The 142,718-nt window shown below is 42.8% G+C and overlaps 5 protein-coding genes and 1 non-coding gene across 13 annotated transcripts; 3 read left to right on the top strand and 3 right to left on the bottom strand.

Moving 5' to 3' along the window:
* The first annotated feature begins 6,567 nt into the window (after positions 1–6,567).
* SH3D19 (SH3 domain containing 19) lies at positions 6,568–91,013 on the top strand. Of its 4 annotated transcripts, XM_054064646.1 has the most exons (21): positions 6,845–6,861; positions 25,527–25,566; positions 46,072–46,112; positions 52,159–52,199; positions 53,140–53,182; positions 54,411–54,558; positions 54,789–54,990; positions 55,571–56,566; positions 68,413–68,520; positions 71,854–71,966; positions 74,180–74,238; positions 76,508–76,772; positions 79,038–79,100; positions 80,376–80,448; positions 80,760–80,890; positions 83,245–83,303; positions 84,989–85,176; positions 85,424–85,476; positions 85,997–86,183; positions 86,980–87,077; positions 88,389–91,013. In XM_054064646.1, the coding sequence occupies exons 4-21, from the start codon at positions 52,184–52,186 to the stop codon at positions 88,503–88,505; spliced, it is 2,919 nt and encodes a 972-aa protein (XP_053920621.1). In that variant the 5' UTR covers positions 6,845–6,861; positions 25,527–25,566; positions 46,072–46,112; positions 52,159–52,183; the 3' UTR covers positions 88,506–91,013. The 4 variants fall into 4 exon arrangements, with proteins under 4 accessions (XP_053920620.1, XP_053920618.1, XP_053920619.1 ...); XM_054064645.1 differs by lacking the exon at positions 52,159–52,199 and having other exon boundaries at positions 6,568–6,861; positions 85,424–85,449; XM_054064643.1 differs by lacking the exon at positions 52,159–52,199 and having other exon boundaries at positions 6,570–6,861.
* Positions 91,014–93,573: 2,560 nt separating this feature from the next.
* Positions 93,574–97,954, bottom strand: RPS3A (ribosomal protein S3A). The gene is made up of 6 exons (XM_009567282.2): positions 97,799–97,954; positions 96,653–96,756; positions 95,362–95,549; positions 94,978–95,186; positions 94,276–94,385; positions 93,574–93,736 (listed from the first exon to the last, which is right to left on the bottom strand). The coding sequence occupies exons 1-6, from the start codon at positions 97,858–97,860 to the stop codon at positions 93,615–93,617; spliced, it is 795 nt and encodes a 264-aa protein (XP_009565577.1). The 5' UTR covers positions 97,861–97,954; the 3' UTR covers positions 93,574–93,614.
* On the bottom strand, positions 94,009–94,078 carry LOC128852199 (small nucleolar RNA SNORD73). Its single transcript, XR_008449907.1, has one exon. It is a non-coding gene; the product is annotated as a small nucleolar RNA SNORD73 (small nucleolar RNA).
* A 5,984-nt stretch (positions 97,955–103,938) lies between the features above and the next one.
* On the top strand, positions 103,939–105,055 carry LOC104065145 (ribonuclease CL2). Its single transcript, XM_009567582.2, has 2 exons — positions 103,939–104,126; positions 104,527–105,055. The coding sequence occupies exons 1-2, from the start codon at positions 103,962–103,964 to the stop codon at positions 104,962–104,964; spliced, it is 603 nt and encodes a 200-aa protein (XP_009565877.2). The 5' UTR covers positions 103,939–103,961; the 3' UTR covers positions 104,965–105,055.
* Positions 105,056–109,205: 4,150 nt separating this feature from the next.
* MBOAT4 (membrane bound O-acyltransferase domain containing 4) lies at positions 109,206–112,250 on the top strand. The gene is given in 7 exon segments (XM_054066047.1): positions 109,206–110,270; positions 110,767–110,982; positions 111,251–111,361; positions 111,363–111,518; positions 111,612–111,861; positions 111,863–111,879; positions 111,881–112,250. Coding segments are annotated over 7 exon segments (1,227 nt in total). The 5' UTR covers positions 109,206–110,073; the 3' UTR covers positions 112,161–112,250.
* A 1,416-nt stretch (positions 112,251–113,666) lies between these two features.
* PRAG1 (PEAK1 related, kinase-activating pseudokinase 1) lies at positions 113,667–139,975 on the bottom strand. 5 transcript variants are annotated; one of them, XM_054066202.1, is made up of 7 exons: positions 139,534–139,975; positions 138,058–138,123; positions 136,032–136,426; positions 132,794–134,622; positions 123,598–123,755; positions 119,554–120,287; positions 113,667–116,069 (listed from the first exon to the last, which is right to left on the bottom strand). In XM_054066202.1, the coding sequence occupies exons 3-7, from the start codon at positions 136,314–136,316 to the stop codon at positions 115,032–115,034; spliced, it is 4,044 nt and encodes a 1,347-aa protein (XP_053922177.1). In that variant the 5' UTR covers positions 136,317–136,426; positions 138,058–138,123; positions 139,534–139,975; the 3' UTR covers positions 113,667–115,031. The 5 variants fall into 5 exon arrangements, with proteins under 5 accessions (XP_053922177.1, XP_053922176.1, XP_053922174.1 ...); XM_054066201.1 differs by having other exon boundaries at positions 138,017–138,123; positions 139,534–139,763; XM_054066199.1 differs by lacking the exon at positions 139,534–139,975 and adding an exon at positions 138,700–138,778.
* Between the last annotated feature and the right edge of the window lie 2,743 nt (positions 139,976–142,718).

Genomic DNA, 142,718 nt, shown 5'->3' on the forward strand with positions numbered 1-142,718 from the left:
TGACTGCTCACAGGTGGTACTGTGATAAAAAACCCCAAACCACCAAAAAAAACCAGGAGACTGCCTTTTTTTGTATTGAACTATGAAGATTATCTACCTGTAGGTCATATATACATCCAGTGGAAAGCAGTTTATATGCATTTAACGGCAAAAGAACAGAAGAAAACAAAATCAGAGTTACTCATATCTGTGATTAACTTCAGTACTGTAAGAAACTTCTAAATTAACTGCAATGGACAAATTCATGACCCCACTTCACCCTTTGAAAATTCTTTAGGATTCTGTTTGCTGTCTACATTTTTCCCTTGTCAGCTCTTTGCACCGAAGTGCAAACTGCAGCAAAAAGCTAGACTATCATCCTGGGGCTAGCTTTGTATCTTCTTAGGTATTAGACTCACGTGTGTCCCATGTTGATAATAATTCTTACATCACGCTGTTGCCATGTGACTTATATACAACATCAGCACTGCCCGCTGATAACTCTGTGGTTGTAGAGTACACATGAATACTACAGGACATAAACTACAAATTAATTTGGCCTTGATTATCTCTAAGTAGCATTTACTCCTGTACCAACTCTTCTCTGTTCCACATTTCCTCACATTTTTTCTACTACTTGTTCTTATTCTCTTTAATCGTGCAGGCAGTAGAAACAGATATGATTATTACCCTGTGAGTGATAATACTATTATAATAAAGGAGAAAAATACTGTTAAGAGATATTTGTTAACAGGACAGGAGAGGAAAGGCTACTTTTAGCCCTCAAAATTGGAAAACAGCAAAAGTAACCAAAATTATTTCTAAAACTAACAACTGTAAGAATCTCCCTTTGAAGACGTTTTTCCCACCTGCTTGCCAGTTTGAAGTCTTTTGAAATTATTGGATTTGCTGCTTTGACGCAGAGATCCTTCTCATTTTTTGAGAGCAGTCTCAAAATCCCTGGTTTTGCATACAAGTGGTTTCCCAGTGTTTCAGACAGAAAGGTCTTTATTCAAAGCAATCAATGATCTTCTATTTTAATCATCTTCACATCGTCATAGAACCATCCACCTTTAGGCTCTCGCCATGCCAATATGCTGGGAGCCACAAGCAGTTCTAACAATGCGAGGAGAATGTGCACTTAGCTGGAGACATTCCGGGAAGCCTGCAGGCTCCTGATATGTCATTCTCCAACTACACTAAAGCCCATTGGACCAGCTGAACACAAATGGAGATCAACTTATCAGATCTTGGCCCTCAGCAATGTCAGCTTCCTATACTGGCTATACTGCAAACGTCATTCATCTATTGAGCGAGACCCTTGTTATTTTTACTCAGAACAAAAATAATGTTGTCATGTCCAAAGGCTACATTTTCCCCTTTGAAAACACTCTTTTTCATCCTTTGCATTTTTTTTTTGAAGTCCTTTGTCTGCATTCTTTTGTGGTCTGAGGTTCCTGTATCTCAGCCAAACACTGATACATTCATTGCAGGCTTCAGCTGCTTTGCAGAACCTGAATAGACATTGAGGCTACACGAGCGACTTCAATTATGCGGTTCTATAGAGCTGATATTTTTTGTTGAAAAACAGTGTCTTTTTACTCGGCCAAACAAAGTAGCAATTCCAGGGATGCAAATCAGAACAAAATACTTAAAAAATAATAACTGCCAAGGCAGCTAATTGTAAGCATTCAGCAGAGAATACAAAGACCCATTTACCCAGTCGTTTCCTTCTTTTACTCTACCATTGTGAATTTCAAGTACGTACATTACAGCAAAGATGCATATGATAAAGTAGAATTTCAGTGAGAATTTTCCAGATTTTAACAACCAAACTGCAGACTTCTTGAGACAGTAAGGTTTGTTTTCTTGGAGAAATGTAGCTATGAAAATATACAAAAGTCTTTTTATTCCTACGCACATGTACACAGCAGAGATTCTCACTGAAGTACAAGAATGCAGTTATTTTCCTTTGCCCCGCTTGTAGGACACAAATACATTGTTCTTCATGAAGAGCTTTAAAGCACATGTCACACGCTGGTGTGTTCCTCTGAACCACCTGAGACTACAGCAAGTGCTCTGCTTCTTTTTTGTTCATTTCTTTAACAAAACTTCTGCAACTTTCTTCTACATGTACTTTTTCTTACCCTTTTATTTCTTTTTTATCATTTCTATCAGTTTATTTGCTGAAATGCAAGAGAGGCTTCGTTCCTTGACTTTCTGCAGAGAATTTCCTGCATGGCTTTAATTCCTCCTGCACTTGAAATAATTGGGTCCAATTCATTCACCGCTCCCCTTTGTTTCCTCCTTCCCTTGGGCCCAGCAACCCAGCAGAAGTCTTTTTTAATGTGTTCCAATCTGAGCCAAATTATCACAAATGACTTTGTCTGGCCTGGGCTATTATTAGGCCAGCCAGCAACTGTCGCTCTTTTGATTATTTCAACAGCTGGTTTTGTTGCTTGTCTAAGGACCCAAAAGCACAGTGCTCTCCTCCCCCTAGAAGCTGCTTACTCAGATAAAGGACTGTTTCAGGATTTGTTCCAGGACTGCTAAGGTAGATCTGCTGTTGCTGCTCAGGAGCACTCTGTTAGACCCCCATCTACCCCCTGCAGACTTGCTGAGCCCACCTCCTTCCTAGTTGCCTCCACTATTTACACACCTTTATCAGGCATCAAGCCAGTGATGTCATGATGGGTTTGATAAGAGTAACCCTAAAGCTCTTGATCACTTTAAAATACCAACATAAACTAGAAGTGAGGCACAGCTCACAGCCAGAGTATGGATGAGTGCACCTACAAGTACTCACTAGAAGATAATTACTTGTAAGAAATGGAGCATCCTCCTTCACTGCTCCTTTAGAGTCCTTGCCCATCAGCAGATTTTGCAGCTGAGAGAAGTGAGGAGTAAGTGAACATACTGTCTTACACATTCCACTATGTTACCCTACCTACACTTGTTCTACATGTATTTAAAACCTAAAAAACACCTTGGAGTTTGAATGCTTGTGGCCTTTGTACACTGGCAGTGTCAGTACACCTACAGACAAAATACCCTGAAGAATTCTAGCTATTGGTAAGCAATCTTCTTTTGGAGGCAGTGCACACTATTGAATGGGGTTTTTTTGCAATAATGTTTCAGAAATATAATTCAAGTACTTAAAGCAATTTTATTTAATTTTGTTAACATGCTTAGAATTTTTACTTGTTTCCAGTAGTACTGATTGGAAAGTGTTCCTAGTACTCTTAACAGTAGTATGCTGTTTATGGTATCTTAGTTTGATCTCTTCCTTTCCAATGAAGTCCATCTCCCATCAGTTCTAGGCATTTCTTGAAAGGGTCTTCTAGTTGTAAAACTCAGTCCATGTCCCAAGTGCATGTCCCACTAGCACAGCTCAATGTATGGCCAAGCAGTTGCTTCAGAGACTTCATCATTTTATGTAATTTAGATGTTGTACTTTCATTTTAAAGTGGAACTTTCCCTGTGAATGCTAAAGAACTCTTGATAAATGTCAGCATTAAATACTCATGATCCTTCCATACCGTATTATTTGAGAATCTGGGGAATGTTTTCTTAGTCATAGCTGGAACTACTATGCTCAGCATGTTTTTCTTAGGCCTAAGATCTCTCCAAATATCTTTCTGAGTTTTATAAGCTTGGAAACCTCTGTGTTAATTTCATCAACAGCTATGAAAGAAGGTTTAATTCAATTCTGTGGGATCTTCGAATTTCTGTTTTGTTGTATGGTATATTTCTGGTTTTTTTCCTTCCTTGGTAAATTTATATTAAAGCTACCTTCCTTTCCTTCCCCTCCCAGCAGTAGTGAAACACACAACACAAAAAGGAGATATTCAGGAAGTGGAAAATGAGTGGTTCTTGTCACTCGTTGAGGTTAGTAGAGGTAAGGAGCTGAATACAGGTGCCGCATTTTGGCTCCACAGCAAAGAACCAGAATACAAGCAACACATACTGTTTGTTTCACATGAGATTCTCATCTCTCACACATGCCAGTAAACTTCCCTCTCTTCTGCTTTTCTTCCTTATACTTTCCACATGGCAAATTCTATTTTTGTGTGTGGTTTTGTTTGGTTTTGTTGCAGGTATGGCTTTGCAGCACAGCCATATAGCTATGAGTGGCAGCAGGGCTCCACCGAGGCACTTTGTGTCCAGTTTAGGTCACCTACCAGTCTCCCGGGCTGGGCTAAAGTTAATTTTCTTCAGCTTCTCATGCTGGCCTATACACAGGAAGGCAGGGGGTGGAAGAGAAGCTGGGAGGGGACATGGCCAGGACAGCTGACCAGGCTGGACAAAGGGGTATTCCATACTCTATAGCATCATGCTCGGTATAGGAACTGAGGGGGGTGGAAGGGATTGCTGCTTGGGAATAGGCTGGGCATTGGGTTCTCAGTGGTGAACAATTGCACTGTGCATCACTCATCTTGAATATTCTTTCATTCTAATTCTTGTTATTATTTTTTTCTTCCTCTGCTGTTCTATTAAACTGTCTATATCTCAGCCCACAGATTTTACCTTTTTCTTTCCAGTTCTCCTCCCCATTCCACCAGGGCAAAGAAGTGAGCAAATGGCCACACAGTACCTAGTTGCTGGCTGGGGCTAAACCACGACAAGGTGTGTCGATCTTGCATTGACATTTGTGAGGTCCTTTGACTATAGTGCAATCCACTCACACAGAAGTCATCTGAAACATGAGGCTTTTGAGAACACATACCTGTTATGGAAGGTTTGATTTCTCTGTTTTATAGTTCCCAGTTTTATGCCTGGCTGTGTGTCCTTTTATAGTACAAAGCCTTATGTCCTTCCAAAGTGTAACTATTTATCACTTGAACACTAAACACCCCAGTGAAGAAAAGCCTCCGTTAAGGAGCAATGATTGTAACGTCAAGCAGAGAAACACTAATAAATGCATTGTCAAGCATTTATATTCACACATTATAATGTATTTTCTGGCTTTGCAATCACATACCTTTTTTTTCAACCTCATTCTGTGTAGGGTGGACAATGCTTAGTGAGTCAGCACAGGTATTGCTCAATATTAGGATTGCTCAACATTTTGTTGTACCTTCCTGGTCTAATTTGTGGTCACATACTTTATTTATTTACTGCCCCTTATTTACCTGCTCTGAAGGTGAATTTAACTTCCTCATATGCTTTTTTTACTGGTGCCTAATGTGGAGTCATCTGTAAAAACATTTATGACTTGGTTTTACAGTAACCATATGACGTGAAGAAGCAATAGAATTTCAATTTTAGACATGGGCAGCTGAAGCTCAGGAAAAAATAATTACAGCTGAAACTACACCTGCCTTGTGAGCGTCCAGCTTGAAACACGGCCAGGCTTTCCATATTGCTTCTGTGCTCAAAGCGTGTATCGCGCTGGTTCCAAGTGTGTCCGTGAGGTCACTTCTTCTCAAGTGATTTCAACCATCCTAACCAGCCCTATGCCAACAAATGCACCCTCCTGGACTCGAATTTGCACTGGCCGCCGCATGAGCACCTGCCTTCCAGCAGCTGATGGCTGCACTCTGCCCGCCAGCATCCCTAGAGCTCCCGTCTTCCTGCTCGCAGGAATGATACAAGAAGTAGTTACTATTACAAAAAGATGAATATTTTTTATTTAAACTAAAGTAAAGTTTCATCTAAGTAATTGTATGCTTTGAAGGTTAAGACAGAATGTCTTAACTCAGGAAAAAAGTTTTTGGCTGAAAGGGCCATCGGGCACTGGCAGAGGCTGCCCAGGGAGGGGGCTGAGTCCCCATCCTTGGAGTTAAGATGGGTAGACTGAGGTACTCAAGGACACGGTTTAGTGGTTTAGTAGCAGATAGGAATGGTTGGACTCGATGATCTAAGAGGTCTTTTCCAACCTAGCGATTCTATGATTCTATGTCCCTCTGATCGCATGTTTTCTTTCCAGCTGTGTTTTTTCCAGACACTGTTCATTCTTTGCAGATGGTAACTAACATCCAGTGTGGAGTGTGATCTGTGCTGAACAGATATGTCTTCTGTGACCACCTCTGTTTGCAGCCTCTCCCTATCTCAAATGCAAGGTCAGACAGAGTTGGCTCCAAAGCTCCAAATTACCAAGAGTTTGGACTGTTGTGAAGTTTGCTCAAGGACGTGGTTTAGTGGCAGATAGGAATGGTTGGACTCGATGATCCAAGAGGTCTTTTCCAACCCGGTGATTCTATGACGTTCATAATAACATTAAAATCAGTCCTTGGAAAGCGATAGAATATGGGTAAGATTCCTGAGAAAATGTATCCATATGCATATAAGCGGGAAACACATTCTGCCTCAGTTTTTGTCTCGCTGCGCATCATTGACGGGGATGGCTCTCTCGCCTCGCCCAGGGCTGATAAAGGCCGCTCGCTTTCTGAAAACTCAAAACCCGAGTGTGTGTTGTTTTGCCGGCATTTTCGGCCTCAGGAACGGCGCTTTCCCCGCGCCCCGAGGCACGGCAGGCCCCGCTCCCCGCTCTCGGCCGGCGCAGCGCGCCGTGCCCGGCGGCGGCCGCCAGATCCCTCCCCTTTCGGCAGCGGTGCCAGGCGGCCGCCGGGTTTCCTGCTGACGCCGGGGAGCCGCGGATGGGCAGGGCGGGCCGCTGCCACCGCCTCCCGTCCCGCCCGCAGGCAGGAGCGGCCCCGGGGCCGCGGGGCGGAGCGGGCGCAGGTGCGGGGCGGCCCGGGGGACGGGACGCGCCCGCGTCGCCCGCCGGGCTCGGGGCGGGGATGGCAGCCTCGGCTGCTTGAAAGCGCTCGGCCGCTCCCCCCGCGCCGCTGCCGCCGATGGCTGAAGCGCGGAGGCTGGAGGAGGAGGAGGAGGAGCTGCGGGAGCTCGGGAGGAGGCACCGCAGGGTCGCGGCGGCAGGTGAGGGCGGCTGCGCGGGGCGATGGCAAAGGGATGGCCCCGCTCCCGGCCCCGCTGGGTCCCACGGGCTCTCGGCGCACTCAGCTGCGCCCTCAGCCCCGGTGGGTTCCCGTGGGCAGCCCTGGTGCGCTCCCAGCCCTTTCGGGTCCCACGGGCTCAGGTGCGCTCCCAGCCCTGGTGCGTTCCACGGGCTCTCAGCGCAGCCCAGGTGCGCTTCCAGCCCCTGTGGGTTCCACGGGCTCAGCACAATCCAGGTGCACTCCCAGCTCTGGTGGATTCCCACGGGCTCAGGACAGCTCAGGTGGGCTCCTAGCCCTGGTGATCTCCCAGCCCCGGTGGGTTCCACGGGCTGAGATGCGCTCCTAGACCCGGTGGGTTCCATGGGCTCACCACAATCCAGGTGCATTCCCAGCACTGGTGGATTCCCAAGGGCTCAGGGCAGCCCAGGTGCATTCCCAGCCGGGAGCCAGACACAGACACGCAGCGTCCGCCAGAGATGTGTCCCGGCACCCGGTGGGGACATGCAACACCGGCTCTTCGTGAAAAAGCCAGGGTGGAGGAGCACCGGGACAAGCTGGAGAAGTAGGCCTGTGCAAACGTCATGAGGTTCAACAAGGCCAAGAGCAAGGTCCTACCCCTGGGTCGGGGCAATCTGTGGTTTCAATACAGGATGGGGGATGATGTGATGGAGAGCAGCTCTGTGGAGAAGGACTTGGAGGTGCTGGTCGATAAGCTCAGTATGAGCCGGCAACGTGTGCTCGCAGCCCAGAAGGCCAACTGTGTCCTGGACCGCCTCAAAAGAAGCGTGGCCAGCAGGTCAAGGGAGGTGATTCTGCCCCTTTATTCCTCTCTTGTGAGACCTCACCTGGAGTATTGTGTCCAGTTCTGGAATCCTCAACGTAAGAAGGATGTAGAGCTGTTGGAACGGGTCCAGAGGAGGGCTACAAGGATGATCAGAGGGCTGGAGCACCTCTGCTATGAGGACAGGCTGAGGGAGTTGGAGTTGTTGAGCCTGGAGAAGAGAAAGCTCTTGGGAGACCTTATAGCGACCTTCCAGTACCTGAAAGGGATACGAGAAAGCTGGGGAGGGACTTTTTATAAAGACATGGAGTGATAGGACATGGGGGGAATGGCTTTAGGTTGGAGAGGGACAGATTTAGAGTAGACATGAGGAAGAAATTCTTCATGATGAGGGTGGTGAGTCACTGGCGCAGGTTGCCCAGGGAAGCTGTGGCTGCCCCATCCCTGGAGGTGTTCAAGGCCAGGTTGGATGAGGCCTTGGGCAGCCTGATCTGGTGGGACATGTCTCTGCCCATGGCAGGGCGTTGGAGTTAGATGATTTTTAAGGTCCCTTCCAACCTAAACCATTCTATGAATCTGTGATTGTATGATCGAGGTGTCAAAGTTGGTTGCACATAACCGTTTCCGTGTGGGTATGGATAGCAGGCCTTGGCAAACACGAGGCAGGGATTGGAGTGTAGGAGAAGGCGTAGAGACCGGACCTTGGGAGCAAGCGGGCTCATACAGAGAGACTGCAACAAGCTTTAATTTGAAATACTGAAATCCAGTGGACCCTAACAGCAATTGAAACTGCTGAATACAGACATCATTGTTAATTGAAGGGCTATGCGTGCATGGCTTTTCTGTAGTCACTGAGGTGTGAATGCAGCATTTATTTTTCTGTCCATGTAAAATCCCCTCCAGAATGAATCGTTTCCCCAAGGTCTGTTTCCAGGGAAAGCATCAGCCACACTATGTATCTAAAGTTGAATTCCAGATATTTTGCCTTTTAATGATTACGGTACAACGTTAACTATTATAGTAACTTCTACAGTTGAGGTGATCTTGCATCCATTTGAGCAACACGAAATTGAGTGTCCACTCATAGTCGACAAAAACACAGCAATTTGAGAAGAACACTTGCAACATGCAGGCTCTGTGGCTTCCATCCTGTGGCTTCCGGTGACCCTGGTCATGTCACCACAGTTTTGAGCAGGTGCAGGATTAGCAGGAGCCTGTTGAAACCATTGTGGCTTGGCATGTCTACAGGGTTTTGCCTTGTCTAGGGTAGGGTGCAAAAAAAAAAGTGCTGTTTCCTGTATGGTTTCGTCAATAACTAAATGTTTGAGCTGTCAGTTATGATCTGTTTCTTAAAGGTGTTTCTTCTGGAGGTTTTTATTAGTGAAAAACATAAAATTAGTTCTGCAGTTTAGGTGTAAGTATAATCTTTGCCACATTCTTGTGGAACAAAGTTTGTTCTCACAATTTGTCTTTGGGGAAATGCTACTAAGTAACAAAGGGCCTGTGTCTTTTATTTTTACTGTTGTGTCCTGACAACCTCCCATTGAAATGGGCCCGGCACTGTTTACCTTATTCGTGTAAAGTATGTGTGAATGGCTAGCATTTTGCTTTAGCTGTCTCACCTTCTTTCCATCTATTTGCAAGACTCTACAGTTTAAAACAGGCGGAGCATCCGTGAAGAATGTCACCCAGGGTGGATGATTTGACTGTTCCTCCCTTACTTGGCAATTCTCTTATTCCTTTCTTTATAAGCCTATTGAAAATAAGTGCTTTTTTTTTTCATGTAATATGCAGTTACACTGCAAAAAATGGTAATGTAAATAGGTGTTAAATAAGCCTGTTGGATATTTTTACAGGATTTAAGAAATGTTGTAGTCGCATTTTAGCAGACTGTCAATTTAAGCATATCAGTCTGTTAAACTAATTGTGAATGGAAGCAACTTAAATTTCTGGTATGTTCAGCTTATGTATTGAAGTGCATAAAGGCAGTTGCTCACCTTTGTCCTGGTACAAGGTGTGTATCCAAGTTGTAATTGAAAGGTGAAAGTTCACGAATGCTTCTGATTTACTAAACTCACCGAAATGTGCTTAGCACTGTTTTATTGGAGGACCAGAACCCAGGAGACTGTGGAACGAAGTAGTAGTATTTTCACTTGAAGCTAGTCACTATTGTATTGTTCCAGATACTGTAGGATGAAGCGAGTCAAACTAACCTAACAGCTTGCTGCTGCTAGAGGTATGATCTCTTCTGTGGATGTGCACTTCTGTCCTCTGTCGCGTGTCAGCTCTCCTTCTTGTCCAGCTTGTTGGTGAGTGAAGTCACCAAAGTTGTGGTTTGGTGGCTGCCTGGGCTGATCTACCCAGTTGCTGCTGAGGCCTCTCTTGGAACTCTTACACTTGCTAGAACCTGCACCAACCTGTTCTGGTGCATTGGCCAAGCAGGGAACTATCTATCTTGTTCTTTTCAGTGGATGGGAGCCTGCTGATTCAGCTCACTGGAATGGTTTTGTACAGGTTCTGGTGAGTGTTGAAGGTAGCACAAGTGAAAGAGTAGGAACGTGCAGCCGGAGGGAGGTAAGAGGCTGTGCCAGATAGGAGTCAATTTGGCTTAGGTTGCTATGAAACTGCAGCTTGAGAGTTGTTGGAGATCGGCTCATGTGAAGTGTTTTGTTTGGGGGATTGTTTGGTTGGGTTTTTTTTCCAGCATTGGGTTGGGGGCTTTTTCCTGGTTTAATGAGCAGAAGAGGCTTGTTGAAGCACTAGACAAGGGCCAGAGAGCATGTTAAATCAGGGAATAAAAACTTAGGACATGAGTGGATGAGATGGGCAAACTCATCCTTATCCATTGAAGTGTCATAGATATCTCAGCTGGCTTGTCTGCCTATTTTTACCCTGTTGCAGGTCGTGACAGTAGAATTGTTTTCTCTGAATGCAGGGAAGCTTTTTAATTAGCATGTTGTGGAATACCTGCAAGAAGATATTAAGTAGAGCAATTTGAGACTCTTCTAATAAAATTATTTTTGATATGAGAAAATGCTGATTTTTTTATATGTATAGGATTTTTAAATGATAAAAAATGATAAAGGGAGGAGAACTAGGACATATTCTTTAAAAAATGAGGAGAATAGAAGTGACTGCATAGATTCATTAAACTGCATCATCTTGTCACCTGCTGTGGGGAAGGAAGCCAGTCTTGCTGGAAACCTTTTGGGTTTTTTGCTGCAATATAAATAAGTAAGGTAACATGATCTAGTTCTAACACCCTTGTAACATGTCTCTGTCACATACATTATTGCTCTGGCAAGTAGTAGAGAACACTGGATTTTTACTGGATTTTTTGGTTTAGAATGTTAGTATTTTGATATAGTTAGTCTTTAATAAAGGAGGAACAAAAAACCCAACCAACCAACAAGAGCAAACCAAACTCAAGTCTGATTTCCCCATAGACTTAACAGGCTCTCTCCAGTCTAACTTTGCAACTTAATCTGGTATGCTTTCCTGTTTTGACTACTTTTTATTCTGTGACTACTGACTAAACTAAGTAGGCTTGCAGGAAAGTTTTGTGAATATAGAAAATCATAGTTATGAGCTGCATTGGTTAATCATGTGTCCTTGCTGCCACATTAAGGCAGAGGGAGGCTTTCGGTATTCCGATTTTATCTGAATTTCTGCACAAGAAATTTTTAACATATTAATTATCTGTATTATTTCACTTTGAACTCTGGTTGGCATTTCTGGAGAAAGAATAGCCCATTATGGATGTAGCAGATGTTCCCTTACTTAAGAATAAAATAAAATTGCCAAATCTAGAAGTCAATAATGAAATTTATTTCAGTTCATAATGAAGAGCTATTGTGATTTGTACTTCAATGTGTGGTTAAAAGTACAGATAGTCAATAATACAAGGAAGGGCTTTGACTTAATTTAATATTGCTCTGTTCTGCTTCTTGCAAATGCTTGTCTGTGGTTTGTTCCCGCACAGTGGCTGTAAATTTTGCACAAGAGTTTTGCTATGCTGACTGAAGCATCTCTGGTTTTCTGTTGTGGATTTTGTGGTGGTTTGGGGGTTTGTTTGTTTGTTTGAGGTGGTTTTGGGGTTTGTTTATTTGTTTGTTTGGGGTGTGTTGTTTTTTTTTTTCTTTTGTTTGTTTGCTTGTTTGTTTTTTTGCCCTGTTTCTGGTTCTCCATAGTATTTCAGATCTTTCCTGGAGCTTTTTGAACTCTAGTGGAGTGGGTGATTTTAGATTGTGGGTGAATTAATCTGGGCTTGGTCGGTTGATTGACCGAGTGCTTTGGGTATTTTTTTTTTTCCAAAACAACATCTAGTTGGATCAATTTTTTACACTCCCACAACTCCCACATCAAACTGGCACTGACTTGTTTGGGAAGCTGAGAACAGTGAGCTATGTCCAATGTAATAAATTAAGGTTGAATATTTCATTGCTCAACATGCTGAGAACTTATGGGGTTACACTTGTGTAGTGTGTCTGATGAACGGTAATTTCCAGACATCATGGACTTTTCACAGACAAATTAAGAATTTGTAAAAGGAATACCCAGCAGTTGTTCCCATGTTAATACAAAATATGCGTTTGGTCTTAAGCAGTAAAAAATAAGATGATCTGAGATTCTTCATGGAATTCTTAAGTCTGAGACTGATTAGGTGATGATGTCTTTTAGGGTTCACTGGATCATAACATGAACAGCTTGACCTATAGTACTTCTTGAGGGATGCCAATGACTCTGGAGCACAGAGGACACATGATTAGGAATAAGTTGGCTCCAAGAGATAGTTGCTGTGTTTTTAAAATCTTAACTACGTCTTATATTTAAGAAGAAACATTTGCATCTTACAGAAGTCAGCATAGTTCAGCTGGAAATTTCTTTGTCTGCATGCCTGTGTCCTTCAATGCTGATCTGGAAATTGTTCCGCTAGTATTGAGAGTAACCATTTATTGTCTTATTCAGAGAAGAAAAAAAAAAAAATCCTGATGAAGCTTATCAACTGTCTTGAATAATGGGTAAGGTCCACCTATGATCTGTTAGTGTGTCCGTGTGTATGCAAGAAGGCCCTAGAAAGAGAGCTGAGAGGGGCGTTGGGGGAGTGGGAGCAGGTATTGATGGATTTATTTATTTAATCCATTGACTCACAAGTTCAAGAAGCAGTAGAGTTAATTGTGAGCTGGACATCTCTTCCCTCTTTCTCCTGGAATTCAGTCAGTTTTATTTTTGTGGTCCCAATGCAGGCTAAAGGGCTTCAGTTTTAATGATTGCTTGAGGCATCACCACAGTAAAACACTTAAAGAGCACGAATAATGCAGTTCGTATGTATTAATCTCTAACTGATGCTAATATGTTGTATTATGTAAATATTAAAAAGTTTGCCTGGTTAGGCCTTCTCCATAGCCTTTTGAAGTTACTGCACACATTTCCAGTGAATTTCATAGTCTTTGAATTTAGCTTGCTTGCGATAAATACGAAATACTAACTGAACCTTTAGTGGAAGCTGAATAATGTCGCTTGTGCATGGAAATTCACCAATATATCTTGAAATTCAAGTGTACCATCAGTGGCAAGAAAGAAAACCTTCTTGCAGTTACTTGGCCAAGAGTGTAGGCTGAACCACAGAGAATGTTGTGTTTTCTGAAGAAAAAACCCTTCAAAAAATGAAGGCTGCTCTAACAAAAAAACCTCAGTAACTTCCGATAGTCAACAGGGGGATTTCTGATTATAGAAAGACAATTAATGATAAGTATCATTAGGTGATGAAATGGACCATTTGTTTAGATGACAGCCAAAGCAAGGCACAAAATTATATCATTGCAAAATAAGTGGTCATTTTGTAGCCAAAGAGAATAACCCATTGGGTTATGACTCCCCAAGGAGTATGCTGTAAACTGTGTTGCAAGCAATAATTTCCTGTAAGAATTGGGATAGACAACAAAGGGCAGAATAAGTCATAACCTCATTATGAGAAGCTTTTACCATGTTTTTTGTTACCATGGTGGTTGTTGACAGATGGAAAACACTTTAATATCGCAAATAAATTTCTCAATATCTACTTTTGATAGTATAGCTTTGATTTAAAATCTGAAAACAGCAGAAAAGTGGTGTTGACACTCAGTCCTTTAAAAGTTGGTGTAGTTCTGCATGTGTTGTTTCATGGTTTTCAGGTATCTCATGCAATATGTGCAGCATGAAAAAAATTTATTTTGATAGTATTTATAGCCTTTTAACATCAGCTTCTTCTGTTGGTGGTTATTACCTGTAGTTAAATATGCTTTACATTTAGTGTAGTTTAATTTCTTTGCTTTGATGTTTTTGTATTTTTGGCCATGGAGCCTAGAAGAGGGCTCTGGGGTCACCTAGTCCAGACTCCCGCTTGAAGCAGGACCATTGCCAAGGCAAGATCCATCCAGCCAAGGCTTTGTAAAGCTGTGTCTTGAAATGTCTCCCAAAAGAGAGGGGTTTACTGTTTCTGCATGTAACCTGCTCCAGTGCTGCGCTACCTTCTAGTGAAAAAATTTTTCCTCACATTCAACCTGAATCTCCCATGCCACAGTTGTGATCATTGCCCCTTGTAATATTGTCCACTAGTGGCAGGAAGAGTTTATATTTGGGATCTTTGTTGCTACCCTTCAAGTAGCTGTCTGCTGCTGTCATGTAGCTCCTTTGTCTCTTCTGTGTCACACTAAAGAAGTCTGGCCCCTTCAACCTTCTTGTTGTGCAGTGCTGCCTTGCTTATTCAGGTTCTTAAACTGTACAAAAATGGAGTGGAAGCATTAGGTTTGTTGCTGGCCAAGATTTTTACTCTTCTCTTGAAAAAACAGCATGCACTAAAGTTACTGGGGTATTCCAACAGCAGACTTGGGAAGACAAAATATCATCTGTTTATCTGTGGTTTATGCTTGGCAAGCACCCTTTCCTCAGTGAAGGACAAAAATAAGTTTTGTGGGAAAGCGTAGATTTAGTGGTTGATGGCATAGAGCAGGAAAACTTCCCTTTTCCCCCCCTCTACCTTGAATGAATTTTGAAAGACACAGGATTTTGTATCAATATATATATCAATATTTTTAAATTGACCATCTGACCTACTGCTGTGTTACACTGTTTCAGGTGGTGTTGTAAATCAGTAGAAATTTGTGTGGATTGCGTATGTTACTCTAGAAATGTCAATTTGACATTCTGACTAGAGAATTTAGGATCTTCGTATAAGATGTAATGGAATTCTAAATAAGATGCTTCGAACATGTATTTTATTGGTTTATGAAGTCTTGCATATGTTACAAAACAAATCCCCATCTGCTTTCTGTGCCTGTGTGTAGCTGTATTTGGGTCCAGCTTGAAGAGCTGGATGAAAGCAAAGCTGAAAATGTTCACATCGTAGTACAAGCTGAATGCAACAGAACTTACTGTTCAATTTCTTTCCTACTGCTTTTTTTTCCCACTGTAAGCATTTTAAGAGGTTTTATTTATTTTGTGTATGAGTCACCATGTCAGTTAGCTTGTTCAGGCTTTTGGAGAAAATGTGATTGGATCAGAACATGCAGATTTCAGGTGATTGACATTGTCACTCCTATAACTGTTAGGGTGTACTATCTCAGCCTTTCAGAGCAATCACAGTAGCTCATATGTACCCCAACTGAAAAAAAATAACGGTAGAGGAATTTTATGATTTTCATGTCCTTAGGAACATGGTGCTGGATCACACAAAAGGTTCATCTTCTCAGGTAACCTGGTTCTTACATTTGCCTACAAATGTCTTCAGGAAAGTATGCAAGAAATATCTCCTAGGATTCAAATTTTATTTCCAAGAGAGATTTCTTCCCTTTTGCAGTCAATGTCTTAGCAGCTTCTCAGTGGCTGCATATGAAAGGCCCTGGTAAACAGTAACCAATGGATTAATGGTCCACAGATTCAATTCCTTTTTTTAATCATCTTACGCTTTTAGTTTTCAAATCTTACCTGCTAGTAAGGAACACAATTATTCATTATATATAGTCAGATACTACTACTTACATGATGGTTGTTATTTTTACTTGGTATTCAATAGTTCTTGCATTATGGTGATGAATTCTTATCTGTATTTTGGGTTATTTTAATATGGTTTTGAGCATAGTGACTTTCACTCTTAAAAACTTAAGTAAATTTTCAGGCATTGTGTTTCCTACAAAGGGGTTTCTCCTTCTAGACAGAATATTATATGCGTAAAAGAAGCTATTTGATTTTTTTTTTCCAACTGTCTGCACTGTAAATCTAGGGTGCAAAAACTAATAAAACTGTGAGACTTGGGATCGAAACAGAAGTTTTGGAAAAGATTTCTCACCTTCCATCTAGTTCTTTAAAAGTGGCGTTGTCAGGTGCCACAGTTCATCTGTAAGCTTTGTCATTTATCATGAGCTTGTCAACCTTTGCAAGTGTCTGAAGAAACACCCTGTGATCTCCAGACTGGAGTTGTGAAGTTCGCCTGAGAATGGAGCTCCGGAGGGTGGAGCATCTGCTGTATTCCATTGCTTAAATGTGTCAAGACGGTGCTTGGAAGAGTGTCACTACCAGCATGGGACAAGTATCACTGAGTGATGAGATGGGATAGTGCTGCATACCTCATGTATCCAGCACTTGTGGGCATAACTTCATGATGACAAATAGTATTTTTCCATGCTGGCGTGCAAAGCTTGCCATAGGTCACCAATACGATCCCTGGCAAGTGCGTGGTAGCTGCTTCCATGACATTAAGCGTGTTTCATTTCCCTGATTGCTCTCCACTAGCTTGATGTGGGTGCATCCATTATCAAGAGCTATTTAATTGAGGTGTGGTGGTGTGGTATTTTAGTCTTCATGCTGTAGCAATTTAGAGGTACTTATTAGTGTATTTACAGAGGTTGGGTGCTTTTGACAGGATCTGTAGGCCTTTTTGGGATGTGCACAGAAGTAGTGAGAGAAGAGGTCTGTGAGCGCATGAGTGCAGAGGTATTTCTCCAAGATCCCAAAGAACTGTAACAGTCTCTGCCAGAGTGCCCAGGAACCCTGGGTTTATCTGCCATAAACTCAGGAACCTTTGCTTCCAAGGTTTCTGGATGCTTACTGCTTTACCATCCATTTGCTTGGTGATTTGAAGTTGTTTTATGCTTTTTGAATCCCCTCATTGAACAGTAGGGAAACTGCTTCATGTTACCATGAGTAGCAACTGAAGGGATGGAATCTGCATTTAGAATAACAAGATGTGCTAGCCTGATGTCAAGGCTAGCAGCTAAAAGAATTACTTTAACAATGGCTTCTTTTTCTATTGTGCATTTTTTGAGAGGCTGGAAAGAGGAGGAAGTACAATTGCTAAATATTTGGTAGAAGAGATGAGAAGGCTCCATGAAATACTGTAATACACAGGAGGCCAGAGATAGGTGAAATCAGCTTTTGTCTAAAGTACGAAGGCCACATAGGAAGAACGAAAGGTGTATGCACCTAATATGAGTGATTGTTTTTAAGACATTTCTTAGAATTGTGACTTACAGCTTTCATTCTGTACGCAGGGAGACCACAGTATATTTATTATGACTCACATACGTTTTGTGAATTGTTGAATTCAACCATATTTTCAATTTTTAAATAAGCAATAATACACCAAGCTGTGTGTTGTGAACCTTACTTATTTTTGCTGAGCATGCTTGAAGTTCTTACCAAGTGGTAATAAAGCCATATGCTTAGGAAAAGTTGCTTGCCTCTTTTTCATTACTGCAGGTGGTGTTTCTATTCTGTAATTTGCTGTTTCTTTGTTGTCTGCCTCTTTTTTTCTCCTGTCTTCACTCTTTATAAAACATTATCATATTATGTTTTGGAGCTTAGGAGGATGTCTGTCTGTTCCATACTGGTTAGGCAAGTGGACCTGTTTTAAGAAGGTAATGGCACTGGTGTCTGGTGACTGCATCTTTCTGTCCTTGTCATAGTCACTGAGGACCTGTGGCCTTCCTCAGTCATCTGCTGCTCTTTGGCACTCTTACTCATTAGCCAGAACTTTCGATATGCACAGGCTGCTTGAATTGGCCTTCCATTTCAAATTCTTATCTCAAGTTGTAGTAATACCCTAATGTAGTGTTGGCCAGATAAGTCTGCACACCTTCACTGTCCCATGGACCAAGCAGATGGAGAAGACGTGGCCTCATAGTGATGAGCTGCAATGCACAGACAGGTATTCTGCAAGAGGTGAAATCGCAGTCCAAGGAATCCAGCTGTACCTGGTGACTTCCTTGAGGATGATCCTCAAGGACCAAAGAGCACGTTTATGCAGATTTACACACACAGAGGTTACAACAGTAATGAAGGAGTCTGAGATAACTTAAAGGGGGTTTAGGTAGATGTGTAACACTTACCTTGGAGTAGTTGTGGATAAACTAATCACACCTCAGTAAAATGTCTTCAGAATGCCAGGTGACTTGTGTCTTAAAAAATCAATTTTGGATGCTGATCTCTACATTATCAAATGATGTGCATTAAAATACAACATGTTCCAAGAACAGGTGGGTGCGGGGCTTTCTGTTTTGTGGAATACTAGCTTACAGTTGCACAACTTTTAAGCATGTACCCAATGCTAATTGATGAGAGTTATCCCAAGTTGCCTCAATTTATTGGTGTATACCAGCATCAGACAAATAAATTTTACAGTTTTGAACTAGTCCTTTTTATGATGTTTATACATCTTGTAATCTTTGTTATATGATAAGGGGAAAGAGATCTTTAGTACCACAAAATGGATTATTCCCCAAAAGAAAAATGCAATGCATGTGAGAAGCAATTGTTACGTTTGCTTTTCCAGAATATTTTTCTGTGTGACTGTTAGGCAGAATTACCAATATCACTGGGGGAAAATGTTAATAGGCTTATTTAAAATGTTCTTCTATAAAAAATCACTATTTGGAACAAAATTATTGAGGTGTAAGAATGTTCTCTTGTTAGGTGTCTTTATGTGGACTGAGTAAACAATTTGGGGATTCTTTCATCATAAATAGTGACAAAGGACCACAAAATATTCTGACAACAATCTATTGAATATATCAGTAGTATTTTAAGAGAAATAAATGCTGTTGTTTGCCTGGTGCAATTCTTCTGTTTTTATAGAGGTTGTTCTTTTGTGATTGAGTGTGTTGCAGTCGTTTATTTGAATAAGTAATTTTCTTTCTCTCTGTGTCATTTCATCACCCTAGTCTCCAAGTTCCTCCCAAAGTGCAAACCTATGCACTTACCTGCACTCATCGTAATGTCTAATTCCTAAACTGGAGGCAGTGTCATCTCTGTTGCTGTCAGCGACTTCACAGGATTAAATAATCAAGAAAGGATTTTTCTTGTTTGTTTCTTTTATAGCTGAACTAGTTTCCTGTGATACAGAAGTGGGACTATCTTCTGCTGATACTGCTATTCAGCACTGTATTGTGAATCTGTGTCTCAGGCACATTAAATAAGTCTTAACTTTCAAATGCACAATGCGTAAGATTACACTGGAGACATTTGTTGTTGAGATTTACCGTCTCAGCAATCAGAACATACTCTTTTTGGGCAAGCAAATTCAGGTAACTTTTAATTACTCAATGGGATAGGATTATTGGGTTGGCAGGGAGGATGGCAAAGGTGAAATTTGCATTGTTTTACAAGCAAGAATAAATATTCTTATTATATAGCATAGTAGACCAAGATTCTATGTTTTGAAAGTAGTAAGGTAGGGTGTGTTTTCTCAAGAACTGTAAATGGTTATCTGAAATGAATACAACAAAGGCTGTTTCTGCAACACACGGGGTTTGTGTCCGGGTTCCCCCACAGCCATGTGTCAGTCATGCTTAAGATTGGGGTGACTCTGACCTTAAAAAGCTGCAGGAATGCTTTGTGCTTAGGAAATTTGGTTACTGTTTAGTATTAAAACTGGCAGACTAGTGTCATTTCATTTGTGAGTTTGTTTCCCCCCGCGCAATGTACTGCTCCAGAATTCAGCAGCATACTGTAGAATTTAAAGCAAGTATAAAAACTGTCTGCCTTTACAGTTATAAACTTTAAGCGTGTTCTGGTTTTGTGGCCTTTTGGAGTAAAGGGAAAGCTTGTATATGAGCTAAATGAAAGAAGTTTCTTCCAAGCCTCTCATTAATCTCTTCTTGAACCTTCTGCCTTTTTAACAAGTGATAAGGGACTGTGCTGTTACGATGCTAAAATACATATATAAATGTTCAGGTTTATGGGATTTGTTGTATAGCAGTTCCTAATAAAATTGAGTGAAATTTATAGTTGATTCTATATAACACATTCATTTATGTTGTCCTGACTTCTTACCTGAGAGAAGTGCTAAAAAGAAGGGTCGCTGTGAGCCAGTGTGCCTTAGAGGGAAAGACAAAAAGATTGCAGTATCAATGGCAGTTGTTGCTTACCTCAGCACAAATAAAGCAACTAGCATTGAAATCACTGAACAAATGCAGAACATTTTCTCTGAAAATGTGCAGTTTAATTTGAGTGCATGCCCCATCTACACTGGCCATTTGAAATGGAAATTTGGGGCTCTTGATCTAATGTGGTTGCCTAATGAATACTATTGCACCATTTAACTATGATAAGCTGGGTAACAGTCAAATCAGGTTACTAAAGTAGAAAACATCTAGTTTCTACATGATTCCTTGTAAAGTTGCTGCATTGATCTTAGAATCTAGGTTTGTTAAGGCCTGGAAGCTGGTTGGCGATAAATGTACTTGGATCGAATTGCATAGTGTCTTTCAACAATTGCTTTCTTTGAGAATATGAATTCTGGGAATATTTTGGTGTTGCCAGCACTGCTTAAGAGCCCACTATTCCCATTGCTTGGTTTATCTAGAGGTTTGCTACTGTCACAGAAATATTATTATAAAAATCTCGTGCTACTTTTGATATGAAACCACTGCTGTGCCATCAGGGGCTAAAAATAGCAGAGATGGAGACAGCTGGTTGTTCCAACTACAGGTCTTTCAAGAGTGTTATGATGTCCTGCCACCTCTGGTAGCTGCTCAATTCAAGATCCATAATTAAGATGAAAAATGGAGTGTTTCCCAGAAATGGAAATGGTATGTACACCCCTTTGCTCCCTTTGGCCAATTCAGGTGTGAAAAGAGATCGAGCTGTGGGATGGGGTTAAAAGTAGGAGTTGCCTACCTCAGGCGATAATTGCGTTGGAAGTTCCCGAGTGGCTTTGCAAGTTGGACAAGGCAGAACGTGTGTTAACTTTCTACTCACTTTTCAACGGCATTTAATGTTTATACTTAAATTTTTTTCTAGTGAGAGCGCACTTTTTAGTTGAAGTCATTCTTAGCAACAAGGCACTTTGAAGAAGCTTGCAAAATAAACAGAAAAAAACAATGGCTCTGTTTGGTGTGAGTTGCCTTTTTCGTTTGCTGTCTTCCAGAGACAAGAGTGAATTAATGCCTTAAAAGCTATTGTCTTCTGCTTTGGTGGTCTTTTTGGCAAAAACCGATAAAATGTTGAGTCAGTTATTTTTCTCCTTATGCTTATATTTATTTCTCCTGATGCTTATATTTATATTTTCCTTGAGAAGATAAACTGTTCTATCATATTAAAAGCAAACAAGCAAAGAATATAATCTTACCATTCTTGAAGGGCAATAGAACCACCAGTTAAAGAAACCCGACCCTTTGTAAAGGCAATTGGAACATGGCATTTCTGTCTGCCCCTCAATATTGGAACGCTTTAAAAAAGGTGTAAGGTGTTCATGGTATTGATGAAACACACACAGCACAATTTTGTAAACAAACACTAGATTTGCTAAACATTGTGGTGTGAATAGCAGATCTTTGTGTCATGATGTTTTCCTTGATTCTTCTGCAGTGCTTGCTTGGCAGCAGTCTCCCCAGCCTCAGCCAGGAGTCTCTCACTTCCTCCACCTCATCTTCTCCACCTGCCAGCTCCTTGACTTCTTGCACTCTATCCTGCTGCTGAACAAGGATAATATATATCTCCTGTGCTGGCTGTATTTGTATAAGGGCAGCAAAGGCTCTGTAAAGGGTAGATGCCAGTATGAAGTGGAGAGAATCTCTTAAAATCTTGTCTGTGGGAGGTTGGAAGATGCTTAGTTCTTACGCACTGAGAGACTGCAAGTCTCTGGCAATGCAAATTGTGGATTGGAGGACTGGCAAAAAGAACTTCTTTCTGCCTGTAGAAGAACCATCTCTGTGATGTATGGTTGTGCTATCTGAGCTATCCTAACTAGCTGGCAAAATCTGCCCTAGTAAAATTAGGGAGATGATAGCACCACGCCACCTCTAGGGTAGTTGTAAGTAAATTTAAAACAGATCTGCCATGCTAGCATGAAGTCTGAACTACATACTGTTCTCCTCTATCAGGCTAGGGAGATCAGAACAGTCCATCAATCAAAATAAACTTAAAATCAAACAATCTTGTTTTCTTTAGGTTATTAGTACCAACTGCTTAGGAATTCCTAACCTATTTGACTACAGCTGCATACACAGTAAGGAACTGTATGCTTATGCTTTAGCAAAACAAGGATAGGGAAAATGGTACTGGTCACTCATCTGTGGAAGCTTGTGTCTGGAAGGTGGTATTTGTCACTGGAAGTGAAATTTGTTCCTGTAAATTTACTGTGCCAAGATGCAGACCACCCTGTTTATTCATTGTGCATGATAGTCCAGCAGACATTCAATGTTTGCTCTAACCTGAAGTGGTTTTGGCATCTAGAGTTTAGAATCGAAGGGTATACATTATTGTGCTAGAAAGACATCATGCCTCACAATGTTTTGTAGAAGTTTCTATCTTTGATATAGTGGAAAATCTGTACTGCAGAATTTGATTTTCAGATTTGCGGTAATATGGTCTTCTTGCTTATTTCTATTAGGAAAGATTACAGAGATATGTCTGTTGTTGATGTAAAAGATACAGAATAACAGAGAATCAGCTGTAGGCATGCACTTTTGTAACCCAAGTTTTGCAAGCCAAGGATTTGCTTGCAGAGTGAAGGAATAAGATCTGCATGTGTGTATGTTTAAATGTAACACGTGTGCATATTTCTTTAAAAAAAATAAATGATTTGCCTGTTTCTTCTGAGTGTTCGTATTCTAGAGGTGACGTTACTTGAGTTGGTGCTTGTATATAATGCCAAAACAGCATCTAGAATTGCAGAATTTAGAATTGTGGAATCATTACAGTTGGAAAAGACCTCCAAGATCATTAAGTTCAACTGTTAGCCCAACACCACCATGCCCACTAAAACATGTCCTGAAGTGCCACATCTGCATGATTTTGACCACCTCCAGGGTTGGTGACTCCACCACTTCCCTAAGCAGACTGTTCCAATTCTTCATTACTCTTGTGGTAAAGAATTTTTTTCTAATATCCAATCTAAACCTCCTCTGATGTGACTTGAGGCCATTTCCTCTCATCTTATCACCTATCACTTGAGAGAAGAGACCAGCACCCACCTCACTACAACCTCCTTTCAGGTAATTGTAGAGAGCAGTAAGGTCTCCCCTCACCCTCCTCTTCTCCAGGCTAAACAACCCCACTTCCCTCAGCTGCTCCTCGTAAGACTTGTGTTCCAGACCCTTCACCACCTTCATTGCTCTTCTCTGGACACACTCCAGCAACTCGAAGTCTTGTGTTGAGAGGCCCAGAATTGAACACAGTATTCAAAGTGTGGTCTCACCAGTGCCGAGTACAGGGGCATGATTACTTCCCTACTCCTGCTGGTCACATCATTTTTGACACAGGCCAGAATGCTCTTGGCCATGTAAGCACTAAATTGAACAATTCAGCTCTTTGAGTCTCTTACACTTGATACTAAATCAAATTTAAAAGATCAAGTTCACAGTAACCTTAAATAGGTAAGTTTTATTTCCAGATTAAAATGCTGTGTGCTTGTAGGTTTACATTTCTCTTTTTTTTTTTTTGTAGTAAGACCAGCGTGGATGTAGTAAGACCATGGATGATGTGTTTCCACTAATTTTAGCAGTAAATAAAATGTGTAAAAACTAAAGTAGTATTTCCTGTTTCAACAGTGAAACAAAGGGGAAAAGGGAATTGCTTTGATTTCCTGAACAAGCAAGTTGTAGCGGTATGGCTGAGCTGTGGTGAATCTGTCAACTGGACGTGGGCTGAGGGGCAGAGCTCCCAGATGCTGTGTTTACATGTGCTCCAACTTCTTTCCTTCCTTTTCACTGTTTTATTTGCACAATCTTTATAGAAATGGGAAGAGTTTGTCTGAATACTCTTAGGCTGTGGCGGCATACATAACAGACAGCATTGATAACAAGCAACAGATGGCAAGAAGATAGGAAGTCCTATCTTATTTTTTTCATTGCTCACAGGTAGAGAGGTTACGTGAACAAATGATAAGGATGGAAGGAACCTTTCTGTGTGTATTTGAACAACAGTTGCTGCAGCTCTGGTTTGAGCTATACCATGCTGTTTCTAGCTGACAGAGTGGCATGTGTTATGATGAAATAGAGATCGCTGTGAGTCAGAAGCACAATAAATTATACACTGTGTGGCTGTGACAGCTCAATAGGAGCACCTGTGGGTGGAAAATGCATTAGATACTTCTTTGAGCACTGTTGACGTGCAGTAGTTTTTTACCACTCTAATGAAAACATAATCAAATAAGCACATAAAACTTGGAGAAGAAAATATTTCTTCTGTACATAAGATAAAACTACACAAACCAATATGCACTATTAGAACAAATTTTATTTCAGATGCAGAGCTTTAAGGTTAAAAATACAATCTATGAGTATGATTTTATTTTTAGGAAGACTTATTCTTTATAGACAGGCTTTTCAGTGAAGTGTTTACTAGTATAGGAAAAATAGCTTTAGTTTTAAAATACACACAGATGGAATAAAAATAAAAATTACAATGGTCAGTGGAGATTATATGTAGCTGTAGGAATATCTTTCTAATTGCATGGTGGATCTTTCTGTAATAAGTAAATTTAAAAACCCTCTAATTTTAGAATATATGTGTTTTAGGAAGTCACAAATGTCACTCGCTTCTTTCAGGTAGTTAAAAAATCATATGGTAAGAGATATTCTGGACTTAAAATACAACTGATAATATGTTGATTCTAATACACAACTCTGCTTATTTTGCAGTGCTTAACTCTTAGGACAAGTCCTTTATACTTTCTTTGCATACTGATGGTTTCAAAAATCAAAAACCTTTTAGAAATATGTCTAGAGATGGCTTTAGCAACAGATTAATTGTTCAGCAAAAGAAGTTCATCCGAGTTTGAACTCGTGATTGCACTATGTAGTTTTTTGTTTGTGAGTCAATCTCATTTGTGCAAATAAGCTACTTGAAATACTCACAGGATAAACAAAACCCTTTCTGAAAACAGAGAGATTCTGTGTCTAGAACACCCAGAAGGTGAAGAGTTAACAATGGGGCTGCACTGGATTCAGTGTATTTGCAGATGTTGCTGCAACCAGCTGCTGATTTTTCTCCCATCCTGTTAGGGAACTCTGCCAGCCATGATTCATGGAATGATTTTTTTGCGCTGAGTAATCTGTGGTTTTTCTTTTTTCCTCTTCCCTCTCCCTTATTTTTACCCTAAACTAAAGTCCTATTCATTTTAGCTGAAGGGAGGGGAAGCTTCCAAAGCATTAATGTAGAAAGTTAAATATACCGTGTTTTGAGTAGAGGAATTTTAACAAATGTTAAACTCGTAGTAGTTTTACTTGGTCTTGGGCAGAGTAGCCCAGTACAGAAAACCAGTTTATAACAGAATCAGCTTTTGGTTTTACTAGTCATATGGTGTCACAGTTCCTTTAAGACCTCTGTACTGGTATTGCTAAAGACCATCCAACTTCTGTGCTGATATTATGCCTCTTTTCTCACAGATCGCTCTGAAAGAAATAAACCAGACTGCCGCTCTTCAGGGTAAGCACCATATTTCTGTGTTAATTCTTCCCTTCTTTTCCTTTTTTTCTTATTTTTTTTCCCTTTTATGGGATGAACTAGGATATTAGCCAGAAAAATATAAATGCCATTCTTTTACTTCTCTGTTTTGGTAACAGTAATGAAATACCAAAATAACTTCGTGTTAAAGGTAATTATTTTATATTCCTTATGAGCAAAATTTTCCAAGGAATCAGCAGGACTTAATACACTATAATTGTGTTCACTTAAAATCCAAAAGGCTTGTTTATGTATCACATACAAGGTTGTTTGGTAAAGTAGTGATTTAAGGCAAGAAGCCCTCATGACTTTTGCTTCTGTCTTCTTTAGAGTGTTTGCTACTGTAGCAGGGAAAATAATTCTTGATTCAGTCAAGAATTGCGACACTTTATTATTTATTCCATTAACTCTGATCCCATCATAACTAAGGTTTCAAAATTGAGAGAAGCAAAAGAACAAGTATTAAACAAAACACACACACAAACGTTTTGTGTTTGTTTAGAATTTCCATCCGCAATTGCCGTGAACTTTCTATGCTATTGATTTGCAAGGCCACATTTTCCTTTGAGCTTCTGAATGTTCTGTAGTTTTTATCTCCTTTTTTTTTATAATATATCTTTCTTTCTCATTTGCTTTATTGCCGAACTCTTCCTCTCATTTCTCTGCCAGGGAATAGGATCTTGTCCATATCCTTTGGTGGATAGTGGGATCTTAATGAAGTAAGGTGATCGATCAGACCAGCTAACACTGGCTTTCCCACTCCTTTGTGAAAAGCCTTTCCAAGGATGCCCCTGGTGTCCAGCCTTCTGACATAATATGACCTTTTAATCTGTTTTTTACAATCTGACTTTTTTGTTGTAGTTTCACAGTATGGTGGGGTAGCTAAAAGGAGGGGGAACCGAAGCCTCTTCTTACAGCACAGTTGATATGTGGTGTCAACTGTGTGATGTGATGTGATATAAGAGAGGATGTTTTTCCCTTCCTTCACTTACCCGCAACAGCTCTGTAGCCGTCTCCAGCACTGTGTTTAAGTTGCAAGGGAGTATTGTCTTTTTCTTTGATTACTTACATCTATTATTTAAAAGATCTATCACTGTATTTCCTTTTATAATTAAAGATACTTAACTTTTTTTCTTAAAATGATGCAGTTACAGTCTACATGTTTGAACTTTTATTAGATCAAGTCATATTACAATAATGCCAAATAAATCCAAGTCATTATCAAAAGGAAATCTAATTTTAGCAAATTGTTTAGTCTAAGATTGAAACCATTTCAGTCTGTTCTCCTTTCTTCTGACTGATCCTTTTTTGCTCTGGAGTGTATTTTAGAATTTCTAATTTGGAACCAAAAGTAAAGTAAAACTTAAGATTTTTTCCATGGAATTGGAATTTCAAATGTGGACCAGCTCTGACAATAAAACACTGCACAAAATTGTCTGGGTTCCAGATGCCAAATTCTCATGTGGAAAGCACAGAGAAATTAACTGTATAATGTAGGTTGCTCCTAATGATAAGAAAAATGTGACTTGTGACTTTCTATAGTCTTTCATTCCCGTCACTAGTGCATGTTTTCTGACCATTTCTATGTATCTTCTACCTCCTTCTCAACCTCAGTGGCCATTGTGCTGTGATAGTTCTGCTTTCCAGGATGAGTTATGAGGAAGAAAAGTCATTGTTTGAAGGGCAATGTGATTTTGTGCATGTCTTGCTGCTTCTTATAGGCCAGCACAGGCGCAGCCTGCCTTAGATAATGTACTCTGCTAATTGATACTTCTACACTTTGTGGTTCATCTCTCATTATAGTTGGATGCATAATCCTGTGGTGACAAATTGCAGGATGAGATTCTTATCCTTAGTCTGGCCATATCGTGTCTGGGAAAAGAGCTGCAGCTGCATGAAGACCAGAGCCCCTTGCTGTAAGAACTATAGGAAAACTAAATAGTGAAGAATGCAAGACTTAAAATGTAAATCACACTCCTCTTGTAACATGGACAACATTTCATAGCTGTTTGAGTTCCACTGGGGACAGTTTTATAGCTTATGCCATTTTATGATGAGCTACTATACCAATGACATTTTCGTCTCTAGGGGCAGCTCATGATAAGGGAAAGAGAAAATACGATGGTTCAAAGGCATCTTCTCTGCTTTTTCCTTAAGCTGCATGTTGTGGGATGCATTTCTTGAGTGCTCCACACCATCCCTTTCATGATCCAAAGTGGAGCCAAAATGACCTTGAAGGTCTTTGTACTTGAACTCAAGGTCTGGTTACAAGAATTTCTGCGCTAGAATTAGTATAAAATAATGGAGGTGGACATGGGGGTACTAGCTGACCAGATGAAGACATATGCAATGAGCCTTAAGAAAGGCGAGTATCCTAAGATGAAATACTGGGTGTGCATATTTCCAAGAGAGAGCCAGAGAAGTACAAATTTATTTCATACAGAGCTTTAGTGAGATCTTGCCCAAAAGTCTGCCCAGTCTACTCACAAATGTGGAATACTGGGATGAGGAAAAAAAAAGACCAAACACCAACTCCTCCTCTAATGTTAAGTTTTATTATGGAACACAAAGAGCTTAATAAAAAGATCACATGACAATATTTCTTGTGATCGCAGAGGTCTGAAGCTTGTCCTTTCCAACACCATATTCTTCTATGTTTCTGCATCAGCTTGTGTGTTTCTAGATCAGCTTGTGCTTGAGTCTTTGCAGTATTAGGGATGGAAAGCTTATAAAACAATGAAGCAGTAATAGTTTAAAAACATAGCTTGGACATAACTCATTTGCAATGGGAAGCACATAGATAGAAGAGTATATAAATGGTCTTTAATGTAGTTCCTTTTATGATGCCATTTAGATAATGTGGAGTGAAACATATTTATAGTGGTATGAGGAACTCTGACAAATATTCTGGTTTTGTTACTAGCCTATCAAATGTTTAGTATGGGAGAAATGCTATAGGAAAGTATTCTGAGTGATATTACTGGGATCTATCATGAAGCTGGGAGGAAATTTGGGGATAGAGGAACTGAAGACCATAGGTAATGGTTTAAAAAGAGAGAAATAGATACTAGATAGTGTATTAATAGACATTTTGTAAGCAATATCTTTTGCGTCTTTTGGCTATTAGCAACCATCTGCCGCACAGCAGAGTTTAGATAGTGATGGCGGCCTGTGGATATCTTTTTCAAGTAACATTCTGCACTGATTTTTTTTTTATTAAATATTAGCACATTAATAAGATCAGAACAGATGTTACTTGGATCCAAATAATACCTATAGCTATGTTAGATTTTTATCAAGAGGCGTTTAATTTCTTGACCTAATATGAACCATCCTTCATTTGTTCTATTTCAGACAGTATTAAAAATATGTCTGTACTGGCAACAGTGATCTGTAATTATCATTATTTCTTGATTTTACTGTCAGGTCATGCACTGTTGTCTCTGATAGCTTCAGGTGATGCACTGCTGTAACACAGGTCAGTTAGATCAAAAGAAGCAGACCCTTTAGTCATATGTCTCTAAATGTTTTCAAACTGAAAATTATGATAGTAATAGAAGAAAAGATTTCAGATATTTGTAGTTAATCCGTGAACGTGAGTAAAGGTCATAAAAGGAACTAAATTAATTTCATTATACTTTTCTTTTTTTCTTTGGTATAAAGATTATGGATCAAAAAAATCCTGAAATACAGTCTTTTAATGTAATATAGTTCATTGTAGTTGCCTTGACCTTGGGGATGAGAAGATGAAGGTAGCTAAACACAGCAACAATTTATTGAGACATTTAGTAGCATATCAATCACTTGAAGTAAGAGATTTTGATTTTTAAAATCTAGGAGTGTACTTTGAAAGCTTGCCCTCAAAATGGGGAGAAGGAAGAAAATAATTAGTTCATTTCTAGGAAATGATTCTAGGTTTTACTGGCATATAGTCTGTCTGCTGATAGTAATGTGTTAAGTTTATGGTTGCCTTCATTTGATTGAACTAAATTGGGCTTTTTTATTTGAAATACATCAAGTCAACAATACAAATAGACGCAACCCTCCTTTTTTTTTTTCTTTATAATGAAGCACTCAAAGTGGCTGATCAAAGGGACTACAGATCCTTTTAGTGAGCATCTGGTAAATCAAGCTATCATTTTTATGAATCGTATTTTGAATCTTACTTTGGGTTTAGTTTTTTTATGTAGCAGAATTCCATTAGTGAAAGCTTCTGCATTTCTATTTCTTCTACTACATAATGTTGTTCTTGTGAAATTGTGTTTAATAACTGCTAGAGTAGTGACCTGACTGTATGTTAAGAATGTGTTTCCCCAGATCATCTGTGAAACCTGAAATAAATATTTTAACTAAGAACTTAAGCCTTTAACAGGGCATGAAAGGAGTCTTAAGGCAAGGCCAGAGAACATAGTGGAACTGCCCTCACTTTATAGTTAAACCAATGTGCTTTTACAAATCAATATGCTTTTGAGATCTTGAGAAAACAGACAGTAACAGGATTTTCTATGATGTAACCATTGCAGTGAGTCATTTAATAATTCCAGCTTTGCATATGTGAAGGGCCATATGAGAGTCCTTCCTTCTGCCACAGAAATTATGCTACCTCCTAACCTCTGAAGCCTGGGGTTCTACTTTGAAGCCTCTCACAAACTGCTGATGACATCTGTGCACATAACAACTTGAGGTTTTTGTCTTCAGGAGTAATGTTGCTGCTAATTTTTTATAGGTTGATTAACAGACTTTGTGTGTTTTGAGTAAATTTAAAATGCAGATTGCTCTACTGGAATTGGGCAATGGAAAGGGCGAGAGGTGCTCTTGTAACCCTGCTGAAGACCTCTGCTTCTCTCTTGTGCCTTAGTCAAACTGACAGAATCAGAAGTCTCTCCACATTAACTGCTGCTTCTGTATTGAGAAATCACAGAAAGGTGGAAATATTGGTGGGAAGGGACCGCTGCAGGTTATGTAGTTCAACATCTTGTTCATAGTGGGAAGATGCTAACACTAGATCAGGGGAATGATATCTTTTCTAGCCAAGTCTTGAAAAACTCCCTGGAAAAAGAGATTGGCTCCACTTGTTTTCTACCCACTTAAAGGCTGCTTGTCTGTTTCATATTAATTGAATTTTGAAATTATAATGTTGCGAGAGTAAATGTCAAAAGAGCCAGTCTAAATCTAGTTCTTTAGTTCAAACACTGGACAATATAATATCCAGAGGGACCAGATGCATTCCTACAAGCATCCCGAAATAGTTTTTTGTTGCTGTCATTCAGAAGCCTCGTATTGTCTGCTAGCAATGTTTGCATTACCTTGTCAAACAGAAGTTCCAGTTTCCACAGAGGAAAATTTCAGGCTTTTACCCATCCAGCTAGTGTTTCAGATCTGAAGTTTGAGACTTTGAACCTAGCTGACAGTCAATCTGAAAGGGAAGAGTTTTGTGTAGAAGAAAGAACGAATATTGAGAGATGATACTTGTTTTACTGTTTCATTCTTATTCTTTATAGTTAGCTTTTATGATTTTTAGTCTAGGGAGTAGCAGGTTCCTTTTGACCTGTTCAAACCCTAAAAGTAGGTTGTGAAAAGAGGAAGGTCCTGCTTTTGTAAACACCCAATAGGTCAGAAGCTTATGTAATAAAAAGTATCTAGTCTGTTTCGTAAACCCTTGAGTGCAGTTTCCCAGTTTCCCTGAGCTGAGCTAAGCCTGTGCCGCTGCAGAAGGGAGAGTCTCATTGCCTCCTTTGGGCTGTTATCAGTGCTCATGTGGTCAGTTGGATCAGAAGGCTGATCTCCAGAGGAAAAAATGACTTTCTCTCCACTTTACAGATGAAGCAGGTTCAGCAGAGGAGGGCAGAGTGATTTCTTGCAAGTCGCACAATAAATCAGTGACAGACCTAGAAGCAGAGGCTCGGTATTGTGATTTTTGTTGTTGGTATCTAAAATGTAGGATCACATGGCTCAACTTTTTTCATTCCAAGAGCTAAATTTTGGGCTCACACGCTTGTAGTGTGACTGAAGTGTGACAATCTGACTGAAGAAGTGTGGATTTAAACTGCTGAAACTTGAGATTGGAATCTGCTTATTTGTCTTTCTTTTGTTTATCATGTGTTTCTGGTCAGCAGCACGTGCAGTGAATGTCAGAGATGGTCCTCCAGGGAGTAGAATAAACTGGAGCAATTTTATGCAGCATATTTCTTTGACAGCTTCTTTGCCGCAATAAATAATTATGTTTAATTTATTGTTTGCAATGTTAATTTTCCCTGCAGAGTGTATACTTACCTGTAAATGACAAAAAAAAAAAAAAAATTACAGGTGAAGCAAAGGAATAGATGGCAAATGCATTCAGCTCAGTTGTTGGCAATTAGGGATTGTGGGGGTATCTAGAGCCTGTTGCTGCTGGTGTTTGTTTTAATGCTGCCAATTCATCACTGTTGCATTGCGGATTTTTGCGGACCTATTTATCTCACAGATAGTGGTAAAAAGTTATTGTGAAGGGCACATCCTAGCCAGCCTTCCAGATTCCTTATTCCTAAACACAGAAGAAGGTTTTGTTTTAATAAAAGAGAGCTCTGTTCCTGGTTTCTGCAAAGGGAATTTTGAAACACTGTTTGCTTTGGTGCCTTGAACAACTCCTTCCGTTGTCTGGGCTGCTCTCCAGTGCTTATGCTAATTCATAATGGAAAATAATGCTGAGAATAAGATGGTTGTGGAAGGAGTAAAGAGAAAAGGGTTCACTCTCCTTCCTAACTAAAAGAATTTCAGTGCTCTGTTGGGCATCTTGTGTAGATGAACAAGTTTCAGTCTCCTATCACCTTTCAGAGGAGACTCCTGTACAAGCTACTGCAGACCAGTTACAAGGTCACTCTCCTTGTGCATTAAGAGAATTGTCTGGGACATAAACGACCCTGATAGACCTTAGTTCTAGAAAAGGTGGTTTGGGGAAGCACACAATTACACATGGCAGGGTTTTTTTTTTAATCATGGAGCTTTCCTTTTAAAGGAAATTTTAAGAATAATTCATTTTTTCCCAATAAAGTGGCAATAATTCTCTTAAAAACAACCATATGGCTTTGTATTTTAACCCTGCTCTGAGGTGGATGGAAGCTGTGGGGAGAACTGGAATTCTCTGTTTATAAGTAACATGTGATGGGCCAAATGAATCGGGCATGGTTATAATTCTGCATCTTTGGTTATTCTTCCCCTCCCCCCCTCCCCCCAAAGATATTTCAATGATAAATAGTACATGACATTGATCTAACGGATGGGAAGGAGGGCTGGAAGACAATTCTTTCCAAAGGTATTTGTAGTAGTCTCAAAGAAAATAGAGAAGGAGGAGGAGCTGCTAGGGGAGATGTATGGGATATGTATCAAGGCTGAGGAGACAGATTTGGTAGGTTGTAGCCTTCCAGCTCAGAAGTAGTAGTAGTAGCAGTGGTAGTTCAGTTCTTTCTGAAATAATGTAGTCTTGATATTTTAACAGTGCTGGAGCTGTTGTTTAAGCTTTGATTTATTTCCTGAAGGATTTGTGTAGGTTTCTGTCTATGCTCAGGTCAGTATCTCCATTTTCCTTCACCTCTGGAATTTGAGTGGGAGAGCTCAGTTTGCAGTTTTATTGTGTTGGTTTCCATGGCCTCTTACTCTGATGTGCACAAAAGAGAACAGATTATTACTTCTTCCTTTTTTTTTTTGTTCTTTTTTTTTTCTGTACTGCTCACCTACTTTGTCATTTCATTGTTAGTTACTCTTTAGTGTCTGCAGATGATTCTAGTGTAGGAATTAGTTATCTTAAGTAGCATCTGATTTGACAGGTTGAACATTGAAATGATTGATCAAGTATTCTTTCAAAGCATGTTAAAATTGCATCCTCACTGCATCGGGGGCGGAAAATATTCCTGGTGAGTCCTGTCACAGTGATAGTTTCTTCCTTCTTCCTATATTTCTGCCTAATGCTTGCTGTGCACTTTGCACAGCTATACTTTTGGCTCTGCTCCTGTCATTTGTGTGATTTTGCATTTCTGATTTTGCTACAAAATTTCTCTTTTCAAAAGTGGTATTTTGCTCAGTGCAGGTATCATCATTTGAATTTACACCATGTTTACCTACAAGATTTATCCTGGTTTTGGCCATCTCGGACAAACCACAGATTCAACTAAGCTAGTATTAGCCCTTAGCACAGACAAGGGTGAGCTGCCTTTGTATCTGTTTCAAAATACTTCAGCTTCGGGAAGAGAATTAAGATTCAGTGGTACAAAAAGTCGTGTTGCCTGTTCCCTTGGAGGCTACAACCAAGGCAAGTCCTGGACATGTCCTACAGAGGACTGAAATTAGACCACATGACTCTAAAACTGGGAAGTATTTATATAAGTATGGTCTTTATAGGTATGCATACCCACCTCTTAATCTTGGGAGACTTGTTATGAGAGGGTTGTCTTCTGTTCTGGGTGTACGAAACATTCCCATCTCTTGAGGCTCAAGACAAAGGTTGACTTGTAATTACTGCGAAGGTCCAAATCTAATCACGATGTTCCAACCACAAATAATGATTACTTTGTTAAATCTCTCTTTTGATCTACAACATAATATCTAGCTCAAGCAAAAGGAGTACCTCAGTGATCTCATGTTATAGTAAGCATTTTTTTTGCTTGGAATAAATGCTAAGTGGAAAGAAATAGCTTTGGGTTTATTCTTATAGTTCTTCTATTCCATATTGTCTGGACTTCTGCTTCCCCATCTCCTCATACAACAGCATATCAGTATTAATACAGTTCTGATATCAGTTCAGGAAGTTTCCCTCCTCTCCCAAGAAAACAGTTTGTTTTGAGCACTGCTTTTAAGACAACTGTGTTGTTCTATTATGTCGTTTCCACTGCCTCTTCTTAAATACTACGTCCATGATTAGCCAAAAGCATGCGGTGTTCCTGAAGGGTGAAGGTTGAGCAGGTGGAAAGGAAGAGGACAAGTACAGTAGTGACAGCTGCAGGAGAGGCTTTCTCCCCACACTGTACTGGTGTATACGACACAAGATTGTTTGCATTACTTCCATCTTCCTTCTCAGGCTGTTGACAAGGAAATGTGTTCTGTTAAATGAACATTTTGCAGTGTGGACAGTGCTTACTGTTAATAACAGTATTTATTTTTTTCCGTCTAGAACAGATCTGAAATAATGACACAGTTCTCTGTATTTCCTTTAATTACTGTTCCCATACTGTCTTTTGTAGGCTTTGTTAAAGATGTCTGTTAGTATTTGAATTGACAAAATGCGCTTCTTAGTGGGGTAACTGCCTTGCTGCAGGTGCTACGCAGGTATTTTGCTTAGTGTAATAAAGATGTACTTGAATGTCAATATAAAACCAAATTATTTATATTCTTAGAGGGCATAAAATAGAAATCGCCAGGATTATTTTCACATTAAAAATAAATCAGTGTTTTCATATGTCTTTGAAAAGTAAACAACCCAAGATTTGTCCTTTTCTCTCAAGTTTTATCTTATTAGAATAACTGAAGTAACTGGAAAAAAAGGCAAAGCTTTCAGACATACAACCTCCTTTGATCCTGAAAGACAACTAAGGGTGTAAAAAATCTACTCTTTGTGGAGTAGATCCGAAGTCCACCTATTCCAGTATTCTTATTCTATCTTTGCTTATGTATGAAGTGGAAGCCTAAGGGAGAAGATAAGGTTAAAATAAGCGTACATGGGAAAGTATCAATGCATTCTGTCAGCATCCAGATTTGTGTGGCCTGGGGCCCCTGAGAGAGGTGATGCTTTGTATTTATTATCATAGCCCTCAATGGGATTTCTTTGGGTTTTTTTGAATTTTCATGCACTTTTAGCACCCACAGCTTAACCTCATGTTCCATGCTGAAAAATCGCTTTGACTCTTTGAAACTTGGTGTCTGCCAGTTCTATATAATGCCTTCTGCTTCTTTTAGTGTAAGAGACTGAGCTGTCATTCCCTGTAGCTTTGCTGCTTCTTGATGAAGTTAAAATGCCTGATGTTAATCAATTAGGCAGTTGTAAGGAAAAGGACACTATTACTTTTGGAGGCCCAGAGGCATGTTAGGCACGGGGAGGGGAGGATAAGGTTTTTGGCTGATTGTGAAGAACACCAATGATTTACTGCCTATGCAGTTAAGGGTATTGCTGAGACTGAAGGTTAGAGAAATTGATCTTTTGTTGTCCGAATCCAGAGCCTTTAAGCTGCACTGGTGATGTAAAAAAAAAAAAAAATATATATATTTTCTAAGCCTGTCTTTGTAAAGGCTTGGGATCAAGAGTCAAAGGTCAGAGATTAAGTGGTTGTTTATGAGGGAAGGGGAGCCACACTGATCGCTGTTTTTTTCTGTTCTTTCAATCACCTGAGTAAACTGAACCTGATACTTTGTGGCTTTTGATTTCCTCTGCCTAATTTACCTTATGGCATATGGCAATACTGGAAGAGCATGGAGGAACATAAGAAGGAGTTATGTGTTTTGGCGATTTTTATGAGCTAGGGAGGGGCATTGGTTTCCATGGCTGTGAAATATTTTGGCAAGGTATTTCTTATGACTCTAGTTCTGGTAAGGTCCAATTCAATCTGTTCTACAAGGTGTTTGTTTCTGAAGCTAAATTTAGTTGAGTGGGGAAAGGTGATGATAGTGATTATTTCTTCCAAACTATAACCATCTATTAAAGGCTGCAATATTTACTGATTTGCCATATAATTTGAGGTCCATGATGTTGTAAGACAACCAGGGTATATGATTGAGGATGGAGGAAGTTCTTCTTGTCTTGCAATACGTTTGCATGGTGACTTGCTCAAAGATGAGATTTGTTTTACTGGAGAGGTTTCCCCAGTAGGTAAAGGTCTTCTGTTGGTTGTTGAGGTAGGTGTTTTAACTGTTCTTATAGCAAATTCAGCGCTGTGCCTGCCTGTCAGGGTTTTGCAGTGTGTTGGGTGTAGATGCAGATTTTGGAGGTGTAGGTTTGATTTCAAAAGTCTGTTTGGCTCTGATAGTGGATGCTTCTCTTTCACCCTTAGAAAAGTTTGTGAGTATCTGTGAGTATCTGAAAACTCGTCTGGTTTTCCCCAACTGGGGACAACAAAGATACTACCTTTACCTACATGCCATGCCCTACCTACTACATGCCTGTAGAGTCATAATTACAAGACTTGAAAAATATTCTTTGATGCCTGTCTTTTGGGAATGGTTGACCTTAATCTTAGAGTTGATAGATATTTGTGAATGGGTAAAAAGGACTGCAGTTTAGGGTAATATTTAAACTTGGAGGTAAACATTGTATACCTACAGATGGATGAATGTATGCTTTGATGTTATGTAGTGCAGTTTTCTGAGGAATCATTTTCTGTATTTTGTAACCAAAAGCTCCGTCTATATCTGTGGAATAGAAGAAAAACAAGCGTTTCAGTGTTTTTGAAGGAAGGGCAAGGGAAGAGTGTATAGGCAAACATGCCATTTCTCTGACTGAGCTGTCTGGAAAGACAGGTCTGGTGAAGGGTGTGGTATTGAGATTTTACTTTACAACTTCTGTGCACTGTGCATTCTGCAAGGGCCACGGTTACAAGTTTATGGACCTCATGTGCTGTAGGGTGTAACTGGGTGACTCAACAGTCTGTTGGAACAAGATGTGATCACGCATGTAGATGGTTTTACTTTTGTGAGGCTTTAACGTGGCAGGGTTGAAAAGATATGTTTGTTAATGCTTGTTAATTATGTATTTTATTTATAAATATAAATGACCAGTTTGAAGCCAGTATGTCTCTTTGTAAGGATGATTTTGTAATATTCTTACACACATTTTTTTGGCTGCTTGTTCACATTTACATTGTAGAAATGTTTTTGTTTTTTGTTTTTAAGTGATGAGCTAAAACTTCACTGCATATAAAACTACATATTTGTTGCATATGTATTAATATATCTGTTCTGTAGACTGTCCTGTCTTTGCTTTCCACATATATCTATAATTAAAACAATGATGAAGTTCCTTTTGTTTCCTCACTCAGCTAAAGCTTAAATTCTAGTACATTCATGTTGCTTGTTTGACTCATGGCCGACAAAGTTGAATTAGGCTTAAGGAGTATGGGAATCCTATGGGATGGGACTTGTCAAAAGTGTTCAGCATTGGCTGTTGTTGTATTTTGATATTCTAAAAGATACTCAAATGATGTTTTGGTTCTGAAGTCACACCAGCATCGAACACTTCTCCTAGCCCACTTCTGTGGCTGCAGTTGGACTTTACATTCTTAATCTAAAGCCAGGTGGTTTTTCGATTACAAGGCTGGAATTGTGTGCTCTTAATTTCTGACTAGGCAGGATCCAGAAACTATCTTAACTGCTCAGTGTAGATGCTATTTGGTACTGTCCTTTGGAAGTGAGACTAAAATTATCCATCTGTGGGAGGCCTTACATTTCCTTAAGATTCCCTGGGAACTCCTTCCTCATACATGCACTATTGTCCTGCTTAACACATGAACAACAGTTGAAGCAAACGTGCCTATATTTTACAGATTATTTTCACAAAAGAAACAGACAGATCTAGGCAAAATAAGAAACACCTATACCTCGTACCCTTGGTTTGATTACTCCTCTGAAGTCTTTGAAGTCTGTATGCTTGCAAGCACATGAGCATTCTTCTCCAGATTCCTCCCCTCTAGCTCATGAAACCTCTGCGTCCTGCTGAGTTCTGCCTAGTTCTGCCCTTGCTGCCAACACCCTTTTGTTCCTACTTGTTCCTCTCTGGAGCCATGCTCTGTTGTATTTCTATTCCTAAGCTTCTCAGCCTCTATGATTTCAAAGGCCAGCTGAAAATACACTCATCTTTTGACTACTTTGGGTGATTTTCTCCTACCCCTCCTATTCTCTTCTTTGTTGATATGGAGGTAACTGGTTTAATAGGGATTGAAAATACTCGTTGTACATCAACATGTTATCTATTTTATTAGTAGTCATTATTAATGCTTCTAGTCACATGATGGCATTCACATTCCCTTTACAAAACTTTAAGGATAACCTTTACACTATACTTATAAGTTCTGTGAAGTACACAGACTATTTAAACCAAATCTAATATCCATACCTGATAATAGGTAAAATTCAATAAAGATACCTGTGGATCCAGATCAATGGGTTTTCTTTATGACTTTGTCCTGTTCAGCCTGCATGATTCAATCAGGTTTTATTCATCTGTGATGTCAATTATAAAGGTTTTTGTGCTCATTCAGCCACCAGATTCTATTTGATATACAAAGATGTATAAAGCAAGCAAACTGCCCTGTCAGTGGCTAGAGTGGGCTTTGATTTAGTGACTGAAATGTTACTGCAAATAATTGAACTAAAGAACCATTCTTCAGAAACAAGTTTTGTTTTGTATTGTTTAGCTGCAGAAGCATAGGCATTGTCATCTTTTCCCATATGCTAATGTAGAAACTACTGGACTTTAATAGTAAAGAATTTCCATCAGAAGCAACTGCAGCTTGCAGCTAAGTTGTTTTATCTGAAGGAGTTGGTTCTTACCTTCAGTTTTCTAACCCTTACTTCTGTGTCTGAATGTATTGCTGGCTGGGCCAAAATATCCTGTTATCGTCACTATGACAATTCAGTGATACTTGCATTTACATTTGCCGTGCTACATTGCTATTATGCTATTATTAAAATTATAGGTGCTTTCTACTGCTAGAAATATTTGCTATCGAGGTTAAGTTGTCATTAAAGCATAAATACGATTTATTAATTTTAATCAAAACATACTACCAGGATTATCACAACAATAAGTAAAAATGTGTTGATAGGTGGCACAGAGAAGAATCTTCTTAGCTGTTACAGGAGGACCAAACACTTCTGCAAATAAGCAGATAACTCCATTCTTGTAACATACATTTTATTGAGAGCTGAAATCAGAAAATACACGATGAAGACTGAGAATAACTCGATGCATGCTCTGAGGATTTGCCTTTCTGGAATGTGCGTGTTCATCCAGTCATCTTCAGGGGCCAGTTGCAATTCAGCTCAGGTTGTTGCCTGAAAGAAAATGTTAGGGGAAATCTTTCTAGCATGTATGTAGCTTTGGATCAGGAAAGTGTTAATTCAGGGTATGCACTAGCTGAGTGACTCAGAGTCACAAAAAATCTGGGAGGTGTTTCAGCTTCAAGATCTAAGCTGGGCATCATTAAGTGTAGAAGCTGCTGCAACCTCATGACTTCTATTTTGCTGTGAGAAGCAGAGTGTGAAATGTTATCATCTGCTGCCATGATCTGCTTTGACTTCCTGCCTCTGTTCTGCCTTAAAATTGAAGGTTCGGTTGCTAAAATATGATCCCCAAGTATGACAGTGACAAGCACATGAATATGTAATAAGTGGTTGAAGAAACTGCTAGGGAGCAATTCCTGAAAGGATTTCCCTATGCTGATCAATGTGAACTGTTTTAATTAGCTGAGCAGCTGGATTTTAGCTGCTTCTTAACTACATCCTCACTTGTCCAGACAGTGGGAAGTCACAGTTGTGGCATTCATTAAGTGATGCAGAAGCAGACACCCTCAGCATAGTGATGAGGACTGAATTGTCACTGGATTTAATTACTGATTCAGAATTTCTTGGTTTTGGGGCTGGACCCAAGAGAGAAGTTAAGTTGTACCAAGGTGAGTCTGACTTCCTAGATGACTATATCTGTACTATTGAGCATGTGATTTCTTAGGTGACTGGATCTTTATTAGCCTTCTGTACCCACAGGGCCGTGACAATACCCCATGATTTAGCACAAAACCTCTTAATTTTACAGAGGGACCACCGTGGTGCCAGGCTGCTGGCAGCTGCTTTTTTCTGGTGCTTGTCTGATCTCCCAGGGAGCCAATCTGGAAGACCGATACTAACAGAGTGGGAGGGAAGTGGATTAACTCATAGGGAGTGTGGGGGGGTGTGTGAGGAGAACAGTTGACCTGAGACAAAGACAACATTTGGTGATTTGCTTTCAGATTAGGTGCAGAGCCATGGATTTAAGGTTTGTTTTCGTGAGTAGAGGCTGAGCTGCTTACCCCAAAGATGAGCACTAGCCTCCCCAGCTGTCTGCTCCACCACTTCTCCAGTGTCACCCTGTTGCTTGTATGGCTCTACAGCCAGCTGGAGCAGTCCGTCTGCCTAGCTGAAAGCTAATGGGGATGTTTGGGATGGGGTAGTTTGTTTACAAAATCACATGGCTTCTCCAGCAGACTTGTGACCATGTCAGCACCAACACAGAAAGCTGGTGGAAGTGGGGAGCGTGGGGAAAGTGGGACTACTGGCTGCGCAGTCTTCATTTATCTTACGGGGAAACTGCAGCTGGAGTCTGTGTGTCATGTAATCTAATTTATATACATCAGTTGGAGGACTGGGAGTCCTCTACAGTCAAGGCGCTGAAGAGGCTGATTACCGTGGATCAATACATTTTCAACGTAGATTCACTTAATCCAGAAGATTAACACGATTCCGTCTACTGCATCCACGTCAGGAAGATAGGGTTGCCAACTCTTCTTTTCTGACTTTGGGTACTTTTTGATCAAACTAGTGGGTCTGGTTTTGTCCTGCCACCAGCATTGTCGTAAATCTGATCTTTTGTACCACCCTTAATTTAACTATAAAATAACTAACAGCTTTCTGTGTCTCAGTCTGCAGTGAAATAGTTTAGGTGTCATTTTAAACATTTTGTCTTTGGAATAACGTCTTCTAAATAATATTAGTGGGTTTCTAGTAAGTTGTAAAAATGTTATAGTGTTGTAGTGCACAGGCTGCTATGAAGATGGCATGATTTCTTAAGTAACTGAGAGGAATGTATAATGCCTATTATTACACCAATGTTTTTCCTTGCGGTAATTTCAACATCAGCTATTTAAAAATTCTTAGCTCACATTCCAAGAAGTCACAAGACATTAAAAATAGCAATATTTTAACCTTTTTTTACTCTGTGTGTGTGTAAGACAGGGTCAATAACCATCACAATCAAAAATATGTTTAAAAGCCTTTACACAGGTGTGTGAACGTAAAGACTGATACTATAAGAAAAGCTTTGTATAACATGACGTGAAGGAAAATTTTGAGACTTTGCAGCACATGCTTCAGTATAGTAGTTTTTTAGAGCAAGTGATCATTCTTTTTCATTCTCTTCTCCTCTTCCCCCAATTTTATGTCTATTGACTGACATATGAAAGAAGTGAGGTCAGTTTTCCTATAGAATACTCATTGCTATGACACTTTCGACAAAGCATCCGAAGGTCCCAGTTCTGATAAAGGGAGCAGGCGTTGTGGAGGATTGCTTGATTCCTACTGAGAGTCCCGTGCAAGCCACAGAACAGGAGACAGAAGCAGTACTAAAACCCGTAGGGCAGAGGACTGTAGATAGCCTGTGGAGACCCCTCTAAATGGTTACAGATGTACTTACAGGCAGAAGAGAGCAGTCGCAAGCCAGTACTGCCTTTGCTCTCCAGAGGCAGGTAGAGCCCCTGTCTGCACTCCAGAGCTGACTTATTATCGGCCAGCTGGTGGAAACGTGTGCATGACATGCCCTTGGCTGGGCTGAAGCCACTGCCTCTCCCAAAATGGCAAAAAGATATGAGGTAGCCCAGAACTTCTTGGCTTCTTTGCTTGGGTGGCATGTGACTTGAATGCTGTCCTACTCTGGGCACACACAAATCCCTGACCGCTCTCTTGGAGATGCCTGGGTGATTTGAGCTTTATTCCACTTGAACAGAACATCCCCTCCTCTGCTCTGTGAGGGCTGTTCAGGTCCCCACATCCTCACATGGTCACTGTGTTAGGTCAGGAGTCACCTCGCAGGAGCAAGGCTTAGAGAAATACAGTAGCTGAAGTTGTGTTTGAGAGACACTGCTCGGTGCAAGTAAAAGTGTATGAGCAGAGCCCGTGGTGAGGGAGAGACCGTGGCTTATACACAGTAAGTGAACTTAGTCTTCTAAACAGTTTATAGCTCTTTGCCCAGTCTAGTTTGTGACAATTTTATTTCCCCAATACACAGACCTAAAAGAAGCTTTTGAAGCGTTTTCCTCAAGTGTTTATATTTAGAAAACCTGTCCTTGAAACGCAGGATAAAGCCTGCCAGGAGAAGTGAGTAGGTGTTTAGCATCTTCAAACACACCACTCCAGGTTCTTTATCTTTCATAAATTGTGACCTGGGGGACACTTCTCATATTGCTGACAACTTGAAGTACTCAACTGCTTTTAGCATAGCAGTACAGCAGCTTGCAGATCCCCTCTGAACCTATTGAGTGAGTTTGTCTGGGTGCCCAGAGGGCCGGAAAGAGGTAGGTTGGTTCTGCCTTTTGAGGAGCTCGCTAGTGAAGCTCAACAAAGCTGCTGCCTTGCTAGAAATGAAAGAAAGTTGGTGTTTTAAATTAACAGTGAGCAAGGTCTAGGATAAATCTGCAGATGTTAGAGGAGTTGCTCTGGTTGTCGACTCTTGCATGATAAATTGTAGTGGGAATGGATGAATAGTTTGCATCTTTCCTTATTCCATATTAGGTGTGGCTGGGCTGGTGTTGGAGCTATGTTTATCAGAGTCTTTAATGCTCTGAAACTTCCTGCTGTTTGCCCTGTGTTCTTCCAGCAATCTGAGTTTGGACTTTGCTTATGTATGTTGCAGGGCAACACGGGAGCTGCTGTCCCCTGCCCTCAGGGGTTAGTTTTTTCACACTGTCCCCTGAGGTGTTCTGATATGACTGTTGGGCAAGTCACACTGGGACCAGGATAAGAGGTCCCATGCGGATTAAACTTCTCTCTTCATTTTACCTTGACATGTGCTTGTGGGGATCTTATGTGTGCTCTGGTTCTTTGCTGCACCTTACAGATAGATGGAGGAGGACGTGGGAAAGAGTGAGTGACTCCATGCAGTAGAGGAACTGCTGCAGCCTCTACCTCAGCAAATAGGAGAATTAAATTCGATTTGGTTATGGTAGTTATTTGGATGGCTTGAGAGAAAATGTGCCATTAACTATGGAGCAGAGGAGAGTGTTAGTAACCTTGTCATGTCTCTCTTCGCCAGACAGGACAAGAGACCAGAAATTGTTGGCTGTGGAACAGGGAGGGGTTAGCTTAGCATAAGGTAGGGGCAAAATCACAATCTGCCCCAAGAACAATATCTTATTTAAATTACTGGGGTTTGGCGTGTAAGAAAGTTATAGAATTTGCGGTTCCATTACAGGTCTTCATGGCAAAAGAAAAGAAAAGAAATTCTACATCCACTCCTATTGCCATGTTTTTAAAGGGCTTGTGTAAGTTAAATGTGAATCAGACTCTCCTGGGGGTAGGAAATGCAGTACTTTGCCAAAAGCTTGTTGATGGGTGCCACCTGTTAATGGAAAGTGGAAAAGAAAAACTGTCTGCTAACAGCTTGTTTTGCCTGTAAGCTCATAAATTTTCTAGCAGAGCCCTGTTACCCTGGGTTCTAAATTACGCAGATAGTTGCAAACTTGAACTGCCTTGCTCTTGATATATACATACTTTAACTAAACTTGATTGGTTTCACGCAAAGTTTTACTTCTTTATTCTTTGCACTGTGATTTTAAAATATTTTTTTATACTCTTTTTGTCCTCATGTTGTATGGAAAACTTGAACTTTTGCCTACATGATGACGGCTGTGATTTCCAGCCCAAAATACTTGCTTGTATCTGAAAGTGCTCATCAGATTCTGATGCAAATTACAATGGGTCAAAATGTTCTTGCCAGCAGAAGAAAGAACTTAACTAATTTCTTTTGGTTCTTGCTGATACTTGAGTATGCATACTTCATAGATTTCCTAATTTCCTGCTATAAAACTGCAGTAAATCTTGAATTCTGAGCATAGAAAGTTTTTGCCACTACAAAAGATTTCAGATTCATGTTACCAGAGTTCAGTCTCCGTCCTGTCTGATACTAAGTATGATTAAAATAAAACCCTGGAGATTGTAGTTATTCATAGCAGTGAAAGCAGAATAAAGCTTTGAAAATAAATGTTGAAAGAAAAAGAGACTTGAGTTACAAGGAATTAAAAAAGGAGTCTAGGGTACTTCTGCAAGGAAAGTACTGAAAACTACACTAAAAGTGTTTCTTAAAAGATAAGGCTACATTATGATGGAGCATTTTAAGGAAGATCAGAATCCTTTTTTGCTGAAAATGCACAGTGAAATATGACTGATAGAAATGTTTTCTCACACAGCTTTGCTTGCTATGTGGATAGGGGCCAAGCTACACTTGAACTGTTTCTGAAACCAGACAAATAGGCATTGTTTATCCTAGACTAGCCAAACTATTTCAGAAGACAGTTCAGTCAGAGAAACATTCATTTCAAGTCTTAATTAGTTTTCAGAATGACTGTAGAGGAGGACATTTTTCATCCGCATCCTTTTTGACTGTTTCTTTCTTCTCCAAATCCCCCTGTTCTTCACCCCACTGGAGTAACTGCAGCCATCAGCAATTGCACTGGAAGTGCGTGTGGAGCTAAACTGAACCCTGACAAGAGTTAGTGGGCTGCACGTCTGTGGCAGACAGAACAAGAGCAGTGTTATAATGCTAATGCCCTCTATGTGCTGAAATTCCTGCTGTTATACCACTGATGAAGGCTGTGGTGGAAGGTTTCCGGAAACGTCTTGATTAGTGTACTTTTCTGTCATAATTAAGATATTGTATTAATTTAAACCAGATATAGTCTTTTTATTTTCAGCCTTTAAAAGGCTGTTCAGCACCTCCAGAGGCTTTTCACCAACGTGTATTTTTACCTCTTGTGTTTAAAAAGAAAAAATATTGGAAAAGTCTTTTTCTGAAGTAGTTGTTTGTTGATTTTTTTTATGTCCTCTGAAGCTTTGCACAAGTGGCATGTTATTAATACTGTGTTCTTCAAGTTGGCAACACTTTCTGGAAACGATAATGCCAAGTTAGTTTTGATTTTACCTGCAAAAATAGTAAGGGTTGTTATATCTGTTAAATAGGACCTTCAGAAGAGAGGCATCAGAAACCTTAGTCCTACCAAGAAAACAGATAAGTTGGCAAAAGGAAACATTTTTCTGGCCTTCTTGCCTTCCCGTCTAACCCCACCCACCAAATTATTACTGAAAAATGCAACCTCATCTGGAAAGGAAGATAAGTTTTTAAGTAATTGTTAAAAATATTTAGCAAAGGAGTTGTATGTTTTTACTCAGCTGTGTAAGTTTTATTTATTTACAAGAATGTTAAGTCATTAAATGCTTATAATTGAGAATATGCACACCCACATGGGCTCTTCTCAGAGTTTTCCTGTCAGATGAGACAGAATGTGAACTTCAACACAGAACTGAGAGGAAAAAAATGTTTTAAAGAATGACTTTCTATCTTTACAAAGTCTTGCAGCTAAGCGGTAACCTGGTTTTCATTAGAAGGGGTTGGATATGATTGACTGCTCCAGGAGTTTTGGACAAGTTTCTGTAAGATAACAACATGATGTTACTTAGCTTTTTTCTCTTTGAGACATTAATCAATTATCATTTTTTTTCTTCTTCATTAAGCCAAGGACCCTTGTCATCCATAAGAGCAGCGATCAAGAGATGTAAGTCTACTTTTCCTTTTTTGGGGGAATCATATTATTGTGAGATTGCTACAACTTTTTTTTTTTTTAGTTACTGGTTAACTTTATACATGAAAAGAAAGTAGCTAGCAGGCTTTTGGGGGCTGTGATTTTTTTCTCACCCTTTTTTGCCGCTCCTTAGACCATCTTTTCGCTTTGCTGATGAGCTCTTCCTTCTTGCCAGTTACTAACATTTTCTTATTTATGCACTAATGCATTTGTACACAGATGGAGTACATCTCTGAAGACCTTGGGTTACACAGACCCAATTTTTAGTTCACTTGACTAAACAGATTGTTCTGTTTTGGTAGAAATCTGCAGCAACTGCTCATTGGCTATACTGGTGACAGGGTTGGACTCACACACCAGGCTCATTTTGGAAAACAATAAAATATTTATAAATCTTGAGTGAAAGTCCAAACTCTTCTTTCCTGAGTTCATCATTAACTCCTCTTTTCCTTTCCCTGCTTACGATATTTCTGGGCAGACAATTTCTTTAGTTGCATCTTCTGAAGTATTTTATGCTGTTTCTTTTTTCTGTTTTTTATTTCCTTTCTGTCTATGATTTCAGTTTCCTTTTAATGAAACAACCCTCAGGATTCTGCTATGGGGAAAAATAAATTAGTATATGTATTACCAATTTGTTCCTCCTGGGCCTGTTAGTTAGGGTCTTATTAGTATGGATTATGTTGGAGGCAGTTAAAGGGAATCATGAAAGCTTTATTCAGAGCAAGTCTTACATGATGCTGTAGTTAAAGTGCAGCTCTTCATCTGTGCTGTTGCTACCATAGATAGGAAACTGGAAAACAGAGAGCACCAGATCACAGAGGGCCTTTTATGGTGGAATCAGAAATTGATTCAAACTGCCTAAGCCCCGGAACCTCATCTAACTGAGAAACTGTCTAAAAGATCCCTAAGGAGTTGATATCTTTCAAAATACAGTAGCAAGTAATACTTTGTTTGGAGGCATGATCAAGTAAAACAAATTCTAGTCAAGAAGCCCTGGCTCATACTTAATAACATTTGCTTTGAAATATTAATATGTAAAAAACTATGATGAAATGTAAGTCCTACATGAATTATTCAGATGATAAACTAGAATAAAATCTCCATTCACTTATCAAGGCATTACATATCAAGGCATTGTATGTGAAAACATATTTTTTTGTATGACAGTAACCATACCTGTAGATGGACCCAAATTAAAAATGGACCCGGAAGAATTCCAAACCCCCCTTGCCATTAATCAGGAAATAGTATGGTATTCTCTGGAGAAGTGTATTTTCTGAACAGAGTTAGAAATCTATCTTTATTTCCTAATCACAGCTTCTGTGGGCTGTTTGCCTCTGATTTTCAAGAAACATGATATATATGTGCAGGGTTTCAACTTCCCAGCCTTTATGTGACTTTGTGTTGGTAAGTCTTGTGGCTGAAGAGGGAGCGGATATATTTTCCTTTCGGTCACTCCTAGGACTCTGGATAGAAAGACACTGTCATTTTGTTTCAAGTGTTTGACAGCTCAGTAGAATTTGGAAAGTGAGCCCAATGTGAACATGAGATATGCTTGGGAGTAGTTTTTTTTAACCTCTACTCTTCAAAAGTTACCCCTGGATTTTTAATGATAATCTCAGACCAGGACATACCGTTAAATCCACCTCCTACTGAAATCGGTGAAACTGTTTCAGTCGACACCAGAGAAAGCAACATACACAAGATTTCCATAGAAAGTAAAAAGAGGGAAGCCAAGTGCTGCAGTTGTGAGACAAAGGGGAATGATAGTTTCGCTTGCTCCTTCCCACTTTCAGAACAGGATGACTTTAAGGAATAAGGCTACAGAAGCAATTCTGCTGCCCTAAAATGAGGGAAGAACCTGCAAGCTTTTTCTGTTATCATTCTGTCCTAAGCAAATACGTGGCTGAAGGAAGGAGATGTAACAGCTTGCATGGACTTAAAGGTTGTGGCTTTCCATTTGGCACTATTGATGCCATTTCTGGCTGTGGGCTTTGTTTGTTTTTAATTTTTGTTTTGTTTTGCTTGAGGGCTTCCTAGGTTTTTTGGCTCCCACTTTTTTCCAACCAGATCAATTCCATGACCTCATTCTCTCCCCATCTGCACAAACATTTGGGCTGGCATAATGCAGGGAATGATGCAGAGGCAGGAACATACAGCCCATGTAAAGATGTAGGAAGGAGTAAAGTGTCTTCATAAATCATTATTGTAAAATTTGAGTGACTACAAGCTTGCTCTAGGGGTGCAGTTATGCAGATTTTATTCAGCAGCAGTGCCAATGTCTGTGGTGCCCAGCAGTTTGATTGGTTGTGAAGAGGGTATTTGCCCTCTCTGGGGTGGGAAGAGGAATCCCTGTCACACCTCTAGGTTATTTTTGATCAGTTGCCTCACTGAAGTTGCACAAAGAAGACCTGCAGCTGGGAAGCAGAAACAGGAAACACAGACCGCTCTTGGGGGTGGCATATTCTTTCCCCTGTGCTGCTAGTGATCTGGGATCAAGGCGAGCAAGGTCCAGGGAGATAAAATGGACAAAAACTGTACAGGAAGTGTTTGGGTTTTTTACTTAATACTCTGAACTCACTTGCTATGGGGTTATATGAGTGCTAATATTTGTTCAAGAGAAGACAAAAGTCCGCGTTTGGAAGGGGAATTGGGTATCACCATCTCTTTTTAGCTACATTCAAGCATTAAATCAGCCTAGCTCTAATGTCAGACAACTTAACATTTCCCTGAGGTGCCTAGAAACAGAGCTAGAAGAAAAGGAACAAGACCTCCCCCTTGTGCCAAGAAATAGTTCAGGAGAAAAGCTTCAACTTTCGTAATTCAGAGGTGCATGAAAAATTCCAACGAGTTTGAACCTCCACTTCTACAGAAATAATCTAAGCAGATCTTGGGTGAAATCAGACTTTTCCTTCTGGTTTTAGCTTGAGGATTTCCTGATCCTTCTAGTGTTCCCCAAGGAAGGGCCTCTGCAGCCCTGTAACACCGTTGATATTACAAAGACTGCAAGCATGGCCTCTTGCGTGGGACCATTTTTCAGCTCTTCTGGTGCGTTACTTCATAGGTAAAAGGAGGGAGTGTTTGTCCACTTATGAGGGTCTCCTTGAGATACTATAATGAATAGCCTTTATTCATAGGCAGCTGTACAGTGAGAAGAATAACTTCTCAGTCTAATAGTCTGTGTATTTCATAGGATCGATGGTAGAAATGTCTAACCTGGTGTTAGAAAAGCATTGAAATAAGCAGTGTTTTTAAAGATTAGCAATGTTCTTGTTGTAGTAAGTAATATTATTACTTTAAAACCTACTGATAATAGTTAGTATGAATTAGCTGAAATAGTTAATTGGCAGGATCATGTTTACTCACAGCTGCTGGAAGGGACGGTAGATAAAAATCATCAGAAAAATTTGGAGCTTGATTTCCCACAAGGCTTGGGCTATTTGAAGCTGTTGTTCCAGTCTAATGCAAAATGCAACTTGCTTTTAAAACACTCCACGATGACAAATTTGTTCAGCTTTTCATTCAGATTTGCTAATGGAAACATACAAATATAATTATGCAGTGTCTGTATTGTGGAAGTGCTTGCCGCAGAATGGTATCTGTAAGCAAATCCCTGAATGAACTCCATAACTGCCTTTGTATTCCCATAGAAGATTGCCTGAAAGACTGTAAATTCTAGCCCAACTCTCTTCTGAAGGCTCAGAAGTGCACATCAGGCTTCTGCTGCCACCGGCTTGTATGTACCATCAGAGTTTATGCGTTTGTGGTATAACGTGCGTTGTACTTACACAGGTATCTTGATCTCACAGCTTAAAATGCCCCCTGCCCCTATGTGTTTCAAATAAAAAAGACACACTAAGTGTGCTTGAAAAGTAGGACCCAGAGAAGAAACAGTAGAGGAAAACCATTCTAAACATAAGTATACAGCACAAACTGAGAACCCTTTACCACTGCACATTCAAAAAATAATTAGATACAGCCCACTAAATAGAACTAGTAAGAAATATGTATAAAGATTAATCTATAAGTCACCGATCTGTCCTCTATTTACAGTATAACCATTAGTCCTTTACTTGCTTACATTCTACTGTACTGGGTTAAACACATATAGATGCTTCATTGACAATGATGGAAATAAATAATGACAATGTTATGGATTGATTTGACATTTTTTCTTTCTCCTGAAACCAATAAAGTTGTAAGATGAAAAGTTGCAGATTTTATGCACAGAGTTTTTCCTTTTCCACCCCTTCCTTAGCTGCTTTGCTTACTTAAATACCACTAATCATATGCTCCTGCAAATGTTGTCAATTCTCACCCTGAGTGTTTCTTAGTGTGGAAGCTGAGGAGATAACTGTCTCCTCAGCTGTATGTAAACCAGCACTGGAATAAGTTTCCATTGGCTCCTCTGATGGAAGAAAGGGTTTGTTTTAAAATCTTAAAGCTGTCATAATATGAAATCTGGAGGAGAAATTAATAGTGTCCCTTTTCAAGGCGATCCACAGAGAAAATGAATAATTACACTTTCAGGATCAAAAGATCACGAGGCCAGAATAATGGCTACAGATTTTTTTCTTTTATTTTTACATCAGGTGTGTGCTATATTTTAAAACATGTCTTCTCTCATAAGCTTTTTTTTTTAAATTAATTTCTTTGAACTGGTAAGGGAGCAAAAGCTCTGCAAGTCTGGAGGCAAGGATTATTTAAAAAGTTTATATTTTCTTTTCCCTAGCAATTGTGGAACTCTAAGGAATACATGAGAGCAGAGGGAGCAGTAACTTTCACCTCTGTTCCTACTGTGGATTTAAGAGCTTCCACAACAAAAGATATTCTTAAAGGTGTGGTTGTAACAGAAATGTAGCCGCAAAAAGAGGAGAAAGGTTGATGGAAGGAGGGAAGAACTTTTTCAAGGTCGTTAACAAGAAAAAATGTTTCTATTAAATGTTTACGAACATGGAGGTAGCTTGATTCCATAAATGCCTGGGAAATTCTTTATCTAAATGGAACGAGCACATCCTGAAAACATCTGTGATGGCTTAGATATTAGCCCTTTTGAAGAGACGTTTACATCTATTAATAGTTATTTTTATATGAGTATTTTAAATGTGTTGTTTTCAAGTGAGTTTACTTGTTTACTTGGAATTTGGAGTTTGATGGATTACGTAGGTGCTTCACTGGAGTTTTTATCTAGAAATTAAGAAAGAATGAAATTTACAGGTTTATCAATTCAGTTTTACATCTTTCATAAATTAACTTCTATTTCTAGTGCCCTTATCATTGTAATTCGGCTCTACCCCAAGTAATTGTATTGAATATATTTACAAAATGAACACTTTCTTCAATCTTGGAATTGGTTATTTTGGGTCAGTTCAGGTTTTTTCTGTAATGTGTCTATTAGACAATGCTGCATTAAGATCCCTGAAGAAGAAAGTGGAGGCGATGTGTAGAGGATTTTTATTTACGTATTTAGCCAAACAGTTTTTACTGAACTAGTTCAGGAGATGTGCAATGATGCTTGAAACTTTGAGATGTGCCTCTTAATGGGATCAACCTGCCTGCTCATACCACTTTGGTAGGTGGGTGGGAGTCCAGCTTCTTCACATCTGTATCGACTCCTCAGTGTAGCTCATGATTTTTGGAAGGGCAAAAGCAGACACCCAAATAAACCATGATTTTAAACTAAATAAAGCATTCAAAGGGATTTGACTTGTGTCTTCTCATACCTACAGGGACTCTTTGTTGAGCCGTATAGTGGATGTTTCCATATTCAGTTGTTCTTCATGCTTGATTTATTGCTAAGGAAACTTCTCGAAATCCATCAGCATGAGACTAGAAATAAAATCTGCTTTTATGAACCATAATGTGAATAGACATTACAGTTGTCCTCTTAAAACACTAGCACGTGAGCTGTCCTTGTGCGACTAACCTGTTTGATCGTGGTTTCTGACACTCTGACGCCTTGGTTTGTTCTCCTTCATCTCATCTTCATCTTCTGTAACCCCTTCTTTTTTTCCTCTAGTACTCATGAATAGTGTACATCAAAAATGCCCTGTGGAAGAGGTATGTGTGACACAACACTATGCGACTCTTGAATCAATATGTGTTGTCCATTTAAGCTAATGATTCTGTGATGGCACAGAAACAGCATTATTGTCAACTTTTGCAGAATAAGACTCTACCACTCCCTAAATTTCACTTGCTTTACAAAAATTTGGCTCTTGTATAATTTCTTCTTCTTTCTAAAGAAACCAAATTGAAAATATAATGTAGCCATTGAAAAATTATTTTAATATAAATATGGCAAAAATAGATAAATTAAGAGATCAGGATTCACTATTTTATGTGACTTAAAACACATGGTTTGGAAATAAAAAAAGAAATTTTGCTGGCTTTTAATCCACAAGTGGTTAAACTTTAGAAAACTTTGAGCTGGGAAGAAGTAATTTTTGTCTTTTTACATAAAGGAGGATAAAATAGCTTCTTAGATGTTGTGCCTTAGTATTTTTCCCTTCTTTGAAACAAACGAAAAAGGGAGAGTAAAAAAAAAAGCAAAAAAAACCAACAGAAAGAACACATCTCGGAATGACCCATCAAAAGAAAAGCCGTATGTTTAACACTTTTTTTTTTTTTTAATCATGGATTATTTTAACTAAAGAAAAAGAAGTTTTAACTCGAGGGTCACAACAATGGAGAATGCAGGGATGTGTGGTGAGCAAGAAGAAAGGGGACAGGACCATCTCTCTCAGTGGTAACTTGGACATAGAATGACATAAACTGATTATGAAACCACACCCTAAACTTTTTCGAAACTCCTCATATTTAATACAATTATTTTCTTTTAAACTTGGCCACCCTTAAAATCAGGAATTTATGATGATTTGCTGTATGTTCTCCATTTCTTTGGTAGTAAATTGGTAAGGGCTATGCTATTATCCTCATCTCATTGCTGTGATAGAATATTCTAACCTCTTCAAAACTTCTGTTTCTTTTCTTTACATAGCTTCTCGGACCTCTAGCCATAGCGAACAGCAGAGGGATAGAAGGTATGATGCTGTTCTTTATATTGCGATTAGATGTTACTGTAAAACTTGTTAGATTGTGCCACAATATTACATTTTATGGCTTTCTCCCCTAGTTTACTTTTTTTCCTTCTATCTATCCTCAATGTGTTTAAAAAGAAATTTAACTTTGAATTAAAAAAAAAAGGTACTCTGATTCATAAGCACAGGGTAGGTTCAGGAGTTTTTCTCATCAACTTTTGTATCCTCAAAAAGAGAACGCAATCAACCGTCAAACCTCTGCAGAACTGTTTTACTTTCCTGACGTCTATTTACGGTATCATTTTACAATGAAAATAAACACACTTTCAGGTCTCTGTCCAATTTCTCAAAGGGTCCTGAGAGAGAGCATCACCAGCCCAGGTTCAGTGGTGAACTGAGCCTGCTGTTGTTTCAGGCGTGAAGGAACTGCAGTCCTCTTTTTAAAATTCTTTTTATGGTAGTTTTTGAAGTTATATTTCTACAGTATTTTTCTATCAGCAGGCAGAGGCTTCTGTAGCAGAGGTGTTGTCTACTTATAAAACTCTGTTTGCAAAGAGTATTTTATGTGAGACTCTGGATTGATCGGTCCTGCTCTGGGGGTCTTGGTCTGGGAATGTGGGCCAGCACTGCGGCTTATGCCCTAAAGCAATTGTTCTAGTGATGAAACAGGAACAGGACCTGCAGCTCCTTAACCATCGTGAAGTCCCTGTTGCCGTAGATGCTGTAAGCAAATAGGTGCTGCCCCACAGGCCCCATGAGGCTTGTCTTATTCCACTTTAGCACAGTGGGAGGTTTCCCTAGAGATCTGAGGACAGACACACTTTTAGTTAACCATCCAGAAGCATTTTTAGCTGTCCTACTGTTTTCACATTGTAGCAGGCAAAGGGCAAAAACATGATTAGCTCTCACTATCCAGGGGAGACTAAAACTTCTATCTAGTTGAGTTAGGCTTCTGTTTAAGTACTTGAAGTGTGTAAATTATTTCACTGAAGCCAAAAAACCTACTTTTTGGCTTATGCATTCAATTTGGTGCTTTGAATGGAAGCCTAAATACTTCTTAGAAAGGTCAGGGAGGTTACTTTGAAATAATGGGAAAACATATTTTGTTAAATCAAAAAAAAAACCCTGAGCTATTTTTACTTCCCATTCTGAGAAAACTTCAGTCTTTTATGCTTAAAAGCACTACATTAAAATGTTTTAGATAATTATTCCCCTTCGCGTTCATTTCCAGGCGTCCTGAAATCACAATAGTTGCTGCTGAACCCCTCCGGCCGTCATCCTGGTTTCCGGGTGCAAGCCCTGTCACTCCTCAGGGACTGGGATTCCCTTCTGCTTCATCTCATGCTCAGTGGAGGAGAAATGAGCATATTCCAGCTGAGGTGAGTGTGAATTTATGAGGTATGTGTGGTTTACAAAGGTAAAAAAGCACATTAAGATAGAGAGATACTAGAGTTTTTACTTGCTTAGGCTTTCATCACACAGAATAAAAGACTATGATAATGTTCTTTTCCTTGACATATGTTAATTTAGTATTTTTATATTTATATGCTTCTTTTTTTTTTAAAAGGATCACATCTGGATATGCATTCATATCTACCTTTTTTCCTAGCTTCCACCGTCATATGAGCAGGTGATAAAAGAAATCAATCAAGTGCAAGTGAATACAACAAATAACAATAATGCTGCTGCTTCTAGACATACCACTAATTCTGCAACACAGACTGACTTTCCAGAGGAACTAATCAACCATTTGCCGGGAAGTAATGTAAAACCTAGTGTGCCTACACACTGGGAATCTGCAGGCTATCCAGGTGAGGCTGTTTTGGATTTCTCATTGATGAAAACCTTATTCTGTCTCCTGAAGATGTTCCTTGTTATTGATCTGTGCAGCATTTAATATGAGTAACAGATTCCTCTAAAAGATTACTGCTGTACATTCCTGATAAAATCCTCTTTTCTGAAGGAACTAATACTACATTCGGGGTCATTTGCTCAATGCAGCCATAATGGCGTTTGCTTTGGGGCCAGAGGAGCTCAGATGTCCCAGTAAGAATAGCACTAGTGTTACACATTCAGACTGAAAAGTGTACAAGCCAAGCTGAGGAAGTTACTGTACTGTTCTTTGGTCCAGATGTTGCTTGCATACCCTTCATGGTGCAAACTAAAAAGTAGTATTGCACCCACAACACGTAGATACCATGCATTTCAGCGATCTTGAGCTTCTTAGAGTTCACATATTCTTTTGAATCCTTTTAGAAAGAGATTGCAGTTTCACAAGTAGCAGTAAGTTCTGAATAAAAAACATCATGTTTATCATCCTGATGGCTAACAAAAATAACATAAATAAACCATTCTGGAATGGATAACTGGAAACCTTTTCTTTTCTGTTAGCAGGGCAGAGTCCTCTTAAACCTCCTAGGCCTTCTGCATCTCTCCTCAATAGGTCTCCTCCAGAAAATGAGAATCCTTTAGTAGTCTTTGAAATTTCTGAAGGTCAAAGGTGCCAAGAAAATCCCAATCCTGTGATATGTCCTGTGCCAAAGCCAAGATCGAGAAGCAATCTCAGACCTGTGGTCAAAAATGCTGAAAGGAAGATAGATGATGGAGAAGAAGTGAACCAGTCTACCACAAAAAGGCAACAACCACCAATTCAGGAGTCACCTCTCTTTGATGACAGATTACTGCACAATCACTTGGCAATGGACAGCATGAGTACAGAAAAGAGCCAAAATAGTATTGTTTCAAGAATCAAAGTTTTTGAATCCCAAGGAACTAATGATACCTCAGGATTATCAAAAAAGCCAGAAATTGTCCCTCGTTCATTCACCCCGAGATCTGTTACTGCAAAGAAGCCAGTAGTTGCTCCAAAGCCGGAGTTAAGCAGAATTTCAGGAGACTGGGATGTGTGGACAGAAAGCAAATCAACACCTTCCAAGGAACTGCGGCCTCAGCCTGAAGTAGTTGGGAGCAGTGTTGTAACCAAACCTGAACTGCCAAAGAAGCCAAAACCTGGCCTTGATAGAAGTAGTAGTAGTGATTTTCTTGATGCAAGGAGTGGATCAGTTGTAGAGAACAGCGAAGGACAAAAAAATTTTCCTGTTCCTGCTCCAAGGCCTCTTGTTTCTAAAAAGTCACGTTACACAGAAAATCCTGCCCTTCCCTTGGACTCACTAAAACCAATTACTGCTCCCCCACGGGCTTCCATATCTGCACAAGAAAAAGTTTTAAAGTCTCTGGGGGAATCATCACTTGCAGCCAACTCCTCAGCACCTGCTTTGCAAAATAAACTAGATGTGGAAGGAGATCTGATCAGTTTTGATGACGACGTTTTGCCTCTAAGTCCAACTTGTGTAGTTAAAGATAGCATCAGTTCTGAAGCAGCAGCAGGTAAGAAGACTTTTTTTTAAGCTGTTCCTGCAGCTACTTTTTGCAGGTGTATGATCCTGTGTGAGTTATGTCTACATCTCTTGACAGGGTTCATGTCTGTATATGAAATTCTTAGTTTTCTGTTATGGCAAGGTCACTATGAAATTACTTGGATTTTGAGACTTGGGAGGTTTAAGGCTATGTAAATCTCAGAACTTGCTTGCTGGATTTATTATGTGATTATTAAAATAATGATAAAAGACTAGATGTTATACACTAGATGTCACCTCCAGAACTCATCACAGTTCTCTCTGGGGAACTTGGGGCATCTTATCTCTTGCTACGTTATCTGACTAATTTATTTGAGTGCCTGAAAATCTGTAGGGGAAACCGAGTCATCTAGAGAAGCAGCTGTGCTTGTTGCATTTAGGGAAACTTGTGATTGAACATATTGGGATACTCTATCCATCTCACCAGTGCCTACTTATTTTCTGTTTCCTGTCTTTGTGTCTTGTCTTGCTATGTGACTGTATGCTTGTTATGCAACTGCAGTTTTCTTCTACTAAGTGAAAATAATTGGTTCGTAGGACAGATTAATTACTACAACTACATCCCTTTCATAAATCTTTTTTTCATTCCATTAAGCATTTTGAGTCGATTTTTTGATGCTGTCTTAGGTAGTTTAAGACACAGATGAGTGCTGGGCTGTCATTAAATTTTATAGCGGTAGGTTTTTCCCTCTTAAAATTCAAGCATGTCCTGATTTAGCTTACCAGCCCCACTGAAATCCAGGGAGAGTTCTGCTTTAAAACAGATGACGTGTCATACAAAATGCTTGTTTAATGTACTAGCTATTATTTTTAATCTTTTTTTTAACCCTCTTTTTATCACTAAATATCTCAGCTTTCTGAAAAGAAAAGCGTAGGTACCGTGTAGTTGTCACAGTAAATCAATATTAATGATTGCGAACAAATGCGATTTCTTCACAGTTTGTGGATTATATCATTAGATGAAGTTCCAGTATGTTATTGTTTCTCCTCTTTATTGGCATAAAAACCCAAAGGCAGGCACAGAAAGTCCCTTAAACCCCTTTGCTGTTAAGATCAGTATGTAACAGACATACAGATCTCAAGAGAGCTTATGAAAGCAGTGAAATAGGGCAACAGAAGATCCTGCAGGAGAGGTGATTGGCTCCGCGTGGATACATGTCCATTTTTTCTTGGACTAACAGATTCCAGGAGCGCTGCAGCAGCAGTAGCAAGCTTGGAAGGAGGGAGAAGCATAGGCTGAGGCGTTTCGTACTTAAGTCAAGGAAGTCTATGACTGATTAATTGTTTAGCTGGGAATAGAGTCGTGATCATCCTGTCTAGAAACTGGAGTCGTGGAACAAGCATTGTGCTTCTGATGCTTTTAGAAGAAAGTTAGAAGTATGAGGGTTGATTCTTGTTTTCCATGCATTTAGGGTAAGACTTGTAGTTTGGGTCATTTGATTAATAGATGCAACAAACAGAGGAAAATGTAACTGTGTTAAGTAGCAGGTGAGAAAAGAGAGTACTTGGGTTTTGAAAGTGCATAAAAAGGAAAATCATGTTTTGGCTATGTGCCCTAGAAGACTGCCTTCCACGCAACCTGGAAATGTTCTGTTAAATCAGAGGTTGAGTTATCCCAAAGAAAAATCACCTGAAAAAAACAGCTTTCATGATGAGGTGGTAAGAATGTCAGTCTTCATGTTCCTGGTTGGTGTCCTAGGTGTTATATTGGATTTAATTAAGAAGAAAACACTTTCCCATTCTCACAGCTAACAGAAAAATTATTCAGGTGATAGTTCCCTGACTTCTTTTTGAGTCACCTGTCCATGATTTGTTCATGCAGCAAAATGTCATCTTTGCTGCAACCTCTTCCTACTTACTAAAGAGAAAAAGATCTGACTGCATTGTCACTTTATTACACTGTAAAATTAAGATTCATTCCAGATCTTCGCAGGAAATTGTGAGCTCAAGATCATATCCTGTACTCTTGATTACTAATGCCATGCTATGTCTTGACAAAGCATTCATAAGAAAAACACCAGCTTTCTGAAAAATGAGGCAACACGGAGCACTAACACCAGCTGTTTCTCATGTTCCCATAGGAACAGCCTAGGATTTGTAAGATGAATACACAGTTAAGTGTTTTGTAAAGGCAGGAAGAGAAGCTCTAATCCTGCTCCCAGTTCCCCAGACCTTTGCATTTCTTACATATTTGTCACTGTCATTACTTAGCAAAATGACAGCGCTTTGCTTGTTGTTATGGCAACTGTAGAAAAGGAAGGAGGCTTTTACGAAGTAGTGTTTGAAACTGAGCACTGACAGCTTGTTTGTCAAAGAGCAGTATTACATCACATATCACAGCATTCACAAAACTTTTTTTTTTGATACAGCACAAACGGGTCTGCTACTTAGACTAATGTAAATATAACTGGACAGATTGATCGCTGCTGCTGCTGACACCCGGTGCAAAAGGTCAAGCATTCAGTTGATGGTGGGGAGGGCGCAGAAGTTGATGTGAGCATGTGAATGAAAAGGTGAACCGGGCAAAACAAATGCAGACTCCACAGCAATTTACTTGACTGACAGAAGACATCAGCTTCCTCTAAGAGAAGACATCTCCACAGTAGTGAGAGATATTTGAGTATTATTTTTGTGCTAAGATCGACAGTGCTGGCAATGAACCAGTGCATAGTTTCACCAGTTTAACTGTCATTATTTAACTAGTATTTGAACTACCTAAGTTAGCTGGATGTTTTTCTTTCAAGTTTACTTCAGGCAATCCCATGAGTTTTCATCAGTGTTTGACAGCATCTCCAACAGCACAGCTGTTAGTAGATTAAACTTGCCCTTATCCAAACATTAATGATTTTATCTTTGTCTGACCTTTATAGAAAAGGGAGACTGTTCTTCTGATGCAAATAGGGTCTCTGGGTACCAAGATCCCTTTCAAAGCTTTTAGCATCTGCTCTGCCAGTTGAAGTCTTTTGGAGCTTTGGAAGCTCAACACCTCTGAGTTTCAGAGGTGAACTGTGGCAGAACCTTGCATCCAAGCCGTGTCTCTAATGCTGGCCCAAGGGAAGTACAAGGAAGGAGAAGTCAGGAATGACACATCTGTAGAACTGCTCCTTTCATCAGCAGCCAAACTTGATGCCAGTTTTAAGTGGCATAATTTTGGACTCAGCAGCCAGAGATAATGTTCAAAGCAATTCGTATCCTTATGAAATTACTCCTGTTCAAGTCAGTCATTTAGAATATGAAGGCATCTGCTTGGGACTACAAATCTTGAGGTGCTAATGCTTTGATGACAGTTGTGATATTTTGGATCATCTGGAGTAATTTTACATTTCTCTTATTACTGATAGCACGGATTTGTGCAGTTCCTGAAGGCTAGAAGTTTTGGTAATCCATCAGGTGGGCTCCCTCATCACTAATCCGTTGGCTTGGAAATGAAATCCTAGTGCAAGTTGAACTGAGAGTAAATTCTGTAGCTTCAGAAAGTCCATGATTTTACCTATAACATGTTGCTGTGTTAAAGCTTCTCGTGCGCCTGCTTGCTAAATATTCTGAGAATGTATGCATTGGACAAAGACAATAAAGTAACAGTGCGTTTAAAGCATACATTTAAATTAAAGCCTGAAGGTGATCTTGCTAAAATGATTTCATTCTTCTTCGTGTGTGGGGAGTTGTTCTTTTCTCTTGTCTTCTCTCTCTCTAAAACAGCATATAATTCACTGATTTCTCTGTGCGTGATATACCAGAACTCAATTTAAACCAAACGCTTTGAAAAGTAGTTCTGAGAGAGCCTTAGCTTACCAGCAGGAAACAGCTCTCTCTTTTAATATCTTCATCATATTACTGTATTTAAATTCTAACAGACTACTGCATTTCTGAATAGTTTTATCTGTCTGTCTATCTATCTATCTATCTATCTATCTATCTATCTATCTATCTACCTACCTACCTACCTACCTACCTACTTCATTGCAGTGTAAAAGTTCATTTCTGCGTGTATAGCAAAAAAACCCGTAACAACCGAACTAGTGCTGCTATACATTTATATGGGTTGTTCCTTCTTCTGGCGTGAATGGTAGAATTTATGTGACATTGTGGTCAATTCAGAAAATCTGCTGCATGAGTAACTCCAAATTTGTCTGCTGCGGGGATATTGCCCAGCTGCTTGTTTTTAATTGCTTCCTCAGGAAGGAAAAGAAAAAAAGAACTAAAGTATTTCTAGTTGGTAGATTACTTCAGACATATCCTCAAGAAATGCAGCTTTTCTTAGGGTTCTGCCATATTACTTCCAATTACTTATGATGATTTTTGAGTTAGTTGTCTCTTTTTTCACTTACTACCAAAAGTATCATCACTAGAAAAGTGTGAGCTGTCTTATCCATTTTAATCTGCTATTTGAATTAAATCCCTGAAAAGACCACATTTACCTGAAGACGTGCTTATATGGGATGGACTGGTGGAGGAACCAATCTGTGCTGTGTCGCGATGGTTTTTATACAAGGCTGGCAATCTTCAGCAGAAGTGGTAATGAACATCCATTAACTCTTCAGACACTACAGACGTTTGCTTAGTAAACATAAATTAGAGCCTTCAATGAGCTTGGAAGTGACTCCACTGTTACCACAGGAGAGGGCCTTATGTCTCGTTTCAGGAAATAAATAAGGTTTTAAATCATAACTTCATAATAGGAGAGGAGCCCATTAGGCTGCCACATGCAGCTGAGTTTGCTTTTGAGTGCCATGTGTATAGATGTTGTTAAGTGGTAACACAGAAGTAATAATGTTCTTAATAACAGCTGTCTTCTCTGATGGTTAAATCTGTTACAACAACACTTAAAATGCAGATAGCCTTTGATCAGAAAGATTGTTAAAGAGCAACAAAATGTTTATTTAAAAGAAGTGTTTATAAATAAAAGTGGGTTTTTTTCCTTTGCTGAAAGCATGTGAGATTCTTGCAAGAGGGTAAATAGGTATTTTAAACAACATTATAAATTCCCTTGCCTTTCACATTTTCATTTATATGTCCTACTGCTTTCCATCACCAATTTTCTGCTTTGGACATTTCCAGTTTGGCTGTTTTGTGGCTCTTGAATCTCTTGCCAGAGAACAAGCATTTATTTACCTGGTAAGAACAGACAAGGCTGTGTTTCTTCATCTCCAGGGTAATTTGGGCATTTGTTTTTTTTGTCAGCCACTGTATGTGCAAATACCCTTCAGCATCCAGTTTGTGAAGCTAGACCAGGTTATGCAACCAATTTCTAAGAACATGACCTCATGGCTGGCCTGTTCTGGGCAGGACGTTGGATTAGAGACCTCCTGAAAGCTCTTGCAATCTGAACTATCTCAGTCTTAACTTCAGTGAGCAAAAGGTGGTGTCATTACTAACACTTTACTAGTATGGACAAGCTAGCAGTGAACCAGATGGTTGTGATACATGCAGATAATAGTAAGTGTGGGCATTCTCATAGTTTGAGAGAGAATAGCTGAAAGCTTCAAAAGGTCTGTTTATGTCTCTCTCTGTGTACAATGTCTCCAACCCCGTAAATGCTTGTGTTGCCATTAAGTGTTAAAATAGCCCAAGAAATATGGTTATTCTATTAGGGGATTTTATTTTATATGCTGTCCAACTTTCTAGCACTGTGGGTAAGATATTTCATTGCTCAGTGAAGGACATCTTGCATTTTCAACAAGGATATTTAGGTTGGATCTTCTGTTGCATCTCTCAGCAATTTTTTTGTATACTTTTCAGAGAGTTTCAAACTCTACGTAATTCTTTGACTTCATGTATTTCTGTCATACTGATGGCTAGGCTCCTGCAAACTTGAAATGTATACTGTAAGCATCATTCAGTCTTTGGATTGGACTCATTCCTCAAAAATAGTGATCACTGGCCTTGAGTTGCCTTGCTTTTTGTGGTGATGTCAGCAGTAAACAGAGAGTAATGCCTAAAACCTTTTAAGTTGTTCACTATGTTTTCTCTGTTCTGAGTAGCGTTGAATGTTGCTGGATAGATTCTTCCTGTCCTGAAGTCTTTGCGCAAATCTTTTTAAAAAATCTTGTTAATGTGTGAGAAGCTTGAAATTTCTGTTTTGGCATCTGGATATATTGTTTCTGGGAGGAAAGATAATCCTCAAGGTAAAACTTTTTGAAATTACTGTGTGCTTGCTCCACTATAGTGTGCTTTTGATAGAATAGCATAATCAAGTGCAGAAATAAAACTAATGCTTTGGCAAACACATTGGAAAAGCCTACTTATATGTACAGGTTGTTATATATAAAAGACTTTTAGCAGCCTGTTCAAGTAACTGTCTGACCGAATGTGCCATATCAGGTAAAGCAAATCTCCTTGGCTTGATGAACTATAAATCTTCGAATGAAGCAGGACCACGAAGTCTGTTCATAGCCTTTACAGAAATAACTGGGCTAGTGGTGAAAAACCTCTGTGTAGACTGGGGAAAAAGAAATCCTAGAACATTATGGCAAGAGATTTGCTTGTCTCTGCTCCAGTTTTAAGTCTAAAGCTACACTAAGTCTACTCCTGATTACTGTATTCCTTCTATTTGAGTGACCTGGTCTACTCTCCTAATGTTAGCTGAGAAATACGAGTTTCACCTGTGGTTATTTTCAGGTTACGCACAGATAATAATCCTGAAAGAACCTGCATCCCATTCTCTCTCTTGTTTTTTCCTTTTTCTTTTTTAATTTCCCAGCTTATTGAAAGACAGGGTATGATCAGAGCACAACAATTTTGCATGCAGGGGGAGCTGCAAATTACATATTTTGAGAAGGGTGGTATAGTCCATATTATTTTCTCTGGGTCAGAAATATCATTTCTAAGAATAGTTAACTTTTAATTTTGGTGCTGAAAAATACTGGAGAAAATTGAGATTGGGAAAATCTCTGATGCTGGAATTTAGGTAGGTGTACTGAGTCTGGCTGTGGTGAAGTCTGTTTTCCCCATAGAAGCTCTCATAGTGCTGTGCTTTGTACTGGTATGTAGAAAGGTCTTGATAACACGCTACTGTTTTGGCTACTGCTCAGCAGCGCTTGCAGAGCATCAGGGCTATGTCTCCAACTTTCCCCCTTTAATCAGTAGGCTGGGGGTGGGCAAGATCTTGAGAGGGGACATAGCCAGGACAGCTGACCCAAACTGACCAAAGGGATATTCCATACTATATGACATCTATACGACAGCAATAGAAGCTAAGAGAAAGGAAAAGGAGGAGAGGGCCATTTGTTTTTATGATATTTGTCTTCTGGAGCAACTCCTACACATACTGAAGCCCTGCTTCCTGGGAAGTGGCTGGACGTCGCCATTCACCTGTTAATGGGAAGTAGAGAATAAATCTTTTGTTTTCCTTTGTTTCTGTGTGCAGCCTTTGCTTTAGCTTTAGTAAACAGCCTTTATCTTGACCCACGATTATTTTTCCATCTTATTTTCTCCTCTTATTCCCCCAATCCTGTGGAGAAGGGGAGTGATAAAGTGGCTTTTGTGGGCACCTGTTGTTCAGCCAGGGTCAACCCAACACAGTGGAATACTGTCTAATATGTCTGTTTGTAGTTGTAAATGGTGTGAGGTTAAGAATGTCTGAGTTAATGTCAGACTCTTGGTTATAGCATTTCAGTGTTTCTTGAGCACGGACCCCATTCCTCTTTGGGATGTTATCCGTCGGATTGCCATTGAATCTTCAGGTATATTACTAGGAGGGGCCTGTTGCTGAATATCTTCCTCCATATATGAGTGAAACATGTTTCCACAAACAACAAAGTGTTTTCATGGGGCTAGGTTTTAATATAACCATTGGTTGATGAGGTTTGCCTCTATTCTCTATGCCTGGAAGACCCCAATAACAATACTGTTCTGTGTGAAGAGACTGTGAGCCTTGGCTTTAGCAGCAGATTTAGTTCTTTTTAACTAAACATTGAAAATAGAAACAATTCTCTAGTGGCAAGCCTTGTAGTGTCAGCATCAACACCTTTTGTACTATGTTGTTCTCGCCTGAACTGAAAACACTTCTGGCAGGCCTGAGCATCTTTACAGCACTGTTCTGTGCTTTCAGCTTTCCACGGCTGATTTGTTTGGAGTTTCACCTTATTGCTGCTGAGGTTTCTGTTAACACCTTAGTACCACCCACTTAAAGACTGTCAGTAAATGTTTCAGAAAGATGTCGATCTGGTGTCACATGGGCAAAACCTAGTGTTCTGTAGACTCCTAATTTTTTTATTTTAAACAGGGTGGCAAATGAGAAGGGGGGGGGTGTGAAAGCTGTCTGTCCTAAACTGATGAAAGATAGAGATGATTCTGTGATTCTAGGTATGCAGTGTATTTGAATACACAGCTTTCATTTGTCTTTCCTGCGAACAAGCACGGTATTATATCTTATCACATAAACCTTTGAAACAGAAGCTGTACAAAAGCGAGGCTAAGAAAGGCACAGGCTTTAATCATCATTGCAAAAGTTTAATAAAAAATAGAATTGATAAATGCCTGTTGATGTGCAATATAAAAAATGCCTTGCAGATTAATTTCTTTGAGCTGAGAAGCTTTAAATGAGTGTATTAAAAATTCTGTTTTCACACTTCCATGAATTATGCTCAAATGACGCCCAATTGTTGTTAAACAACATAAAAATTTGATATGTTGTCAGTCCCATTGCATAAAGCAGCAGAGTCATTTACTCAGCCAGTTCCTGCTGCAAACCCAGCACTGGGGAATAGAATAACATAAACAAAGTAATGAGTTTTGAACTAATTATGAGGTGACAACAATATAATTGAACGTAAGATAATGAGTGGAAAACTAAGGTGCAGCAAATGGTTTTCTCCGCCTTAGAAATTACTTTTCTCAGACTTAAAAATTACTTCTCAGATTTATTGATTTAGAGACCTCTGCCAACTGTCGAATGGTTGAGAAAACGATTTGTATGCATAGTAGTGATTAACAGCTGAAAAATGGTAATTTTGTAGAATTCTAAATCTCCCATATATTTACAAGAATACAGATCTGTGATTGTTTTGGGTGTTCAAAGCGTTTCCACTTGGTCTCGTGATGTCTGTATTTTTTACAGGACGGGGACTTTGGGATATTGTTTCCTCATTGTTCATGCAGAGCTTCCCTAACCTCTGCTGAACCTTAGCTTGAGAGATGCTCTGTGTGCCAGCATGTTCCCCGTGGTTCTGCTGTGTCAAGGGTCCCGTGACGTAGCGCCGCTCACCTTTCCTCTGCTCACCCTGCGTCTCTGGTTTCCCAGCAGGGCAATGCCGCTTTGAGGCCTCACTGCCCTGCTGCCTTGCCAGGGTCACTCCTCAAATCTGTCATAGAGTTACCAGACAACGGAAAGAGAGGAGAAAGCCCAGTCTCAGTTTTCTTTTTTTCAGCTGCACCAAAATCACTCTGAACACCAGCGTAAGAGTTAAGATTAGATAAGTCTTACAAAATTCAAATTTTAGCATTGTAGCTAGCAGACATAGCTATAAAGGGTTAGAAGTATAACTGCGGTCTTGCTCTGAGCGTGATTTTAATTTCTTGTAGTAACCATACTGCCAGAATGCTTGCACCCTCTTCCAGTCTGTGTTTTCAAGTCCTCTAGAAAAACTCTTGCTTTGATGCAACTTTCACTGAAGACACCTAAACCCTTTACTGACTGTGCTAATCCATAACTTAAACAAGATGTTTGGTTTTACCCTTGACATCTAAAACATTGTCAGTTGCGTGCGCCAAGTTTCTGGATACTTCACTGTCTTTGGGTGCAATTTGGTGGAGCCATTTTCTGTCTAGATGGTAACAGAGCTTATTTTTCACTGTAGCCTCTGTACCTTTAGCTGTAGACAAATCATTGACCTGTCATGATCCTTTCTACCTGAAGTATATGCTCAAAGCTGTTGTACAAGCAGCTTGACAGAAGGAATTGTTGGTGAGGATTAAAATGTGACATGACGGTACCCTGGCAGATTTCTGGGGAGCCCGTAGGCGGGTAGATGTCTTGACTTTGAGAGAGATCGTGGCACAAACCCCCATGACACACCTGTATGTGATGGATAAGCCTACGAAGAGAGCCTTGAGCAAGAAGCTAGTGGGAGGTGAACATCTGAGCAGGGTGAGTACGCGTGGACCCTGTGGCATGATGTCTGCTGTTGCTACAGCTGTGTGCTGGCAGCAGGAGCTGGGGAAGCAGGGACACGAGCAGAGAGAACTGCTGGCAGAAGTGCCTGGTGCAGAGGAGATGCAGCAGCAGCAGAAGCTTCGGGAGCTGTGACTGCCAACTCATGTGCATGTGGGAAGGCAGTCCAGTCCATTACACTGTAATTCGGCAGCTCGGCATTACAGTGTTTCCTCTCTGTAAAGTTCCTTTGGGCTTATTTTGGTTAAAACACTAACAACAAACAAACAGATGTACGTGTTCTTTTCCTCTCTCTCTAAATGCCAAGGCTTTTTAATTAAAGTGCTAAAAGGTTTTTGATAAGGTTATTCATTAAAAAAAACCACCATATTTCTAGATTTTCTTAAATCTTATGTATTCCTAGACACAGAGATCTAGTGTCTTGATAAACTACATTGTTTTATACTATCCAAAATTATCTGTATGAAATCATGACTTCATATTGTGTCATTTTTAAAAATGTCTTTTCATAATTGTTGAAAAAAGAACTTTATCAAATACAGGGATTCCAACTTTGCTAGAAAGTATGGTGGCAGTTTTGGGAAGGGATGTGTCTTTATCAAAAGTACTGAAGAATTTGAAGAAATGCCCAGCATGCATCTTCTCTTAGACTCTGACACTCCATAAATAACATCTCGTTGAGCTACACATCTAAAAAGGCCACCAGAGGAGATCATACTTGGTTCTTGGGGCTATGAATATGTGTCATGAAGAATTTATTGTCTGGAGTGTTTCTCCAGTTTCTACCTTACACATTTACAGTACCGCTAAGTGTTGCCATTTTACTGCAATTTTTGGTAATGAAAGATAGCTGTTGTTAACAACAGAAAAGAGATATAAATGAAGTATTGCTCTTTGATAGGAAGGTGTACTTGAGAAAGAACCCTTTGATTTGGATTTTATTTATGTACAAGTATTTTTACAGCTGCTGTCTACATGCGCATATGTTCCCATGTCTATTAATACAAGACCAGTGCTTAAGTTTATGAAGCATAGAAAACATTGCTGCTGTCTTAGTGATGGAATGATTGGACAGGCTTGTAGAGGAATGAGTGATACAGGCAGGGGCAGAGCTCAGGCACAACTCTCAGTCCTTGATCTGAACCAGTCTCCTCAATGACACGAAGTTTGTAATCAACAAAATTATTCAGAATCTTCCAGGGAATTAGTTGTTCTTGAGACATTTTATAATCAGTACTATTTAAATGTTTGCTTTGTTTTGTTTTGTTTCTGTAGACGTTTCATCTGCTGCAGTGCTGATTGTTTAGGTTTGGCAAGATTTTATTGATTTAAGCTTTTTGGAGAATGTGTTCACAGCTAGGTCTGCATATTAGAGCAACTGCTTTGAAAACATTTCCCTAAAGCCATCCTGATTTCAGGTCCCTATTACCAAGCAATGCAGTTTCTCTTGTTCAGCAGCTTATATAATCCCAGAAAGCATCTGGAGCGGGTTTATGTTAAGTCAACTATGAACGCAGATGTACAGAAAAAACATTATTTACAAGGAGCTGAGTACACTGTTTGCATTGGCCTGATTTATATATATAATTTTTAATGGCTTTCTTGTGTGTGCAATAGAAATGTCCTTAATAACAAAAGAAATATCCAGTGAGATTTGTGTTCAACAAATAAATATTGAATATGTTGGGGTTTTTTCCTCCTCTTAGATCCTTTTCAGTTCCTCAGCAAAAGTGAACCTGCAAAGGAACAGACAGCTCAACCAGCTTTAGCCCGTAAACCCACTGTCATCCGAATCCCAGCTAAACCCGGGAAACGTAAGTTCTCCTCTCAAATTGTCAGAGAAATCTCTGTCAGAAAATCATTTTAACTGAGACTGTTTTCTGAGTTGCTGTTTACTAGCTATATCATCTTCCAAAGGAATCTCGTGGTACTGTTCAACAAGACAGAGGAACCAACCTAGTGGGTTATGGTGGGAGGGAGAAATAGCTGAGAGACATGTTCCCCTCTCCCTCCCTCCCAGCTACCTTCTCTGGCTCCTTCCTGTGCGCTAAGTTTGATGTCCCTCAAACCTTATGAACCTAATGCATATCGGTGGTGAAACAGTGTATGGAGGTTGGATCTAAAGGCTGACACGGAAGAGCAGAAGCAAGCTTGTGTTATGAGATAAACCATATCACCAAGCTGTGCCTTTAGTCAAACTGTCTTCTCTTCTGTCATCATCTGAGGCTATTTTAATGCTGTTACTGAGCTTCCTGGGAGCAGTGCCCCCACTTGGAACATTAGTGTATTAAACTTTGCTTCAAACACAGGTTAGTTAGGATGTAAGTGTAGTTTTCACAGCTTACATCAAAAAGTTCCATTGACCCTTGTTAGATTTGAAATCTATGGCCATTTAAGCAATTGTGTTTTGGTAACAGTAGAGGAATAAAAATGGCATGCCAGAACTCGGATGCAAAAACCTGACATGTTCAATTCTGTGTCAAGGTCTTGACTATAGTTTTCGGACAGTTACCATATCCCTAATGCCTTCCATCTCTAATCTTTTTTACGGCTTTACAAATGACACTGACAGTATCTCAGAGTGGAAATTTATCAGAGTCACAAGGTCTTTGTGTTCGCCTTTGTATGCAGGAGTACATAATTGCTTCTGTTTAGCCTTATGTTTTATCCTCAGAGCTTAGGGAGAAATGTCACACGATAACTCTTAAAACTCATATTTCAAAATAATATTTTGTTACACTGAGTAGGTGTAGAGCCAACATGTAGCAACTAGATGTCCAAGTGGATTTCCTCCTACGACTTCTTCTCATTTCCCGAGTTCCCTTCTCCCCCTGCCACTACTCAGCGCTAAAGTACTAGGTTTACTTTTCTTCTGCATATGTGAGAAATGCAGTGGAAATGATTAAAAATGCAGAGAAAATTGAAGATAAAGCAGTGAGGGAAAGTCTTTCTGTTTATAACGGATCATAAATAAGGTTTTTTTCAGTTGGAATAATATATTTACAAACTACTATAAAGAAGCCAAGACATAATTCTTCTCCACAAAGGAAATTGTAGTTTCCATTAAAAAGAAGAAAGATCTGACAATTTTTATTTTTTTTTTTTAATTTTATTTTTCCCTGAGCTGGAGTCTCTCGAATTTGTAGATAACTGGTCCCTTGCTGCTCTCTAGTGGTAATTAAACTGCCGGTCATGCTGTACTGAGCTACTGTTGACGGGGGAGTGTGAAGGACTGCTTTATGGGGAGGCTGTGGTTGGAAGATTAATGGGATGTAGAAGGACAGGAGTAAGTTCTGAGAAAGTGGAGTAACCTTTTGTCTGGTAGGACCTGCTGCAGAAGTGTAAGCTATTACAAGTTAAAAAAACGAGGAAAATATAAATGAGCTAAGGTATAACACAGATATAGTAGGATTTGCCTTGTAAGAGAGCCACATAGTCTCAGTACAAGGGGATTTTCACCTTTGTAGGTGTGGAGGGAGATTATTTCTGTCAGGAACTAGCACAAACCAAAAAGAAAACCCCCAATAAATGAAAAAAAAACACCTCTAGCAGCACTACCAACCAGGGGACAGATCTGGTTGCATAAGAATTTGCATTCCAGTAAAGCATTCATTTAGAATTAGCGTTTCTGTCAGGCTGTGGTTAGAAAGGAAGCATTAAACTTCCACTTCAGTTATTACACTTGGAAATCACTGAAAATAACACCCGCCTTCTAGTTTGGGGGTGTTTTTTTTCCTTTCTTTATTTCCTTTAATTTTGCTCTTGTAAAGAGTAAAGGCAAGGAAATTAGACCATCTGTGCATATATCAAGATTTGAAGTGGTGTGAATAAATAAATCTCTTGTGCTTTTTTTATCAGTAAGGTATGATAAGAGAAGATTTCTCATGCAATTACTGTCAGTTATTGTTTTTAGTTTTCATCCATCATATTCACTTAGAAGGGTGATGAACTTCATTAACTTTTTTCCCTGTGCTTGGTCACTGCCAATGTGGTAACTGTGACCTGCTCCTAAGAATGAGGGATTTATCCTTGAACTGATTCATTTTTAAATATCGTACTAGTGTTTTAGATCATAGTAATGCAACTGAGGTGTTAAAAACAAACAACACTTCTCCTTCCTGTGTGTGGTTTCTTTGTTGAGAGCATTTTTCATGAAATGAGCAACTAAATGTTTTCATACGGATAGAATCCGTCCTCTTTTTTTTGTCATCAGTCTACAGATGTCCAGACTGTCTACACTATATTTTTACATAACTCTAAGACTGGCTGGAAGTCAGAAGAGCTTAAGTGTCTGAAGTTCTCTGTATGAAATGAATTTTCTTGGTATACAAATTGTAAAATAGATGGCAAGGTCCCAATATATAAAGACAAAATGATTGGTAAACATGCTGTCAAAATCTGTCCAAGTGCTTCCCAGGTTTCAATGACAGAGATGTTGAAAGTAAACATCATATAATAAGCAGGTTTTTGTGTTCTTTATTGAGACTGAGGACATCATCACTCCTCCTTCGTAAGAGCTATACTATTTTCTCTTCTATGTCCTAAGTCTGCTTAGCTCCCTAAGGACTACCAGGGAGCCTCCATCTCTGTTTTCTTTCTGTCACTCTGAATTTTGTAGCAGGCAATGGTTTCTTTTTTTGCCTTTACCTTTCTGGAGATTCTTCCATCCATGTCTCCTGATCTTTCAAGGTTACTTGAAATAACCCTCAGCTGTTTTCCAGCCTGAAGGATATTCCAGGAGCTGACAGCTGAAAAAAGTGAGCCAGTTTAGAAATGTGGCTGAGAGATGGTGGTGGTGTTTCAGGGTATCCAGTAATGAGTCTGACATTCCCAGGGGTAGAAACTCTTCTACCCATCTGATATTATATCAACAAATATTACAAATGAAACCCTGAAACCCTAGAATAACTTGCTTATGTCCTGACAGTAAAGTGAAAATCCATTACTCCTGAAGTCAGCCTCAGAGCTGCAATTTTCCCTTCACGTCCCTTTTCTCTTTACTAGTCTTTTAAGTGATCCTGCTCGTTTGAGGAAGCAAGTTGCATTCATAGAAAAATGCCCCAAACTAAGGTGGATTCCCTTACCTACTGTTGGTCCACGCAAAGAAACTACTAATTAGTCTTTATTTTGGGAACTTTTGTTTACAGCTTTAAATGAAATCCCACATAGTCCTCCACCACTTCCTGCTGAAAAGCCTATTGGGAACACGTCCAATATCATGGTGGGAAAACCAAACAGTGCCAATCTAGTAAAAAAAGTGGTAAGTCAAAGTAGTTTTCCTGTATTACAACTTTATTTGCTTTGGTTAAAAGATCTCTTGTGACTCTCAAGTGTTTGTAAAGTTTTTTGCAGGGCCAAAGTATTAAAGGGACTACTCAAAAGTAGTCTTTTAATTGCATCCTCTAATTTAATTAGGCAATTTAGATTGCTGTCAGTTCTGAAAAGCACTTTGTTGATTTTACTAAACTTTGATCACGCCTATCTTCAATTTTCCTTATTTAGCTGCTGGAATCAGGGTATTTGACGATATAGTTTCAAAAGCACTGCAAAATGGCTCAAAGTCCAGTGAGACTTACATAGTGAAATACTGTCAAAGTCCTTTACAAATGTTTTTTTTTTTTTTGCCTTCATACACCCGGTACCTCTCAGTATCGGTTCTAATTTCCAGACAGAAGACACTTTTTTGTAGATGAATGAAGCTTGTTTTCTTCAGCTCCTTCCTTATAGTTGTTTTCTACCAGTCCTGTCAAAGCCTGAGTAGAACCATTTATTTTAGAGTAAGACTCTGGTCCTCCTTGCTACTGAGCACATAGTTACGGTAGACGTTGTCACTGTGTATCCCATATGCCCTTTGACACAGGTTTACAAGAGGAAATTAAAATAAACTAGAAAATGACAGTAGAATTTCCAAATGTTGAGTGCTGTGATAACAAGAATGGCGAAGAATCCTCTGGAAACCACAGGCAGTAAAAAGATCAAATCAAAACAAATCAAAAGCCCTCAGTAGATGGACAGCTGCCAACGAATTGCTTTGTGGCTACCTCTGCTAATAGAATAAAGGGGGGCTTAATTGTCATGATTGACGGTGCTATTTATATAGGTCCCATCTTTTCTGGATAATGCTGAAAATATAATTTCCAATACAAGATGTTAAATAACATTAAATACAATGCAACCTCAATACTTTTACAATGTCATCCAGGTTATTGTGACAGGCACGTGTAAGCTTCAGAGGATTTTTTTTTTTTTTTTTATGAAAAAGACTGTATCAAAATCCACTGAAACATTTAAATCTTCTCTTTGGAAAGATAAAACTTCTGTGCTTCTAAAACTAGTAATCTTTGTCAGTGGAAGCGATTAACCAGCAACAGTAAAAATTGTTGACCATAAGCAGCAGTTGGCACAGATTTCTTCCTTTTAACACAGAATAGGAAAATTTTTGGATGAGGATAACGTTTCCATCTGAAAGTAGTAGATTGTTTTCTTTCTAATCAGGATCGTTTCATCAGGAAAATCATTTGGGGACTTAATCTGGGGTCAAAATTTTGTCACAAAATACATCTAGGTATTTTCTAGGTGGGGAAAACCACATAAATAGTTCACCAGTTTTGAGCACATGTGTCCCTAATTAAGTAAACAAGACTGTTCAGCCCTATTTGAAATCACTGGTTCAAAGAATACTTTTGAACCCAGATTCAGCACTGTGATTTACCACACTGTTCCACAAGCAGCTGTGCTTATTCAGCAGACTTGGCAGTACTCTCTGCCACTGGGATGGAAAAAAACTGCAGGAGGCAGAAAGGATGGTAGCTTGTTAATCCATTACTGTGGTCCAAGCCCTTCCGATATGGCACATGTTCCCCTCTACTGGGTAGTAATCTCTGGCAGGGCCAGGATGGGCAGCTGGAAGGAGTGACACTTTAATCTGCCAAAGCAAGAGTCACCAAGGGTTTATCTGTTAGATCTCTAGGAAAAATAGATGCCTTCTTTAATAAGAGCTAAAGATATTTGCAAGAGACGCTGTCCTATGTGAGTTACATCAATGTCGTGTTTTCTGCTTGAAGCCTGTTCAAAGTGTTTCATCTCTCAAAGTTAAGTCAAAACTGATAATGTAACTGTGGCAGTTAAAATCCTACGAGCAGTGAAATTGTACATTTGTATGACTCTCCTGAATTTGGCTTTCAATCCCTGACTTCCATGTAGTAGGAAAAGAAGGCTGGGTCATACCTAATGTATAATTCAAGCTGTGATTCAGGTAGTCAACCAGGTTATTTACATCTCCCCCTATGTCCAACAAGATTTTAAAATGCTAGAACATACCATAATACTTATCACTTTATTCCTAGATCTCCAAAAACCATTGTTTTTCCTGTCTGTAGGATATAATTTAATATAAGAAATGCATTATTTAAACAAGATCATTTTTGTTTCTTAGGCTTTAAGAAATGGCTTTTTTCTTTTGAATCTTTGTAGGAGTTGGATCATTCAGAACAGGGTGGAGTGCCTCAGCCAGAACCTTTACTACCCCCAAGGTAAGTGGTGACTTCGTTCTTCGGTGACTGACTTAAGAGTGGTGTTTCCGAGTTAGTTTGCCTAATTAGTCTCAATGTAGAGACTACCAACTCTAGTCCTAATTCAGTAAGCTTGGGTAGGTATTATGCTCAGTAATAGGCAGAACCAAGTTGGTAGCTGATTAATACTTGTTTGTACGTTATTGGTATGAACAGGGAGATTACAGGAGGACAGCTGTTTGGCTCTTCAGCTAATGTACAGTGGCTGTTGACAGTCATTCCTTTCTGCATCTTTAACCTTTCCATCCACAGCTGAACACAGAACATCCCCTCCTGCATGTTGCTGACCTTTTGATCAACGGCACTTGTGCTTGTGGCTGGGTTTGAGTGGTAAAGGAATGGAGGTGCAACCCTGAAAAGGGCGGATGCTGGGCTAGCACCTTCCTAGGAGCACTGACTAGATTATACAGTTCACTTCAGTCATTGATTGTGCCTGTGAAGGTGCATAATCAATTATAATCGTGTGTGGGGGTTTATTCTTTTGAACCAACAAGAAAGAAGGCCTGCAGAGGCAAAAGTACCTGGACCAGCCTTAAATTTAAGGCCACTAAATGCCAGAGATAAACTGGAGGGAGTTAAGGCATTGACTAGCTACCCTACTGCAGCTATCTCAGCATCTGCACTATAAATCTGTGGGTTTAAATACAAGAGTTTGCTCTGTTGTGTCAGAACAACAGAATACTTCAGTTATTCAGCTTAGTCTACCAATAATAGTAAATATTCATTAAGAGGAAACAATGTGATTATCCTCACGAGGAAGCAACTCATTGTTGCCCCTTATGGCCTTGTTACTTTCTCTGTTTCTATTTAATCTAACAGCATTCCTAATTCTCCCAAGGGTCTCTGGAACTGCAGAAAACATTTTGGCCTTTCACTCTTCTGCTCAAATGGCTTTTCATTTTATTTCTTTTTTAAAGTAAGCAGTAATAATTCTCTGATTTGCTTGTTATGGTTTTCTTCTTTAGTTTAGGATGAAGCCAAGAAAGGGGAGAGGTGAAAATTGAACAGAAGTGGAAATCTTTTTTGAAATTCAAAAAATAGTCTATACTCAAATAGTAAAAGAGAACTCTTATCAAGAGCATCAGTAGAGCACTAATATCTTCTTAAGGGGTGGATTACACTCACAAAATATGTCAGAACGATACCCGAGGGATCAACTAATGCACATTTGTTGTGGTTGATGATTTTCTAAGACCCTTGAGAAATTCACATGAGCAAGTAATTATGCTGAATTACACTAGATGAAAAATAAGAGAGGCAGTTGTAGCAGAACTTGCAGGAACTTGCTGCAGATTTCTGATTAACAATCAAACAATACTTTGTTTTGGGAATAGTGGTAATGCCAGGGTTCTTAATAACAGGAAGCCAAAGTTCTATATGCATAATGCTTATTTATAACTGGGATGATTTGTAATTGGCAATTATTGATTTGGCTACGCTCCTTGATTTTAAAAATCATGGCTTGTGTGTACTGTATACGCAGCTTTTTTTAATCAATGCTTAGTAAGAAGGATTTTTTAGAAATTGTTCGGTTTTTTGTTTTTTTTTTTTTTTAAATTATCACTATCATTTACTAATCTCTGATTTTGGTTTCTAAACTGCTGGTGCGCTAATGAGAGTGTGGTACCTCTAGCATTGCCAGAAAGTTTCAATATTTTCACCAGTGTTTTCTTTCTGCAGTAGATATCTGTGGAATAAAAATGGTAATTTCTATTATTGATGCCATTGTGCAAAGTGGTGTCATTTGTCATGAGTTGCAACAGAGGCCCAAAAGTCACTTCAGGTAAGTGACGTTGCAGGGAATGAGCTAGGCTAGTTCATGAAGACCAGCTAGATCAGCAGAGCTTCTCAGGCGGCTCTCACTAAGGCTCTCCACTAGAAGAACTCTGTCCTGAAGCAGCTTCAGACAAAGGTCTTTGTAGAGTTGGATTGCCAAAAGAAATCCTGCTTATGTAGTGGGTGCCCAAGAAAGCTGGCGAGCTGTTCAAAGGTAAAAGTGGTGAGCAGTCTTAGAAATACGTAGTCAAATGATCTAAGGACTTGATCATCCAGTCTCAGTATCTGAAGAGTTTCTGTATTCCTGAAGAGTTTCATATACTACACACTCTACAGCCCAGGTCATCATGAGTCACATTCCTTATTTCATACTCTATAGCTGGGGCTGTTGTGGAGAATGAGATGACAGGCTTATTAATGTGCATATTTCTCTGATGGTTTTCCCAATTTTTAGGCCTGTGGATGGAAAAGTTTTACCTGCTCGACCTCCCCCACCTAAAGGTGTTCCTGGAAGGCCACCTCCACCAAAACTTTCTGCAGCCAAGACCTCCTCTCAGAAGGATGCTCTTCCACGATCTACTTCTGACGTTGGTCCTGATAAAAAAACCAGCAAATTCAGATTGGGGCCCAAGAGAACAAAAAGTCAAGTCTTTAAAAATCCAGATCCAGCGTTACCTCCTAGACCTAAACCGGGTCATCCTCTCTACAATAAATACATGGTGAGAGTTGAGATCTGAGACTGTCGCTTATTGATAGTGCTGGTTAAAATAGCACGGTAGTAAAAGAAAAAAAAAGTAGTGAAAAAGCTAGTAAAGTAGGTTACTATGATGGAGCTTTCAAAATGCATCTATCACAGAATGGTAGGGGTTAGAAGGCACCTCTGGAGATGATCTAGTCCACCCCCCCTGCTAAGGCAGGTTCACCTGCAGCAGGTTGCACAGGAATGTGTCCAGATGGTTTTAATGTCTGGAGAAAGAGGGTCCACAGCCTCTCTGGGCAGCCTGTTCCAGTGTTCAGTCATCCTCACAGTAAAGAAGTTTTCTCCTCATGTTCACGTGGAACTTCCTTTGTTCCAGTTCATGCCCATTGTCCCTTGTCCTGGTGCTGGGCACTGTTGAGAAGGGTCTAGCCCCATACTCTTGACACCTGCTCTTTAGATCCTTATAAGCATTATAAGATCCCTCTCAGACTTCTGTTCTCCAGGGTAAACAGACCTCTAGTCTTTCTTGAGGTGGGGAGCCCAGAACTGGACACAGTACTCCAGATGCAGCCTCACTAGGGCAGAGTAGAGGGGGAGAAGAACCTCCCTTGACCTGATGGCCACCTTCTTCTTAATGCATCCCAGGATACTATTGGCCTTCTTAGCCATGAGGGCACATGGCTGGCTCACGGGTAACTTGTTGACCACCAGGACTCCCAGGTCATTCATCACAGAGCTGCTTTCCAGCAGGTCAACCGTTAACCTGTACTGGTGCATGGGGTTGTTCCTCCCAAAGTGCAGAACCCTACACTTGCCTTTGTTGAACTTCCTTAAGTTCCTCTCCACCCGACTCCCCAGCCTGCCTAGGGCTCGCGGAATGGCAGCATAGCCTTCTGGCAGCACACTCCTCCCAGTTTTGCATCATCAGCAAAGCCACCACTGGCCACAGGCTTCCAACTAGACTCTGCACTACCACTCTGCATTGCCAGTGACAACCCTCCGAGCTCTGCTATCCCACCAGTTCTCAATCCACCTCACTGCCAACTCATCTAACCTACAGCATAATCTTCCTTAGAAATACTAATAGATAAATATTGATAAGTACTATAAGATAATACTAGAGAAAGCAGTATATACATGCAAAGTATAGATATATGCATGTGGGTTTGTGTGCATTTATATACTTGTGTAATTTTTATATAAATATATATATCTCTTTAACGCATGGCTTTTGGGAGTTCATTTTACAGTCAGCAGTTCTGAATTCTATTACAGCACATAAAATGATGCAAAGTAATTGTGGGTTTGTATTGGTTTTTCCTCTGTATGTCAAAATGCTTTAAAAAATGGTGGGCTTTAGCACTCAAAAAGTAGTTTATCTTGTTTAGTCAAGCCTGGAAAGTGTGAGGAATGTAACATCACTTATCTTATATTTCCATTCTAGTGATGCTATCCTTTTTCATTATAAAAACATTTCTTTTTGGTATTGCACATATTGTTAGGGAATATTAAATATAAATGGATCAACGTTACAGATAAAAAGGAGAGAATCTTTCTCCAGATACTAAAACTGGTCAATGATCAGAGCTGGTGACTCCTCAAACCATTGCTGTTGTGAAAAATAGCACCAACACAACCACAGCATGAACAACAACAACATTCAGCATGAAGTGGAAGCTTTCTGTGGCCTTCTCTTTAATCTTCACTGTTGCATTTAGATTCTTGGTGGAGCGAAGGAGCAAGAAAGAGAGAGAAAGATCTGCCTAAGTTGATAGTAGGAACAGCTTCGAGATAAGGGAAACTTGTTGCTTCCTCGCTGGTGTAGCCCAGACCTGCTTGCATAAGAAATGTGACATGTATTTTGTAGATGAGATTTTTTTTCGGTAGCAGATCATTAGTAAATCTCTACCCTCAAGCTTTACTGTCAATGAAATTTTCTTCCCAGGTTGTTTTCCCAATGCCCTCCATGATAAATGAACACATTTCTGTGTCAGTGTGTTGTTGAACATCATGCACTGTATGGTACGATACCAGTGAGGTGGCTAAGACGCTTTCAGAGCAGATATCAACATCTGGATTTCTCGAAGTGGCAGTTCACATCACCAGTAGTCCTGTTCTGAATGCCTTCCAAAGGACCTTGTCCTCTTCCACCGGTCTTCTAAATTAGTTACCTGTAGTAGGTAGTTTGAATAGTCCCATCATCTAACCATTTTCACTTGCAGTGGGAATTTCAGGTGCTTAGAAATGAAACAAACTCTTCCATTTGCCTCTGTTTCTATTCAAGCTGCCTCATGGAGTTGCCAAGGAAGATTGTCTTCCCAGGAACCCTGGAGAACTGTCATGTAAGGTAAGGCATTTTTTTCTATTGATAAATAGTTAATGAGCAAGACTGCTGTTCTGTTCAAGTATCAAGCACTTTAGGCTTTTACACAAAGAAATGTAATAGTGCTTTATTAAACCCTTGCGTTTCTTTAATAAAACCAAAACCCAATTGTGGCGATTTGCTTTATAGTATAGGGACATTCTGCTTATGGAGCCGAACAACAGTAATTACTTGGAATACCAGAAGAGAGAGGGAACTGGTGAAGTTCCTCTGTCTCATGGGAAGATAATCACTCCCTTGGCTGAGTATCTGAAAAGTGGTCAGGAGATAAGCAAGTAGTTTTATGAAGTGCTGTAGATGATATATCAGTGAATTGGGTTTGACTTACAGACTTTAAAGTATTTTCCTCTCTCTGCTTCTGCAGAACCTAACATGGTTTCAGGGCATGACTGTATTAATGTTAAATAGCCAGTATAAATTATAGCTATGAGCAGCCTTTTTGATTTTTATCAGAAACCTACATGCCTGAAATAGATTTCTATGCAATCTGTTGTTATCGGTTGTAATTCATATTATTCTGGTCTTATCTTTGTCCATATTGGGCTTTTTTTCTTGTTTTTTTATATGCAGTGAATTCTTTGAATGTCATTCATGCGCAGTGATTGTCTTCAGTACAGTCTAAAAATGCCTTGTGGGTGGGACAGAGAAGCAAGCTTAGCATTTCGACTATAATTTCCTTTTATAAAGATCCTACAACAAAATTGTCATTTCCCCTCAGCATTATCTTCCTGTAAGCAAAGACCTAGTGGCTTGCTTGCCCCTCTAAAATGCTTGGTAGTCGGCAGATGTGCTGCCTGTGCTGAGTGTCCTGGGGAGAGCTGGGCAGGGGTGTTCTCTCTGAGCAAGGAAGAGTAACTGGGGGCACGCAATACCAAGCAACGGTACAAAATTTGGCCACAAGCCTTGCAATGAGAGTTGCTATCAATGCTCCAGATTTCTGACCCATAGTGATAGCTGAGGCTTTGTCTATACTGGGAAAGGCTATGTGACTTCCCTTCCTTTCACTGGCTCAGAAGCAGATTTTGGTGAAACACATTCTGGTTTACACTGGCAAAAGGCATACAGAATTCAGACCCATTGCTGTGTGACCAATCCTAACCATTGCTCCAAAGGTGATTTGCTGATACCAGAAAAACATTGTGTCCAAAGTCAGAACATTGCTTTCAGAGTACACCACGGAGAATCTCTGTTAGTATCTTGCATGGTCTATAAACTACTTGGACTTTTTTTTGTTGTCAGGATTCAAACCGCCCTCCGAAAGTTTCTGGCACAAGTGCACCTCATGCTGTAGCCCTGCACGATTTTCCTGCAGGTAAGTAAGTGTGAATATTCTGAAAGCTTGTTTTACTCCTAGACTTTCAAATGGGAATTTTTTTAGGAATTGGAGCTTAAAAATTACAAGGAAGCTCAGCCTGCAAGGTCTGCATGTAGAGTTGCCCAGCTTCATAGGTTTAGCTACAGTTGGCCAGTCTTTTAGTTAAAGCTAACATTTGTCAAGTATAATTAAGACTTTTTGAAAACTCATTCTGCTTTTGTCTGTGGTATTTACTTTAAGAAGGTTTTATTTAGAGAAAATCAGTGAGTCTGACAACTACCATTAACTGAAATGATATTGTCTTACAGAGCATGCTGATGACTTGGACCTTCATTCTGGAGACATCGTTTGTCTTTTGGAGAAAATTGATACCGAATGGTACAGAGGAAAATGTGGGAATCGCACAGGGATATTTCCTGCCAGCTTTGTTAAAGTAGTTGTATGTAGTCTTTGTATACACTGCTAAGATCCTATTGCATAGGTTTTCTGGTTGTATTTTACTATAGCTCCTGTGTGTTTAACTCCATTCTGTATTTAGATAATCTCTTTTCCCTCTGGGAACACAGGAGATGTAGCAGCTTGCTTGTATGGTATTAGAAAGACTCTTGGTTTGGCACGACCAATTTCATTATGGGGATTATTTTGCTGTTAATTTGAAGCCAAGTGAGAAAATCATGGCCCTTACCAGATTCTTTTTGTTAACTTGGGTAGTTTCTCAGGGTCTACAGAGCAGATTATTGTTCACAGCTGCATGTAAGAATCAACACTCAGTAAGATGATTGCTTTTTGTGCCTACCTCCCACCCCTAAGCTTCTCTCATGTTCTTGTCCCTTGAACTGTGCTGGAATCACCACTTCTATAGCCATGCAAAGAACTAGGCCAGAACAGCAGTTGGGCCCAACTAAACATGGGTTTATCTTCCCAGAATATTTTTTTCCAGATGGATCAGTTCTCCTAAATGGCTTACTAAGTGGCTGCACAAATGGTTGTCCTGGCACAGTGTAATGAGATTGTGTTGTTGCGAATGAACAGCTTATAGCAATCTCATTACTGAATGTGGCGCTTGACAGTAAATGGCAGACAAGAAAACAGGTGCTGTTTTGGAGCCCAATAGTAATTAATCGAGTGCCTCATCTTTAAAAGCGATACAGTATGGTTCGCAGCTTTAAAAGCTGGATCAAATCTATTGCAAGCCTGAGCCTGAGATTGAAGTCCTTTTTGTGGCAGTAGAAACAGCCATTGGGCTATCCATACCAGCCATATGGACATACTGGCATGTTAAACGTTCCCTGCATCCTGGTATCAGTTTAACTGGGTGTTTAAGGCAGTAAGTCTGTGTCAAGTCAAGATGGTTAGAGATCAACCCTGCTGCTTCATGGGCAATACCAAGTATTTGGTAACCATCAGAGTGTCTAATAGACACAGGGTGTCTGTTTAGTTTGTAATACTGTTATTTGGGAAAAATCTTGATTTGAGAAGTGCTGAAGGAAAAAAACTAGGCTCAGGGTTGGTAATGATGGTACCATGCTCAATTTGCTTCAACTAGAAAGATTTGTTAGCTAAATTGATTAACTGCTTCTAACAGACCACAATTTAAATTAAAAGTTCTTGTTACTACTGATGGCTAATTCAGAAAAGATTTTATGTTAAAGCTGTGGAATGAATATTTGGGCTCAAATTCAGCATCGATACAGACAGAAACAACTTCATAAGAGGTAGGAAAGATGCATTTTGAATTTCAATTTTAGTTGTAAACGGTGGTTACCCTGTGAGTGCAAAAATCTTCCGTTTCAGCAAAATAAAAAATTAAAGGAAGAGTGTAGTACATGAGACCAAGTTACTGAGCAAATTCTCCTGTTTATGTCAGATTTTATCTCAATATAAGGTCTCTATACAGTAGGCTACAGCGTGTTTTACAACATTGAGCTGGGTAGTAGCTTGATGTCTGGACACCTAACAGTAACACATGGTTATTACTTCCCATGGATCCTTCAGAGCACCACAGATACCAGCTCTTCAAGCGAGAGCACTGCAAAGATTATTTGTTCTAAAAGGCAGTATGAGTTCCTTCAGTCCTTCCCATAAGCTAATGAAACATTCTTGTTTATTTTCTTGGGAATTGGTTTATGTGATAGGGAGCTGTATCCCAAAGCTCCTTACCAGGGTCTCAAGGCTTGTCATCTTATACTAAATCTCACAGATCATCCTTTTGTCACACCAAAAACACAACTGAGGTCCTTTTATGGCATAGGACTTGAATGCTGACTGTTTGTTACATTCATGTATTGATTTTCTAAATTATATTTCTCCAATTCAAGTGGGATTTGTGAGCTGTGTTTTTGTTTGGAGGCTAGATAGTTACCAAAGCCCAGAAAGGATATGTGTAAACAATAATCTTGTCTATTGTGATATACTGTGCTAGCAAATAATAGAGAGCAATTACCAATTGAAAGCTGGGAGCTAAATGCAACAACATGTAGTAGTATCCAGTCCCATATTCTGTCAGTCAGTTGTGCCACAAGTAGAAACCACAAACCAGCTTCATAAAAGAAAGCATTACTGCTCCTTGTCTGCATGAGATAGAAAATTAAGAAATGAGGCATACAAAACCGAAATCTACATTAATGTGGTCGTATATCATAGCATGCCAGTCAACAGAGCATTCCATGGAGGTCGTAACTGGAGCTGATGCTTAGCTGAAAAATGGGTTATTTTAACTGGTTCCAAATTTCTTGTAGTTATTCTGCCAGGAGCATGAAAAGGAAGATTTTATTTATTTTCTTGTCTTATTAGATTGATGTTCCAGAAGACGGCAACGGGAAAAACGTACCCTCTTCATCACGATGTATTAAGTAAGTCAGATAAATCTTTTTTTTTTTAAATTTTCTTTCTCATTCTGCTTTACTAGGAAGTAAAAAGAAAGATAACTTTGGAGCAGGTGTTACCTGCACTGAAGCTCATATGACTAAGAGTTTCTTTGCCAGAATTAAAAAAATTAAGCTTTCAAAGCTGAAATCTTATGATGTTTTAATAAGACTCGTGCAGATAACAAAAGCCTAAAAACTCACTTTGTGACTTCAAAAAATTGGTGGATCACTTTACCTTTATAATGAATGTTTACATAGATAGAGTCCCCTTCACTCACTTTCCTTCCTCTTGTGAGCTGTATTAGAAGAGGATTTTTCTCCTGTGATTTTTCATGGAAATTGGTTACAGAAGCCGTGAATCAATCTGATTCACTTCAGCAGCTTCACACTCTCCTCTTCTCCTGGCCTTGTTATTTTCTTCCAGTATCCTCATGAGATGTAACATGGTAGGGCTCCTACTTATTCAGAAGAACAAGATAAAACAGGACAGAATATAGCTGTACTTCAAGTAGAGAAATCTAACCTTAAGGTGTTTAACTACAGAGGTGAACCCAACGTTCCCCAGATCAAATTATCAAATGTACTTCAAGCGCGTCGATTTCTGATTCACAAACAACTTGTACTAAGATCTGTGGGCAAGGAACAACTTTTCATACTTGATGATTTATTGGATTACATAATTATTCATTGCAGCAATTAAAGCAAATTCAGGCAGAAGCAGGAGCTATTATCAATAGGATTGTTCAGTTTGTTCATCAGATAGACAATGGCTTGTCTGAACCGAAATTTTAAGATCTGCTTCTGCAACTGAGAATGAAAGAGCAAGTGCTAGCTCTGTCCTGAAGCTTTTGCAAAGATATTAGTAGGGGACATAGGTGAGAATCAAGCTTCTTTTATTGGTTGTGTTCTGTGATGGTGTAGAGAGAATTAAAGCCTATTATCACTTTTTTCTAGCCTGGTATTTCTGATAAATCAAAAAATTTCTTAGAGTAATTTCTCAAATTTATTGTAATAGTGTATTAAATTATTAGATCTATTTAAGTGAGGAAAGAAATAATTTGGGTTTTTTTCAGTATTATGCCAAATTATGTAAAATTTACCAGATTCATTGATGTTTCTTTCTTTGCTAGGTAATTTCCTCTTGCCTGGCATAGATCTTACAGAATGAAGTTCATCAAAGTAGATAAAAACTGTATTCCCCTATGAAACCTCTATGTATTTGGGATTTGGGACAACATACCCCCCACCCCCCACCACCTTTGACTGCATCTAAATTGGATGTTCATTTAAAAACCATCGAGCTCTTAACAAAAGCGTATTAGGACACTTACTTGGATATAGGCAAAAAATATAAAGTGGCACAGGTAGCCCAGAAATAAAGTGATTTTTGTTATTGTTGTTGTTTGGAAGAGAAATAGTCTTCTGCAAAGTACTGTAACATCCAGGAAATGGGATGCAGATGTTGCGACCAGCTCCTCCAGACTCCAAACTCATCCTCCTCAGAAAGCAAAGATGAGAATCAGGGCTAGATCCTAATTTTCCACCTGCTTTATCTTCAGTGCATTCTTTCATTATTTCAGTTAAAGATACCAATCCATATTTTGCTGCCTAATTATTAGGTACACAATAATAATAAATAAGCAAAGTAAGTTTCTCTTTTGTTTGTGCAGAGGCCCAAGATGTGTAGCACGATTTGAATATATTGGAGATCAGAATGATGAGCTCAGTTTTTCAGAAGGCGAAACTATTATCCTTAAAGAATATGTAAATGAAGAGTGGGCCAAGGGAGAGCTCAGGGGCACATCTGGAATTTTCCCCTTGAACTTTGTGGAAGTCATTGAAGATCTGCCTGGAACAGGTATGAATACATTTGTAAAAGTCTTCCAGCACATGGTCTTGTACTGGATGCATACAGGCAGCATACAGGAGAAAAGTCTGAAAAGACAATCACTGTGGGAAGGAGTTAGAAAGGGAGAGAAGAAAAATCAAAAGAAATAGTAGGTCTTCTTAAGTTATTCTTAATAATCACTTTGAATATCTAAAAATCTGTATCTGCATTTTGGATAGTCATTGCTTCTGTTCTAAGATGTTCTTTACTTATGTAGGTACAGGAGCAGCGCTGAAGAACAAGGTGGAGTTTTCTTCTTCCCTTGCTCAGGTGATAACATTTTATAAATGAGGGCCAGAATTTAAATAGCGGTTTCATAGATTTACATAGATTGCCTCTTACTATGTCAGATTAGCTGCAGAGCTTCAAACCTGAATTTGACACAACGCCCAGAGCGCACAGTGCTGCGTGGTCACATCTTGAATTCTGACTGTTGGCCTAAACTGATGGAATTCACAGCTTCTGGCAAATGAACATAAGTAAATTTTTATCCTTTGTGCTTAAGGAAATTCTTGTTAGCTCTATTTTAAGTATTGCTGCAGTGGTCTAATTTTGATTTTATTAATCCTGTCCCCTGCTGCCAATGATAAAAAGGAATGCATCTGAGCCTAGATGAAATTCTGTGGCAATTGCTGAAATGCCATTCTAGTCTACATCTGCAGTGACTCTATTGTATGAGGGAGAGTCAGGCAATCCGTGTTCTGTACAGCTGCTTTCACCAGTGTCCATCAGCTTATAGGCTCCATTAATGCTTCTAAAATTAATACATTTCTTCTGTTCACTTGAATAGAACAACAGACGCTCAGTAGAATGGTGTGAGGCACTTCATGATTTTACAGCAGAAACCAAAGATGATTTGTCCTTTAAAAAGGGAGACTACATCCAAATACTGGAACAAGTAGATTCGGAGTGGTATAGAGGAAGACTGAATGAGAAGGAAGGGATTTTCCCAGCAGTTTTTGTTCAGACCTGCACAGGTACAGTGCTCCTACGTAGCAATTCATTATTCCTTGTGTTGTGGCAGTGATGACAGAGTTCTGGGAGACCCCAGCTTTTCCATTGCATTAACTAGCCACACACCACAACAGTCCTTAATATCTTAAGGCTAAACTAAGTGTTGAACCAGTCTCTCTAATAATGGCAATATAATGCTCTTGTCAGTAAGTATTCAGGGAGGTAATACAGGTTCTGGGTTGGTTTAAAGTGTGATTTGGGCACAGGCACAACCAGGACCCATTGAGGTACCTTTAGTTGGAATTCAGAGGTACAAAAGATGGGGTGGGGGGGTGTGGGAGACACCAGGTTCTCCCTCAGCTGAAGAGAAACACTGCAGCACAGCTAAAGAGCTGGTAAAGCCATAAATAACTACAGCCGCTGCATCCTATTGTAATTCCCTTGGTGAAGCAAGGACTGAATACTGCTTCCTCTTAAAGCCTCTGTTTGGTTCCCAAGTGCTGCTTCATCTCCAAGTACAAAGAGGAAAAGGCAGCTTTGTTAGATACCGCCATTGGAAAGTTCAAGTGAGTGAAATTTAAATGTAGTCCTCTTAGAAGTAGAATGACAGAACGTATTCCTAGGGTAAAATGAACTGGTGGCAGTAGAGAATTTTATTCCAGTAGGACAGTAAATTTACTAAATAGTAGTAGAAATAACACCCAGCGCCCCACAGCACACTGCAGCACGGGGGATACATGAGTAGGACAGGAAACTTCTCCAGAAACAGAGGTTTATTTCACTCCAACCAAAATAACTTGTCTTGTCCACATTCTGCAGCCAGGGTAGATGTGCCACAGTCTGTAGGAGGGAAGAAAGGAAAAGCCAAAGCTCTTTATGATTTTCATGGAGAAAATGAAGATGAGCTTTCCTTCAAAGTAAGTACCTCTGTTAACCCAATTTTCAAGAAAGTCTTATTCTCCTAAGGAATGCTAAAAAATGGGATTTATCCACTGTGAACATAGGCTTGGCACAAAAAGAACAAAGCACATAGAATAAGCATAGGTATTAACAGATGGTCTCTTCATATTGGCAAAGTCTTCACTGAAAGAGGTCAGAATTGCAGAATTTCTCTGCCTTCTCTGATCAAGTAAACATAACAAGACAAACTTCATTTTGCAGTACAATCAGTTCTTAATCAGTTGATGCAGTCAGTGCAGCCTCTTTTTTAACTTGAAAGACAGCAACAAGAAGATGATAGTAAGAGTGCCAGTGCTGTAGCAGCGATGCCTCTAAGGGAGACATAATACAGCAAAATCTAAAAGTTTGACAGTGCAATACATAGTTGCCATGGGAGCAAGAGGAAAAATTAAATACTTGGTGGATGCCCAGATAATATTAAGAAGCATGAAGAAGATAACAGTGTGCCCTTGTAGAGTCACAGTCATGATTTAGATAACTGTGTCCTCAAAAAGCAAGTTTCCGAGAAGCAGCAGACTTTCACAGCAGGCCAATAATTGTGTTTATCAGCTGGAACACCCAGTTTTCTCTTTCTAAAGCTAGCAAAATAATTAGTTTCAGCATTAACAGCTTGCAGTGCTGAAAGGATGGATGATTCTTTAAAGCCAAAAGAGGGAACAGAGGTACTGGAAGAAAGGCCAGGGCCATGACCGTACTTCAGATGAGGGGTGTGGCATGGGAAGATGAAAACAGGAACAAGGATCAAATACAAGATCTGCAGTTTATTTTAAATGCCACACTGAGCTACTTAAACGATTGCTTTCCTTTTTGGGAAAAGAAAGTTTCCAAAGGAAAGAGGAAGGTTTCCTAGTGCTGGAAAATATTGAGACTACATTAAAAAGAAAAGCTTTGAAGAGACTGAAGAAATGAAGCCTTCAGAACAGAGCAAGGAAATACACACAAAGAACAAGTAAGGTAGGGGGCCAGTGATCTGGCTTTCTGATCAGCCTGCCTACCTGGAAAGCTTGAACAACACAAGAAGTTATCCAGCAGTGCTGTGTTTTCCTCCCAGAACACAGTGATTTTTCAGCATAGATAAGTATTTACCCTAAGAGAAGCTTCAGCTGGTTTTGGCAAACAGTCTCAAAAGAGATGTAACCAGCAGAGGAGAATGGCTACATCCTATTTCTCTTCTATTTGATTGATATTAATTGCTTCTCAATACCAGTGTGCATGCATTAACATTGCACGGTAAGCTGTACTGGCTGACGTTACTCCTTCTCTTACAGGCAGGTGATACAATAACAGAGCTGGAATCTGTAGACGAGGACTGGATGAGTGGGGAGATACAAGGAAAGTCTGGGATATTTCCCAAGAACTTTGTTCGGATTTTAAGAACGCCATGAAGCATTGCCTCTCTTCACACTCCCTGTATGTTGGAGGGAAAGTTTTCTATCCTAAAGGCACAGCAAAGACATCAGCGTGTTTTGACTATCAATCTTTTGCACTACTTTTTCTAGACAGTTGTACTAGTATCTTGAATATTAGTCTTTTGTGATGTGTATGTAGTCATGCTTCATGGCCACTCTGACAGCAAATACAAGTAGGACTTTTAGCAGTTTCCGACTACGGAAATACTGTGGTGAAACGCCATTTTAACTTAAACAGCATTCTAGTATCTTTACTATCTGGTATTAGTTATGCACAAGGTCTGTATAAAGTAAGCTTCTTTGGATTTCTTTAAAACCTTTTTAAAATCCTGATTTAAAATTTGTTTTTAAGATATAATTACAACACTCAGTACGTAGATCAGGTTTGATATTTGGGTTTCATTACTGCTTGACTTCCATATTAGCAGTAGAATCCACTTTTTTTATGACTTAGAGGGTAAGGAAGATAACTGATATTTCATAGCAGAAAAAAATAAAATCTGATACTGGTAAGAGGGAAAACTCTGAAGCAAATCCTTGTGTAGTATTCTTCTATTCTTAGCCCAGGCTGCTCATATGGGAAGATCATAACAGTATTTTGCCTCCTTTCCAACCCCAGATCCTTTCCAGATACAGGTTTCGGTTTTTCTACTGCCCACTGTTCTTCGAGCACCACTGTACCCTTCTTTCCCAGCTGAAGTTAGCTGCGACAGACAGCGTTTACTGAGCTTTCTCAGATCCCCTCCATGCGGTAGCTACAGTATTCTAACTATTTGCCCCTCCACCCCCTTCACCTAAGTGGAAAGCCAGTCTTCACTCGGTCTGCGTTTCATTTGTCACTAAAGTGCTGGAACATAATTCAGTAACACTATTCCTATCCTTAACATGAAAGATATTATCCAGTCTCGGTTTTAGCTTTCAGCAGACATGGGATTAGTTTCCAGTTTATTACCACATACCAACTATACTGAGCATCATTATAAATGGTCTGTTGAGGCCTTAAGGAAAACACACCCGGCGAGAGGTTACTGCAAGAAGCTCTAACAGCAGCATTTAATAAAAATCAGCAGCGTGACTTGAACAACAAACTAAGACAGACATGACTGAGGTAGCTTCATGTTATAGGAACTTCTGGTAGCAAATTCCTTTTTGCAGCACTTGGCTTCTGAGAGAACAGTTAAATGCATTTGATTAACTGCTAAATTCATCAGACCAGGATAGAGAATTACAGTGCAGCTGGCTCTTTTAGTGCTGACAGCATTCCATCACTTTTGTACTACATAACAAAAAGCAACCAGTAAACTGTTTGCATGAGTCATTCCTTCAGAGAATCGGGTCTCTGATGGGTCACGCAATTATGGATGGAAACACAACAATTTATACAGCTATTATTTTGTTTTACCATCCCCAACAAGACTATCCAGAACTCCTGTGGAATCAAACTTAAATGTCAGTCCACCTCGAGGACAATCTTTCCCACTCTCCAAGCACCCCTGCCAGATGCCAAAGGTTCTACCTGTTTACTCCAACAGAACAGTCATCTCATTCTAGACAATTCCAAGGAAATAAGTATATAGGCAGATAGCTTTCCTGACTCCTGCAAGCAGACTCAGGAGTTTTCAGCCATAAACTTCCAGTGGATCACCCTATTAAAAGAGGCTTCTTCCTCCGTGACCTGTGCCAACAGAATTCCTGAACCTCCAGTCAGCATAGCAAGGAAACAGCAGAACCACACCAACAAACACTACCCAGGCCCTCCAAAGACCTACCACGTCATTGTGGTGGCGAAGAAGGCTTAAGCGTACATTGTTTACTTACTGTTTGTCTGACCATTTTCTAAGATTTTGATACAAGTCTCAAAGTAGAAGCAAATTTTTATATTTTTTTTCAATTTCTTCTTCACCGTTTTTATAACTGCGTATGGACCAGTTGTTTTCATAACTTCCACTGAATGTTTAAAGTCAGTGCCTGTCAGAAGGTAAGACCACTCTGCTTTGCTTTAATCATCTCCTCCCTATTATGCAGGGCAGGAAGAGCAGCAAAGCCTTATATTCAGAGCAAGGAGTGCCATCTAAAGGCTGCTTGCAGTACTGCAGGCAGCTAAAAGTGATTGAAACTGAAACAAGTTAGATGCTTGGCTTTTACTGGAAGGGATTTCCTTAAGACTTTATGCCTAGGATCACCATGAAACCGCACATGGATCATAAGATAAAACCCTAAGGTGCAGTGTACGTAATCTGCACAAAACCAAGAATGAAGTGGAACAGAAGTCCTAACTGCAATAGAGTAGCAAATTTCAGCTGTAACCTTGAGGTTCATACATTAGTATGATAATAAAAGCCTCACCATCCTCTTCAGGAAGAGGTCTTTGTTCTGTGTACAATTAACAGTGTCCTAAACAAATCTTAATGTTAAGTCCAGTAAGTTTGTTATGGTACCTCTGTAAATTAAGAATGTATTTAACCAATAAAATTTTATAATTAAGTCATGATGACATTGTCTTTTGTTGAGCGCTAAGATCTCCATTTGACATGACAGCTTTATGGATCTCATTCTGCTTATGAAAACAGACCCTCCCACCCCAAAGAAATATACATTGCATCCCTTTACTAACAGTCCAAATGACTCAGAGGATCCCGATGGCTTTTACAGTTATTCCAGCCTTGGGACTCGGGTACATTTCATGCTTACTACCTGCAGAACTTAGGTTTGCTACTGCAGCAGCAGCCAACATCACAGTGTATCGCTGTGCTCTGCTTTTGTCATGGCAAGATTCCTTGTGATGAAGACATGGGCTGAACCTGAGCTGATGAGCAATTCCGTGCATACCTCAAGCACACTCAATTGCTGCTATTTATACACCATTATTTTTTCAGTTGATTTTCTGTACAGAGGATACAATTTAGAAGGCATATATTTACCCAGAGCCCCATGTGGTAACACCAGCAGTCTGCTGGTCAAACCCCTCCTCCTTCCCGCAAAAAACCCAAATCAGAACAGCACGAAACATTAGAACCATTTTTTGAAAAACTGAGAACAAGCAAGTTCTTGCTCTTTCCCAAACGCTCCTGCACTGGCATTTTTGCAGTATCTACTCCTCAGACGTACAGCCGAAGGAAGTAGTAACGAGATGAAACACAGGCAAGTTTTCAGTAATGGCACCTTGGTATTTCTATACTAGTCTAGAGAGTACAGACCAGGTGCAGTCCCTTAGGATTTGTTTGATGGAATTACTGCTAAGCAGAGAAAACATATACAACATACATCCCTTACTAGAAAGCTCTGACAGATCTTACTCTCATACAGCGTCAGGGCTTGAACACACACACATGTATGTACACTCCTGAGGTAAAACGTACTGTGGTACTTCAAAGGTTTTTTCAGTCTTGCCAAACCCTAAATCCTAATTGTTTTTTCTTACTCCACTGAGTTCTCCTTTTTGTTAGGGAACTGAAAGGGAAAAACTGTGGCAATCCATGGCTTAAAAAAAATGTAGCTGTCCAGGACTCTGGGAGGTGAATGACGTGGGCTTGCTGAATCGGTACCAAACCACTGCACTTGATGGAAGATGGCTGACAGCATTACTTAAGATGTACCTTCAACAGTACTGAGGGAACAAGCAAAGATTATCAACAGCAGCACTAATTCCTTTCTCCCGTTTCAGTGCAATGAAAGTTTACAGCACTCGCTATCCTTCCACTACACAAACTGGAAGAAGCAGAACAAGTAGATCTGTATTTGCAACTCAATATTAAGACAGTTACCTGAATATTAAGTCACAGGCTACGCTAAATGTCATCTCCCATTATTAAATCAGTAACTTGAAATTACATGAAATCACTTCACTCAGTCTTATAAATTAGAAAAAACTTTTCATTTTGCTTGTTAATTGGTCCAAACCCAAAATATCAATTAGAAAAAGTTGAAAATCCCCAACACTGAAGAGCACATGGCTAGCATCCTTCTACTTTTCCCCCCAGTATCTTTGCTGCAACAGTACCATTTCACTGCTTTCCACCATTTCCTGCCCCAAGCTCTGTCACAGCTGACTGCAAGAGCCACCACCACTACCTCAGTGACCTCTCCAAACAGGTCAGTATAATGTTCTCAAGTTTGAAATCACAAACTTACTAACAACTTACTAACAGTTTAGATATGTCAGCCAATTCTAAACTAAATATCCCAGTAGTGCAAAAATACTCCTCTTTTCAGCCAGAAAAACACCCTTCTATTTTTAAGATGGCATTAGGTGAACAATACCAAAACCAAGACACGTCATCAGATAATGCAAAAAGCACTCTTGGATGATTTACTGAGTAATTTCAAATGCTTTGTTTACAGAACATAAGCCATCACCTTTTTATGGTTATTATTTTTTCCTCTGAATTTCCACAGGTTTTCACCTGGGATTACAGTTACCTCTGAGTTCTCATAAAAGTTAAAACTCTCTATACAACCCTACTCCTAAATATATTCTGCATTTTACACTGCTCAAAACTAACACTGCTATCAAAATTGCAACTTGACGATCATTCAACCCCTTTTGAGCATCAAAGACCAACTCTATCCCATGAGCGGTCTCATCAAATTAACACTAAGTAGCTGAAACATACAAATATGTGATTCTCAAGCAGACTGGTATTTCCAAGACTTCCTTAGAATAAAAAACATCTGAAATAGCAAGTTTCTCTGTATTGCAACCCATCTGCCCTGTACAAAGCTCCTCACTGAAGCACCTTTCACCGCTGTAACACAAGCTACCACCTCTACATACATCCACAAGACTTCTTTAGTGAGGACCGAAATTACTGGGGGAAAAAAACACCATACAGAATCCTTGGTATTGTACTTTCCAACAGCAGCTTTCAGAAAGGACAACCCACCTTCTTCCACTTACCTTGCAACACCAATCATAAGAAACAGATTTCCAAAACAAGCATTTTCTTTTTTTTTAAAGCAAGGCAATAGGTTTACCTTATTAAAAACCCATACACATATCCAATACCAACATTGTCCCGTAGCAATACAGGCAACCAAACATTAGTTCTCTATATTAAAACTTTTATTTTTGATCAATTTTTAGTTTCAGACAGACTCTTGCACAGGCGGCTCATATCCATCAGCTCGCTCTACTTTAGTGCCTGCCTCATCTCCAGAAGGTTTTCCAGCACCACCACCTTCACCATGCAGTTCCATCAGCTTGCCCACTAAAAAGAACAAGTATTATAACAGTGAGAGACGCACCTATTTACAACGGTTTTATGTGACTGAATTGCTCTTCATATATTAATTAAACCACCAAACATTTAATGTAGGTATGATCAAGTGTATTCCAGAAAGCTCATGCATGGAGATGCTGCTGCAGTAACTGACAGTCAGACAAAAACAAGCAGTAACATAAATGCTCATAAAGAAATTACAAATTAAACTTTCTTTTTTTTAAGAGGTAGGTCAAGAACGTACCACTTTATTATATGGGAATGTCAGAAAATGGGAAAGTAGAATCATTCCACGTCATCTGGGACCGAAACATTTTGTCATCATTCATTCCCAAGTCAAAGCCTTTAAACATATGGCTGCAGTTTCAGGCAAGAATTCAAAAAAGCTCCAAACTGCCTGATCACTGCTTTGTCAGACTAGGACAAGCCTTTTAACTACTACAGCTACTTAAGCCTATGATGCTGCTTAAACACTTCTATCCAAAAGCAAATGCATTTTCAAGTAATGGCTTCCCACATCCACTTACATTCAAACTTGGGCTTCTTCAGCATCTTAACCTTGCGCACATAGACATCGTGAAGAGGGTAAATGGACTGACACGCCTTCTCTATGTCTTTGCCAATGCTGTCTGGGATCCTGAGAAATCAGAAAGCACATCAGTTAACAGACCACTGAAAACTGTGCCTGCTTCTTCATCAGCAACACAGGCTTTAAGTAGTTCTTAAGAATACATAACATTCTGTGGAAGTCTGCCTCAAAACTACCTTCACGTTGACTATTTTCTTCAGGTCTGTTAAGACTCAAAGACTTTTTCCTTGCAATGTTAGAAGGGATATAGTGCAAGTGTGCTCGTTTTGAGAGCAAATCTGCAATAAAACTTTCAGAGGCAAACACCATACTTTGGAGCACTTCTTTCTACAGGGAGAATGCAGAACATTCAGAGCCCCAACTGATGACAATTTGCTATTTTAGTTTGTAGAAACACAAATCAGAAGTCTGTGAGGAGCCCGATTATAAATTTATGCAAACATGATGGTTGATGAAAGTCAAATATGATGCAGACTGAGACTATACAAAGAAAATGGCACATTAGCTTCTACACGAGGGACGTTGCCTGGTCAAACAGGAGGTGAAGTACCAGCATTTCTTCAGTACTTAGTAACAACTGACCAACAGCCAACTATCTAAACTTTAGGGGAGAAAAAAAGAAAATGCAGCCAAAGCTTACAGCTTATTGACAACTTCTTTCAGGTCATTGGTTTGGACCTCTCGGGTCATGATTTCCATCATCTTCTTGCGAATTTGTCGAACCTGCTGATGCTGGGCATACGAAGTCTTGCGGATTTGGTTATTACGCTTCTTCGTAAAGCCCACACAGAAGAGGCGCAACAGGTAACCATCAGTGGTTTTGACATCAACATGGGCTTCAATCATTGTCTAAAAAAGAAACAGTCATTTGTCATCAACATGACAGACAAGTTTCTTAAAACCGTGCACCTGACATTCATTAATACCTGCTGATGCCACTTCAAACAGAGCTTTACAATGCATCAGCAGTCACCTCCTTTTTTTAAAGGCACCAGCAACAGCACAGATTTCATCCTTTACACACCTGCCATTTTTTGACCATGGAGCACATTTTGTCCCGGGTGAGGTCCATTCCATGGAAATTGGTCAGACAATTTTTGCCCTGAACGTCCTCAGTTATCAGCTTAAATTTACGAAAGGCAACCTCATCATTCTGCAGGTCAGCCAGACTCACTTCAAATACACGACCCTTCAGTCCATCAGAGGCAATTTCTGTATTATGAAACAAAATAAAACACCTTTTATTTGACATTAGAGAAGTATTATTCAAATCAAATACTGAACTTCCATATGATGTTTTCTAATAGTAGGTGATGCCACTAGTTTAACATCTCTGAAGTTTATGTGTCTTGAAAATCAAATAAAATTTCTAGAACCAAATACCGTATTTTGTTAACTTTGTGAAGAATCATTTTAAGATGGTATCATATGCAGAACACAAAAACCAGCATATATAATACTTTTTTAAAGTGAAAGGGGTTACAATGTATTCAGAAATTATGAAAAATAGTGACAAGATAAAGATCGACATGTGTTCAGCAGTAATAAACACCGAAGTACAGCCATTTCACAGCTCTACCTCTTACAGCTAACCATTTTGGCTGACTATTACTTGGTTTAGTGGCTCTTACTTTACCAGTTCAAAGAAACTATCATCTTCATAAATTTAACTTCAACCAGAACAGTATAATGCAATCATTTAGCCATTCTACAATGCTAAACTTCAAAAAATACTGTTTCCTCTATCCAGATCACCCTGCACTCCTAACAGAGGCTTTCTTTTCCTAAGGTGTGCCAGATCATATGAAAACCTTTACCTTTCAGTGACGCATCTACATATGCTCCCATTGTAAGCAATTCTAGCTCTCAGATCTCTCTACCTAGAAGCTTCAAATTTCAGTCTCTCCTAACACAATGATCTTTATGATCCTGTTACAACCAAGGTCTCCTGTAATGTGAATGACTCCTTCAGTCTGAACCTTCCTCAAATTAATCAGGTTTCCACAACAGCAGTTTATGAGAAACTTCAGGCACGTCCTTCCATATCATATCCATGGTTTGGCATTCTTATACAAACAAGGGCCACCTCATATCAGCTTCCCTGCAACTAAGCTCACCATTTAAACAACTGTCAACTTAAGAAAATTTGCTCACATCAAGCAATTAAGTTAGAAGTCTCTTTTTTTTAAAAAACCCTCCAGGTTCATAATATTGAGCAAAAAGTACTCATCAGCAGTTCTTTAATCAACTCTCATTTGGAGATAGCACATGGAACAAATATGTTTCCCTCTACTCCATAAAACCTCATTACTTACTAGTTCCTTGAGTCCTGGTGACAAGTGTCTTTCCAATGTTTCGGATATTGAACATCGCTGGTGCTTTGACATCATACCAGTCCTTTTTGGAGAAAGGATCAACCCTTTAATTTAAATAAAGTAGAAAAGCTTTTTTTACTAATTTTCTCAGAATAAACCAGGCTGAAACATCAACTTCCTCCCCATATGCTTTGTGAAATGGAAATTCAAATAGCAACATTTTCTACTAAGTTTAATGTGGACAGGTTGGTAAATACATTAATGGAGACAGGTAATGGTTTCCATTACAGTGAGGGAGGCATTCATTTCAATTTGCTTCAGAAAAGATAGAAGGCAACTGCAGAAACATCATAAATCTAGGACAACAAAATCTATACAGCACCTATACAGCACAATTCCAGCTACTGCTCCAGCGTGATACAAGTGATGCGTTTTAAATAACTTCCCCATTAAGATCCTATTTCATTTCTTAACAAGTAAAATGCAACAGACATATCGAAGTGTGCACCAACAGCAGGCCCTGATCTCTCTGGTGATCAGTGATAGGACACAAGAAAATGTCAAGATGATGTGCCAGGGGAGGCTTAGGTTGGATACTACGAAAAGATTCTTCCCTAGGAGTGCAGCGGAGCACTGGAAGAGGCTCCCCAGGGAAGCAGTCATGGCACCAAGCCTGACAATATTGAAGAAGCACTTAAAAAACGCCCTCAGACACATGGTGTGAATTTTGGGCCTGTCCTATGCAGAGACAGGAGGGGGACTCGATGATATTTGTGGGTCGTTCTATGATTCTACGACCACGACCCAAGACCCGCACTTCTAAAGCGAGCAAATCACGCCAGGCCCGCGGACCCACCCCGGAGGATTACGGACAGCGCCGAGGCCTTTCTACGACAGGCGGCAGGGCCGCAGGCAGCCCATCCCGACCAGGAGCCGCGCCGTCCCTGCGGCCGCCGCCGCTTGGGCTCCCCCGCCCCACAGGCAGCCGAGGCGCGCGCTCTCCCCCCGCCGCCGCCATGACAGCAGAGGCCGCGGCTCCCCCGGCTGCCACCACCACCATCCGCCCCGCATCCGCGGCATCCTGCCTCCGCGGCAACCCGCCCGGCGCCCCAAGGCCTCTTCTCCTCCTCTCCTAGCTGCCCTTACACTTTCTTCTTGGCGCCTTTCTTGCCGCCTTTGGTGAGGCGCTTGTTCTTGCCGACCGCCATGGTCCCGCCCCGCTGAGGAAAAGGCCGGGCAGGGCCGCTCGCGCGAGATTTAGCGAGACCGGGGCTCGCGCGAGAACGAGGCTGCCCCTCGCTGCGGGGCGGGGAGGCCTCGGAACGTACCAAGGCGGGACGGAACCAACGGGGGGGGGAAACACACACATTCCAGGCTGGAAGAAATGAATGACAATTAGAATAAAACAAAAATTAAAGCGCAACAATTCAGCGCCCTGTGTTGCCAGCAGGCAGCCCACCAGCCATCCCGCTCCTGGGGAAGCTGGTGTGAAGGAGAGCTGGAGCAGAGGCTGGGACTGAGCCGTGCGGGGAGGAGGGCTGCAGGATGCCACGTGTGATGGGGCAACTGGGGGAACTGGAGGAACTGGGCTTGTTCAGCCTGGAGAAGAGGAGGCTGAGGGGAGACCTTATCGCCCTCTACAACTGCCTGAAAGGAGGTTGTAGGGAGATGGGTGTTGGTCTCTTCCCCTGAGACAGGATGAGAGGGAATGACCTCAAGTTGTGCCAAGGGAGGCTCAGATTGGACATCAGGAAAAATTTCTTTACTGGATGAGTGGTGAGGCGTTGGACTAGGCTGCCCAGGCAGTGGTGGAGTCACCATCCCTGAAAGTGTTTAAAAAATGTGTAGATGTGGCTCTTTATACATGGTCCAGCAGGCATAGGGCTGTTGGGCTGGTTGATCTTAGAGGTCCTTCCCAACCTTAATCATAGAATCATAGAATCACCAGGTTGGAAAAGATCTCGTGGATCATTGAGTCAAACGATTCCTATCTGCCACTAAACCATGTCCCTGAGCACCTGTCTTCCCATCTTTTAAATACCTCCAGGGATGACAACTCAACCCCCTCCCTGGGCAGCCTCTGCCAGTGCCTGATAACTCTTTCTGTGAAAATTTTTTTTCTGATATCCAGTCAGAAGCTCCCCTGGCACAGCTTGAGGTCATTCCCCATTGTCCTATCACCAGACAATTGGGAGAAGAGGCCAGCTCCCTCCTCTCCAAAACCTCCTGTCAGGTATTTCTAGAGAGCAATAAGATCTCCCCTCAGTCTCCTCAAGGCTAAACAACCCCAGTTCCCTCAGCCGCTCCTCGTAAGACTTGTTCTCCAGCCCCTTTGCTAGCTTCTGATTCTTCTTCACCAGCTTAATTATTCTACAATTCCATGATCCCTGTTGAGGGGTCAAAACGTGGCAGTGGACAGGCGCTGCATGCTTGCTCTCCAGGGCAGCAGCACAGCACTGGGAACAGCTGCCCAGCTGGGACAAGGGTCAGCCACCTCCCTCACGGAGCTGGCAGGATGGCTGGGGAGGACCAGGCTGCTGGGTGAGAGGACACACAGCGAGGGCCATGGAGAGCCCTGGGCTGAGCATCATGCTGCTTCCTGATGAGCTCCAGTCTCTGGACAGAGCGGAGCTCAGCCTGTCACCAGCAGTGCCAGTGTCTGCACAACAAGAGAGTGATAGTGCCAGCCATCACCCACCACGCTGTTACCAAATGTCCTGTGATGAGAGACCTTTCCCTGGCACCAAGCAGACAGGGAAAGTTGGAGCAGGGAAGGAGGTCCGGCCATCTGTTTTTCTAAGTCTGCTCCCACATCTGCCTCCTGTGCTGGGGTTCTGTCTCTCCTCCAAGGGAGTGGGCCTGAGCCCCAGGAGCTTAGGGCCATGCTCCCTGGTGCTCAGCAAGAAGGAGCTGTGCCAGAGCAGGGACATTGCCCAGGTGCCTGCCTGAATCACACTCACCCTCAGCACCGTGTTCACCCTGGCTTTGCCAGCAGCACCATGGGGCACTCAGGAGCTTTGCAGGCATAGGTGGAGCAGAGTCCTGGCCCAGCTGGTGTTTCACAAGCACTCCAGAACGGTCCTTGCATCTTTCTGGGCACCACGGATGCTTTTTGGTGCACGCTAACCACCTCCCTGTGCCTTTATGTGCTCCCATGTTGGCCTTTCTGTGCCTTTTGTGTCCTCACAGAGCCCTTCTGTGCCCTTCAGTCCCATCCGCTTGCCAAGGACTTTTTGGGTTTGGATTTTTGGGATCTTTTGGCACACCACGAGGCCTCTGTGCTGAGGCAGCCTTGGCATGCTTTCCAGAACATTGGTTTTGGCCTTTCTATGTTTTTCATGGCATCACAGGCTCCTTCATGTCTTTTTGGGGTGGTCCTGGTGTACCTCTCAGGGCTTCCCATGGCCTCTGTGTGCTTTTTGCAGTGCTCCAGGACCCTTCTTGCACCTCTCAGTGCACCCGGTGTGTCAGGAACCTTGTGGAGGACACTGTGTTTGCAGAGTTAGTGATCTTGAACAGGCCATTCCAGCTCTACTGGGCTCCTCCCTTCAGGCTGGAGAAGCCCCTCTGTTATTAAGGTCATCTGTAATGTGCAAGGCCTTTGGGAAAGCTAAGCTGTGTGTGGAACAAGGGGTGAAACCTGTTGATCCTGACCGTTGAGACCGCTGCACTTTTAGCACTTGATGAGCCACACCACAGTCAACCTGGGCAGGCACAGGCCTGTGACTGAAGATGTACTTGCTGTCTATGATTTACTTGAGATATTAAGGTTTACTCACTATCTATATTCTTCTTTTTCTTCTATTAAATCTTTTCTCTTAAGCCATTTGTTGCTGCGCCTTTCTTGCTGAGATCCAGAAAAAGCCCACCACTGCCTGCCTCGCAGCTTTACCCCACTGCACAACGTGTCGTGGCCCTTAGAGCTCCTTTCTGGGTCACACCAACCTCCTCCGTGTGCCTTACTACGCACCGCTGGGTCACCAGGGAGCCAGCAAAGCGCTTAGCCCACCAAGCACACGGTGCTCCTCTGTGGCCCTTTAGTTGAACGCATCAGTCAGTACTCGGTGACAGCACAGCACTGGGGACAGGAGATGCCCAAGCAGGGCAGCTGTCCTGCAGGCAGCCAGGGAGGACACCAGCTGTCAGGCTTGCCCCAGTGGACAGGGTGCCCTGGAATGGAGTTTGCTGCTCTGACTGTTCAAACAGAGCAACTGCCCAAAAGACAGATGCTGCCTCCTGCAGGTTCTGTGCAGCCGGCAGCCCACAGCTCACAGGATTTTTCCTTTGGAGACAGGCTGAGGGTGATCCATGTAGCCAGAGCAGAGACCAAGGGATGGTGGTCACTCTCCAAGGGCTGAAGGGCTGAGATGGAAAGAAAGAGAGCGGAGATCAAACCCCTGTGTCTGCAGAGCCCCTATGCATCCTCTCCAGACTGCACCACCCCCCCCAGGCCTTTCCATGCTACAGAGAAGGTGGGGCACCAAGGGGCAAATTTTTAGTTGCTGGTCTCGACAGATTCTTCCTTTCCCCTCTTGCCTGGGGCAATGCTGCCCTTACTAACCCACAGAGGCAGTCTGCGGCTTCTCACGCTGGTGTCCTGTGTGCTGCAGTGAGCCATAGGCACATGCAGTCCATCTCCCCTGCACTCCGTAGCAGCACAGCCCCACCGAGCCATGACAGCCTGACCATCCATCTACCTGCCTCCCTGCAGGCAGTTCTGACCCCATGGCGGCACAGGACAGCAGCTGAGGGGGTCATGTATGGCAGGAGGAGCCTTCCATCAGCCCACCTGCATGGGCAAAGATGGGAGAGGGAGATACAATGCCCCCGTCAGTGCCAGACAGTTGGGACTCCCCTGGGACAACAGGAGACCAGAGGTTGTGGCTCACCAGCTGATCTCACAGCAACCTCTGGCACAGGTGCCTGAGGGTCCTCCAAGCAGTGTAGTCTCTAGCATAGGTACCTGTACTATGCCAGCTAGAGACAGCACTGGAATGCATCCTGACTAATTGTGCCCAGGACCCAAGCCACTTGAAGTAGCTTTTCAACCTGTGCCTGTGACCCTTTGGACTTGCCTTCCTCTCACACTGGTGGGGCCTGGGGACAATTTTGCGTAGTGAGACAGAGAATCTGTTCATGCCCAAGACTGCCTGGGGAGTCTGTGCTGCTGATCTGAGCAAACAAGGTATGGAGATGACACTGCTGAAAAGGAGATCATCACAACCAGAGCTTTGGGAATCTCCACTGGTCCAGCTCCAATGAAGATGGCATTGCAACTGAGGCTCCTCTTACCACCTGTAACAGGATGGGACCACTCACCCTGTTGGGAAAAATTGTCTCCCTCTGGGACTTTTGCACGATGCAAAGCTAACAATAAATTAGTGTGTTTTAAGCAACCCACTGTCTGAGAGTGTCTGAGAAACACTTTGTGGGGAAATGTGGGCAGGTAGAAGGTTGCTGCCTACTCACATGCAGAAGCAGCAGGGTGGCACTTTGAGGTAAGTAAGCAGTACCAAAACAGAATGCTTCCTATAACCCCTTTTTCCTTTCTTTTCTGGTTTTCTGCTCAGCTTCCATTGTAAGCGGAAGATGACTCTGTGCATGTGATGGGAGGAGAAGAGGAAAGGGAGTCAGACCTTTCTCAATAGTAACTGCTGACAGGACAAGAGCCAATGGGGGCACAAAGGGAAAACCATGATATTCCATCAGAACACACTGGTTCTGGTGGCTGTGACAGCCTGGGGGACAGGTTGCAGTGGTAGTTGTCCACAGGACATCACCAGACAGTCCCACATCTCTTTGACTTGAGCGATTGGTTGAGGGGCAGATGGCCAGGGGCTTTTAACTCAGAGCAAGAGCCCAGCCCCTCAGGGTAAGGCACCGTACCACCCTTGGGGTAGGGGGCACAGGTGCTCAAGGCTCCCAGTGGTGGCAGAGAGGCTTTGGGGATGTGCTGAGTGCCCAAGGCTGTGTGGCAGGGCCTGAAGCCTCTTCAAGCCCATCAACACGTCAACACCTTAATGTGTACTGGATGCAGGGCTGATGCGGATCCTTGCCATTTCCTTCTCCGGGCAATGCCATCTCCTTCACACTCACACTAGGACAGTGGAAGACAGCATGTAGCCAGGGGATGGAGATGAGATCTCCCATCCTGCTTCCACACCCAGCAGAAGCAGGGTCTGTCAGCCTCAGAGAGTCAGCAAGGGTGCTTTGCTGATCTTCCATGTCTTCAAGGTTTTGGCTAGGTGCCTGAGCTAGTCCCACTGCAGGGGCTGTACGACTATGAGGAAGATTTCTCGGGTGCTCAGAGCCATAGAGATGGGGTAATGCTTTCACAGCCCAGGGCAGGGCACTCTCCACCTTCACCATGGCTTGTCTTAGAGATTTTTCAGCTCTTTTGGGGAAGGTTGTGGCTAGGACCAAGTCTACCCTAGGCTGAAGATCATGGTGGGCCTGAGACAGACAGGGGGCAGCTCTGTGCTGTCCTTGAGGACAAGTAGGTGAGGTCTGATGGTGATGCATATTCAAAAAGTTCATCTTTCAGCTGCCTGTGGCCCTAGTGCTGAGGCACACCCATGGAGTGTCAGCAGCTAGTGTCTTTGTCCTCCTTGAATCACTGGTGGGGTCAAGCTTAGTTGCTCATGTGGAGGAAGATCAGCTGAGGGCTTCTGTTCACTTTCTTCCTCATTCTCAATCTGCCACTTTCCATCAGTCTTGATCAAGTCTTTGAAGAGGAGAATGATCACTTGCACTGGGTGGTGACAGCACCTCCTCAGCACCATCTGCCTCTCCCTGTGGAGGGAACATGCTCAGTCAGGTTGTCCTGGATGGTAAAGGAAAGCGGTGGGGTTTTGATGGGCTCAGGTCAGCTTCTAGCTCTTTGCTTGTTTCTGCTTCAGCGGAACAGCCAGGGGCATGTGAGGTAACGGTGGGGCAAAACACATCCTGGACCTTCCCGGGGGTATGGACTTGCCTGCAAGGGACACAGGGGCAAGGGACACGTAGCTCCCAAAGAAATGAGGGACATACCACCTTGTCCAAGAGAAACAGGAGCATCTGTCAGCTGTCCCAGCGGTGATGCTGACATCCTGTCCTCTCCCTGGGGAACTATGGTATCTTCCCCTGCCACACAAGGGGACCCAGCTGTTCTGCCCCCCATGGGACCTGTGGTCGAGGCCAGAATGTATAGTTCAAAGCAACACGGGCAGGAGGCACCCGAGGGGAGGGGACTTGCGCAGCCAATCACGTGTTTCATTAATGATTACATAATGACCTTGGGGAGGCTGCAAGGGGGAGTGTGGCTTCCTGGATGCCTGGTTCTCGCCACATCTGCTGGACCTTGGTCTTTGTCCTGCCTCTGTCCCTGGATCCTTGCTCATTGGACCCAGTTGGGGCCAGTATAAAAGAAGATCAGAGGAGCGGGAGGGATCCCAGAGAACCTGAGGCCGTAAGGAAAACAGAAGCCCACACACAGGTGCGGTGAAGGATGTGTAGGGTGTCCGCAGGAAGGGACTCTGAAGGCCCCAAGCATCCCATGGGGAAGGGAGAATATGTAGGGGATGCAGATGTCGAGACATGGGATTGGTCTGGGGTGGGGGGGACCCAAGGGTCCAGGGATGGTGTTCCATAGGGAATCCAGGCATCTGGGGGGTGCCAAAATACAGGGTACATAGGCATCCTTATGGTCCAGGTATCCAGGGGATTGCCATAGTGGACCTAGAGGTCCAAGGAGAGGGGTCCCTGTGCATTTAGAGGGGGTTTATAAGGGGCCCAGATGTCTGGGAGGGGGCATTTGTAGAGGAATCGAGCATCCAGAGTGGGATTTCCAGCTGGGGGTGCAGAAATCCAGATGGCCCTAACTCCACTTTCCCCAGGTGGCCATGGCGGGTTGGGCGCTATGCATGGCCATGATGCTGGCAGCACTGGCAGGGGCGGTGGGCGAGTCCCGCTATGAGAAGTTCCTTCGGCAGCATGTGGACTACCCCCGGACATCTGATATTGCGGCACACCGCTATTGTGAGACCATGCTGGCGCGCCGGCAGGTGACAGCCCCAGGACGGCCCTGCAAGCCCTCCAACACCTTTGTGCATGAACCAGAAGAGGAGCTGGTGGCTGCCTGCAGCCAGACGCCTGACTCAGCTGGGGTCCACAGCACCCTGAAAACCATGAGCATCACAGCCTGCCGCCTGCGGGGGAGAGATAATCGGAATCCTTGCGCCTACCGGGCTCGGCAGCTCCAGCACCACGTGCGTGTCAACTGCATTAATGGGCTGCCCGTGCACCTTGCTGGCACCCACGAGCCCCCACAGTGAAGCTTGGCATGGAGGGGCTGTAGGTGGGGACGTGGATTCTCCCTCACACTAGGGGCTCTTTCAGGGCCTGCAATAAAGGAGGTGCCACAGACCTGGGCTCTGGCATCAATCCTACCCCTGCAATCCTACCCCTCTCTGGGTGCCCCTGAGTGCCCCTAACCCTGTCCAAGATGGGCCTGCCTCCCTTGTCATATGCCTCGTAACCCCCTGAGTTTTCCCAATCCTGGGTGTCCCATAGCAGCCCAGGGTACCTCTGGCCTCTCCTGTGCCCCCTAGACTCCCTTTTCTGGGTGCTCCACAACTCCCTGGGGTGCTTCATAATTCCCCTATCCTCCCCTCAGTACCCCCGCCTCCAATTCCCTGGATGTGTACCCAACTCTCCCCCAGTATCCTGACCATTTGGGTGTCATAATGCTTTCCTGGATGCCCCATAGCTCTCACAGGGTCTCCCAGTCTCCCATGTGACTCATAACCCCCTGGGTACCCCCAGCTTACCCCATGCCTGCTCCATAAACCCTCACATACCCCACAGTCCCCTCTCCCATATGCCTCTGACCCCATATGGAGCCTCTCTGGGGCTGAGGCTGGTCCTGGGCCCCCTTGGCACCCCTATATAGCCAAGCACTAGCTGGAGCCACACACAGCCCTGAACCATCCCCCCACACATACTGAACACACACAAACACAAAACATGCTCTGTGCACACAATGCACAACCTCAGCCACATTGGCAACACAAAACATGTACTCAATGCGCGCACACACACCCCTACACACACCATGCCTACACAGCACAAACACACACCCCACACAAGGCATGAAAAGCACATGCACACAATGCCCGCATACGCATACACAAACAAGTATTGTTTTGAGCTTGGATGGGATTTCATGTATCAGCTTGTGTTGATCTTGTTCTGTCACTATGCACTACTAAGAAAAGCACGGCTCGCTTGTCTTCATTCCTCCCCATCAGTACTTACTAGCATACTTATAAGACGCCCCTGCCTGAGCCTTCTCTTCTCCAGGCTGAACAGTCCCAGCTCTCTCAGCCTTTCCTCTTATTAGAAATGTTCCAGGCCCTTCAGCAGCAGCAACCCTTTGCTGGGCTGTCTCCAGCATGTCCATGCCTCTCTTGTACTGGGGAGTCCATCACTGGATCCGGCATACATGGTGCATCTCACTAGTGCTGAGTGGAGGAGCAGGATCACTGCTAGCAATACTATCTGATACAGTCCTGCAGGCTGATGGTTCTCCTCTTTGTTCTGGTCCTGTTGCCCAAGAAGTCCTCAGGACTCCAATGGAAGTGCTAACATCCAGGTGCTGCTGCATAAAGACAGCCCAAACGCACGCAGAAATTGTAGCTGAGATGGCAAAGAATGCAACAAGTGGTCTTGGTGATCCTTTTCAATTGCTCCCTGTCCAAGATGTCTCTTCCTCATGCGTCTTGAATAACTCAGGTGCTCCCTTTCAGTAATTCAGGAGAAAGGCACATGAGTAGCCCTCTATGGACCAGTGAGCTCCAGCTCTCAGCCCTGCCCCAGTGAGAAGAGCTGTATTCCCTGTACACTGGAGGGGAACTGGAGTATTTCAAGGGCATTTGGGGTCTTCCTGGCCTGGCAACTTTCAGCAGATTGACTTCTCCACCCTGCTCCCTCCTGGCCATGGCAGGAGTCGTGTGGGCTAACACAGGATAGGATGCCTGGGGTCTCTATGCAGATTTGACCTGTGCCCTGGTTCTTCCGACCTTGGTTCATCAAAGCCTGAAGGAGGACTCCAGCCTCTCCATCTGTTCTCTAGCAGTTCAGATCGTGCTGACACCGAGACAGAAAAGTAACACCACTTGTGATTTACCCTACAAGCCTTGCACTACAGGTTCTGAAGAGCATGGGGGCAGTGGCACCCATCTTAGGAAGACAGCTCTGAGCAGCAGGCCCAGAGCAGCAATGCCAGTTCTGGGATGCCCTGCATGCCAGGTCTACCTGAGTGTGCTGGAAAGTGGGTTGCTCCTGGCATCTCCCCTTTGCCTGCAGGAGAACTTCATCCCTCTGACACATCCCATCCCATTATTGTGCTCTTCATTCACCCTTCTGCTGTGTTTTCCCCTAAGAAGCAACTCTGCTTCTTCGGCATATGTTGTTGTCTGTTCTTTTTGAAAGCTGAAGGGAAAAAAGCCTCAGCGACAAAGGAATCAGAATCATCCTGAAAGTCTGTTCTGTCAGCCAGTGGCAACGCAGAACATAGCCGGGTATGGCTTTCTGCAGGGCTCCCATATCATGTGAAAGGGAATGGAAGGGGAACAGCATGCAGCCCTAGACCCTTTTTCCCCATCACTGGCTACTGTGCATGGTCCTTGGAACCGCATCGCTCTTGTCTCAGGAGCTGGAGGGTGAGGGTGAGGGGAGCCAGCACAGGGGATGGTCTCCGGTGTTGTCAGTCATTGTTCTAAAACACTAGGGGGTACAAGAGGATCTGTTTCCATCTGGCCTTAGTCTCAAAACCGAAAGAGATAAAGGAGTTCCTAATAGGATTCTGCCTTGAAAATAAATCACCTCTTTTGGTAGTTCCAGCACAGAGCAAGAGCACAGTGCTGGCCCCTCACCTTCACTAAGTTCAGCTGATGTGGCTGAGCTGAAGAGTTGCAAGGCCATATTGCAGGCAAGAATTGGCTTGCAGAAATTTCACTTAATTTAATATATTGCCAATTAACATACAGCTTTATTGCCAATTAACATACACCTGATTTGGATATTGAGAAGCACAAAAGGAAAAAAAACCAACATGAGCACTTATGGAAATGCTTTTCCTCCCCTTTCCCCGGCACAACTTCAGACCTCCATGAGTGGGGTCATGGCTGCAATAAAAGACTTTCACACTGTCCTTAACTAATGGGATATGGCCATTTATCCAGTGAGAGAAAAAGGTCTTCACCACAAGCAGCAGTGGGCAGTGAGCAGCAAATCTGTAATGGCAATAAGTAGCAAAAGCTAGTGTGGGACCGATGCCTGAAAAATAAAAGCAGGTTTTTTTCATTTTTGTGTCATACTAAATCATTGCAGTTGTTTCTTAATTTGTTTCTCATTTAGGTACTTTTATGTCCTAACCTATCACAGCCAAATGTACAGTTCCAAGGTTTGTTGTTGATTCTGCCTTACAACACCACATGGTGATGGAAACTATCATCTCTCTTTTGTGGATGGGAGTTAAGCAGTTTTCCTAAGGTCACAGAGAAAGTTTGACAAAGAAGCTCAGTCCAGGCCTCCTGAGCCCTATTTAATGGCTTCCCTTCCCATTTAATGTGTTTCTTTGGAGAAAAGACAAACCATACCAGCTTTCAATGTACATTTTTCACTTTGCATTGTGTCCTGCAGCGTATCAGTATAGGCTGCATTTCAATAAGCAACCAAATCTTCCCCAAACAGCACCGTATACCACCAAGAAAGCAACTATAAACTTTTTGGATGCCAGCCCAAAAGTAGTACCTGAGTTATATCTGCTCAAACTTCATGCCCACAGCTTGCTTTGACAACGGTCAGCCTGCCCTTCTCACCTGCTGTATTACCAAGCAATTAATTTCTTAGCCAGGAACCGGGCAGTTGCTTGTTTAGTCCAAGGAGGATAAAGAAGGGAATGAAGATATGTCTCATGGTTCACTACGGCTTGCATGCTTGCTTTAAGATCACACTCCCGCTGCCCAGTATCTGATGGTGTGAGAGGCATGAGCAGTGCGTTAACATTTCCAATGCTACTGTGGAAATTCATTTCTGCCTCTTGAAAAGTAATGGCATTTTTGCAGAACTGTAGCAGTGAATTGCTTAAGCAGACACTGTAGAGGACTTAAAAAATACTTACTCAGCAAAGTCAATACTGTCTCCATGGATTTGGCAGAACGAGTCCTGTGAAACCAGGCTGTTGTTGCAGGGCGTACATGCCAAAATGGACATGGAAAAAGCTTCTCTCCAGTGCTATCACTTGCTCTTAAAATATACCCTGCAAATACAGCCAGTTTCTCTTAGCATTTGCTCTAATAATTTTTTCCTTGGGATTTTGGTCCCTCACTTCTTATAACTAAGTAACCCATCCAAACAATGGGGTAAGCTTTCCAACATCATAATAGCTTGAAAAGCTGAGCAAAGAGTAGAATCATTCCTAAAACTCAGACTTGGTATATATTTTAAAATCAAAATTTCTTTTTTTTTTTTTAATTAGCACAGTTCTTTCGCTATCTTTAGGCACAAATTTTGTCCTTTATATTGAAAAACAGACTAATTAAATATTTGAAGCATTCATCAAAGGAAGGGGGAAACCTTACTTCTTCTACCACTCCAATATGTTGGGTTTTTTAAATTCCAGAAGGAAATTAAAGGGTGTTACTCTTTGTATTAACACTGTTCGTATGCCTAAAGCAAAGAAGATATCACTGAGTTTATGCAAAAATCCATGAGCATTCCATTTGTATTTGTCTGTTTTTTTCTTAGCTGTATCTCACAAAGAAGAGTCAAGCCCTGTAGATTAGTTTTCTTGGGCTTTTTGTGTCTGTTAAGCATGAAATACTGCTGGTGGCATTGTGAGAGCAATAGCAACTGGCTTCATATCACTCCTGAGACAACTTTTCAAATCACCTTTCAAGTCTGTCCCAAAAGAGAACCTTTTGCTTTTTCATATGGCGTGTTTTTGATTGAATGTTTAACTGCAGTTTAAACACTTTAACTGCAATGACTAATTTCTGCCATCACAAACACCTCCATAAGCCCATGTTATTTTTTATTTCCTTGAAGAAATATTGTGTGGAGAGAATAGAGCTGTTTCTTTACCTCTGTAGATGCAAAGACCCTGTTTCTTGGGCTGAGTGGTGGGGCTGAGGGGCTCACTCTCCCTTGGCACTGCAAAGTGGCAGAACTCATCCTCTCCTTTATGTCACCAGGGGTTTAAGTACTTGGACGTCTCCACCATTATCCTGTAACAAGTAGGCCAGAGCCAGGAAGAAGCCACAGTTTTCTGTTGGGGACAGAAGAGGAAGGACAGAGCCTGTGGGAGTACCTGCTTCTCTTCCTGCAGATACCTTTGTTTCCTTGGTTCTGCTCTGTTGTTTTTCTGTTGTTGTCCTGCCATGTATAAAGAGGAGCCAGAGCAGGCCTTGGCTCAGCCCCTTCTCTCGGCATCAGAAGCAGCTGAAGAAGCGAGGTGCTCAATGCACGGGGCAGACCTGCTTGTCCTCCCTGCAGCCCTGTATCAGCTGGTGGCTTTCATCTTTGCTGCTCTCTGCCACTACCTCTGTGTTTCAGGTTGCCTCTCTCTGACTGCTCGGTTTTGGTCATCACCGCGGCTGCGCACGTGCTGAGAGCAAGACATGCCTGTGGATGCTTTCTGGGGGCTCTCTAGGCCAGAGATGCAGTGGGATGCATGGTAGCAAGTCCCCGCTGACTCTGGTAGGGACATTTGTATGGCTTGCATGAGGGCTGTCCCCAGTCTCTTTTTTCTGCACTGGGTGCCAGTGAAACACGGGTTTAGGGCCGTTCCAGAATAAGCACACAGGCAAGGGGAGCAGAGCAGGGGATGATGACTGCCTCTGGTATAAATAGGCAGGGCCAGCAATATCTGCTCCAGTCCTCCCAGCGCATTCCAGCTTGCTGCCACAATGGTCTCAGTGATTCCTCAGCCCCACGAGAGGCCAAGAGGCAGACTACTGGGGAAAAGTGGAGCCTGCAGGACACAGACTACACCCCACTATCAACATCCTCTCAGGAGTTTCATGCCCAGCTTTTCCCCAAAAGGCAGCAAAGGGGCATCTGGTCTCTTCTACGTACATATTCCTCCTTGCTGGAGGATATCTCCTTGCTGACACAGCCATGGGCAGCTATGCTGTGTTGCTCCTTGTCCCTGCTGCTGGCTCCACACTTGTCCTCCTTTCTGTCAGCCCAGCTCATGCCCACACCTGGGTCTGCACCCTTCAGATGTCCTGGCAGATGCTCTGCCAGCTGGGTGTGAGCAGCCAGGAGCTGGACCCACAGGATGCCAGGTAACACCCTAGCTCTGCTTTCCTCCCACTCCTTCCCTCAGCGGACTGGGGGGGCTCCCAGTCATCTTGTGAGGGTGGAGAACCCTCCACACTAGACTCTTCCACAGCTGTCAGTCTCCCTTCTGGCTCCAGCCGCATCCTGGTGCATGAGCATGGCAGCATGCTGGGGACATGGGACAGAATATTCCCCATATGTAGCCTTGTGCCTGTGCCCCTCATGCTCCCTTTGAGGGACTCGCAGCAGCTCTCTGATGCCTTGCCATTTCAGGCTAGCCGTCGTGCTCTCTGCCACCATGCTGCTCACCCAGAATGCTATGTCTCTGGCCCTGGACTTCCATGAAAGATGAATGTCACACCATGTGGGCCAGGGACTTCTGCAGCACACTGCCCCTCTGCAGCTACCTACTTTTTTCCCCAGCCCTCCTCACAGGTCCCCTGTGGTCCCTCGGCTGGTTTCAGGTCCAGGCTGAGCGCTGGGGTCCTCTCTCAGGCTCACTGCAGGCTGCCAGCCAGCGGTGCCGCTGGGCACTGGCCCTGTAGGGGCTGTACGAGGGGCTGGTGGGAGGAGGACTGGCTGGCAGGGACAGGGCTGTGCCTGCCTAGGCTGCCTGCCCCAGGTCTGGGCACAGGTCCTGCACCTCAGGCTGGTATAGTTTCCACTGGGTGCTGCATGAGACCCTCCTGGAGGTGGTGGACTTTGGGCCAGAGGTGGGCCAGGGAGATCTTTCTGTCCACGACCTGTGGATGCTTGAGACAACGCACTACTTTGTCATCTTCACCCAAACCTGGAACAAGAGCACATCCTGCTGGCTGAGGAGGCTTGTCTTCCAGTGCTGCCCAGCTCAGCCACTTCTAGCTACTTTTGTCTTCTCCACCTGGTTGGCATGGCCTCCAGCCCAGGTTTCCTGTGCTTGGCTGTCACAGTGGAGCCCAAATACCACATCCATCCCTTCTTCAGCACCTGGGCCTCCTCCCAGGTTATGAAGCTCCTCTACCATGGTGCAACCTCAGTGTTCACATGGGTCATCATGGCCTACATCGTGGTGGCTGTGGAGATTGCGAGCTTTTCCACACATTGTCTCCTCTAGACTTCCTGCAATAGCATCCTTCTCCTTTGCTATGGCCTCATGCTGCTGCTTGCCAAAAGTCAAAGTAGAATTGAATTTATTCTGGGCTAACTTGTGCAGCCAGTGGGACTTGCCCCTGCACCTGTTGCAGACAGGGTGAGAAGAGCTATTTGCCAAGCAATCTCATATAACAGCATCTCCAGAGAACCAGGCCGGCTTGTACTCTTGGGATATCCCCCAGCTTTGAGGGATACTCTGAAGCAGGGAGGTGAGGTCACCAGGCCACTGAGCAAGAGGGCTTCTAGCGACACTACCTGCCCAGTGTTTGCCTTGGGTCTTTAAGTCTCAGTCTTATCTCATGTAGGGAGCATACGACCTCCTCACCAAACTCATCTGTGCTACAAATGCACTGGTCAGCAACTGTGTCCACCTCCTGGGAGTCTGTCCTCCATGACAACAGCAGGCACTGGCAGAGGTTGCACTGCCTTGCCACCTTGCTTGTGTGCATGGACCACTGGGAACCTGGGCATGGGGAAAGGGACTGGCAGCCTGTCTGGGGGCAGCAGAAGAAACACCCCTTTCCCCATCCAGTAGTACTACAGAGATGCACGGTTCTGCGGTCCTCCCCCAGAAACTGTTTCTTAGCACTGCCCATGCGAACCCCAAACTGTATTTCCAAGTAGATGTCTCCTGCAATACTCACCTCTCATCAAGTAGGTGACAAGCTTGGCCCTCAGGGCATAGGGTCAGTTGTGTCCTCTGCCACATAGGAAAGAGGGATGATCCACCCCCTCCACCATTCTCGCAGAGGATCCTGGATATGGGGGCAAGAACACGTGCTAGGAAAAAGAGGGCTACTGCCCATTGTGTGCTGAGGACAGATGTTTGACTACTTCTTGAGTCCTGCTGAACACCCAAACAAAGCCTTGCAAGCCACTTGCCCCACACAGAATTCCCCCGTTGCCAGCACAGCTTGCATTTTTCATGGCCAGATCCTCTCCCCTTCAGAGCTGTCCTGCAGAGATGCCTCCAACTTATTCCCTACATCATGCTTAGAAACTGAGTCATCTCCTCATCTTATCTTTGAAAAACATGCTGGGCTCCTTCAGGCAGATTTTCTGGCTGTTTATTGACTCTGCTGGTCCATGCGAGACCACATGCAGCAAGCCAGGGCTGGACTTCCCAGGACAACGTGTCCAGGGTGGTCCATGAGACAGTGGTTCCTAAGTCAGAAAGCTCCTGTCACCTATGTATGAGGGAAGTGGGCCCAGGAGTCAGATGCAAGAAAGCCAGCATATAAAAAAAAATAAAAATCTCTGATGGCTGTGGTTGGAGCCATCCCACATTCTTTCAGCAGGCAGGGACGTGCACAGCCTCCTCCCTAAGGGGATCCAGGGAAATTCATTGCAAGTGGGTGCCCAGCCAAGGAACCATCCCCTCCCATCAGTAGCAACCATAGCCAAGCAGATTAAAAAATAAAAAAAAAAAAAAAATCCAGGTGAGAAGCCTGGAAAAGATTCACAGAAAGTGTAAGAACTGTCAAAAAAAAAAGAGGGGAGGAAGGAATTAAAATTTCCCTAAGAACGTAGACTGAATCTGGAGGTAAATCAAGGTGGGAGGAAAGTGCGCATGCATTTCTCCCTGTTTTGAGCTGGGAGAGGTGTAGCTCAGCTAGTCTCATGCTGTGCCCCAAACTCAACCCCTTTCCAAGGGCTGCAGAACTAGTGCCAGGAGCAGGGCAGCTCATCTCTGCCTTGTGTTGGGGTGGAGGAGATTAAAAGCAGCCCACAACCTTTTGGAAAATCATTTTTTCTGAACAGCAGCATGGTCTCTCCAGCAAGATGGGTGGCTGCTATATGTATGGATGGAGGGAGGAAAAGGGGCTGGAGGGAGCCAGGCCAGCTTCTCCCTATTCCATCATGCTGCCCTTGCATTGCATTTGTTGGAGGAGCATGTTCATAGTGCACTCAGCCCTACACATTTCCCATTAAAACTCCAGCAGCAATAAGAGTCTCCCAGACAACAGGCCAGTGGCCCTGGCATTCTACATGCCAGCTAATCTCTTGATAAAGGGGTTAAATAAATGCTAGACACAAGGGACAGGTGAATTACCAGGTGAAGGGAAGGAGCTGGAGGGATGGGGAAGGCAAAGCAACCTGGCCCTGACTTCCCACCACAAAGCCTTGTAGGTGAATTGGGGATTTTCCGTGTCATTAACTTTACAACGGGTAATTCCCAGCATGCAGCATCATCATCATGAACAGACCCATCCTGGGCTCTCTCTCACCCTTTTACAATCAGCAGCCTGCACAGCTGCACCACTAGACAGGAAAGCAATGCTATATTAGTATCTAATGAAGGTAGTAGGCAGCTGATACTGAATAGCCCACAGTGGAAAATACAGCTGATATACAGAAACAAGCAGTAACTTTTGTTTTTTACAGCAAGAAGCAAAATGGACACAAAAACCCACAAAGGACGTGAATTTGAAAGCCCCTCTTCATTCTCCCTTGCAAAGGATCATTATGTGGATTGTTCTTGCTTCCCAGGAGAAGCAGCCAACCGTTCATCCCTGCCACCCACTCTGGAGAGTCACGGTGTTTCGAGGCAGAGGCTCTGATGCTTTAGGAGAGGGTAAGGATCAAAGGCCTGTCCCACAGGCACAGAAATCGACTCAAATGCATTGAGTTCATTAGGAACATGCACACAGGCAGGCAGGAGTTTATTAGTTCACAGACTTACCATACCAAAAAAACAGAAAATAAAAACTCCCCAGAATAGGGGTAGGTCCCCAGTTGTGGCTGCTCACAAATTAACAGTGCTGAAGGTACTAAACATGTCTTGTACACTCTGATAGGAGTGCAGGGCAGGAGCTGAATGTGCATGTGCAGCTGAGAGTCAAACCTCTTGCCTATAAAGGGACTGGGTACCTTTAGCTGCAAGGCAGCTGGGAGCCTTCAGCTGCCTCAGACACGTCCAAGGTCAGAGCAGCTGCAGCAGTTTTAATGTGTGTGAGAGGGATGCCGGCTCAGCAGATGCCAAGTACTGGCAGCACAGCCAGTCCTCCAGTTCAATGCTCCGCTCTGCATCCACAGCCCTCTCCGCAAACTTCATCATGAGCAGGGCACGCTTCATGTCCACCCAGTTCTGAAGCACCCGTCGGAGTGCTTCCTCGTGGCTGAGGGGCTGCTCCGTGAGGTCTTTCCGGGGTCCCCAAAGCAGACACTGCAGCATCCGCTTGGCCTCAGTGATCCGCACGCGCTTAATGGGATCTGCTTCCAGCAGCAGGTGAGCCAGCTGCTGGAGCCCCCGGGAGTAGATGGACAGGCTGGGCAGAGCAGGAAGGTCCTGAGGGCTGTAATCCTGCTCCCTGAGGTGGACCTTCTCCTCAAAGGGGTTGGGCTGGTGCAGTAGCTCGTAGATGAGAATACCAGTCTGAAACTCATCAAACTTCTTGTACTGAGAAGCCGATACGATCTCCGGGGCCAGCCGGGCCTGACTCTTCTTCAGTTTGGAGTCTCCAGTTCCTGGCTTCTGCTTGGCTTTCAAAAAATTGCTGATGATGAGGCGGGGTAAGTGTTTGTCATCTTTGGCTTTCACACAGCTCATGGGGGGCTTGCAGGGGACAAGCAGGAGGTTCTCCAGGCACAGGTCACGATGGATGATGCCATGCTCTTTGAGATGCTCCAAGCCATTGCAGAGCTGGAGGAGCAAGAAGCAAACACGACGTTCGTACAGCTCTGGCTTGGCTTGGTGCAACATCACCGAGTCCCTCACGAAGTCAGCAGTGGTCTGGCTTGGCACCTCCCGGGTAATTACCACCACACAGTCATGCTCGCTGGCAGTGCGGGAGTGATGGAGGCCATCCCCAGGCATGCTTTTCCCCACGTCCGAGGCCAGCAGCATACTAGAGGGGACAGTGGCCACAAAATGCCCACAGTCCTGCTGGATGTTGAAGTGGACTGGCACTGCAGGGCTGCAGTATGAAGCAGCCACCTTGGACTCCTGGGTTTTACAAATCTGTGAGGAGAGACCAAAAGAAAAGCCTGATCAGCCAGTGACAGGGCAGAGACCAGAAGTTCAGAGGTGGGTTTCTAGCCTGAGATTTGCAGATGCTAAGGAAGACATCAGAAGAAGCAGGGCACACCTTGATCCCTTTAGTACTTTAACTATCTCCTGGCTTGAAGATCTTTGTCATCCTGCTATGCTCCAACCTTAGCAACCAGATGTCCGAGTCCCATTTCTGAGCTTGCTTCCTTTGCTAGGCAATGCCTGGTATTTGCAGGAAAGGAGGAAGGTAGTCCTTCCATGAGTAACTTCTGAAGATTTATTTCATTGCCGACAGAAGCTACATAGCTTTTACATCACAGATGTCATCGAGATTCCTCCCTGCAACCCAGGAGACATTTTGCAGAGGGAGAAGCAAAGCCTGTGGCAAAACATGTGCTGCCTCCATCTCCGGGGATGGTTAACATTTGCCCAGATGAGGCCCTGTGCGATCTGATGTGGCTGTGAGGTTGGCCCTGTTTGGAGCGAGGCGTGGACAGACACATCCAACACTTTCTTCCCACCTAACCCTTCTTCAGTCCTAAGTCCTGGAGCCACTTTCACATCCTCCTCAACAGCTCTACTTCCTTGTATAAGTGACTACTCTCAAACCCTTGATCAATGGCTAAGGGAAACCAGCAACAAACTGGTGGTTTTCCCCTAGTGCTGATGAGTAGAATTCAGGAGCTAAAAACAGGCTTAGAAATAAGTGAGAGTGCAGCAAACTTGAGGGAAAAAGCATTTTATAATCTATATGCTCTTAAACCTACATGACTTATATCTACATTTGGTTCTGTATTTTAGCTTTATGACTGCATTAAATGACTAAACAAACTCAAATCCAGGTTTATTCTAAAAGTATCCATTAGCTTATGGGGCCTTCTGGCATTTCCATTATACAATATTTTTTTTCCTTTCTTTTATTTAACAATATATTTGTATCTCACCCACAGGAATCAGCAACAGGCTAAACCCCAGCATAAAAGGTTTTAAACCCTAGAGCGTGCCACTGCCAGTCACAGCATGCGTGCAAAATCAGACAAGAAATCAATTTTGCCTCCCAGTTAAAATAAATGCAAGAATAGAAAGGAGCTGGAAAAGTGGACTGCTTTTGTATTCCTCTAGCAAGGGTTTGAATCTAGGCATTTGCAGGTAATTCACTCAGATGAGGCGATACTGTGAAGACTGGGCATTTCAAATCCCCATTGTCCCCTCTTTTCTAAATAAAAATACCCTGCCATAGCTGCACGCTTATTTTGTGGAAAGACAAGCTTTGGAGAGCTAGGCACACTGCAGATTAACGGAGTGGACTGCAGGAAGATGCAGAAGGTCCTCAAAGGTGAAAGAGGCCTTCCAGCCCTCTGCTGAACAAGCTTGCTTGTTCCTCCCCACATAAGGAAGATGTGCAAGGCTTAGGAAAATGGAAGTCCTGCAAGAGAGGATTCTCTGGAAAAATAACTGCAACCAAACAAAGACAGGTAGATCTTCCCTGGCCAGCCATTCTTCATGATTTTGTCTGCATCAGAGGCGTCCTCCATGCAGCAAGCTCCAAGAAAGAGCCTGGGCCTGGATTAGGTGTGCATCTTTAAGCAGAGAAAGAAGCCAGAGTGTGGAGCACATCTTGGCTTTATTCCTCTAGAGCCATTTCATGTAACTCCGGCTCCTTCCAACTCTTTTATATGTATTCGTGTCTGCTTGTGCACAGCCCAGAGTTTGGCTCCTGCCGCCCAGCATGCTCCCTGGCTCAAGTCAGATCCTCTGCCCATTTTGAGCTCTTCAAGTCTAATTTTAACTACAGCTCTTACATGTCGGAAAGTCTGTACCAGAAGCCAGGAGGGACAGCTAGGAATCAACCAGCTGCAGAGTTTCACAGTTATTCTCTATTTCAGCTACCAAAAGGAAGGTGACACACAAGAACATTGCAGCAGGCGTACACACGCACATGTATAAACACATACACAACTTCACTTTACTCTGGCTACGCTGTCACAGCGTATTGCCCTGTTGGAGTGGTTTTGGCTTTGTTAAGGTGGTCTGCAGCATACCAAGGGCACAGAGTAATCTCACATCACAGGCAAGGACACAAGTGCAGTCCCATTAAGAGGCTGAAATGTGCTGTTTCTGCCTTGGGAAGAATTCATGTGCTACAGCCATAAAGCTGAGCCTCTGAACACCACCTAACATGGCAGGTGACAGCAACAGTCTGTGTGTGCCACAGAGAACCATGTATTGAAAAGGAATACACCAGTTCACCACACAGCCCCCAGGTCTTTCAGGAAGAAGGTTGTGATGGATTTAGGTACAGTACACAAGAGAAGCTGCTGGCTCTGAGTGCTGGACTAGAGGTATTGGTGCAAGACCTCATCTAACTCCACTCTGGCTATTTACAGCCCCCCCACCCCCCGGCTGGGTTGACTATATTTCCTTTAGAATTTCAACGGATTTAAAGCTAACTAAAAGCTTAACTAAAACATCCCCTTGGGGTTCATTATGATGGAAACTATTCAGCAGATATTTCTTCCCCCTCCCCGAGCTTAATGCATCTCTGACGGTGCTTTTTTAGGGAATTACTTCAGGTTTTAAAAACAACCTGAAGAGTAACCAACAATGAGATGCCCCTAGGGTTAAGTCAGAATAGAAATTAAAGGCCCTATGTTCAAGTAGTAGCATGGGTTGAGAACCCAAAATCCATGGAAAGTGCATGAAAGAAGGGCATGAAATGGCTTGGATAAGCTTACTTATGCAAGTTTCAAAGAGCTGAACTATTACACCTCAAGTTTCCCTTTCAAACATGGATTCTATAGAGTCACAGGAAAGTATTTCACACCTGACTTTAAAAGTATGACTAGGTCAGCTTTGCATTGTTTAATCAAGATCTGCAATATTGTAACAACACCTGCAGTTTCAAGATCTTATAAGCACTCACATGGCTTCTGGGCCAGACCTTCCACTTAAAAAGACAGGCAGATGCAAAATTTCTGTCTTTTGAACAGCCTTTCATCATCTTGTGTCATCAGAGGTGAATGCCTGAGTTTACAACACAATATTTGCACAAAGACTTTGAGAGAGAGACTGCCTGAGTCGCACACCCTACTGGATGCAGCAATAAGCATCTGACTGTCATTTGTTACAACAAAATCTACTTCCCCTAATTAACATCTTCAAGACAGGGGAAAAGTGCAGTTTTGGAAAGGGTTTTGCTTGCCAAGCTGTGAGAAAGACAAGTAGGAAAGTGGCCATCGCATACCAATGGTTTTTCTCAAAAGGCATACCGCTAAATCCGCTTCCCACTCTTTCATTCAAATCCACACACCAGAAGCCCTTAAAAAGAAGCTCAAGAGTTCGGTATCGGCTCAGCTACAAACCCCACCCCAGCCTTGGACCCTGCAGCTCTTTTCTTCATCCTCCCAATTGGAAGATGGAGATAAGCCTGGGTACCTGCTTGGTGTGGGCTTACCTTCACAGCATAGGTGGTAGAAGGGTCCTTGGAGCAGGTGGCACAGTAATATATTGCATCCCCTGAATCGCAGCAGGGTTTGTTGCATGCCAGCTTGAAGAGTGACCAATTGTTCTCGCTGAAGTGCAGCTCGTTCTTCTGCTCCCGCATGAAGCAGTCCTCACACTTGGCAACCAGGCGGCGCAAGGACTCAGCGTAGAGGGCCCCAAGTTTGGCATACACTCCCTCTTTGCTGTCGATGTTGCTCAGGAGGTTGTGGAGCTGGAGACTGGAGCCCGATGACACCTGGCTAGATACACTAAGCTGCGAGGAGGAAAGGGACTGCGGGTTTCTGCTGGGGATGCAAGCCCCTGTGCTCTTAGCAGTGGCTGAGCCCCAGTAGCTGTTTCCTTTGGAGACTTTCTCCAGAGACTCAGAGGAGGAGAAAGCGCCAGGGCGGCCTCCCAGGCTGGCCAGGTGGATGTCTGCCTCTCGGAGGCAGACATTGCTCTCGGAGTGGCTGACGTTCAGCCTAGGGCTGGCAGCACCGATTGCTGTGCCTGTAGATGCCTGTCCCCCAAAAAAGCCATCTGGGGAGGACACCGTTCTGCTCACTGTCTTCTTCTGAGGCAGAGGGGGTGGACAGCTGGGGGCAGAGGAGAGACCATCCTCACTGGAGGCAGGAAGGAAAGGGACAGGAGGAAACACTTGACTCTCAGCTGGAGGGGGAGAGTGGTTCGGCTCAGACGAGTGCCCTAGGAGACAGCAACACACAAGAAGATGCCATGAGTGCCTCTCGCAGGTTGGAAGTGCAGGTCCCTCTCCATGTCCCTGCCATCCCCACAGGCTACCTCTCCCAGGGCCCTGTCTGGGAAAAAAGCAGCAAGCCAGATTACTTCTGAACCCAGTTCACAGTCATCCTTTATACGTGACTGCAAAGTTTCTCTGAAGGGGTTAGAGATTTAACCCAGTTTAATACAGCACGTTCACAAAGTAGGCTGCAACCAGCCTTCTAGAGAAAAGCCCCCTCTCCTCAAAACCACTTCCTTACGAACTGCATTCACAGTAGCAAAAACCTAGTAGCGGGTAAATATTTAAGCTGTGATGTCATCCACAAGAAGGTAAAAATGAAGCACTGGGGATATGAGGACATTCTCTTAAACAAAGCCCGTTTCACCTGGGAGCTGCCGCCCAGTGCTTCAGCAGTACAGTGTGATAAGGAGTGACTCAGACTACACAGCTCCGGCTTAAGCACAACCAGAGCAGCCCAGGAGGTAGTTTAAACCTGTCTCTCTGCCTCACACCGGGTAAGGGTCACTGTGTAAGCCTTGGGATTTTGGCAAATTCCATCCCCCTGAACAAATCTGGCCTCTCCTCCCCTGCCTGTCCCCACTACCTACCACTAAACCCCAAGTAGCTCCACATGCCATCTGCACATGGATTGGGAAGTCTGTCTCATTTCACGCAGCTGTAGCAGCTGTTTTCCTACCCTGACCAGGCTGGAGACAGTTAATACAAGTTAATACAGTTGAATGTCATGGAAGAAGAGAAAAGATAAAGATGATTTGCCATTGAAACAAAGAGCAATAATTTCAAGTCACAGGGACAGAATAAATGTGGAGTGGAGGGGTCTGCAGGGGAAATTAAGAGGAGAGAGAGTTATTTCAGAGATTTTTTTACCCAACTTGAATGACAGGGGGACTTGATAAACTTGAGCTCTGCTAACACCTTGCATGCAAATGTAGACGTTGAAATATGCATGGCGGGTTTTGCTCTAAGTAAGCTCAGCAGATAATGGGATCTACTGCTTTCTTTGACTCCAGCTTCCAAAGCTGCAGAGTGGTAGTAAGCCATCCTTCCTCCTCACACAGCTGCTGGTGTGGGTTCAGCTGCCCCACTGAACTTCCTCACAGTAGCTTTCTACTTGCCCCACAGTAACACTGTGGGGCAGTTTCATGTCAGCCCGCAGTAGGTGCTTGTCTCCATCACAAACCTAGTGACTCACCAGCTCTCACACACAGCCTCCAAGCGCAGCTCCCAGCCTGTCCTGGCGTGTCTATGCAGTGTCACACACAGGCTCAAAGCTGCACCAGCTGTGCAGACCAGCCACCCCTGTTAGCTGCTTGCCACCTGAGACTGCATGAGGTAAGGGCTAGCCTGTTTGTGCCAGCATCTGCTCTGGTAGCTGAGAACTATCTGTCCTTGTCTCTCCCTACCAGAGTTTGGTAGCAATGACATAAATTTTCATTTGCCACCTCCGCTGTCAAGGCTATCTGTATGTTCCTGCTACAATATACACACACACTCCCCCCAAGCAGTAGCATTAGGAAACACCCCAGGAATGAGGAGCACTGATTTTGGCTTCTGTGGAAGATAAGCTTCCCATACAAGGCAGTTTCAGCACCTCATTTCTGGCAAGACGCTCAGAAACTGCTCTGTAGGAAATGCTGTGACTCAGCACGTCTCCTGCCCCAGTTCTTGGGTGCTGATCTAACTCCTGTTGGGTCCTTGCCCCATGTGTCTGCCTGCATTTTACACCCAGCCACTGAGCAATTGACTGCTCTCCAGTTTCAGCTGCTCTCCAGCTCCACAATTAACTGTAGAGCCCATGGCTCAACAGAGTTGCATGCCCCAAGGTGTAACAAAACCCCAGACATCTGCATCATAACCTGCCTGGTCCACAGGAAAGATTTCCTCCGTTAAAACTCTGTTGAAATCCACAGGCAGGAATCATTCAGCATGGCATATCTTGCCCCTTTCAGTCCAAGGAGCTTTGATAGAGGATAAAGCCAAGAGGAGTTCTTCAGCTTACACCCCAAGAGCAACTCAACAGAGGCATCTCTGCCAGGACACGCAGCAGAATCCCCATTTTGAGAAGCAAGATTTACTTGACAGTCTCATGGAACAAACGTCATTGCTGGAAGCTTTGGCACACACACCTAGCCCGCAAATGCCAAACTGCTCTTACCATCATTTTTTACATGCTGCTGAGCTCTGCCCCAAGCATAGAGTAATGACTGAAACTCTTTCACAACTTTCCTAACACCTTCAATGTAGAGTACGTCTGCACGTCAAGCGCTTAAAAGCTTCCCTCCCTTCATATTTTAACATCTAACAGCACAGCCAATTATTTTGAGCTTACCTCACTCAGTGATTGACTCTTGCTTGCATCAGCAAGAAAAACTGCATTCAGGTTATTCACTTAAAAACTCAGCTTTCCTGAGACGAGTTGAAACAGTTGCTTCTGTTAGTGGAGGCAGAGAAATCCTCTTGTCTCACATCGTTTTTGACAGCAAACTGCTTCTGTACCCAGCACGTAAAGATCCAATATATGTGAGTTTTTCTTCCCCCTGTACAATTTCCTGGCAGCATGGTCTCACTCTCATAGTCCAAGAGTAGTGGTGGAAAAACAGAGTTTCCAGAGCTCTGGCTCTTAATTTTATTGCTGCACATTGTTGCTCTTGGAAAGACAGAACTTCCACTACACGAAGGTTGCTTTTGCAAAGAAAATACTTTCTGAGCTGCTGAACGTGTTAGTGCATGTCTGAAGTTACACACTGATGAAAAAAGTGACTTCATAGTAAGTATTTTTAATCACCGTTAAATCACACAGGCAGATTTTTTTCCCCTTCAAATAACTGAGGACGTAAGATCACCTCTAGCACAAGAGTCTTTCTGGTACTCCTCAAATCTACAGAGGACTGTCTTTGGCAGGGGCTACTTGTGACCTCATGCAATGTATGAGGCATGAGTAGGATAAGGACAATTGCTTTCAGATGGAGGTTTTATCCAGACCAGAGAAGAGCCATAGCATGAATGATTTTGGCACTTGCCAGATGAGAGAGGAGAAAGGTCCATGATGTTGGCCTGACCTCCACATTTGTCTTAAGTGCATCAAGAGGCAGAAGGCTAAGAGAAATGGAAAGAAGGGCTGCTGGATGAACTAGGTGATGGGACCCTCATGATGCCCGCTCTGAAAACACTGCCCCGGTAGTGAGACTCAGGATGGAGGTAACTCTTTCCTCAGGTCCAATGCTACCCCTCCCACACCCAATCGTCACTTACTGCCATCACTGCCAGTCTGTGTGTCCGAGTCGAGGCTATCAGTCGATCCAGCTGTGAAGCTGACGTGGACGCTCCTGAAAGGTGGGCTGAGGCTCTCAGCAGAGCTGTTGCTGACCCTCTCCAACTCAGCATTATTCGAGTTCATTTTCAGAGTGTGCCTAGAGAGAGTAAAAGAGAAGAGTGAGGAGGGAGATAGCAAAAGATACCCTGCATGCACTTCTGCATGAAGACTCAACTCATGAGCAGCCTTGGTCCCTGCCCATCCGTACAGACATTGTGCAGCCTTGTACCTCACCACAGTACCTCATTCCTCTGCACTTCTTTCTTTCTCCAGCACCAAGGGATTCCATCCCCCCAACACTGCGCAGGTTATAGCCTTGTGGCCCCCATGTGAACCCCGTAAGACAAATCAACTGTGCTGGAGTAGAGAGAGAATCACTAAACCAACAGCATCCAGCCCCAGTCTGTGCCTCCTTTGCCTAGCACATGTGGGGTCCCGGACCACACTCCTCCTTGGCAACCATTACTGGGAAGCGAGGACCCACCAGTATTTGCCTTCAGTAAAGTTCTCAAGGGGAGTAGCATCACTCCCTCCATTTTACCGAAAAGCAGGTTGAGGCTGGGTGTCAGAACCCAATTCCTTCATGGTGGATGCGTAAACGGAAGAAGTGTCCATCCCTAGCACTTGTTGAATCCTCAGTGCATCACAGTAACAACTGACATCTTCCAAAAGAAGCAGCGCATCTACAGAAAACAAGCGTCTGCCAAACTCAGCATCTACCATGCAGCCTTTAATACAAGACCTACGGTTTTCCATGAAGCTTCCATCTAAATAAACAAACCATAAACTGGGCTTACAAGCTACCAGGTCACAGTTTAAGTGATCAGTTGTATGCAAGCAAGACTTTTTGCCAAGATAAAGAATTTCCCCTGCATTTTCTTCAGTTTTTTCCGCCTTGAAAAACAACAGAAACTGTTGAAATCAGGCAGCACATCAGAGCACAAACACTCCTAGCTTTGGTACAGTTTAGACTCTCTATTGGCCAGCAAACAAAGGTTATCGGTCCACATTTTTTAAATAAAGCTGACAATCTGCTGATAAAACTCAACACGCTGTTGATTAAGACTCTGAAACGGTTAGTGGCAGACTCGTGAAAAAGAAAATGGACTTCCACCAGCTATCTTGCTGGAAGGTATCCGGTGTTTCCTAATCAGACAGCTGAATGGCTGCTGAGAAAGACAAACAAAAGACAAATGTTTTCTTGTGGCACTCTGTTCACACGCACAAGATCCCTCCTCTTTCAAAACCCCCAAGCGCAGCAGATGCCACGAGCGATTTTTATTTGAAGACTGAGAAATATATTGTTCCCCATCCAGACAAAGCACTTACTCTCGTGTCCACACCACCACATGGAGAGCAGAGCGCATGAGAAGCCCGGAAGAAACTTCTGCCAGACTTCCTCATTTGCCTGAGCAGCCTCAGTCTAAAAATACTCAGAGGCTGATGAAAATAAGGCTGTAAAAGCTACCTCAGGTATATCTCAAAGACACTGTTCTTGCACCAGCAATTAATTCACCAGAGCAAGGCGCTTGGGGATGATTTACAAAACTTTGCAATGCACCACACAAGTCACAGTTAAAAGTGAAAAGAGAGAGAGAGACACATTGAGGTTTTTTTGTTCTGTTACAATTAATGCTGTTGAAAGGAACAACTGGACTTAAGTCCTTTTTTTTTTTCCCTTATAAAGATATATTTGTATCCTATAACTTTCTTAGATGTTTAACTATTAGTGATTTGAGAGGGGAAAAAAACCCACACACAGATGCGCACCCATGCAGGTACACTGTCTGACCTGGCAAGAATCAAGGAAGCGCTTGAATACATAAGAAAAGAAGGTTTTGCAAGAGAGCCAGTCTCAATTTACATAGATGGAGAGGTTTTCTAACACATTCCTCCTCCACCCCCACCCCAAGAAAAGTTGGTGCATTTCTGTCTCCTTCCCATCACTAAAACACAAATCCGCAGAGCTGCCTTACCATTCCCGCACTCAGAGAGAGATGGGACTTCGCTCGACAGGGTCCAAGGTTCACTGCGTGCAGCCACACCTATTCCTCCAAGCAACCTGGGCACAACGCGACGTCTGCCAGAACTGCGCTGGCTGCTGCCTTTGCTGAGCTTAATGCTGCGGTGAAGTCAGATGTACAGAGAGCCCCGTTTCCTCTCTGTACCGCTGTGACTTATGTAAAATGCAGTTCCTGAATAGCCACACCGAAATAGAAATTGTTTGTGGCTTAAACGACATCCTGCTCTTGTTTCAGATGTTATAGCCAGGCCAGCTAATGCTGCCTGGAAATATCCTTGCTTTACATTTCCCCCTTTTCCTAAGAGCTGCTCAAAGCCCAGGCAGCAGCCTGCACAGATTAATAATACCATCCAATACACCAAAGCATTACCGAAAACAGTTGCTAATGTCAAATGCCCTTTTCAGTAAGATTCCACCCCAAGAGGAGGTGAACCCATGGCTGCAACAACCTGTGGGATCCTGATTTACAAATAACCTGAATTTCCCCTGTTCTAGTAGTGTTCCTTTCCACCACACGTAACTGCAAGGCTGGAGGTGGCTATTCTCTCTCTCACCTTTCCACTAAAGAGTATTGAAAATTAAAAGCATCAACTTATCTTAAACCTGAAGAAATCACAGTGATGGTTCCGCTACCCCCTCTCCCACTGGCTTGCTAACATCTGTGGGCTCCTCTTCCCTTCACAAAGATGCAGCAGTAGTTAATTTAGCTGCATTTCAAAAAGTCCATGCTCAGCACCAGAGCCTCCCTCATGCGCCAGTGCATAAAAAACAAGCCACCAGAGTCAGCTCTCCCAATCTAATGACTGAAAAAGACAGGATTTCCAGCTCTTTAACTATTCTGGTGGCTTTAAATACACACCAATTACTCAACATCCTCCACGTAACATACTGCCATATTCAGGCAACCCTTCCTGTTCACTACTCTCCAGTTTTCCCATCCTACACAGCTTCATCCAGCTGCTTTTCCACACTATTCCCACAGTTCTGCCTAAAATAAGTCAACAATGAAAACAGCAGTCTTGTTAAAGTAAAAAAAAAAAACCAACCAGTAAACAACACCCCCCCAACCAGTTTGGAGTTCTATAACATTGCAAAGGGACCTGGACCATTTGCTACACCTCATGTTGCATCTCCAGCCAAGGCATGCTTTGTCTTTCCCAAGATTCATATTCAAGCAGTAGCCATGTGTTTAATTTCACATTTTTATCAGATTAGGGTCCCACCTTATACTGCTGCAGTATCACCAGCAGCGCTCCTTGTGCTTATCAGAGAGAGAGTGAAGATGGGCAACAAAGCATGGCTCCCATAACTTCAACAGACATATGTGTCTTCTGGATATCACCCCACAGATCCCTTGGACTCTGGGCATGCCTTGGACTCAAATTTCCCACCCGAGATTTGACATGCAGACACAGTTACCTTCCAGAAGTGCAAGGGGCAGGGAGGTTTCGAGAGAGGGAGAAAGGCCACTCAAACTCAAGAGCTGAAAGGCTCTTGTTTGCTCCTTGCCAGCAACTGCCACATGTGCAACCTGTTGGCAGTGGTGGAAGATGCTGGAAGGCATCACAGAGATCCGATCACAAGGAGCACCCGCTCTGCAGCCCCTTCACAGGGGTTACCCAGCCTTGTGCCGGCAGGAGGGCGTCACTCCTTCTCAGCACAGATGACAGGATTTGAACAGATAAGAGAGATGCTGAGTTTTATAAATTATGCAGCAAGGGAAGGAAGCAGAGGAGAATACATACAAACCACCACAAACCAAACCACACTCCAGGAAAAAGCCTGTGGTAATGCCAACAGCACCCACCCTCCCAAAATAAAATACTGGAACTACTGCGCAGCACAGAGAGAAGCCAGACTGCACTACAGCATCAAACACATCACATGACTGGGCATATTACACAAGAGGAAACGCCATTGTACCATATGCTTATCTATTTGCCCAGAGAGGTGGTGGATGCCCCATCCCTGGAAACATTCAAGGTCAGGTTGGATGGGGCTCTGAGCAATCTGATTTAGTTGAAGATGGCCCCACTACTGCAGGGTGGTTGGACAAGACGACCTTCATGATCCCTTCCAATCCAAGCCATTCTGTGATTCTACCATGAAATGTGAACAATTTTATCTTCCTCCTCTCTCCACTGCTGTTTATTCCAACATCTTCCCCTGGATGCACAGGGGTGTTTAAAAAAAAAGCATACAAAAGCTTACAGCACTTGAAGCTTGGATTTGTACCTATCCTTTTGCTGCTAGCTGACAAATGGGGGAAAACCAAAATCAAGGTGAGGGAAAGAAAGGATTTTGAAACGCTCCTAGCTCTTTCCGGAGGACTACACCACTCCCTGCACCAAAAAAGTTTTATGCAGCACAGGTTAAGTTGAAACAAAGATCTGGAGATGCAAAGTGAAATTGAGATGGGGTACAGAATTAAGACCATAGATGGGTCAAAAATCAAATGACTGCACACTCCACTGTAGTGAAGAGGACAATAGTTATAATTTCAATTACCAACACAGTGCTTTTTTTTTAAGTTGCAAGAGAGTAAACTCACAGAAAAGTGAATTACTTTCATTTTCAAAGAAACAATCTCCACTAAAAGACTGGCCAGATAAATCACAACTTTTTTAAAACGATCCATTGGTAGAAGCAACATGAGAAATTCCTGCTTAGCTTCAGACAAAAAACACAGGGGAATCCAAAAGGTTTATTACATCCTCTCTCTCCTGGAGCATGATTCTCTCCTGCTTTAGCCATACTCTCCCTTCTTTGCTTTATTTACTTATTTAATTATTATTTATGGGCAGGGGGTAGTGGTGTGGTGCATTTATTTATTTATTTATTTGTTTATTTATTTACAATAAGAAGCCCAGCTTGTAGCCAGACCAAACACAGCAATTCTCTGCCACCATCCACAAAGAAGGTCAAAATTAGGAACCCAGTTGACATTTGTAATTGCCACAGCATCTCCATGTTGCAAATCTGCTTTTGTTATTAGGGTACACCCTGACACTGAGATCCAGAGAGAAATGAGTGCCTCAGGAACGGTAAGAAAAGGGGAACATTCTGTCTCAGGTGCAGCACTGCTCCATCACAGACAGGTTACTGGCAAGAAACACACAGCACAGTCCCACCAGCCAGCACCACCACCCCAGTGAAGAACAAACCTGGCTCTTTTCCTGGTGATCCAATTCCCAACAACGTCGGGTCTTGTAGCACTTGTTTTCTGTTCCCTCTGGCAATAAGCGGTAGCAGCAGCACCATTTACATTCTATCTTGGCACATCTCAAGCGCATTTGTCCTGACTGTTTTCTGCAGCGGATGTGCCGTGCTACACAACTGTGTTACTCCAAGCGAGCACATTCAGCAAATTTCAGAAGCTATCTACGGCACTGCCTTTTGAAGGTGGCATTAATTATAATGAAAACAGCTCCAGAGCTAGCAGCTTAAGATGCAAAACAGCATTACTGTTTCCTTTCTCTGAGAGGCACACGAAACAAATTAACCATCAGGGTTTTGCAGGCTAGAAGGAATCCTTAAGATCTTTGACCCTGACTCTCTGCATAAGAGAAACATAAATTTCACAAAAGATTCATCCCACGTGCCAAAAAACTGAAGGCCAAAGTCGTCATTGCACATGTAAGTCCAGGGGATCCCAGTTCACCTACTGAGCCCTTTCCATACACCCAACCACCCTCCCAGCTTTTGGAAGAAGACCAGCCACCATCTTTCCTTTCCAATCTCTTTCCTCTTGTAATTCAACTCATTTTCCATTTCATTTCAGACCAAGCATACTTTAAACATCTACAATCTTTCAAACAAGCAGGAGAAAAGGAATGTATGAAGAAACAGTCACAAGAGGAGCAGAGTAGCTGGAAGAAACAGGCACAAATTTATTACTTTCCTTTTTTGAACCAACTTTTAAAACTCCCAAAACTGCTCCTCCCACCATCCTAAGAGACAGCTTACTGCAAAACCAGAGTTTCCTCAGTGCCTGGGAGGAATCTACCCAATAAAAACTTTTTCTCCTTCTAATCGTAAGGACCAATATGAACAAAATAACATCTACAGACTCACCTTTTTTTTTTCTCTGCTTTGAAACTAGTGTGAACATGCATGCAAGTTTTCTTTAAAATGAGCAATTAAGTTTAATTAATTAAGTCAAACAGGCAGGTTTAATTTTCCAGCATGAAATCAAGTACCTTGCTACAGCTTGAGATCACCAAAGAAAAAGGATGTTTACGTGCCTTTCCTGTGGCTGAAATGAACCCTGATTTGCTACACCTCAATCTCCATGACTGTGCGACAACCAGATCTGTGCTGGTTTCGTCTACATCCATCTATCCAAGGAGCCTTTGCAGCTGTGACACCAGAGAATGGCTTGGGCTGATGAGTTCTGTCTCTGTGAGGCACTATGTAAGTGTCACAGAAGTATCCGTGGTGGTTCTTCCATTACAGACAAACATGCCAACGGACTGCCGGGGCCTGGGACAGTATGGCTGTGTCATCTTTTGTATGCAAGACATACCTTCTTCAGGCATTTGGCTGCAGCCTAGGAAGATCAGCAGAGATGTTCCTCCAGCACCAGGTAAGACTTATGTCATGACCCAGACTTGCAAGCAACGACTACCCAGGGTAACACAATTCTGCTATGGTTGTGCACGTAGACATCCCTCCCACTGCCACGTGCAAGTAACAACACCCTGGTTCCTGCATTAACATGCTCAGAGAAGCCACTCTTGAGACAAATATAAGAGCACCCTCAAAGCAAACAAGCAAAGCAACCACTTGGATTCGCATGGGTTGCAAAACCTGCCATCTGATCATATTGCTCCTCAGGCTGGCTGTGCAGGGGTTTGGTAGCTGGAGGGTGGGCTATCCTCTTTGAGTAAGGTGCCCCAAGGCTCAGTTGCAGGCATCAAGGTGTTTAGGAGACAAATACATGCAGCACAACACAGTGCCTAGAGCCACAGGCAGTAAAAGCAATGCCAGCACCTACCTCAGCCACCTGGTAGGGTTTACAGCTCTGCCAGAGCTCCTTATCATGGATGCTACATGTTCCCTGACTTCAGTTTCCATGCCCTCTGTCACACAGGCTTTCTAGCACACAAATGCTTTCAGGATGACTCGGAAGCAACTGTTAAAGTTAAAGCACAGCCCCAACTCACCAGAGGCAAGAAACAGCCCTTGCAAGGAGCAGAAAGTGCTCCGTGCCCCTCAACACAGATCATCATAACGCCATGTGGACGGCAGTAGCAGAGCATGCTTCTGGCTAGCAGCAAAGCTGATCCAAGTCATCCAGACAAGGAGACACTCCAACGCACCAAGGAGCCCCCTGCCTCCACTCTCGGCCCTCATGAAGGCACACAGGAAACCCCGAGCACTGCCAGAGAAGCATCCTCGCCCCTAGTACAAAGGGCTCTGCATGGCTCCTCCATGAGCAGAAGGAGGTCCTAGCACTGCAGGTAGAAGATGCTGCTGAGATATATATTGTTGAACTTGAGTGACACCACCCTTCTGGCCTGCCCAGTGACCTCTGCTCTACAGGGGAAGGAATTGGGTTGAAGAGGACTTTCAGCAGGCACCCTGGCATTATCTAAATGATCACTACTCAACAGCATCACGTCATCTCTGCTGGTCCTCAGCAACACCTCATGGGGCAAATACAACTCCAAACCACATGCTGATAGGAGACACCAAGTGGCAGCAGCCATGAAAGGAAGCTCGCAGGGTCAAAGCTAAAGCACACCTTAGCTTTCTCTGATTTTAAAGGCAACAAAGGTCATCCGTATGTTTACTAGCTCGTGGAATTTTTCTCTGACTCCAGCAGGCACTTAGCATCACAGCAGGAAGCCCAGCATTAAGAACTAAAGCCTCTTGTTCAACTTTTTCCTTTCCTTAAGGAACCTAATTTGTTCACCACTTGGTCCATTTAAAACACTACTTCCCTGGGCCATACAACCCTAAAAACATGGAAAATTCAGTGTAAGAACAAACAGAGGATGGGCCAAACTCAACCACAGTCTCAACCTGGAGGTCACTGATGCCAACACGTAAGCTTGACCAGGGACCCCAAGAGCAAGTCGTCCTCTGAACACCCACTCCTTCTGCTCTCAACTTTTAAATCAAGGAGCTGGAGTAAAATCTGTTGTGAAAAGCACAGTTCCAGGTAACAAAATTTATGCGTGCAATAAAGCACATATAGGACACCCGCACAGTGTTGGAGTATCCCTCCCCAGTATGCTCAGACAACCAAATCTATTAGTTGCATGGAAAGAAAATAAATTTTTCGTCGTCTATTTTTTCTCTTTTTTCTTACGTTCCTTTTTCTTTTTTTTTTTTATGTTTCTTTTTTATTTTTGTGATACACACAGCTGCAGATACTGAATGCACACAAAGCATTGGAAGCCTGGTTTTTTAATTGCTTAAAAGAGCTACTTCCTTTCCAGATGGACAGCTTTCCCTCATTCACATTTGTTTTCTAGCGCCTGCTGTCACCCTGTGAGCAAACTTGACTTCCAGGGGAGTGGAGAGGGAAAGGCTGCCTGAAGCCAGGCGATGCCAAACACCTCCTTACACTCAAAGAGTCCTCCTGGGAAATGGCAGCTTCAAGAGTTAACATCAAAAGCAAAAAGACATTACAGCCAAACTGAAAGTGAGGATTTTGGAGTCCCTTGCTTTTAGCACCAAGAGAAGTTGCCTGGTTCCACCTACAAGTGGAGCACACAGCCTTAGATTTTCTATCCTATTCCACACCAAGGAACTGTGCCAAGACAGAATTAAGCTGATCCGGGAAACATCAGCCATCCCGGGCACAGGAGCAAGCTTGTTCTCACTTGATTATTGGGACCCAAGGCTGTACCATGCTGCCCTGAAGGGCTTTTGCAAGTATACTTGGCAATCACACCAGGATTTGCAAAGATATGACAGTTTTTCAGAGTAAAAATGTTAAGTAGTTTTTCAGCCATGCAGTCACCTTTGATACTCCTGAAAGCCCACCTTTAAACAGAAAAGGAATGAAAAAGAACAGAAAGCACCTCCTCGTCAATCAATCCCTGAAAAAAAACATCCCAACTGCAAATGAACCAAGCACACACTCACTCACAGAGCTGTACCTGGACTGCTTCTTCGGTGGTGGTGGCGGTGGTGCAAACTCCACACCACTGTCCTTGTCTTTAGGGAAATCAAAGGAGAAAGACAATGATTTGCTGATCCCAGTCTGGCTCTCCCGCACTGGACATTCACCCACGAGGTCGGCACAAGCTTTTCCATTCTTAGCTCCCATTGTCCATGGGTGGGTTAAGAGCTCCTGTTCCTCCACCTCCTCTTGCTCCTCCTCCTCCTCCTCTATCCGGCACTGCTTGGTCCATGCTGGGGTGTAGTATTTCTGCCTCCTGTCACAGGAAGGGCCTGTCAGGCTTCTGCTGGACTCTTCCACAGCGACGCCATTGACATGAGTGCACAGAGAAGGGGATGCCCCAAAGGCACCTGTATCAGTATAGCTCCTGGGCAGCAGCTGAACGGCAGCTCCATCGTGGCTGTTCTCATCACCAAACTTTGACACATGGGAGCTTACTGTGGGAACACGGTTTCCCTCACTGGCCAGCTGGCTGGTTTTGGACATCTTTGGGGGAATGGCTGGACCCTCCGCAACTGAAGTCTTGGCAGGAGCTGCCAGATGAAATCTCATGCTGTTTTCACTTCCAGGTGCTTGAAAAATCTCTCCAGGCTCAATGGCAGGTGATGAAGTCCCAAATTCAGGATGGGAGGTGGGACTCATGCACGGCCACTGAACTCCCACTGCTGAGTCAGGGCTGCTGAGGAATATTGTCTTGTGATCATCCTCTGTGTGTGCGGTCATGATAGTTATCTTTGCCGCCACCTGGCTAGTGGAGTCCTGGTATTCCTTCTCACCACCCAGAGCCCAACTACCATCCCTCCACATCCCATCAGCTTGCTCCTTGGTGATGCCACGGGGCAGCTTCTCTGCTTTTGCCTGTCCGCCAACAGCCTTCAGCTGCACCTTCTTCCTCTTGGTGCTCTCGGCATAGATGGGATCACCGCGGGTTGGCTCAGCAAGGCGAGGGCACTGTGGCTCCACCAAAGCCTGTTGAGGAGTGTTTGAACCCTCAGTGACAGAAGACTCTACGGGGAGAGGCAAGTCCTCATCGTCATGGGACAATGCAAAGACAGCTGCCTTGTTGCTCCCTGTGCTCTCAGAGGGGACAGCAGGGTCAGCGTGGAGAGCCAACTTTCTCCTCTCTGAACACGCAGTATAGGGGAGAGGATCACTCTGGTCTTTTGTGATGCAGAAGGCGACGTTCACAGCCCTGCGCTCCTCTTCATTGAGCTTCACTGCCCTTTCACTTGGCCTGGGAATCTCAGGAGCATTCTGCTGCCTCCATCTGCACAGAGCAGGGCTCTGCTTCTCGCACCAGGCACCATTTCCCTCCACGCAGCGTGGCTCCTGTGAGGCCGGGCGCTCTTTGTGGCAGTCCGTGATTGAACAGTACTCACCTCCTTCACTTTCGAAGCTGGAGGAGAGGCGACCACAGTCACCCTCCAAGGGAAGCACTGCTCCTTCTCTGGCTTGGGCAGAAGGGTTTCTGCTGGAGCTTGAGGTGCTTCTTTCTTCCAAGGCAGAGAGATTAGGGCTGGGGTCCTGATGTGGCAGGGCAAACTTGTCTTTGGTTCTGTCCTCCTGCTTGCCCACCTCATCCACAAACACCAGGCTGTGGATGGAGACATTTCTCTCCACTCGACTCTCCAGGCTGTGCAGGCCCACCATGGAGTAGCTAGGAGGACAGCAAGACAAGCAGTCACTTGGCGGGTTGTGAAGGAAGGGCTTTCTCACACCACTGTTGCCAAAATTGTTGAGGCAGATCCGCTGTGCATCTCCTGATTTCAGAAGGAGATGTTTGCCAGAAACCATGCCCCAGCTGACCTGCACAGGCCAAAGAGACAAATGTGCTGTCAAGATGAGCAAATGGAAATTGAAAGAAAAATATTTGAAAGAAAAGAAAAAGCCCAGCTTCACAGAAAAGTACTCTGGCATTCACAGTCTGTTTTGCTCTATGCTCATCTCACCAATAACTACCGCAAACCTTTTCTACTTAAATTACACTTGTCCTATTTCCTGGACCCTTTGCAACCCTCACATTACCAACAATGCCTTATTTCAGTGCATTGCCATTCTCCTTCCTCTTTCTGTAGGTTCACTGCCAGAAACGTGTCCGACCTGTCATCCTGTCTGCGAATCACCCTGCAATTAAAGACTCAGAGAGGGAAGGAATATTGGTACCTCCCTCTGCTTATTTTCATTTAATTTTCTTTCATTTCATTTCACACTGCTGCTCTAGAGTCACATGCTCTGGAGCATAGATGAGGACTACCACAGGTTATCCTGGGATAGCAGCTTGGCTACGCTCAGCAGTAGGGACTGCGGACCAGGTGGGGAAATGTATCCGAAATCTCTTCATCAGGGGTAGAATTATCCTGCTTGCCAAGGAAGCGGAGGAGTGGGAGAGGCACAGCGTAACACGTGCCTGTGAAACAACCTCCAGCCCCAGGATGGCAGAACCTGCTCCTGCTGCATAAACCTCAGCTTTGGGCCAAATCCACGTGCACAGATCAAACCCCTTTGACGGCAGCAGCCTGCACTCATGTGGCATTTATCCCTAAAGGAGAAGCGATAGAGAGCAACGGGAAGCTACGAAGAAAGATGGCACGCCCTTACTCTCCTCTGTGGCAAGGGGAGGAGATACAAGCACACCTAAGCCACGGACAGGGTGACAGCAGCCCGGGCTTCACCCTGCATGGCTGAGGCAGTGCTGACATCAACCTGTCAGCAATGAGAATGAACCAGCCACCTAGATTGTAACTCACGCCATCCGGGCTTGCCAGTTTGCAGGCAGGCAGCAGCGCTACACCCAGAAGGTGTAGCAGAGGGCACTGCTTTGCGCTACTGCTCTGGCAAAGGCTGGGAGCCTAAGGAGCAGAGCTAGGAAGGCAGGACACTTTCTTCCTCATCCAAGAAGACCATGGATGCAGTTAGCACTGACTGCAACTAGACAACTTCTTTCTAGTATATCTTCCCAGGAAAATAACTTTAACCCGCATCCTCATTTGAAATCCAGAAGTTTCTAAACAAACAACATATTTTTAAGCTCCTTTGCACATGCCTTGTGAGCAACATCCCATTCAGCTTCAGCCAAAGATACTTTGAGAAGCCAGTATGTGGCTTAAAAACCTCAGTCAGGAAAAACAAAAGGAAGGAAACTGTTTTAACAGATATTCCTAGCACTCCCGAGGAGAGGTAAGTAAGTCATGCTTTTTGACTGGATTAATCATTACCTGTGACAGATCTGCATTCATATTCACATCCGCCCACGTGTCAGAAACATCTGAGTTTATCATAGTTGGCTTCACAGCAATTGTTGGCTTTGAGAAGGGTGAGGTATTTACACGTTCGTCTTCCAATGCAGAACTCTCAGGCTTGGTTCTAACTCCATTCAGGAGCACACCACAAGCTCCCACATCTCGGGGTGTTTGCAGCCGATGGGAACTCTTTGGGTTGAAGCAGTTTTTGCAGGAGCCGGGCTTCCAAATGTGTTCCACAAAGTCACTGCACGCAGACATCTTCAAATCCTCGTGGCTCAGACTGAGGGCCCTTTGCGTCTTCTGCACTGTCCTCCACTGCTCATTTTGCGTGTGCTTCCCAGAGCTGCTCTTAAAGATCACCTAGTTATCTGGAAAAGCACAACACTGTCTGATTAGTTTGATTATACCCAAAAATGGGAAGACTTTTAATAGTACAGGTGAGAATTACTCTGCCTTCATTACAAAGGCTTATTGTTTACAAGGCTTTTTTCACAGCTTAGCTAATGCCCACACAATCACTTAAAAAGCCTCAGCTTCTAAGCATAGCTCTGTAATAGAGAAGACATCAAGCAAGCAGCATTCCTATGTGATTTAATTCCCTCTTTAACGAGCCTTGTGCAAGCTTTAGATCAAGGGTAAAAGAAAGAGGTCTTGCAAATAGCTGTTCACAGCCCCACAAGCAGAGCCAGACAGGAAAAATTCCTTCTCCAAAGTGGCATCCTCTCTCTGAAAGATAAAAATGCCTGGAGATACAAGGATCAGAATCAACGACTGTGTAACCAAGGGGACCAGCAACAACCTTCTTTCACCCAGAAGCACCACTGTGATTACTGCCGTGGTACACAAAGGCTTCTCTCCCACCCAGTGCAAAAGAGAAAGGCAATCAGCAAGGCTGGGCCTGGCACTGATTTGAGCAAGTGCCTGGCAGAAAGCTCTTTTCTGGTTTGCCAGGAGCCACAAATAACAGTGTCAGCTTGCTGAAACGATTCATTGTCTGCAAGGGGAGAAACGTTTTGCTCTTGGATTACTTACAAGCAAGGATCTCTTCCCATCTTCCTTCCCCAGGAGGAAATGCCCCAGGAACAAGACATTCCTGCATTCCTGTGCGAGTCAGTCCCCCCCTCAATTGTACTCAGCTAGTAGCTACCTGGAGCTAACAACTTTGGAGATACTTCAGAGGAGGACTCCCACAAAGCTCAGCAGATTAGGGAAGATCAGAAAACACAACTAGATTAGGAAAATTGCACCCGTCTGCTATGGGTGTTAGGGCACACAAGTCCCCCACACGGCTCCTGAGAGTCCTTCCCCACCCAGCCAACTTTAGGTCATCATCTCCTGGCCAGCTGACCCCAGTGTAAAGGCAAAGTAAACCAAGGCTCCTTCCCCAAGGGTCTCTGAGCGAACAGACACTTCTATGCTCCAATCCTGACAGCACAAGAACACAACTTACCAGCCTGATCCTTCAGTGTTTCCTCCACAGAGTCCTACTGCAACACCACCATAGCTACGGACACCTTTGCACCTGCAGGTGCCTTTAAACCAGCCTGCACTTCAGTAAAGCCTCCTGCCCCTGGGTGCAGAGATGCCCAACAATCACCGTATTGCACAGTGAAAAGAAAGAATATTAACAAGAGCTTGTGGGGAGGACAAAGTGAAATGGGGGAAGAGCCACTGACCCACAAGCATCACCCGAATTCAAATATGACCTTTGGGAAGAGAGGCTTTGATCAATTAAAGCATCAGTACCTGCAGATTCCTTCTGTCTGGCAAACTGATACATTAGGATTGGTTTCATGATAGAGCAGGAAAAAAAGGTGAATATTAGTGGGATTCACAAATCAGATTAGCACGTCTCTCCTGTTTTAGACAGGTTTTTCCATGGACTTCACAGAGTTGAAATTAACTGAATGACAGCAAATCGGTCTCGAATGTACCCCGACACTTTCAATAAGATTCACCTTATTTGCAGGGAAGATACTTCTAAAAAATATTGTAGTACCGTGGCTTTGTTTCCTTTCAGATCTTGCAAGCGGTGTCCGGCATCACCCAAAGTTGACCAAGCGTCCTGACGAGAGCCAGCGAAGAGAGCAGGAAAATCAAAGGGAGGGAAGCAGGGATCAGAGCCAGAAAAAACTCGACACTTCTGCTTTAATAATCGGCGCTGCCAACTGCCTTTTAAAGCCCGGGATTTCCCTTTCTGTAGCTGCCGTTCCTCGCCGCCCGGAGCCCGTGCCGGCGGGGAAACCGGCGAAGCCGAAAAGCCGGGTCGGAGGCACCGCGGAGCCGCCGCGCATCCCGGCAAGGACCCTCCGGGAAGGCTGTCGGTTCTCTCGGATACGGATGCTCGGATCCGGCACAGGGATGCTCCGGCGCACAACCCCCCCTCCCCGCCCCAGTCCCAGTCCCCCCAAAGCCAAGAGGCTCCGGCTGCCGGGCGGCTCCCTCGGGACTGGGAAAAGTTTACCGGGCAGGGCGCGCCCGGGGCTCCCGGTGCGCGCTCCCGCCCGCGTGTTCGGCGGGGAGCGGGATCGATACCGGCACGGCCCCAAGCCCCGGCGGCCCCGAACGGCGGCGGGGGGGTCCCTCCTCTCCCTCCCAGCCTGCCTTTGTCAGCCCTGCGCCCGCCCCCCGCCTCGCTCACCGGCTCCGCTCCGCGCCGCTCCCCGCCGCCGCCGCACCGGGCGAGTGCCGATCGCTGCCCCGCGTGGGCCGGGGGGCAGCACCGCCCCGCCTCCCGGCCCGCCCCCTCGGGGCACGGCGGGGGCAGCAGCACCGGCGGGGGCAGGGCGGCATCCCCCTGGGTAGCGGCCCCTCCGAGGGGTGCGGGCGCCCACGCGGTGTCACTGTCACTGGGTTGGCCCAGAGGGTCCAGGGAGGCGATCCTGCCTCTGTGCTCGGCACCGCTGAGACCGCACCTCGAATACCGTGTTCCGTTCTGGGCCCCTCGCTACGGGAAGGATATTGAGGCTCTGGAGTGTGTCCAGAGAAGAGCAACGAAGCTGGTGAGGGGCTGGAGAACAAGTCTTATGAGGAGCGGCTGAGAGAGCTGGGGGTGTTTAGCCTGGAGAAGAGGAGGCTGAGGGGAGACCTTATTGCTCTCTACAGCTACCTGAAAGGAGGCTGTGGAGAGGAGGGAGCTGGCCTCTTCTCCCGAGTGAGAGGGGACAGGACAAGGGGGAATGGCCTGAAGCTGCACCAGGGGAGGGTCAGACTGGACATCAGGAAAAAAATTTTCACAGAAAGGGTCATGGGGCACAGGCAGAGGCTGCCCAGGGAGGTGGTTGAGTCACCATCCCTGGAGATATTTAAAAGAGAGGTAGATGAGGTGCTCAGGGACATGGTTTAGTGGCAGATAGGAATCGTTGGGCTCAATGATAGACGAGATCTTTTCCAGCCTGGTGATTCTATGATTCTACGAAAAGACCTCTGAGATCATCAAGTCCAACCATATCCATCCACTACTAAATCCACCTACCTCAGCAGCCCAAAGGGTCCTCCACACACACACGTCAACACCAGGCTTGAGGATGGTCCTGGACACAGCTGGAAGACACTGTGAGACAGGGAGTTCAGTCATCCCGAACATGTCCCTGCCCATCACAGGGGGGGTTGGAACTGGATGATCTTTAAGGTCCCTTCCAACCCAAAATAGTCTATAATTCTACAATCCTCGATGATGTTGCCAGACAAAGACATGGTGAAGTTCAGTCCAAGGAGATGCTGTGGAAGGAAGATAAGTTTGCAACAATCAAAAGCAGATTTGACTCCACGGCGCAAAAAAATTCAGAGGGCATCTCAGGAAAATCCCAAACTTCTGTTGGCTTGGAAGGCTGGAGTTCAAAAAAAGGGAGTACAATGAGGTTATGATCCTGGACGCAGTTGGAAGACACTGGGAGACAGAGAGTTCACACGCCCTCGCCGATGTTGCCAGACAAAGACATGGTGAAATTCAGTCCGAGGAGATGCTGTGGAAGGAAGATAAGTTTGCAGCAACCGAAAGCAGATTTGACCCCACCGTGCAAAAAAATTCAGATGGCATCCCAGGAAAATCCCAAACTTTTGTTGGCTTGGAAGGCTGGAGTTTGCAAAAAGGGAGCAACGATGAGCACTACTTCCTGTAGTGTCTAAGCTACGCTTTAGGCCAGACTGGAAGAAGAGTGATCTTCCCCTTTCCTGGTGCCTCCTCTGTGATGTCTAGTTTCGAGCATCTAAACTCTCTGAAACTAGGAAAAGAAAAACCCCAGGTCTCCCCCTGGCCTAGTCAGGGCCTTAGTTCTGTTCCCTGTTTAAACTACCTGTCCTTTAGTCCCACAAAGCATTCCCAACCACATACATCACAGGAGAAAATAGTGGATTAAAAAGGCAATAGGCCTGCATAACGGGAAATCCATTCCCTGAGTAGAAAACCAGAAGCTAGAGATATGCACAGCATTCATCGCAGAAAAGAAAATCCCTCTTGGGAACCACTCACCCTGGTAAAATCTTCTACTGCAGGGAATTTGGGCAGTACTGCAGCTTGCAAATCTTTTTGTTTGCAAACCTTCCTGGCTGGCTGGTCTTCCACAATTATAGCACACTGCTCGTGCTTTCCCGTCCTTTTTGGCCAGTTGTTAAAATAGTCCAGAGCTGCCACAGTAAGCAGAAATGTAGGAAAACATGGGAATTCCTCCACTTAATTTACCGTATTGCCATGAAGACGTCAGCCTAACCCACCTCCTGCTTCTTCTTTCGAGCAAACCACTCACAATCAATTTGCTGCATCTTTTTGCATGCAGGATCCCAGTGCAAGTGCACCAAGTCAAATGAGTAAATTAGCTGTCAGAAATGCCTTCATCATGACCGAAAACTCTTCTAGCACAGAGCCACATCTCATCTGTGAGAGGGGAAAATAAGCAGGGAATATGAGTGGCCCAGATTTCTGACATTTTACTTATTTTAAGAGGCTTGGATGAAGGAACTCGGCTCTTACCAGCCCAGCTGAGGTCCTTATGGCTGGCTAATTTCAGAGGATGGTAAGCTTCCCCAAATCCAAGCACCTGAATTTCACACTTAAAGGTTTAAAAACACCCTCCTCTCTTTTCAATAAAAGCACTATAATTTTCTTAGTTTGCCATTTCAGTGAAGACTCAGGGACAGCTTAGGGAAGTACAAACAGATTTAAAATTCTTCCTGTGTTCACATTGGAGCAGTATTAGACCTGTGATGTCCTGAAGTGTTCATCCCAGGCATGAAACCCTTTCCCATGCCAGACACCTTGGGACTACGGGATAATGAAAATTCATTTTTTTCTAGTAAGGTCAACCTATTAATGTTCAAAGACTTCAATGGAAATCTGAACAACCTCAAACTTTCCTAAAACAATTGTTCTGTAAGGTCTGAGACTAAGCCCGATGGCTTTTTGAATGGCTGTAAACTCTCATAGCTTCTCCAGTACAGCACTCATCACAGTTCATTTTAGGTATTTTTCTCAATGTCCAAGAAAACTCACACTAAAGAAGTCCTCTCAAGTGGAAAGCAGTACACAAAGCCTGCTAAGATAAGACCACATGGCCTGGGCAGCCATATGACTTACAAGGTATTGTTTTCCAGAGCGCTGACTCAGCAACAAAGGGCATGGCTCAGAGCAGCCCCGAAGGCACAAAGGGAAACTTCAAGCTGGCAGGAGTTTCAAGCGCCATCCGTCAGTGGCAGAAGTGAGACCATCACTGAGTCTTGTTTTCAAAGTGTCAGCTGTAAGAGAAACACCCTGAGAACAAGAAGACAAACAGGCATAACCCAACAGGGAGTTGCTCTGTGGACAGACAGAAAACCCCAAAGGTTCCAAAGACTGCTAGAGCAAACAGTGCCTTTTACTCTAGGAAACTTAAAAAAAAACAAACACCCCAACAACAGGAAAAACATGACACCTTTTATGCTCCATGCCTTGTGACTGATCAAATCTTAGTTTCCACCTGTGGTGCACAGATCTCCTCCTGGCTGTGCTCCTTGATATCCTGTCTCTGCCAGGACTCCAGCTTCACCCATAGTGTCACAGCTGGTAGACATTTGGGGTGGAAATGAGGTGGCCTATCTGTGCTGCAATCAATTTGCCTGCTCATATGCAGCAAGAAAATTGCACCTGTGGTGGAGCCAGGGATGACCAGTATCAGCAATTACTGCCTGCCTGGTGAAAAAGCAAGGGGCTGTCCTTCAGCAGGCTCTTGGGATGTTAAACACCTGCTGCCAATCAGCAAGCTGCTTCAGTCAGTGTGCACATCCCTGGAAACTGCCTTTCCATGCACTCCAGACACTTTTCCTACTCCAGACGCCGATGGCTTTTTTTGCCATGCCCCTTTTCACCCCAAGCGCTCCCTTTCTTGGCGGAGCAGATGTGCCAGCTGCCCCAAGCAGCACCTGTTCCCCTCCCCTAGGACTTCTCTTTGGTAGATTATCTGCACACCGACACCCCATCTTGCTGTAGAAAGAGTATATACCTGGGGCCATAGGTACCCCTTGTGTTCAAAACAACACAGTGGGACTCAAGTCAAAAAAATTCTCAAAATCCAACTCTTCTTTCCTGGGAAGAGCAGATTAAAAGCATGAGCCATAGCAAATAAAATCCTAATGTGGTCTCTTAACTGTCCTCCATGGGAGTTACCCCCCTGCTAACAGCTGGAGGCC

The sequence above is a fragment of the Cuculus canorus genome, chromosome 4 (genome assembly GCF_017976375.1).
Source record: "Cuculus canorus isolate bCucCan1 chromosome 4, bCucCan1.pri, whole genome shotgun sequence".
In the NCBI taxonomy this organism is placed as follows: domain Eukaryota; kingdom Metazoa; phylum Chordata; class Aves; order Cuculiformes; family Cuculidae; genus Cuculus; species Cuculus canorus.

Bases quoted from the DNA above. Each gene is read 5' to 3' on its own strand.
- PRAG1 (XM_054066202.1), bottom strand. From the start codon at position 136,316: ATGTCTGCGTGCAGTGACTTTGTGGAACACATTTGGAAGCCCGGCTCC. The intron at 123,756-132,793 runs GTACAGCTCTGT...TACTCTCTCTAG, and splicing joins CCACCGAAGAAGCAGTCCAG to GCACACTCTGAAAATGAACT. The intron at 120,288-123,597 runs GTAAGTGACGAT...GCTGTCTCCTAG, and splicing joins ACAGACTGGCAGTGATGGCA to GGCACTCGTCTGAGCCGAAC.
- RPS3A (XM_009567282.2), bottom strand. From the start codon at position 97,860: ATGGCGGTCGGCAAGAACAAGCGCCTCACCAAAGGCGGCAAGAAAGGC. The intron at 96,757-97,798 runs GTAAGGGCAGCT...TTTAAATTAAAG, and splicing joins AAAGGCGCCAAGAAGAAAGT to GGTTGATCCTTTCTCCAAAA. The intron at 93,737-94,275 runs GTAAGTGGATGT...TGTTCTTTTTAG, and splicing joins GAAGAAGCCCAAGTTTGAAT to TGGGCAAGCTGATGGAACTG.
- SH3D19 (XM_054064643.1), top strand. From the start codon at position 6,780: ATGGCTGAAGCGCGGAGGCTGGAGGAGGAGGAGGAGGAGCTGCGGGAG. The intron at 54,991-55,570 runs GTGAGGCTGTTT...CTTTTCTGTTAG, and splicing joins GGAATCTGCAGGCTATCCAG to CAGGGCAGAGTCCTCTTAAA. The intron at 83,304-84,988 runs GTAAGTCAGATA...TTGTTTGTGCAG, and splicing joins TCTTCATCACGATGTATTAA to AGGCCCAAGATGTGTAGCAC.
- LOC104065145 (XM_009567582.2), top strand. From the start codon at position 103,962: ATGCCTGGTTCTCGCCACATCTGCTGGACCTTGGTCTTTGTCCTGCCT. The intron at 104,127-104,526 runs GTGCGGTGAAGG...CACTTTCCCCAG, and splicing joins AAACAGAAGCCCACACACAG to GTGGCCATGGCGGGTTGGGC.